The sequence below is a fragment of the Phallusia mammillata genome, chromosome 2 (assembly GCF_965637545.1).
Source record: "Phallusia mammillata chromosome 2, kaPhaMamm4.hap1.1, whole genome shotgun sequence".
NCBI classification, from domain to species: domain Eukaryota; kingdom Metazoa; phylum Chordata; class Ascidiacea; order Phlebobranchia; family Ascidiidae; genus Phallusia; species Phallusia mammillata.
Genome location: NC_137253.1, coordinates 31,811,265 through 31,944,682, shown reverse-complemented (window position 1 = coordinate 31,944,682; position 133,418 = coordinate 31,811,265). Strand labels below are relative to the sequence as shown.

General features: G+C 39.2%; 9 protein-coding genes across 10 annotated transcripts; 3 read left to right on the top strand and 6 right to left on the bottom strand.

The window, feature by feature from the left end:
* Positions 1 to 12,230: 12,230 nt before the first annotated feature.
* On the bottom strand, positions 12,231 to 18,460 carry LOC145213314 (coadhesin-like). Its single transcript, XM_080081542.1, has 9 exons — positions 18,268 to 18,460; positions 17,604 to 17,753; positions 16,963 to 17,112; positions 16,147 to 16,302; positions 15,504 to 15,653; positions 14,961 to 15,134; positions 13,908 to 14,081; positions 13,218 to 13,367; positions 12,231 to 12,533 (listed from the first exon to the last, which is right to left on the bottom strand). Exons 1-9 carry the CDS (start codon positions 18,458 to 18,460, stop codon positions 12,316 to 12,318), a joined length of 1,515 nt encoding a protein of 504 aa, XP_079937668.1. The 3' UTR covers positions 12,231 to 12,315.
* A 1,455-nt stretch (positions 18,461 to 19,915) lies between these two features.
* On the bottom strand, positions 19,916 to 24,691 carry LOC145213313 (peptidase inhibitor 16-like). The gene is made up of 6 exons (XM_080081541.1): positions 24,630 to 24,691; positions 23,403 to 23,497; positions 22,406 to 22,557; positions 21,250 to 21,423; positions 20,398 to 20,531; positions 19,916 to 20,027 (listed from the first exon to the last, which is right to left on the bottom strand). Exons 1-6 carry the CDS (start codon positions 24,689 to 24,691, stop codon positions 19,916 to 19,918), a joined length of 729 nt encoding a protein of 242 aa, XP_079937667.1.
* Positions 24,692 to 27,777: 3,086 nt separating this feature from the next.
* On the bottom strand, positions 27,778 to 34,751 carry LOC145213312 (glioma pathogenesis-related protein 1-like). Its single transcript, XM_080081540.1, has 9 exons — positions 34,570 to 34,751; positions 34,124 to 34,200; positions 32,849 to 33,000; positions 31,830 to 32,009; positions 31,218 to 31,351; positions 30,458 to 30,561; positions 29,754 to 29,951; positions 28,873 to 29,034; positions 27,778 to 27,827 (listed from the first exon to the last, which is right to left on the bottom strand). Exons 1-9 carry the CDS (start codon positions 34,602 to 34,604, stop codon positions 27,778 to 27,780), a joined length of 1,092 nt encoding a protein of 363 aa, XP_079937666.1. The 5' UTR covers positions 34,605 to 34,751.
* Positions 34,752 to 37,022: 2,271 nt separating this feature from the next.
* Positions 37,023 to 48,232, top strand: LOC145213742 (uncharacterized). Its single transcript, XM_080082129.1, has 8 exons — positions 37,023 to 37,248; positions 37,626 to 37,752; positions 38,702 to 38,869; positions 40,667 to 40,921; positions 41,499 to 41,651; positions 42,760 to 42,861; positions 44,693 to 47,461; positions 47,954 to 48,232. The coding sequence occupies exons 1-8, from the start codon at positions 37,163 to 37,165 to the stop codon at positions 48,059 to 48,061; spliced, it is 3,768 nt and encodes a 1,255-aa protein (XP_079938255.1). The 5' UTR covers positions 37,023 to 37,162; the 3' UTR covers positions 48,062 to 48,232.
* Positions 48,233 to 60,354: 12,122 nt separating this feature from the next.
* Positions 60,355 to 66,706, bottom strand: LOC145213606 (uncharacterized). Its single transcript, XM_080081968.1, has 6 exons — positions 66,421 to 66,706; positions 65,255 to 65,387; positions 63,596 to 63,801; positions 62,705 to 63,092; positions 61,992 to 62,218; positions 60,355 to 61,049 (listed from the first exon to the last, which is right to left on the bottom strand). The coding sequence occupies exons 1-6, from the start codon at positions 66,640 to 66,642 to the stop codon at positions 60,852 to 60,854; spliced, it is 1,374 nt and encodes a 457-aa protein (XP_079938094.1). The 5' UTR covers positions 66,643 to 66,706; the 3' UTR covers positions 60,355 to 60,851.
* Positions 66,707 to 67,790: 1,084 nt separating this feature from the next.
* LOC145213609 (uncharacterized) lies at positions 67,791 to 74,542 on the bottom strand. Its single transcript, XM_080081970.1, has 6 exons — positions 73,622 to 74,542; positions 73,030 to 73,095; positions 72,372 to 72,593; positions 71,326 to 71,567; positions 70,095 to 70,319; positions 67,791 to 68,863 (listed from the first exon to the last, which is right to left on the bottom strand). Exons 1-6 carry the CDS (start codon positions 73,632 to 73,634, stop codon positions 68,534 to 68,536), a joined length of 1,098 nt encoding a protein of 365 aa, XP_079938096.1. The 5' UTR covers positions 73,635 to 74,542; the 3' UTR covers positions 67,791 to 68,533.
* A 1,169-nt stretch (positions 74,543 to 75,711) lies between these two features.
* On the top strand, positions 75,712 to 77,288 carry LOC145213608 (uncharacterized). The gene has a single exon (XM_080081969.1). The coding sequence runs from the start codon at positions 75,986 to 75,988 to the stop codon at positions 77,111 to 77,113; it is 1,128 nt and encodes a 375-aa protein (XP_079938095.1). The 5' UTR covers positions 75,712 to 75,985; the 3' UTR covers positions 77,114 to 77,288.
* Positions 77,289 to 81,046: 3,758 nt separating this feature from the next.
* Positions 81,047 to 82,239, top strand: LOC145213311 (uncharacterized). The gene has a single exon (XM_080081539.1). The coding sequence runs from the start codon at positions 81,112 to 81,114 to the stop codon at positions 82,237 to 82,239; it is 1,128 nt and encodes a 375-aa protein (XP_079937665.1). The 5' UTR covers positions 81,047 to 81,111.
* A 2,198-nt stretch (positions 82,240 to 84,437) lies between these two features.
* Positions 84,438 to 121,079, bottom strand: LOC145213605 (uncharacterized). 2 transcript variants are annotated; one of them, XM_080081966.1, is made up of 11 exons: positions 120,967 to 121,079; positions 111,037 to 111,103; positions 106,024 to 106,125; positions 97,568 to 97,703; positions 95,894 to 96,008; positions 93,151 to 93,265; positions 92,551 to 92,673; positions 90,705 to 92,074; positions 89,242 to 89,367; positions 85,324 to 86,489; positions 84,438 to 85,018 (listed from the first exon to the last, which is right to left on the bottom strand). In XM_080081966.1, the coding sequence occupies exons 3-11, from the start codon at positions 106,024 to 106,026 to the stop codon at positions 84,474 to 84,476; spliced, it is 3,699 nt and encodes a 1,232-aa protein (XP_079938092.1). In that variant the 5' UTR covers positions 106,027 to 106,125; positions 111,037 to 111,103; positions 120,967 to 121,079; the 3' UTR covers positions 84,438 to 84,473. The 2 variants fall into 2 exon arrangements, with proteins under 2 accessions (XP_079938092.1, XP_079938093.1); XM_080081967.1 differs by lacking the exon at positions 120,967 to 121,079 and having other exon boundaries at positions 111,037 to 111,252.
* Positions 121,080 to 133,418: the final 12,339 nt, after the last annotated feature.

The window sequence follows — 133,418 nt, the reverse complement described above, 5'->3', positions numbered from 1 at the left end:
ACCAGCAGCAAATACGTTACTTTTGACTAAAACAATAATTACCTGCACAAACAAAACAAACAAAAAGTTCCGATCGGACCTCCTTTAATAGAGCGCTAATAGAATTGCTGTTTTGGGTCCGATCAGACAAAATAGGCCGAAAAGTGCGCTCAGACCAACGGCCATGGAAACAGGATAAAAGCGAAGTAATAATTAGGCGTCGCAAACGAAAATTTATGTGTTGGCTACCAAAACAGTTTTTTTAATTGAAAAATAAAAACATACACTTTGCATTTCATAATATTCAACCTTTCAAAAATAACATGCCATGATTTCAACTCCACTAATTGAAAAGCTTAGGAAAGTTATAAAGCCGTGAAAGAGATGAGAAGAATTTTGGTTATGTTACTTTTTGGGATCAGTACTTAAAACGCGAAGCACAAGACTTTGATACAAAATGTAACTTACCTCCTGCCACCGGCGGCGCTATGGTTTGTTGCGGTTTTGGGCAGACACGTGTCGAGGCACAGAATAGACTCAGTTGTGAGGGTGAACCCTGGCAGTCAGTTGACACAAACGTGCTGCACAATCGATGTCTCCGCTTTGTACCAATGCCACAAGAGACGCTGCAGGCCGTCCATTCTCCCCAGGGCTCCCAAACGCCAGCTACAAACAAAGAACATTCAAATAGTTTTTGTCATGTTTGTACTCTTTCTTTGTACAAATTATTGATCGATTTGTGTACGGGTCATATGTATGTGTTTAAGTGTTTGAAAACCCTGCATTGATAAGGACAATTTGGCCGAATAATTTGCTGCTTGACACATAGGAATCTGTTTTAGGGCCACATGTAAACTTATTCGCGTTTTAACAACCATGTTGCAGCTGCACTGATGAAACCTTATAGGTCCAAACGGTGTACACTGTCTGCAGCATATCATGTTGTTGTTAGTCCATTAAACTATTTAACTCTTTAACGGCGGCGGGCCTATAAATTTAAACACAAGCAATTGAATCGTTTCTATTTTATTAGGTTAGTTCAGTCAAATTTATAATGATTACAAAACGCGCTTCATGCAGTATTTTGATTTTGGCGAACATGTGGGCAACAGCCAGATCAAAAGAAACTTCGCAAAGTCAAAAATAGCCAGGCCCAAAAAAAACTTTGATTTAGGAAAATCCTTTAAAGATGTTGATTAAAACTGAGTGTTACCGACATTTTTACGTACCCGGCGGTGGATTGACATCACGTGCTGCGTTGATGCATAACTTCTTCTCGCATGAGTCTGTATCGTGACATCCGCTACAAGCTTTGCCTACCTCGTACGCCGGTCTGCAAAGTATTTATAGCTCATGGTGATTGGCTTAATGAAGTTAAACTTATTAGTGGCCCGACACACAAATGAATGAATGTCTGGTTTGGAGACATATGATAAGTTTTAATTTAAGGTACTTAGCGGACTGACGGGTGGCGGTTAACCCTTATACAGACATTTGAAACCGATAGGGTTCCGTACTCGGGGCGTCCTATAAATGCTTTTCACAGGATCCCTCCCCCACAACACAAGACACGTTAGTGTCAACGATCACTGAGTCAAACTGTTTCAGGAACATTCGTAATTTCGTTGTTAGATGATTTTGAGTCAGAAGTATTTGCTTCTAATTTGTAAAAAATGATAATATATTTCGAAATACTACGTACACAAAACTACAAAACAACCGATTTTGGTGAATGAATTGTAAAAACTGATCTGCCAATGTTAACAATAAGGTATTTATTTTCCTTACGAATCCAATTCCATGAATTATTGCGATTGTTGTACTTTGGGATACGCATTAGGGAATCCGGAGGGATCGAGTCAACTGTTCCAGAACAATTTAAGAATAGAATAGTATTCCTAATTGCCTATCCTAAGTTGTACTTAAATATTTGTATTTTGAAATACTCCTTGACTTGCAACTATTTTACTTCATGAAATAAATTCTCACCCGCTTTTCCAGTTTCCGCTAGGGGCGTAATTGCAAACCACAATAATAGCGTTCTGCAGAACTTCCTCTAGTGAGTTTGCAGTGGAGCAGTGCGTTATTCCGCAACCGATCTTGAATGTTTCGGCACGCACAAGCTGTAAGCAACACAGTTCGTGAAAATACCAAACTCGCCAATGTTAAAACACACCCAGTGATTCAAAAAATGAAAACACATACATGTGAAAAACAGTAAAAGGTGTTTTTGAAGAAGATTAGCGACTCCCATGCACTTTCAAGTTATGAGTGCTGTATGGTTTTTAAACAGAAGCACTGCTTAGATCTCTTGTCACCAGCTACACTGATGAGACCTTATAGGTCAAAAAAGACAGCGTGCATTATCTGCTGCTTAGCACTACTTAATTATTTCAATTTTTGTGCACGAGACAACATTGCTGTGTATACAACATTACAAGATGCCTACAAAAAATGCCAGTGCAACAAATATTAGCTTGAAAACTGGTGATACCGTTTGCGACGCGATACAACTTAAGATCGTTTTTTATCGGGAACAAATTGTTGTAAATCTAAAAACAATGTTACTAAAAACATGTTTATGCCATACTAGTTTTTTACCTGGGCGTATTTCGAGCAATCACCAGAATCTTCGCTGCATTGCTGTGTCGTGACGTTGTACTGGCTGCTTCCCCTTGCGAAAGAGCGTACCACACTCTCAATGTAATTGTCGTCGAACGCCGCATTTTGTGAGAGGTATAGAATCTCACCGACCGATTGAAATCGGCTATGAGTTGTGTTCTGTTTCAAAAATAATATCTTATGATCGAAAAATCTAGCACTGTGGACACTGGCGCCCACTTACGGGGAGGCGGGGAGGCACCGCCTCCCCTGGTATCTGCGTCGCTTACTACGTCATAAACACGTTTTGTGTTAATTTACAAAATGATGACAGTTGTGTATTAAATGCACAGGCAACGACAGCCTAGTTTGAACAGAAAAACCTTTCTGAAAAATTTAAACAACGCACATTGTTACGTCACAAACGCATACTTTATGTGTTACATGCAATGAGCCATTGGATAAAAACACGCAAGAAGTGTTTACTAAATGTCGGTCCGCAACATGGACACAAATTCAACATAACATCGTGACATCGGTAAACAATTTTTTTTTCTGGGTGAGCCAGATGATAAGAAAATGACAGTTGATGGCCACATAGCTTGCAACGCAGCGCCGTTTCGTACGTAATTGTTTACAAAGTGCTTTTGCGAGACCAGCAGGAGCTGTAATGTTATTAAGAGTCAGATAGCGCCACTGTCGAACAATAAAATTATTTGGTATAAGTTACTAACTACTCATTTGTTTCATCACAATTAACGAAGAAGGGCACCTGTTCGCGCACAGTAACGGAAGCATTGATACTTTAAGTCTTGTCTGTGATGTAACAAACTCTTTTTGGATCATTTTTATGCGTCCCGTGAAGTGTAAAACTAGGTAAACTTAAGCCCACATGTTGTTGTGGGAACACTTTCGTAGCAAATTAACTTTCAATGGTTAACTCGTTTGTTTCCAAAATGTCTTTTTAGAACAAATACCTTCGCGGGCTTTACTTTGGTATAACACCTGTTTTAAGATAAATTAAACTTAAAATGCGTTACATACAATTTGCTGCGTAAATACACAACATGGTTTAAACATACCGACCGACCTAGTAACGAGTAAACGATTATGACAATGGCTTATTTAGACGCGTGTGCGCCTTGTTGCGTAAAAAAAGCATTTTTGTAACAGTTGTTGCAGGAAAGAAAAAATGTAATATGGCTGGGTCGGTATCAGCCGCCTCAGTACAGAAACACACGGCAAAGGGTGTAACTAGCGACGTTGGGTGACGTCTGGGCTGAAAATAATTTTGTCTTTACAAATTCGGCCTCCCCGCCGATTTTAGCAAGTGGGCGCCAATGACTGTAGACCATTGTGGTTTAACTGTCGTTTCTTGAGAAGTACCGTCTGGTGACATTAGGTGCCTAAAACAGTTGTCACATGTACGTTGAAAGGTACAACACGGTTGATAAACCGTGTAAATTGTGAAATTGAAAAAATTGTGATAAATTGTGAAAAAATTGCATTAGGTTTAGTTTATTTGCGATCAAGGACCCTGCCGTTGTTTTTTTGGTTTGTGTCAAGTGTCAAAACATCGTGATACTTATTTGCTGCTTGTTTGCGACCTCCAGTGGTTTGTTTAAGTTACATTTCTTTACAATTATATTTAGACTATAACAAATACAGTGTATACAGTTATATACGGTGACAGACTGTAACTGTGCATGTGCACATTAGTAGTTGCATTAAAAAAGTGCGTTAACGTTAGTTTGTTTGCCATCAAGGCCCTTGCAATGGCTTTGTTTGTGTCAGGTAACAAAACATTTTTTCGTGATACTTATTTACTGCTTGTTTGCGACCCCCAGCGGTTTGTTGAATTTGTATTTCTTTTATTTAAACGTTTTGCTAAAAAACTGAGAATTATACAAACTGTTGGTAAGTCATAATAGCACGGTCTGTGATGTAATTTAATAACTTAAATGGATGAATATGAATATAAAGGAAGACATTTGCAAGCAGTTTATGGATCAGAAAAAAAAAAGGTTCTACTTTCTATTGTGTTGTTGCGGTTTGTACCCAGTACTTCCTGAACTTGTGTTCTGTAGAATATTTATGTAAAAAAGTACACAGATTTACTGTTGTGCAATAAGATGGCAAGGCCTTTTTGTTGCGAGCGTTGTCGGTTTAGCATTTTATTTCTCCCTGATTTTACTGCTCGTTTGCGATCTTTACCGGTTGGTACAAGTTAATTTTTTTTATCCAAAAACGTTTTTAGCTTCAATTATGTTGCGTGGAGGTACAGCATTACGTTACACTTGAAAGTTTTAGGTTTTGTTGTGTTTCACCCGACGAATTAGCGTAGTCTTAAAAGTTAACCGTAACTGTTTCTGGTATTGTTGCTTGGTGTTTAATTTTTTGTGGCAGACATACTTTGATTCTGCAGACAATGCACACTTCGGCTTGTAAGGTCAAATCGGTGCAGCTGGTGACACGTCATTGACCGTTATGGCTAGTATATGGTCATATTGCTGCATTCCAGTTTGTTGTGGTGGCTACACTATGTGCTTAATTTTTTAATGTGCTAGTAATTTTAGTATGTTATTGGTTTTAGGTAGCAGACAATGCACACTGTTTCAATGTATAAGTCTCATTAGTGCAGCTAGGATAGCTAGGCTGCGGGTATTGAAGTTTTTTGGGAGTAACAGGCTAAAAATAGTGTAATTGGGTTCTCTAAAACTCAAACATGTACTTACTTGGAGGTTTTAGTGAATCCCGCGCCTGGTTAGTGCACAAGTTGTTCACACATGTGTCAGTTTGGTGACAATCGCTGCACGAACGGCCTTCCTTGAATGGAAATCTGGCGTGAAATTTAACTCGGTTAAGCTGCTCTCTAGTATTACATATTTAAATATACACCTGCTTTAAGTATGTGATTTGCAATTTACTTGTGCTTTACGCTATGGTAATATATCCCGGTATTATTAGACGCTCAAGGATCGTTCGACTGAATTACATTTTTGGAGAAATTTGGCAAAGTCACAGTAAAATGCATTTATCAAAAACTGATAGGAGGTTTTCAGCCCTTTACTGTGGTGTAAAACCCTGAACATGGGCCATGTTTATATGTTGGTATATGAAGCTCAGAACTTTTAAAAATGGATTGTCTTAAAGATATACGTCTTGGACCATTTTGCTTTTAGCATTGCGCAATACCTTGAAATAATTTTCCAAAAAAGGTTTTACTTTTTTTAAAATCATTGAATTGACTACAAACCTACGCTTTACTTTGTAAACCAACCAAGACATTGTTGCGCCAATTTTTCCAAAACCTATTTCGCAAATACTTCGGGCTTGCGTATTGCAATATTTTGCAGGTGTTACTCCTTGTGCGCATTAAATTCATTATACAGCCATGCTTACAATTGCTGTTCTTATTTCGCAACTCTTTCGAAAACTGTGTCCTATATTAAGGTTTTGGCATCAAATATACTTACGTGTTTCTGTAGTTTCCAGCCGGCCCATAGTTGCAGATGAGGACTGTTGCGAGCGCCCAGATTTTCCCTCGTACATTAACATTCGAACAACGCGAGACGCCGCAACCCACCCTGAAACTGTCGGCCCAAACAACCTGAAAACATAAGAAAAGCTGATGCATCCAATTACTTATTAAATTCTACTTTTAGAAACTTTTATTCTTTAAGGCTTGCCAAGGTGTGCCTCCAACCGGCTAAAAAATAATTTAGTATACCCCTGGTCCGTAGCTAATTATACATCTCAAAAAGTTACAATAAGTTATAAATTTGACAGTAATTTTATCGTTGCCTTCATCCACCTGTATAAACCTTTTAGTCAGGAATAATGTATAAACGACCGGAATAGGACAAACTTCAGTTTAAACTTAAAATTTGTGAGAAGAGCATTATTAACTTTATCTACCTGCGTGTAATGTCCGCACATTCTGTTTGGAATGCAATACTGCGTCGCATAAGTGTAGTCTATCTTCTCAGCGTCCCATAACGTCACAGCCTCGGTCATGAACTTCTCGTTCACAGCTGGACTGGTTGTGATGTAAATGTTCTCGCCCACCGAAAAACGACTATGTCGCGCACTCTGAAACCAGCAAATGTTTAATGAAGAAGATCGTGTTACCCGGGAATCGAACCCACCACCTCTAGAGTCACATTTTTATTCACATTCAAACTTTTTGCCTTAAACTCGAAACGGGAAACAACTGTTTGTAAAATAGACGTTGGATCGAGGTCCTCAGTTGAGTTTGATACAAAAACAACTTTTCAAGACTTTAAAGGGGTGTCATTGGGAAATATAGTTAATATTTCTTTCGGCGCTTGAAACTATTCGGCTGGGTTTCTTTCGTTGGTTTCTTTTCCTGTCGAATCTCACCCTCTTTCGCACGCACCGGTGGTTATTTATTAGTGCCCCTTTGACTGGTTTCACCATCGTTTACCCACAGTCGTGCTTTACCCACAATGCCCCAACCTCACTTTCTTGTGAGCCCCAGTCACACAACGCTTTACAATACGATGTAGCTGCAGCGCGTTTATTTCAGGCTTGATGATTGTTTTAGTGCAATTGTGTCGCTACGTGTTTTTTCGCCAAGCGAGATGAACTCAACTCAATCACTGATGCAAACGAAACGCCTATTATTTTAACATTGCCAAATTATCCTTTTTCTTATAAGCACCCATGGTCACATGTATGCCAGTTTCAGCAAGTGATATATTGGTCTCACCGGATTGTGTGAAAAGAGACAGTTTGTCGAGTAGCGTTGAGCCACGTTTTCCAATTCATTGTCCCATGATATTTTCTTCATATTCGTTGCTGTGGGTTTCACTATTGATCTTGCTATGTTGTGCTCGTCAACCAATAGCTTTTTAAGATATTCTGCAAGAATGTGAAGATTGTTATGTTTGTTTTTACCTTCGCACGACTGCACAAGGTAACTGATTAATTTGTTGTTTTCTTTTTTTGACAACATTAAGTGTTTGCGATTAGGAATGTAGTGAGTTTGCCAAAGATTGTAAATAGGCATAAAGTCAAGACAAGTCAAGTCAAATTTTATTTGCATAGTCACTTCATCATCACAGTTCCAATGTTGAACGGATACATGAACAGCAAGGACACCGAAAAATAAAGTTATCGGACATCTTACAACGTCATAAAACAAACACAACCGTTCTATTTTACGCCAGAAAGGTTAAACAATACTAGTAGTGATTTTGCCAAAGATTATAAATAGGCAAATTATCAGACATCCTACAACTGTCTTGAAGTAAACACAACCGTTCTATTATACCCCAGAACGGTTAAGCATTGCATGGGTACAACGTAATTAACCTTTTAGTTTCTGTTTTTGACTTACAATAAAACCTATGCAGAAGTAAATCATACCAGTAGTAAAAAAAGATAATACGAACATAACTGTTGATTAGTGGGCCAGCCATGAAGCGTTTGTTTATAAACACCAGTAATCTAGATACATTTATAAATAAAACATAGCACGCCATGTTACTAAGCGAAACACCATCAAGCATTCCCATTTGACAGATATGGTTGCATTTTCTGCGCTAGTTCTGGGTGGTCCAAAGACTGTGAAGGCTACGTTAGGGTTTGTTAAATACATTTGTCAATGGACTGCTTTTAACAAAGGACTAAATTTGCTGGTTCCAATTGGCTTCTATGTTTTTTGAGACCTAAATATTATTACCGCAGCTACATTTGCTAGCACCTATTATTTAGGGTCAACGGCGGCAACATGCGGCCCGCGTGCCTGGATTGGGACCACCCTGCACTATAGTTAGTTACAAACATCTAAATGTTTACCTGGTATGAAATTCTGCTTTATTAAGCTCGGTGCAATGAGAGAAGCCGGTCCCTCTATAGATGAGTTGTATGAATGTGTGTTGGCATTCCATCTGTAAATGTAAACGTTCAGTGATTCTAAAATCTAAATTAATCAGTGAATAGGTTTTGGGTTTAAGTACGGTAAAGGCTAACAGTATAACAAATGGTTTAGCTTATTATAAACTATTTTTGTGCGACTGGGATCTGCAATCCCTGGCACTCGATTTATTGCTTTTGTAAAAGTTTTAAAATTTAGGCCACGTGAAAAAACCTGTTTGGTTTCCAGTTAATATTACGATCAGTTGGTACAAACCACTATTACTGTTGGCAATTCATTATGATTTGGAATTAACAAGTGATTTGGCACACGTCACCAGAAAGGTTGCCCTACCCTCTGCTGCACAACATCGAACGTTTTATGGCGTACTTTCGGCTTTGTATAAGTTCAAGTGTTTAAGAAACAAGTCGTCGTTAGCATTGCTGTAAGCCCTTCTGCTGCAATGGATGCATTTCAAGCACATATTTGCTTGAAGGTTTTCAGTCAATGTGCATGCGGGATTACGAATGTTAATGTCTTCCGGCGTTTATGGGACGATGTTATGACTGAAAGCACGCTCTGCGCCAGTCCCAGTGTAAACACAAATGTTATATGAAGGTTAGCTTTAAGTCTACAGTCTTGATTACGACCTTTGTAAATATCCCTTTGGTATTTGGGGTCTGAAACTGCTTACAACATTATTTTGTAAATATAAGGTGTCTGAAACTGCTTACAACATTACAGACCAACACAACGATTGTCGTTACCTAAGTTTCAAAATCCTAAGCAAACGTGTTGCTACCCCTTTCTTGTCGTGAAATATAGAGCCTATTATCTATACATAATAATATGCAACGTTTCCTTGTGGTCCGTTTTTTTATGTTAGAAGTACTAATAGGTTGCACCAATGTAAATTCAGAATGTCACAATACAAAGCTGCGGGATCGTAGAACAAAACTAGTTTACATTATTATGCAAACTTTACTATATAACTTACATACCCTGTTGTACTTTCTGTCATTTCTTCTGTAGTTTGTGTAGAGGACTTAGTGATTCCATAGACCAAGACATAGCACAAAGCGAACCTCAATTCCATGTGTATTTTCCGACGCAAACACTTGAAATGAATCAAGTCGCAGCGTGTATGCTGACACTTACAAATTCCCGGGCGTGTAACGTGTAATTAATCCGATTGAAGTAAGTGTTATGTTGATGGAGTTTTTTTTGCATTGGCGCTTAACGTGTGTTGTTGAACGGTTTATATGAAGTCAGCAGTACTAAATATTGTTAAAAAACCTACTACCAAGATTAAACATTCTACATTTTTGATTAAGGTATAATTTGGTACACTTGTCTGTAAGCAAATGACAATTTCTCTTATTGCCTGGACGAATGTCATTTGTTTTGTCATGTGGCTGCTAGCTAACTACACGTGACTGACTGTGTACAATGCTGTTTACCTCGGCTTGGAAAATACCAGGCGTGGATCATGTCACGAGGGTTTTGTTTTTGAGATGACTATGCACATATTAAGGCTTGTTATAACCTGTAGGTCATTCTCATCACTTGCTTGCTTAATCCTCGAGTTCCTACTATTTGAACTTTAGAAAAAGCAGCCTGTATGTGAAAACTTTCATACAATGTTCACATAATATTATCAACGTTACGACATATCTTTATGTGTGAAATCAATGACACCGGAGGAAACTCTATGAGGTTTTTAGCATGTGATCTTCCTTCGCGTTTTGTAGCCAAGTATGTTTAACTCACTTTTACCAATTGTCTCATAACTAAGGCCTCGTCTAAACCTTCTCAACCTGTACATGATTTACCAAACATTGCTGGTGTATTAAGCACCTGTTTGCTGTCAATGCACAGCACAGTGTGAGTGACTGCTCTCACGTTGTTAGACGGAAGAACCTGGATATGGTTAAAAGGCGCTTGAACATTGCGTCATAACCGCTTGCACGCTTTAGTGATCACACACCATACACAGGCACGGTTTTTAATTTAGCCGAAGTTTTAATTAAAGTTACTGTTTCCTTCTGGAGTCACTTTATACCGGGGTTGCAGGCTATGCGGAGATCGAAGCTTTCCTTGCAACATTCTTGTTCTCAACAGTGGTACATTTGCCACACCGTGATGGGATTCGAACTCATGACTTATGCATCAAATTGTTTTTAATTTGTATTTGCTACAATAGTGAGCACCTTGAAGTACGACTATTAGGAACATTATCCTTACATTATATGACTGTTTTAATAGAAACATCACTGCCAGAGAGCTTGTGTATAATAAATACATATTAGTGCAGACGTTTCAACATGTATCAGTTTTTCTCAAACTCTTTACCTTGGGGCGCACCTATCATATAACCAAATGTTTAGGGCACAGCGTTAGTACCAAAATGGAAATCAGTCATTCCACTTTAAGAATCACTTATCATATAAATTAACTTTTTATGCCATTTTAGAAACACCGAGTTAAATAAAAGAGGTTATCTGCTTTGCACAAAAAAACGTTTAAACAGTCATCAAAACATACCGTTATATCAAACAATACTTGTAGAGAAACGTTAGTCGGGTCTTATTGAATGTGTTGATCTTTTTTCTAGTCACTTTTTTTGACCTTACTAAATATGAGTAATTTCGTTCATATGCAAACCCAAATCTTGTAAGCTGTGCGCGGTGTGCAAACTTTAAGCTAACTCACAGTTGAATTTAATCATTACATGCACATTTGCCTAACCACAACAACTTAATCAATGACAAGTAGAAAACAAATGTTTATTGTATTTATTATCAGATGCAAAGTTGCTTCACTTGTTTTCGTTTGTTAAACAGTATCAACAAATTGCTGGTGTCCCAATGTCTTTTTGGCAAAAATACGAATTTAAGTAACAATATCGGCTGAGAAAGGAAAATAAGTCTACAATGCGATTGTAAAAAGACTTCATTTTTTAGTTTACGTATTTATTTTGTTCGGTAGGTGTCGCCCTTGTGTTGTGACGTCACCTGTCGCTAATCTCGTCTTAAACACGTGACAGTCAAAACAGCGGAAGGGGTTCGTAAATTTCTAAAACTATTCGTCAAAAAATGTATTATACACGTCAATAAATAATGACAGTGGGACAGTGTGCGTTACACAAAAATTATTGCGAAAAAAGTTAAACAATATTGCACAAAAAAGAAATTCAGACCTTAAAATACCACAACTTTTAATTAAGTTTTTTTGTGGCATAAAACGGTTTAAACATAAAAACAAGAAAAATGTAACAACTTACAAACAAAAGTGCAGGCATAAAACAGATATGAAAAACATCTCTTGCAAATGTCAGTGTACCATTAATGCTGTCATGATATTAAAATAAAATGTACAGATAACCAACATGGAACGACGCCTTTTTGGTTCGAAGCAAGCGTTTCCTGAATGTAGGTCATGACACGTCGCAAAAACAGCAGATAGAATTGTTAATTTTCCAACAAGCACGTCATAAACCGAACTATCGACAAACATTTGGCTCCAGAAGAGAACGTCACTTTAAGTTGGGTCACGAACAAACTTTGTGCAGTCAACTGCGGCATTCATTTAACCAAATATAAAGCTGATATCGAATTACGAATACAAACTGGGTTTCTCAATCTGATTGGTTCCTCATCGCCTTTTGTAAATAGGGGTGGCCAGTGCAAACTTATTTATACAATACAGTACATGGAATAGCGTTTTTATTTTTATTTTTTAACATTTCAATAAAAAGGCGGGGTAGAAAATGTCATAATATTTCGTATCGACTGTTTCGTTTGATGCTATTTACTGCTTAAAGCCGGCTCAGAAACCCAATTTTCCCAACACCGTTATTGCAGTACTAGTACAGCAATGCATAAAACTAGGAGATAAACTAAAGATACAAAGCTTTTTGTTTTAGCCGCGTCGCCTGTGGTTGTAGTTGTGCTTGTAGGGAATTGTCCATTACCGAAATCCTTCTCTTTCCCTGTGTTAATTATTGTGGTCTTTTGAACTTCTGGGTTGATTGTGACTGGTGGCTTTTCCACATCTGGGTCTTTTTTGTCCGCTGTAAAAACGTCATTCAGTTAAGTTTTTTGTGAATGTTTTGGTACTTCTACTATTTTAAACTTGTCTATTGTGCTGTTGCCTTGTCATGGACCAACACAAAATCTACGAACATGACTAAATGTTTATCTCAGCTTTTAACTCATGTGTAAAAGTTGTTTTCCACATGCCCGATAAAACAAATTGTTAAAAGTACTGCTCCTATTTTAAATTTGCCTATTAAGCATATAGCCTTTTCATGGACCAACACAAAATCTACAAACATCACTGAACCTTTATCAGGCTTCTTAAATATTGCGTAAAAGATTTTTTCACTGGCTACAAACATCACTGAGCCTTTATCTGATATCTTTACTTTTGTGTCTTTTTCCACAGGCCCGCCAAAACAACTTGTTACGCTTTCTCATTGAGCTTATTGTGGAACAATGGCCTAACTATTTAGTGTTTAGTTCGGAGAGAAAGTTAATGGAGGTAAAAATACTTTTCTTTCGCAACTAAGCAGTAGTTTATATACAGCTATCACAGTGCACCAGGCCCATTGAAGGCGTTATACCGAACCAGCGTGTCACCAAGCATTCCCATATACCAAGGCGTGGGCTAAAAAAAAAAAAGTAAGGCAGAATTTCAGCTTTTATTTAAAAAATTGACTAAGTTAGTCAGTTACAGTGTTATTGTTTTTGCTTACGTGGACAATCAACCGGATTGCAAAATTCAAAGTCGCTAGATCCAAAGCAAGTCGGTCCACTATTTCCTAGACTGCACATCTTGAACCTTCTTCTAATTCCACCGCCGCATGTTTTTGAACAAGTTGACCAAGGTCCCCATGCTGTCCATTCTGTAAGTGAAAGCACAAGAACACCGGTTAATTGCAAGTCGGTTAGCCGGGAAAAGCAGTTAACCGGGACGGTTATGCAAAGCCCAAACCTTTGCCTATCATCTGTGAAGAAAAAGTCGGGTAAATCAATCCGCTTAATCGGGCGGTTTTCAAACGGTTGCCTATTATTTGCGAAGAAAATTATTCCGGATAAACGGGACAAATTCAGGCGAATATTATAAACAACTTGATTATTGATGTGAATGTAAATGTCTCACAATCCAATGTTGTTCTCAAAATATTGCCTGAGAAAGGATGTTGTTTAACATCTACTTATTCTCTCCGTGTAACATCTAAACTTATGACATATTGAAGTAAGATTTTCTTTGAAATTAAGCCCGAACCCGTTTTATTTTAAATAAACAACGAGTTAAGCACCAATGTTAACTCTAGTAAAATATTTTTTTTAACTTAAAGCCCGTTTTATTCAAACTTAATCCCGAGCTCGAAAAGCCCGACCTGTTCTTTACCATAGTTCTAAAACAACTAACTGGCACTAACCTGACACGGTGCAAGTTGCCAAATTGCACGACCCCCTCATCTCATTTGGTCCCTGGCAGTTTCCACCGATACATATTCTTCTCCTTAAACGCGTTCCGATTCCACACGTTTTACTGCAACTGCTCCACTGGCTCCAAGACGTGTAACTCCCAGCTTTCGGTGTCACTGGGGCGCCTTTAAGTGTTCATAATTAGTCAAGTGTTTCGTGAGTAACCAAAAATTATATGATGCGTTAAAAACCCTCTATAGCAGTGGTTCTTAACCAGGACCCATTGCCCTCCAGGTGGCCCACGAGCTGTATTCCGGAGGGGGGCACAGGTGTAAGCCCACTATAAACACCCACCAAAAGTCAGTGAGTCATTTTCTTTTATAATGCTCGGAATTAAGAGTCTGTTGCAAATTGTTTAATTCTCTAATTTAATCGACTATTTCCCACACTATTTGTCCATAATGAGGTTTATTTTTGACAAAAAAATGTTCAGATTGATCATATACTTTACAGTTTAGTGAGTTTGCTACATATATTTTTTGGTAGGGGCCACAGATCCTACGGGTTAACTTATGGGGGGCCACGAGACCCGATAGTTACTTTTAGGTTTGGTGGCGCCCAAGTCACATGTATTCTCTCCTGAGCAACGGAACTTGGCCGAATGGTCCGGCGCTCCTGACCCATATACAAACATAAAAAACCTTATCGGGATTCGTCCCCGGGAGTGTCCTGGGTTCAAACCCCGTGAAAAAAAGTCAACAAACTTGTGCAAATGGTTTCATTGATACAAATACAGATAAAACACAACCATGTTTTCCATCTTTTGAGTTACTTGATGCATCTTTTTTTATAAAACACAGGGCAGTTTTGGAACTCTGGGATTATTTTATTTTTACATACGCTTGTTGAAACGAAACCATGAGCAAAAAAATGAATTTTTCCAAAGTTAAAGTAAAATTTTCTTCGAAATTAAGACCGAACCCGATTTTATTTTAAGTTTGAGCCGAACCTGAAAAGCCCGGCACAACCTTTAGCGTTGTTTAAAGCAATCAACTGGCACTAACCTGACGTGGTGCAGGTTGCCAAACTGCACGGTCCGGACATTAGGTTCGGTCCCTGACAGTTTCCACCGATACAGATTCTTCTTCTCGACCACGTTCCGATTCCACACGTTTTACTGCAACTGCTCCACTGGCTCCATGGCGAGTAACTTCCAGCTTTAGGCGTCACTGGAGCGCCTTTAAGTGTTCATGATTAGACCAGTGTTTCGTGACCAAAAAAGTTTAGGATTTCAATTACAATACGATGCGTTAAACACTCTCTTTAGCAGGAAATAGGAAATTTTGTATTGAAAGTGTATTGAAAGATTTAGTTTTGTCAGTCGGATCTTATTATTACTCGTTATGGGGAAACCAAATCCATGAACATATTTTATCTTGAACGGTTTTTGTGGCACCTAAGTTAGAGGTATTTACTCCGTAACCAAACGTTAACAGACTTGTCAATGATGAAAAACGGTGTCAATGATGAAAATACAGAAATAAAACACAACCTTCTACGTAGTTACTTGATGCATCTGTTTTTTCCCACTTTTCCCACCAACTTACATAATTGGGTGTTGGTTCTACATGGTTCTAATGAAGTGGGAAGACCGGTACAGTCCTCATCTTTTCCTGTGCTGCAGATTCTATTCCTTATTCTTCTTCCAACTCCGCAATCTTTGGAGCAAACTCCCCAACTCTGCCAGGGTTGCCACGCTGAAACGACAATTTTCTTTATTTAATTTGTAAGTAAACAGCCAAACAAAATGTTGTAGTCGCCATAAGCCCTAACTTGCTATATTGCTGCCCCTTTTCTGGCATGATTATGTATTGTACTGCTGTATAAAATATGCTAATGCAGAGAGGTACATGTTTTCGTTGGACCTGATTTCCGAATCACGTTTATATTATTCTGCATGAGCGGAACCTATTACACTGTATAAGTTGTAACAATAAATCGTTACTGTTCAAACTTCGCAGGACCTGCATGGTGAACGTTTTACATTAAGGTAGCATATGTCATTCTTCCAAAACGATTGAAAATGCGTTTGAACAGTAAGATATGCTTTGATGTTTAAAAAACCTACGGGCTTGGATTTTCTAACACTGATCTGTTATTCCTGAAAATATAGTTCTTATTCATGGAGTAGTCATGATACGCAGCAATGCTGTACTTCAAGCGTCACTTCAAGAAAAATTCGTTTCTTACTTGGCACAGCACAAGCGCGCGTGTTGCATTGTGACGTCATAGTATCCCTTCCGGTACATTGCGCAGTTTTTCCTGAGCTGCAGAGCCGATTCCTCGTCCGTTCTCCTCCTCCGCACAGTTTCGAACATTGACCCCAGGTTTGCCATTGTTCCCATGCTGAAAACAAAACAAAATTTGGTGTTAAACAGTTCTTGAGAGAAACAACAATAATGGGTGTGTTGTCGGGCACGGGTTTTGTTGACAAATGCCGTGAACTTGACTTAAACCTGGGTAAAATCTTTTGCTTTAATCAAACTGGCGATCCCCTTTTACAAAGCTGACATGTGAAGCATACGAAGAAAATACTCTTGTCTTGGGTTTGAATCCCACCGCAGGCTAGATTTTTCTAGCCTACGCCTTGCCATATGGTGGGGAATGTTTGGGGCCGGCTGATTCAACGGATGAATCTCGAAACGATTTTTGTGTGGAATGTGGTTAAAAAGTGTAAAATGTACTAAATACAAAATCAGCCAGCAGTTAAAACAAAAAATTACCGCTATACGATAGGTAGGTGTTAATACATCCGTGAGAATTAAATGCGGGATCAAACGGCTTTAACATCAAACAAACATTTCTTTTACATTTTGTAGATGTGTTCTTTCACTGTTGGTATCTAACAGCCGGTCCGTGAGCGACGTTGTATAGATTTGAAACTTTGAAGTGATCTCTATACTTTTCCCAAAAGTGTTTAAATAATTAAACCCATTCACGTTTCATGGTTGAGCCTGTATTATTTTTATCAGTCAACATCTCTGATACAGACCACAAAAGCCTTACTTGGACAAGCTGGTGTGTTGCAAGCTGATGATGACGTAGACAATCCGGTGCAATCTCGGTTATTTCCCGTGTTGCAAGTGCGACCTCTAGTGCGTCGTCCTCTTCCACACGTCAGTGTGCACTGACCCCAGCTTTGCCACGTGTTCCAAGCTGGAATAAAGCGTTCATGATAAAAACTTACACACACGTACTCGTGCTAAATTTTAATAAGGGTTTATTCAGTATTAATGCCACTTAGCCTGAGGGGCCGTGTGCGTACAGGATATGTAACATTGGGCGGCCTCAAGGTCATTACTGTCGCAGTGTAAGATTTGCTAACGTGAATTAATACATACTGAGATCAGCCTTGAAGTGCGTACCAGCGATCAGGGCATACTCATTAATAAATCATGGTACGCCAGGCCCATGAAAGGTGTAATACTGATTTAAGTCAGTTTCCCAAGCATTCCCGTATGACAAGGCACAGAAAGAAATCGTTTGCGCTGGGATTCGAAACCGCGACTGGAGTCTTTCCGGGACTTGCGTTGAAAATCGATTTCTTAATATACAGTGTGCAACGATTGTAAGTTAGTTTTCGTGAACAAAAATTCTGCGCCGAATTCCTGACTGTACAAATGTCTACAACAAAACATTGCACTCACCAGGACACGCTTGTTCGTTGCATGCTGACTGAGATGTCGACCCTCCAGTGCAGTCGCTCGATTTTTCAGTGCTGCAAACTCGTGTTCTTGACCTTTGACCTCCACCGCAAAGGCGCGAGCAAGTTCCCCATGCTTGCCAAGGTCTCCATGCTGAAAAAAATTGTCGTTATGGTTCCGACACTTTCAGATGAAAACATTGAACACGGCCTTGTTTGAGAAACCTACTTAACTATTGAGTCGTAAAATTTATATGCTTTGTTTTATCCAACCTTTCAGAAAAGATCATTGCCATATTATCAGTGATCCAGTTTTTGTCGTTTTTACACCGTTTATTGACAGTAGTTTTTTCCACAAATGTAAACACTTCACGGTGTTTTGGTGTAATTTCATTGAAAATAAATGTTAAGCTTTGGGTAACATTATTTATAATTGATTAGCATGTTTACTGATAACTTAGTGATTCTTGATTTATGTCTAATTTGTTTGTGCAACGTCTTGCTTGTTAATCAATTTCATTGTATGCAATATTTATTACGGGCTAAATTGGTATTACATTCGGTCTTCCAAGCACTTTCAAGCGTCAAAGTGAAAAATACTTGAAAACAACTCTGTGGTCACAGTTGTACACTAAATGACATTGTTTCATTGTTTGATTGAAACTTACTGGCTGGAGCTTCCGTTGTTCCGCAAGACCCAACGCACTGTCTAAATTGCCCTGAAGCTCCGTCTCCGCAGTCTTTACGTACAAAAGTGTTGCAGCTTCTTTCCCATTTTGCCCAGCCGCGTAGCCCACATGAACCAGAACATGGCGCAGTTTCAACCCATTGCGACCATTGGGGATCTGTAAAAACATCCATCTGTGTAAATGTTAGCCATTCTTTTAACAGTAAAACCAATGGACGACAAAATCCCTTGCTAACACAGAGTCTTTCAGATGAATTGTAGCCCTGCTTTTGGTGGTCTTGATCAATCACTAAACTGTTGTATTGGTCGCCTTAAAATGTGGTTTGCTGGTAAGTTTTGTTGTATTAGAGGTGTGTTAAGGCGATTCAACTCTTTCAGTCTGTAAAACTTGTATATACAGTTGCAAACGTGTTATTGGTTGTGAGGTCGTCTAAAGCAGGGGTTCTTAAACTTTTTCGGTCGCGCCCCACTTTACACTAATTATTTATTCTCACGCCCCCCCTAAAAAACGTTAGCACTAATGATGCTTGTCTTGTTTTTTGGAAACAACATACATGGTAGGTCCGCTTTAAGCTACTGTCAAGTTAGTTCCGAACGTTGGAAAAAGCCACTTCAACACTGATAAGTTGCGAAAAAGTAGGCTTTTGCGAACACAGAGACACGTTGCCAGTATTCTTTTAAACTACGCATATGTTGCCCAGAAATTGTTGATTCACTCAAAGTCAGGGCAATCTCTAATGCGAAATTGCGCACAAATAAAGAATGTACAGCCGACTATATAGTACAGGGGTCACCAAACTACGGCCCGCGAGGTCATTTCATCCGGCTCGCGACCCAATTTTTGGTTTGCCAAATCGTATTGATAACTTTGTTACTGTCAAAACTTAATCTACTCCTTACGAAAGTTTACTGTTACGACATGTAAAATTAATATTACCGACTCTCAAAGGATTGCAACGCCCAGGATTGATCCAAACCCAGTTTATTACGTCACAGACAAAACAAAAAGTGTTAATTGTGCGCAAACAATTGCCTTATTGTGTCACTTATGACATAATATACAAGCATTCCTTGTAAGATGAGACTAACTATATAATTTAACAGATTTTAAATGGGGTTTTAAAAAGACCATATCTTGGCGCACATATAAAAATCGCCTCATGGGCTAAGTTTGAGAAGACGGCACAAGGGCATGTAAACTATGCGGCGGCCCGCAGTGGGAAAAGTTTGGTTAATACAATTGGACGATTGTGCTGCGCCCCCCTTGCGATTTGTGCTGCGCCCCCCTTGCGAACCCTTCACGCCCCCCTAGGGGGGCGCGCCCCCCAGTTTAAGAACCCCTGGTCTAAAGTGATGGGTTTTTTTACATTGGTTTTATCGTGAAAAACCGGACTTATCTTTACTTGGTGATTATCTTTTTATAAATATAAACCTTGTTGGTTATTTATTGACTTCGATCATGTGCGAGTTGTATTGATTTATTGTCACTGTGCTATTTTGCTCCAACACAGTAACGTTTCTTGATAATTATTTATTAAAGTTTCCCAGTTTCCCTGGGCTAATTAATGTAAATTGGATTTCAATTAATGCGACTGAAGTAACGTTTTTCAATTTTCAATTATCTGCGTCTACTTACTTGCTGGCTTCGCGGCGCTTCTAATAGGATTTGTGCAAAGTTTTTTCTGGCAAGTGTCGCCTTTCGCACATTGACTGCAAGCAGGCCCCACTTTATACGGCTGCCTGTAAAACAAACATGTTTATTTACGGATTTTTTTGTAATGTTAATTACATCTGTCACGGTTAAATTGTTGATAACTAGCTTTGTTTAATGGTAGCAGTAGTATATTTCTTGCAAATACATTATTGTATATCCTTGGTTCGAATCATTTGTGAAACTAAGAAGCAAATCTGTTTTAAAAGAATTGTGACTATAAAAACAGTATTGTCACTTCGAAACATAAAACTGCATGAAATCTCGGCAATGCGTAAAATAAAATTAAGGCAAATTTAAGCTTGAAAAAAGGTTAAACAAGAGAAAACAAATTGTAATGGATTTTAGTGCAGTAGCAAGTCTGTACTTTCGGAGTGTGAATGAACTGTATAGTCCCACCTTCCACGAATGTTGCCTCCCGGCCCGTAGTTGCAGATCAATATCGTCGCATCTCTGTATATTTTCTTCTCAACTTTGATTTGGGAACACAAACTCGCCCCGCATCCAACTTTGAATGTGTCGGCCCACACGTTCTGCGAAACAGATTCACAATGTTGTTTAAAAGAAGCAAAGGCGGCCTAGACCAGTATTTAGGTTAGTGGCGTTTATGCCACCTTCTCAAAGGCTTGTTGATTTCAAAACGCCCCTTTGCTTTTTATTTTAACTTTTTCTGAAAGTAGAAAGTCTTGATAATGGTATTATATTCCTAACACCAGTTTATAAACTTTGAATTTAGTATTAGAATTTAGAACCCTAAAAGTAGCCAAAGTGCCCACACTTATTTCATTCGCTTTTTTAATCTTCAGCGCACCCTTATTTGCACACGTCTCAGGTAGCGCCCACTTTAAAAACCACCGGTTTAAAGAAACTGAGTTACGGTTGGCTGTCAAGTTTGCCATGAAGTGGCTTTTTTAATCTGTTTTAAAATAATAAATAAACACATATCTTTTATGTGACTCAAGTGATTATAAACGAATGTAGCCCCTCATATCACTGAAATGAGCATTTGATGAAACGTTTGAATAATAAAGCGTGTCGCTTTGTCTATTTGGGCCGTTGTTTCCTTAATAAACACATATTTTATGGAAATGACAGTTGAAAGCTACCAACATATATATCCTGTCCCTACTTTCTCAACCTTACCTGTGTATAATGGCCACACATTCATTTCTTGCCTTTTAAGTCTGCTTGTAATGTTATAACACTTGTGCTACCAACATTTGTATCCAGACCTTACTTTCTCAACCCTACCTGTGTGTAATGGCCGCACATTTTTCCCGGAGTGCAGGCTCCATTTGAGAAGGTGTAGTCCTTCTTCTCGCCTTCCCACGCCCAAACCGAACCGTTGGCGTAGCGTAAGTTGAAAGGTCGGCGAGTAGAAAGGAAAATGTTTTCGCCAACGTAGAATCTGGAGTGAGCTCGATTCTGCCAAAGGAATGTAAACGTTGGCTTAAAGTATTTGTGGTTTATTGTTGGGTCAACGTAACTTGATCCAGAGTAGTAAGTGGGCTCGAAATTTTATCCAGAATCTGAGCCAAACCCGATTCGTTTTTGGGAAGCCCGTTTAGGCCGGAGAGTTTGATTGACAGGCGTATACATTAAAGCCTCGGAAAAGACCAAGACAACTAAAACAATAGACAATTGGTCTTAAACAAGGCGTGTTAGGGCTGTTTGACATTAGGCGAGGACCTGCAACTGGCTACTTTTAATAGCAAGTTTTATTTATTTTATAAAATACTGACACAAAGTTAGGCCCGAATCGAACCCGTTTTTTAAGAAACCCGAAACCGAACCCGGCCCGAAAAGCGCAGCCCGGCTTGCAACTCTGGTTGCTATTATAAGAGCACCTATTAATTACTGCATAAAGGCCCTCTGGCAGATTTTTCGGTCTGGCTATGCTATCCATTGTAACTAAGATCACAGCATCAATTCAGTGCCAATAACAATGGAAAGAAAAATGAGTCAACGTTTAAAGAAATTCCGGATGGAAATTTCGCCTGATGACTTTCTCGCTATTAATGCACTTAGCTTTGACCAATAGCTCGTCATGTCACAAACGTAATAAGATGACGGCATGTTTGTGTCCCGAGGCGTAATAGTATTTTTTGAGGCAACAAACTTTTTGGCGGTTAGAAAGGACGACGCAAAAACTTGTTTGCTTTGTACCAAAACACTACTTCATAAAACTCGAAAATGTACAGTTCATTTTAATTTTTTTGTTTACTTTTGGGGTGGGGAGGTACGCCACCGGTTGCGCGAAGTTTTTGCTGGCATCTATAAATTTCCCGTGGAATGAATTGGAAAGCACAACCAGATTGAAGCTGGAACCAAAACCCTTTGACACTGTTTGGTTTCGTTTTTCGCTTCCACACAACTTGCAATTTACAATTTACTGCAATTAACTTACCGGGTTATGTGCAAACGTGCACTGCTTTGAATAACCAGTGGCCAGCTTCTCCAATGCATCATCCCAGGTTAGCTTTCTCATATTGCTGGCTGAGGGCGATACGATTGACCGTCCATCGTTGTGCGCTTTCAGAAACGTTGTCTTGAGTGCGGCTGTAAAATTATCAAATGTAATTTCCTAGTTGTCGCTTCTAGAATCTTTCACAGTTAGCCAGGCCCATGAAGGCGCTGTGCCGAATCAAGCCGCTCTCCCTAGCATTCCCTGAGGCAAGGCACAGGCCAGACAAATCTAGCTTACGGTGAGATTTGAACCCACGACAAAAGTTTTTCTCGTACTTTTGCTCTCCCATCTGAGCTACACAGGCTCAGTGGTGAACCCGCCGAAAGTGGAATCACATTAACCGTTGCCTGTCTCGTATGCTGCACATGTCAGCCTCTTAGTAGGTGATCACCAGTTCGACCATTTATCAACTAAGGTGAACATACACACGTACTGGGATCAGCCCTGAAGCGTTCATGCAGACCAACGGCGATCATTTATAAACCATAGTTCACGAGGCCCTAGAATGTTGGGTTGATATATTTCTACCGTTGAATCTTCAGACATTGTGTACTGAAAATATGCCCCGGTTAACAAACAAGGAACGTTCTTGGAGCGGCACTTCCCAAGTTTTGGATTACCTTGCCATTAAGGAAGTACATGTTGGCGTTGTCTTGGGGCTTCCGGCTTGTATATGGGACTACTGTCAACAATTTTGGTGGTAGGCGTGCAAGGAAATGAGTCTGCCGTTAAAACTTTGAACATTTAACACTTGACATGCTAGGAAATGCGTTGCGCGGACACCTTAAATGAAAATTTCCTTTGCTTGAAGATAACAGAATGTGGCCTGGGCATGTAATAAGAACACCTGTCTCAAATAGTGGGGAAATTTCAACAGACTTAGCTAATTCGGACACAACATAAGAGTTTACCTAACTACACAATAATAGTTTTTCACCTGTTATGGCGTAAGTTCGAATAAGATTGCTGGACTGCAGTGCAGCTGGTGCTCCGGAGTTGCTCGTAATGTTTAGTGGTTCATCATGTTGCTGGCTAAATGGTAAAAATGGCAATGACTTGGCTGTTAAAGCAGCAGATAAACACTTTTAAGCTGAAGACAGTCCACACTGTTTCGACCCATAAGGTCTCATCAGTGCAGCTGGTGACAGGAGATCGGCCGTAAGAGCTAATGTAGCCCCTTGCGATACTCAAGCCGAACAAGTGCGCATTCTCTGTAGCTTATCATGTATTGGCTCTTTACTTTTATACAAACACTGATAACATTTTTCAAAAATAGTGTTTAACAAAATATGGTCTTTTAGTGTAAGAAACATATGGTAAACAATATCAGGTCAAACGATTTATTTTACCAATATTTATTTATGCCCAGTTTGATGCCAAATAAAGAAGTGCGTTGTGGGTTTAAAGCATGTTTCTTTAAATTCACGTATCAGTCAAAGCTCCGTGCTCTTACTGGGCCAGGTTTGCACTAATATAAACCACAGTTCCGGTGAAAAGTTGAAACGTTGTTAGCCTGAGTTTAATTAAAACAACCGCTTCGAAGTAACACCGATGTATCATTTTCCGGTGGTACTAACTACCACATGATGCTGCGTGTTACCGCGTAGTACGCAGTTTAGGTGGACATGAATACACTTCATGTAAAATTTTAATTTGGCGGACTTCTGAAATCGCTTTCCTGTTTGAGCTATTCGAGTTGGGCGAGGGTTTGTAATTGAAAAAACAACAACACTACAATCTAGTCTTATTTACGCTTGTTGGGGCTTGTACTCTTACATTCCACATACCATGCGGCTTATTATGCGGTATACCGTAGGGCTTTTCATGCGGTTTCCCATCCGGTATCATGCGGTATTTGGTATCACCACATTATTTTCTATGGAAGAATAAGTCATGGACAGTGAAAAAATACTGGAAGCAATAGACAGCAGCTTAATCCTTGTTACATTTTATTTTTTGGACATGTTTATGGGGACCAGAATGTACGGTTTGGGCTATAGCAGATATTCGTGACAGCGTGTGTTATGTTGATCCCTCCATAGGCCTTATACCGTGTTATGACTTTACATAGACATGCTCTTACTTATTTTCTAGCCACATTTTGATTAAAACTTGATGAAAATTGTAAATTAAATTGCTCGTTACTGTTGCACACCAACCTTACCTCGCTACGTCACCAGTTTCCTGCCCTTGCGTGGCGCGCATCCTGTACGTCATAGCAAGCATTGTTAGCAAACAAACGCGTGTGTATGTGGTGCAAATCATAGCTAAGCATTCGTTTTTTTTGCTGCTAAACTTATGTTATTAAACCAGGTACTGTAAAAAAAGTTCTGTGAACAAAACACAATAATGATTAGAAGATTTGTATCAGCTTTCCCTTAAATCTAAACACTCCTTCGGTATTATATCCACATCTAGACTAATTATAACATATGTAAACATATAATAAGCTTTTACAAGTCATACACTATGACACAAAAATTAAAAACTAACTTATTGTGTCTGCATTTTTACTCAATTGTAGGGATCTAAACTGTTGAAGTTACGTTTACACCACGTGCATTAAAGCTTTTATCTGTTATCGTATTGCCCTGTTCTGGCGTTGTTTTTTTGTAATTTAGATCCAAGAATTCGCCTGCTTCTGCCATTTTTTTGTTACTGTAACTAATACAATCACTTTGCAGTCACACAAATATATTGCTAACGCATTAGTTGTTTACAACAGCTGTGACGTACCACCAGCTAACTGCACCTGACAATAAAGAACGGAAGTGGTCATTCGCTCATTTATTTATTCGCAACAAACGCTCCTATGACGCAACACATGCCTTTGACATCAACATTTTTTCCCTTCAGAACTTCGTTACTTTGCAAAGCGGCTTGAGGAAATGATATAATTTCTAAAAATGTTGTCACATCGTTTTATGCGTGGGTTTCTAACAAACCATATATGGAGTTTAAACGAGATTTAATATCTGGGGTCCCATGATATAATATCAAGCCGTCATGTATTAGCAATATCGAGGCCTTGCCAATTTGCTGTGTCACGCTTTTAATTCGGAAATACCGAAACCAATTCAATTCTCACGCGGCCTTGCGTCATTCTCTTTGACCCCCAAAGCAGAATTTGTGGACTTTAGAGCATTTACAATATATTTGTAACAGCAATGTTGCTGTAGAAGTATAAACCTGTAACTAAACAACACATTTTGTATAAAATCTGTACCAACAATGCTATACTTCACGCAGTAACAATAACAACAAGTTATTTTTCTGTTGCTGTTTCAAGCATCACAAAGTTAGTCTGTTTCAAAGCATAGCTTGTATTCGACGTTTATATGATTTTAGTAAACGGTTTAGTGTTTTACACTTCAAAATTACCCTTTCGCTGATTTTTGTACGGTATACCTTTTATTACTGACAAAAGACCTTTCCAAATATTCTGTAGAACTTATTAAAATAGTCAAAATCAACTGTTTAAACGTTTCTATTAGTTTTTACAATCTTAATCCCCTCTAACTACCTTGATTCTTGAAAAAGATTGGATTAAATACCAAAGAGGCCTATTACTTAGCTGACATATATATATATCTTAAGACTTCAGACTTTTTAATGTTTACAGTCTGCTAATTACCTTCTGCCTTACTACATACTTTTCCACCAGTCTAGCTTTGTAACCTTTTTGTTTCGTGGGACACCTGCCCGATAACCTTACATTTAAATTAATTTCACCAGCCGCCAAAATTCAAACCAAGCTTACTGATCACGACATGCAAATGTATTGACGCAAAAAAAGCATGCAATTTGTACATTGGAAATAGATGCACAAAGTTTCCTATTTTTGTGCTACTTCTAAAATGGAGACTTGGAGAGGTTTAAAGTGAAAGGTTCCTTGCTTTGGGAATTGGTTGTAAATGGCGCAGTTATGTATTTGGAAAAAGTCTTTTGATGAAAGATGCTTTAAAAAAATGGAACATAAGGCAACACATATAGCTTCCATATTTGTGGAATACTATAAGAGACGAGCAATAAATGTGATTTAACTAAAATGCACTCACAATATATAAACTGTTGTTGCCAGGCATAAAAAATAAGCTAAATGCTTTACTTCCGGTAAAAATATTTTTATACCGACGTTTCAACTCCCTATTAAGGTAGCCTTCATCAGGGTAATAACACTACGACCAGTGAGACCCGAAATAAACAAGACGAAAACCGCAAACTGTACTAACAACGTTATATAGGGAAAAATAAAAGTGACAATGTCAATCCCTCGGGGGTTTCGGCCACCCCCTAGCCTCCTTTAATTGTTCCGGCCCTGTCCATGGTTGAAAGTTATGGTTCTGCAACACAGCAGTCTTCCGATTTTCCTGTGCTGCATTTTCTTGTGCGGATTTGGGTGTCGGAAGTACAAGCGTCCCCCGCGTCATACCACCTTCCCCATTTGCTCCAAACTAAACATTCGATGTAAATTAGACTGTAGGTTAAGCTGTCTTTAAAAAAAGTTTGTTTTTTCGGGGGAGTTTTGTGGTGTTTTTTATGTTTAACGAGTTACAACAGATACAAGAGTTTACTTACAAGTTGGAATGTGAATTCTATCGTTCACTATGACTTGATTTGCGTGTGTCAGTTTGCCTTTTTTTGTGGCAGAGCTGGTGCTTATTAGGATAAACAATGAATCGTGTACCAAAAACAAAACACAAACTGACAGCAATCACACAAAGCTTCAAATTGTTTGTTTTTTTGTATGAAATTTTTCCACTAACGTTATCTTTACTTGTTGTTCACACAGTTTCAATTTGTTTCTAAATAATGACACCAGTAGGCGTCTATAGCTTTTAGATTTTGTTCTTATACAACATTGAGATCTTTTAAACATCAATGATTTTGCTAGTCAACTGACTTCCATGAACTACTTGTATTCAACGAGGTTACCTTAATAACTACACGGTCAAACCTGAGATTTGCTATAGGCAAAACACCGCAACTCGAAACTTACCTGCGCGTGGGCAAGGTCTGGTATTGCATTCCCTCCTTATGTGGGAATTTCCGCAACACTCGTTCGGGTTAGACGAGGGACACCCCCTTGTTCGATACCGTACACCTCCTCCGCATGAGCGCGTGCATTCACTCCATTCATCCCAAATTGCGTAGGGAACTGTAGATAATGATAGAGTTTAATAATGTTTTTGTGTGCAACAATGTTCTCTAATTTAGTGCAAGGGTTCATATTTAAATACTTATTGACATAATTCAAATTATTGCAATGCCCGCAAAATTCAAATTGAAACGATTAATCGGTCGCTATATTTTTATTCTTTTACAAAACAAATGCATTTCGTTTTATAAGCATCATCAATGTCTAAAAAACAAGTAAGATTAGTAACAGGATAAAACCAGCAGTCATGAATTAATGACCCTGAATCGTCGCAGTCCTTTTGGTTTAATTGAAAGGAGATTTCAATAAAAAAGGAAACATTTTCTATATTACAATGCCCGTTTTGAGTTTGTTTCAATTACACGCACGAATCAGTCGGTTATTAATTACTGAATCAGCTGATAAAAACGACTTTTCACACAAAAAGTTTTGCACGTTTAGTCATTGCCATTTTGACATGACAAGAACATTGGTTTATTGCGTTTGGAAATTGCAATAATGTTGCAAACAGTGTGGCTGTTAGTGATGATAGTTTTTTTTATGGTGTCTGATTAATTTGTACCATGAAATTTTGCTAATTTGTTTTGTGACTATTATGAACGAGGTTCTAACATGATGTTAAAATGTTATTGTAAAAATGGTTTAGTCAAGTGCTTGTTTCTCACATTTAATTGTTACATTGCTTAGCTTGTTTTTATTGTCTGTGGTCTGCATTAAAGCGGCTAGTGAATGCCGTAACACCAGTCAGGACAATGTGTGTAAGAAAGGGGTTTTTCGATCCATAATTAGTGTCGTAGGTTCGGACATTTTGCATTATCTATATATGGGGTCAGGGAGATCTCAGAATGCAATGCAGACAAACTTTAACAGTTGATTCGAATATCAAAAATGTTATTTCCTTTTTTCTTTGAACGTGTCTGTTGGTTTATTTCTTTTAGACTTGGTATAAGTTTATCGTCATTATGAAGTTGCATCTTACAATTTTAAAATAGTTTTATATTCAAAAAGCAACATTAAATGTAAAAGACTTGATTCATTACTTTAAGAGGTTTAGCATAGGATAGAATTCAGTCATAAATCGACCAAAGATTGTTTTGTTTTGTTTTTCGTTCGGATGTTAAAAATATGGTTCTAACTATACCGGTTAATAATGTAACAGGTATTCTACCAAAAGCGCTGTAATAACGTTCGTGAACAAGTTAAATCGTAAAATTCAAAACAAACAACAATAAGTTGTGCGTCAACTTGCCTCTGGTTCTTGACGGACATCGCTGGGCGTTGCAGATTGAGAGTTGACTCGCAGGTACCACACAATCTCGGTTGTCGCCGGTGTCGCAGTCACGTGATCTGGTTCTTTTCCCGCCCCCACAACTCTTACTGCAAGTCGACCACGTGCCCCAAGCCAACCACTCTGTGTTAAGTTTGAAGGAAATAAGTTGCAATTACACGTCGTTTTTAAAGGTTTGTGTCTCGATATGCGTTTTTGCATGTTGGTTACAAAGGATTTTACATTTTTTATGGGACATACAAAATGTTGGTTATAGAACAACAAATATCCTGTTATCTTACAAATTGTGGTCCGATCGGACCAGCAGCAAATACGTTACTTTTGACTAAAACAATAATTACCTGCAGTAACTTCATTCTAGAATTCGTTTTAAAGGTATTGATAATAACTATCTTTTCACCAGACTGTTTAAAAGTAGACATCGGCAACCACTTTCGAAACAAACAAAAAGTTCCGATCGGACCTCCTTTCGAGGAAATTCGCTAAAACGCTAAAAGAATTGCTGTTTTGGGTCCGATCAGACGAAATAAGCCAAAAAGTGCGCTCGGACCAACGGCCATGGAAACAGGATTAAAGCGAAGTAATAATTAGGCGTCGCAAACGAAAATTTATGTGTTGGCTACCAAAACAGTTTTTTTAATTGAAAAATAAAAACATACACTTTACATTTCATAATATTCAACCTTTCAAAAATAACATGCCATGATTTCAACTCCACTAATTGAAAAGCTTATGAAAGTTATAAAGCCGTGAAAGAGATGAGAAGAATTTTGGTTATGTTACTTTTTGGGATCAGTACTTCAAACGCGAAGCACAAGACTTTGATACAAAATGTAACTTACCTCCAGCCACTGGAGGCGCTGTGGTTTGTTGCGGTTTTGGGCAGACACGTGTCGGGGCACAGAATAGACTCAGTTGTGAGGGTGAACCCTGGCAGTCAGTTGACACAAACGTGCTGCACAATCGATGTCTCCGCTTTGTACCAATGCCACAAGAGACGCTGCAGGGCGTCCATTCTCCCCAGGGCTCCCAAACGCCAGCTACAAACAAAGAACATTCAAATAGTTTTTGTCATGTTTGTAAGTGTTTGAAAACCCTGCATTGATAAGGACTATTTGGCCGAATAATTTGCTGCTTGACACATAGGAATCTGTTTTAGGGCCACATGTAAACTTATTCGCGTTTTAACAACCATGTTGCAGCTGCACTGATGAAACCTTATAGGTCCAAACGGTGTACACTGTCTGCAGCATATCATGTTGTTGTTAGTCCATTAAACTATTTAACTCTTTAACGGCGGCGGGCCTATAAATTTAAACACAAGCAATTGAATCGTTTCTATTTTATTAGGTTAGTTCAGTCAAATTTATAATGATTACAAAACGCGCTTCATGCAGTATTTTGATTTTGGCGAACATGTGGGCAACAGCCAGATCAAAAGAAACTTCACAAAGTCAAAAATAGCCAGGCCCCCAAAAAACTTTGATTTAGGAAAATCCTTTAAAGATGTTGATTAAAACTGAGTGTTACCGACATTTTTACGTACCCGGCGGTGGATCGACATCACGTGCTGCGTTGATGCATAACTTCTTCTCGCATGAGTCTGTATCGTGACATCCGCTACAAGCTTTGCCTACCTCGTACGCCGGTCTGCAAAGTATTTATAGCTCATGGTGATTGGCTTAATGAAGTTAAACTTATTAGTGGCGCGACACACAAATGAATGAATGTCTGGTTTGGAGACATATGATAAGTTTTAATTTAAGGTACTTAGCGGACTGACGGGTGGCGGTTGACCCTTATACAGACATTTGAAACCGATAGGGTTCCGTACTCGGGGCGTCCTATAAATGCTTTTCACAGGATCCCTCCCCCACAACACAAGACACGTTAGTGTCAACGATCACTGAGTCAAACTGTTTCAGGAACATTCGTAATTTCGTTGTTAGATGATTTTGGGTCAGAAGTATTTGCTTCTAATTTGTAAAAAATGATAATATATTTCGAAATACTACGTACACAAAACTACAAAACAACCGATTTTGGTGAATGAATTGTAAAAACTGATCTGCCAATGTTAACAATAAGGTATTTATTTTCCTTACGAATCCAATTCCATGAATTATTGCGATTGTTGTACTTTGGGATACGCACTAGGGAATCCGGAGGGATCGATTCAACTGTTCCAGAACAATTTAAGAATAGAATAGTATTCCTAATTGCCTATCCTAAGTTGTACTTAAATATTTGTATTTTGAAATACTCCTTGACTTGCAACTATTTTACTTCATGAAATAAATTCTCACCCGCTTTTCCAGTTTCCGCTAGGGGCGTAATTGCAAACCACAATAATAGCGTTCTGCAGAACTTCCTCTAGTGAGTTTGCAGTGGAGCAGTGCGTTATTCCGCAACCGATCTTGAATGTTTCGGCTCGCACAAGCTGCAAGCAACACAGTTCGTGAAAATACCAAACTCGCCAACGTAAAAACACACCCAGTGATTCAAAAAATGAAAACACATACATGTGAAAAACAGTAAAAGGTGTATTTAAAGAAGATTAGCGACTCCCATGCACTTTAAAGTTATGAGTGCTGTATGGTTTTTAAACAGAAGCACTGCTTAGATCTCTTGTCACCAGCTACACTGATGAGACCTTATAGGTCAAAAAAGACAGAGTGCATTATCTGCTGCTTAGCACTACTTAATTATTTCAATTTTTGTGCACGAGACAACATTGCTGTTTATACAACATTACAAGAGGCCTGCAGCAAATGCCAGTACAACAAATATTAGCTTGAAAACTGGTGATACCGTTTGCGACGCGATACAACTTAAGATCGTTTTTTATCGGGAACAAATTGTTGTAAATCTAAAAACAATGTTACTAAAAACATGTTTATGCCATACTATTTTTTTACCTGGGCGTATTTCGAGCAATCACCATTATCCTCGCTGCATTGCTGTGTTGTGACGTTGTACTGGGTACTTCCCCTTGCAAAGGAGCGTACCACACTTCCGATGTAATTGTCGTCGAATGCGGAATTTTGCGAGAGGTAGAGAATCTCACCGATGGATTGAAATCGAGTATGTGTTGTGTTCTATTTTAAAAATATTATTTTATAATCAAACACCCAACACTGTCGACTATTGTGGTTTAACTTTCGTTTCTTGAGAAGTATTGTTTGGTGACATTAGATGCTCAAAATAGCTGTCACATGTACATTGAAAGGTTCTACATGGTTGATAAATTTAAATTTGTTGCAGAGCAGTTTAGTAAACATAGGATACAAACTTTGTTATGTGAGTGAAGTTTATTGTAATTGACTATTGTAAGTGTGAATTTGAACTACGCTTCGTGAACATAAACTTGTATGTACAAGTTGGATGTTTTTGCTTGGTGAAAGAATAAGTGTGCAACGAATGGGATCAGAGCTTACATCCACAGATTTTCAACCACGTATATTGTCATGTTTTGTTTAAGTGTTACTCCCATAAAAAACGGCCTGATAATAATGTGAGATTGTCGTTACAAACAAATCATTTGCCAGAATTCTATTATTGGGTTTACATACTATGACTTACAGAAACAGTTAAAACATACATTTGGTAAACCTTTTCTTGTTAATGAAATCTCCTTTCAAGTAAAGTAATTGCGCGACTCAGGGTCATTAAAATCAGATCAAGAAAATTCGGCGTAAAAATCACTAAATCTGTCACTGTATTGTTTTTGTTTTACGAAAAACAAATGCATTTCGCTTTTGTAAGCATAATCAGTGTTTGAAAACAATATAAAAAACGGGATACTGATGTTTTTCGACACTGATAATGCTTATAAAAGCGAAATGCATTTGTTTTTCGTAAAAAAAATACAGCGACAGATTTAGTGTTTTTTACGCTAAATTTTCTACATACATTTGGGGTTACTGCATCTCCTTACCGCATTGTTTTCGAACAAGCACTTTCTGGTGTGACCGAGTGCCAGGTTCGCCAGTTCATTGTCCCACGTCATCTTGCGCATGTTCGAAGCAGCTGGGGTCACGTGACGACGTATGTTGTTGTGGAGATCGAGAAACTCGGCAATGTTGTTGTCTGTCAGATCGAATAAACACAAATACAACATTGATATGATGTGTTAAAGTACAGCACGGTAATATGTTACTTAGTTTTGTTAAATTGAAAGTTGAAAAGTTCCGATAAAGTCATGAACACTTGACTTGAGATAAAAACCAGGTCAATGTAGAAAATGTTTAATATGTGGAAGTTTTGTGGTAAACTGGTTTTGGTTGAAGTGAAAAAATTGATGCAACAAAGATTGTTAATTACTAAATGTTGCACATCTTCCACTATTCGGTTTGTTTCTGTTGTAACATTAGACTGACGATTGTTACAAAAGTTTCAAAGCTTTAATCGGACAGCCAAGTGCACCAGACCTATTAAAGAAGGCATACAGAAAGTCCGCCTTCAATATTGCGCCTTCTATAGGCATGGCATATCATTATTCTATGAAACACTTTAGGGTGATCCCAGTATTTAATGTATATTAATTTTAGTTTTATAACTTAGTTTTATTTGTTGCAGACACAAACAGTCGGAAACGCTGTAAGCAAAAAGCGGATGGAAAATAATAAATTTTACAACACTCGGTGGCAGCAGTAAGTCAGTTTTGTAATAGCTGGACCAAATTGTTATTAAAATGGTTTAAAGTTCTACGAATGGTGGTTGCTTTCTTTAATTTCCTAAATGATTTTGTGTAACGACAATAATATTAAGTTTGTTTTATTAAATCGCTTGAGTTTTAAATAAGATTGGAGAATATGGTTAACTATTGCTTTGCTTAACACATTGTGAACATCTCTGTTATTTGTAAGTTGTATTAGTTTTAACACATGGTAGTTTGTAGTGATGCATAAATTTACACTTAATTTTTAACACAATGTGCTGATATAATGTGTAAACATTTGTACGCCAACCTGTGTGTCTAAAGTCTGAACAACTCTTAAGTTAGACCTAATTTTCAATAGTTTCTTGTGCATGTTGGATGTATACTAATTTAAACAAATTTACGAGTTGCCCTAAAGGTAGGTGTGTTTTATGTTCATTATTAATGAATTCTTTACTATGTTACCATTTATTTTTGTGAAATTTATACAGTTTTTTTACCATATTGGTGCATTGGGTATCTTGGGTATAGACTACGGCAATGTTACCTTACCTGTCAAAGTAATTGCATTCTGAATTTCTCCGTTGACGAGGCCAGTAGCCGCGCTTCGCGAAACTGCACACAGAATGCTGACAAACAAAGTGGCATCATGTTAATATAATTACGCAGGTCAAAAAAGCCAGCACATCTTTTCCAATCTTGTAGAATATTAGTTATTGTGATATTAACTACATGGTTTACACATGAATGGCTTTCTTAAAATCTATTATACGATTATCTAAAAATTAAATGGTCTTTCCAATTGTAAACTTGGAAAAGTTGTTCTTGAAATGAAATGGTAAGCTTGAAAAAGTTAGCTGGATAATTTATCAAACAAACATAAAATTCTGCTTTCAATTCTATGTTTAGCCACCTTTTTTGTACAAAGGTCTTGCAACGCGTGACAATGATTACTTAACATTTTCAGTACACAAAACAAAACATAAAAATAAACTCACCTGAAACAAATGCACAGAATCTTCGCGCAAACCATGCTTGTTCCGTCACAAGCAACACACAATGCAATTCGAATCTCTTATGCTTCCGGTTTATATCTTTCGTTTGGTGCAGAGGTTCGCTTTTCCAGACAAAATACGAGTCTCGACAGCTTAGTTCGTGTCTAATTGCTGTCTTCCTATATCGCACGCCAAATCGAGTGTCCTATTATGACGTCATTGTGAGCAATTAATATGATTTCTATAAACAACTGCATTACGTAGCCAGTTGTGAAAGGGAACTCTACCGTTTTGTATAGGTATATAAAAACCGTTTTAATCTGAACGTTGCAATTTTTAACATAAATTATTATCGAACGCGGTCGGTTTGTTTAATGTCCCTTCCGTGAACTTACATTTGGCTGTCATTCGTGCTTTTGTTTTGAAGTATTTCGGGTTGTAAATGTCAGAGGAAATTGAAGTTATGTCAAGCTCTGTGATGTATGTGTTTCCTTTAAATGTCATTATTTCTCTTCATTGACCTTCCACGTGTTTTTCGAAGGTGTGAAATGTTTTTGTCTGCTTTTCCAGAAGATTATGATCTGCAAACCGAATGTGTGATGTAACGTTATCTTGTAAAATTTAGTTACTGGTTCAGACTATTTCTTTCTCCGTAGATACTTGTTCATCTAGAAACCTCTTTTCTCCTTAGCTGTGTTTGCTAAATCGTTATCCAAGTTGGTTAATCAATATCTGGCGTTTTCTGGGGGTTTCTTTCCTCATGCAGTACTTGTCGATAGCTTGCTTTTTTAAATTGGTTTGCCGTCTAATTGCCCAAAAGCAAATGCGTAGATTAAGTGTAATAAAGCAATACAAAAACATGAATAAAATCTTATGACGACCTTTCAACAGAAAAATAGCCAGGATGTAGCGAAGTCTTCACTGAGAAATTGTCATAAAACTCATTGTAATAGTGAAGAAAACTGGTCCCTTCTTTCAGTGTCATCGAAATAAACAAACATAATCATTGGTTTTGGGTTTTTTATTTTAACTACAGTCAAAGATTTGCGTCAGCCCTTTTTTATCGTGGTCAAGTTTTTTTTAAAATCTTTGTAATATTAAAAACCGCGACAAGTGTTGTAAGTTTGCATAAACCTGGAAAAATGTGTGATATTGGTTACTTTTATTGTACAGAACTCCAAAAAATGTAACTGCACAGATAATAGTACAGTGATCTTATTGTGGTTAGTCGATGCGATTGATCGTCTTTTCTGAACATTAAACGACACACTACAAATAAGGCAACGCAATTTTTAGGAAAGCTAAGGTCTGTGCATATCAATGTATAATGATATCGAAATTAATTGTTGTATTGTTGCTTAGACAAGTTGTGTTTATCAGTCTGAAAATCCATATTTGTCAAATATTAAACTTGTGTTGCCTTATTTGTACGTATTTGTCGCCGCCGACGTATTTGTCAAATATTATCTTTTAGTATTTAGGCGCAAAAAATGGAGCCTTTGCAGACCAACGTACATGATATGAAAATTGGTTGTTATTTTGTTGCTTGGATAAGTTGTGTTTTTTACAAACAGTCTGCAAGTCCCGCAACCGACTTATTTGTCAAATATTATTTGAATATTATTTAAACACAAAAAAATGAGGTAGACCATCGTACATGATACGGAAATGGTTGTGTTATTTACTTGGGTGTATTTGCTGTTTCAAAAACACAAGTCCGTAAGCGAGGCCATGGAGTGACATAAGGCCTGCTTTGCATCACTTTCTCTCCCGATAAGCAGAAGGGGCGAAGTTGCGATGGAAAAACTTGCAGCTGCCTTCTCTCCTGGGACACACGCGCTATGACGTCATAGACAGATGACCCCAATGTGATTGCCATTTACTGGAGTAAGGAAACTGCTTGTCGTGTTGACGACAACATGTTACTTGCAGGCTTACGGTGCTCGGATGTGTTCAAAGTTGCGATTTAAAGTATATTGGTCAAAAGCATAACTACCAGAGAACTGTGCATCGGCAATGCAAGTCCCTATGATAAATTGTAGATCAGTGGAAAGCAGCAAGTTCTAAAGTAAATTGATTGAAGGCACAACTATAACGAGCTTTTGTATGGTAAATAATTGTAGACATTGCAAAATATTTTAATCAAAAATATAACTTTTAGAGAGCTTGCGAATCGATAATGCGAGTTACTTACGTTTCAGTGATTGCTGTGGTCAATTTTAGAGCAGTGAAAAATAGCAATTGTGCAAGTGTATTGCTCTCAAACACGACTTTATTAGACCTTATGCATGGTGAATACTTTGTAGACGCTTCAAAAATTGATAAAAAACTTTCTTTCTAATTTACTTTTTCAACTTCACATAGTAATATATATGTTAGGTAGCCGTGTCAACACTCGCTGAAATTAGTGCAGGAGAAAAACCTGTTCTTTTAGAGAATTGCGATATTATTTTACTGTAAGATTGATTACTTTCAGTAACAACGTTTTGATCAGTAAGCTAGGTGGTTTTGGCTTGTGTATTTAAACTAAAGAAGGAAAGATAGGTTGCAGTAAGTGCGGAACAACCGGAAAAGCGGAATTGCGTTGGAATGCGGAATGAAAGATCGAGAAGAACGGAGTCCTGTGCAAACGTCGGAAATTATGGAACACGATGAAATTGCGGATGAGGAAGCACGTGGAAGGTTTGTTCGTGATTTTTGCGCAAATAAATGAGTTATACGATGACCGTTTCTGGAAGCTGGCATTTGGCTAAACCCAAAAACAAGAAAAGCGCCAAGTCATTTATGGATAAAAAAAAACATGGACAACACATAAACGGGATCCCTTGTTTTTCTTGTTCAAACAAGGGCCTTTTCAAAAAAATGATGTAATGATAAAAGAAAACTTCTGAATATTAGTTAAAACATCGCCACAAGTCATTGCTTGGTAGCATTTTTTATTTTCCATTAAATCAGCAAAGTTCATTATCTCTTCATTCCTTGAAGTATGTCTTCATGACCAAAGGTAACTGCACTGAAGATGATAGTTCCCATTCCGACGGGTTGTGTTGGTTTCCCAGGTCCAGAGGACGGCGACGAACTGCGAAGGAAATAGCGCAAATGTTCGAGCAACTGAAACAGAGACACATCGCCAGAAAGAAGGAGTGGCAGATGGAGAAAGAGGAACTACTTAAGCAAGCTGCGCTGGTAAAACAAGTTGCTAAAATACCAAACAGTGTTTTGTTGAAAAACAGCGAATGAATTATTTTCCATATGGTCAACGCAAATAATAGGAATTTTATCCACTGCCGCTAACAGCAGCAACGTTACTACTGTAGCTACGAACAACGTTAAATGGCAAGAAATATAAACGGCATTCTTTAAAGTTTAACTTGGAGCCAAATTTCCATTGACATAAAGCATAGTCGTCATATCTACTTTCATATGGCAGTTTTGCTCCTAAGTAAACTTTACGTGTGTTATTTCTCAAGCGGTGAATTTATGTCAGCGCCAAGTCAAAGAATTTACAAACCTTTGTGGTAAATAAGTCTAAATACTTTAACTGGTTGATCGATTTAGTATCGTGGTTGTCAACTTGAAAATCAGCGAATGAATTGTTTTCCACATGGCCAACGCAAATAAAAGAAATTGTATCCACTGTTGCTAATGGCAACGTTAAGACGAGAAATAGAAACATAATCCTTTAGTTCATTTAGGATCAAAATTCCCATCGACATATGGATAGTCGTCATATGTACTTTCATGGCTGTTTTGCTTCGAAGTAAACTTCGGTTGTATGTTATGATGTTTAAAACGGTTAATCTATAGAAGCAGCAAGAAAAGTAATCCCCAATTTTTTATTCCATGACTCAAATATATAGTCACAATCCATTACTTGCTACCAATTTTACGAGCCTTCATAACCTTGGCACTATGTCAGCTTTTTCAATAAACATAGTAGTTTAAACAGCTGTTTGTTTGGGCCACTGCAAACAGTTTTGACAGAAACTACTCTATTGGTTCTTTTTCTTGACTTTATTACTTACTTTAAATCCATTCTGGAAACTGTTATCCCCTGTTTATTATTTTAATCTTTTGTCAAATATGATAAAAGTAAATCACATTTCATCTAAGCAATGCAATATATATTTTTAAGGCTGACGAGAGCAAAAGGATTTTGGTTGACCTGAAGAAAATCCTTGAGGAGCTCCGGGTTGAGTTGAGGAGTGAAGAAAAGAAGAGAGCGGATGCGCAATCCGACCATGAGAGGATGAGAGAGATCTGGGATGCAGAGAAAGATGAATTGCTGCGGATCATAAGAAACGTAAATAAGTAAACCTATGAAGTACCGTTTATATAAGCTATTGCTACCAGGCATAGAATCAAGTTTAAATAGCTCTTCTGGCAAATGTGATTTCATTCCGACATTTCGACGTCCTATACAGGTCGCCTTCATCAGGGTAAATAACACAGAAGACGACCTGTATAGGACGTTGAAACGTCGGAATAAAATCACATTTGCCGGAAAAGCTCTTTAAACTTGTTATGAAGTACCGATTGTATCAAAATATGCAGCCGCAGGGTTTCTGGTGGTAATTGTTGTTTACATCAACATTTTCCTAAACCTATTGCTCAAAAAACTATATTATCCGTATTTTAGTGCATCGTGCCAATATATGATAAAACCTGCAGACAGTGCACCCAACATACAGGGTGCTGTAAAGTGGCTTTATTGCGCAACCAAGCTCTTGTCACCAGATGCACTGATGAGACCATTTAAGTCAAAACAGTGTGCACTGTCTGCAGAATCTTCATCTGGATTTGTCTTCGGGAGCGTCCTGGGTTCGAAGCGGGGAAAAAGCTGTCTATTTAGGTCTAATAAAAACGATTTACTTTTAAACATTAGCATGAAACATGTTGGCATAGAAACAAAGTCAAATCAACCAAGCACCAACTTAGTAAAAGCTTTTGTATATTGGCAATTACAGAATCGGTCCCGAGTTCAACGTATCATGTGTAAAAATAAAATACGATGCTATGATCTGAGGGAACGTAATTTAAAATAATTATGGATTACAGTAGGCCGATATTGCTAGGTTTAAAAAAAAAAAAAAAACTTGGTTTAAATTGTAAATGGGTTTTCACATTCTTCATGGCCTTAGTAATTTGGGTTTTACATCTAAGTTCAACCTGATATTCCGTGCCCCGAAAACACAGATGCAGTAAAATTCACAAAATATTAATTACACACTGTCTTATTTGTCTACGGATCTACATGTATAAAGCTAAGAAACTATTCTTTCAAAAAAAAAAAAACTATTTTCGACGCTGGTTTACCTCATTTCACTTCGTAAACAACAACCAACGTCACGTCAGCATATATATACTTTATCTAAATTGGGCTTAGAATAAATTGTCTCAAGTTGTCCCGACATCTTGTACCCATTCAACATGTGACCTCCTATGGGACAGATAGTGAAAAATCCACTAGGGAATTAATTTCGTCACAGAGACTTGCATATACGTAATGTATATATACAGCCTCAGTTAATAGGGGAATTCTTCAAAACGTTGAGCACTTGATTTCCTTGTGCCGTTTGTCTAGCTAAGTTATGTTTTTTTTTCTTTTTATGGAGATGTTCTGCTCATCGTTAATGTACAAACATGAATTTTTGTGGCCGTTGTTTGTTTTTGGTTTGTAATTAAGTTGGGTGGTTGTCATATAAATAAGTGTCAGGTTTTAAAAACACTTTTACGCAATCTTTCCTGAATGCACTGTCACTAAATGACCTAATACTACTCCTTTACTTCAAATCGTTAATAAATATTTCATCTAAATAATACTCTTCTGGCAAATCTATTTTTTACCTCCAAAAGGTTTTGGTCCCATTTTGGTTTGGTTTAATTTTGGTTTAACTTGACGATCGGAGTGTTATTAACCTGATGAAGTCGACCAGAATAGGACGTTGAAACGTTGGTTAAAATAATACATTTGCCAGAAGAACATTATTGGGTTTATGTATTATATATATAATAAGCTGTCCCTACATATAGAAGTAAGTTATAGGTATTATCGCAAGAACAAATGATCAAACCGCTTTTAACCCACCGACCTTTACAGCTTGAGTCTCACACCAGTCACAATCAGCATCAACGCCAATCATCGAGCCACGAAATCGACTCGCTCAAACAGCAACTAGCCGCTCACGAGCGTCACCTGACGACCATGGAACTGTCGAACACCGAGCTCCGGATAAAAATGCGGGAACAGCAGCGATTCTTCGAGGAGGAGAAGAAAAAAGTCGTGGAGTCCCTCGACGGCGAGAGGAGGAACTGGGATAAGACGAGACAAGTGATGCTGGAAAAGATCGAAGCGGTGAGGTTTCTCTTTTGTTTTAACAAATATTAGATGGAAACAGTGGTTAGGTGTTCATGCTTACCGATAATAACGCCACTCAAGAGCGGACCCGTGTTTGAGTTAAGTTTACAAGTTCTGCTGGAAAAATATAATAGCTGTAGGATTTGTGGCTTCTATTAAATTAGTATTCATGCTGGCCAACAATTTCAGCACTCCAGAGTTATAAGCGGGCCCGAACTTAATTTGTTTTAAATAAAACCAGATTTAGATGCGAAAATCGAATTTTTGATTCATTTTTTACGGTAAAATATATGAGCCAGTGTAAACTGAAGCTCGTTTTATTCAACCTTAAGGCCCAACCCACAGTTCTGTGGCATGCCCATGTGCAATGCAAAGTCGTGTAAAATATTCGGACTAAGTTACTGATCAGTTTTCATAAAACACTTTTTCAAGATTTTAGACAGTCACAACTTTTTTTAAACTGACATTTAGTCCGAAGAACGTTAAATAAACGAAGCAAAAATTTACAATATCAAATCTTTAAACAAAAAATGAAAGAGGTCTAAACTTTTTTGATATTCAACTTTGTTTTCAGCTCCAAGAACAAAGTCGTCAACTTCAATCCGGGGCTTTCCCTCTTCACGGAAGTCACGTGGTGTCGCCCGTCACTGATGACCAAGTTTATTTGACGTCACCTGTTTCGGAAGAGCGATCATCTGCAAATGAAGAAAAAACAACGGGACAATTTGTGAGTTTGAGATTTCTTAAACAAAACATACGATATGCAAACAGCTGTAACTGTAATTTATGGTAATGTCAAATTGATATTTAACATTGAATTTTGCCTGCATTGCGTATAGCTGTGGAGCTAATGGCCATCTCAAATATAGTAAATTTATACTAGTCAGTGTTTTTTTAAGGTGTTTTGGGGGACCGAAACGGTCCCCCAAATTTCTCCAGCGGTTTCCCAAAATTTAGGCTTGCAACTACAGTAGAAAAGTAATGGTTGTTTCTCGCTATGCTTAAAACTACTTAGCGGTCACCCAAACCAAACCTTAAAAAAAAACCTGATACTAGTTACTGCAACGGTTAGCTTTAAAACGTGCCAATCATATTTATTTTTGAGAATGCAATATGTGCTATTGTGCGAACTTCTAGTACAAAACTGCCCGGAAACTTGTAAATAAAGAATACAATCGTATTGAAGTCATTTCAACAATCGCTGTTATCATATGAATTCCTGAAATTTAAAACTTTTTGCAGTTTTACTTTTAATCAAGCTACACTCCGTGTCTGTTCCCAATGCAACATATAACAGTGGATCTTTGGTGTTGAGTGATTATAAGACAGACGTAAAGAATTGAAAATATCATGTAATGTTACCACTAAATTGATCTTAGAAATTAGACATGGTAATACGAAAAACAGTTGATTGAACCACTTTTAGTTCAAAGTTTTCCCTGTCCCAATACTAGAAACTTGTTGGTGTACGACTTCGCCCAGCCACCACTACAACAACAACATTCTAAACCCACTTGGGATTTGTAGCGTTTCCGTGTTTCCAGAGTGGATCGTTCGTGCGTTGGTCACGTACACAGGAATAGATTCGCACCTTTCCATGTGATAAACCGCATCACGTTTATGACGACATAAACAAAGCACGTTAACTAGTCCAGCTGTCTGTGGACAACCCTCATTGTCTTTTAACTGTCGCTTGATGGCCAATAAAAACAATTTAAGTTTGACAAATTAGTTTACTTTTTACTGGAACGCATTTTTAGCTATTATGTTTTGCATTCTAGGTTTCACGCAGTCGCTCTGTTACACTTTGTTTCAAATCTTGCCTTGTTTTGCAGACGCGTAAAAGTCCCGACCAACACCAGCAGTGCAGTGCCGAGTCAGACACGAAAAGTCCAGGAGAGACGAAATACAATCACTTCCAAAAAACAGTGGACGAGGTAGGGAATAAAATTGTTTTGTAACTAAACATTGCTAAGAATAACTGTTACAGCGTCTAGGCTTCAACCTTACGCTTTAAAACGGTGTTTTGCAAAAAGTTTTCATCAGTTTATTCGTCATTCTAAGCGCTTCGGAGCTTGACAAAACGAAGTCCGTAATTTGGGAAAAGTTGAATGTCAATAATTAGAAAAAAATAATAACAACAACCGTTATTTCAAAAATTAATGTCTACACAGCGTGTGAAAAAAATGAATTTTGCAATTGTATGGCCATGAGACTATTATTTTAGAGCTTTTTTATCTAGAATATCAACAACTACGTCATACCGATACTGCTTAAAGTTAGCATACAGACCTGCCCCAAACTTTAGAATCAGTTGTAAAATATATGATCGATTTATCTTTTTTCGACAAAACAATACATTTGGAATTGAATCGCAACGAATTTTTTGTTTAATGATTCGCGCCAATAAACTTAGCGCAATGCGATAAATAAACTCATAAAGCTGTAACAAGGCGCAACACGCATCGAGTCGGAACGAATTCATGGACATTCCCGACCCCGATGACTCGAATAAACAACCGCTGTAGCATTTACCTAAATATCCGCTCCACTGCTCATGTTATTTGCGCCGCGTTGGTTTGAGAAACAAGCCCAACTCCAAACCGAGGGCACGTTTTTCCCCTTTAGGTCAATTACGCGTCAAAACAATGCTTTCGCGTCACGCAGCGGCGAGCACGGCTTGTTTTCGCAGCTTTCCATGCTTTGCGGTGAAACTGTACTTGTTCCTTGATACGGTGCATGGAAACATTTCGCAACGAGCTAAGCTGGGTTTAACTCTAATGACAATTACTTTTCAGTTATTTTATTTGTCGGGTTTGCAGTTGCGACTGTTCTCGTTCAAAACATTTTTTTAGTTTAACGACATTATTTAAATTACTTCATGTGAAGCATATTATTAGGTTTTTGACCTCGTTCACAGTGATTTTGAGACTTTTCCTGTTTACACCGCAATTTGGCACCCCTTTTAGCATTTTTATTTAGATTTCAAAATGCTTTCCCCTAAGAAGTTTTTTATTCTCTGTTTGGGGTCGTAAAAAACCAGGGGTGTCCAACTCGAACACACCGTCGTGTCAAAATTAGTTTTAACAATATATACTGGCGCGGCAATGTTTGGTGCTTTTTCCAAACCGTTTCGTAAACGTCCTAACGTGACGGGCTCAATTTATGATACTCCAAAGACCTTTTATTATGTTTATGCGACACAAGATACAAACAGTTTGCAACGGGGCTTAAGTTTTGTCAAAAAACGAACAATTTATATGTTGGGTTATGTAACTTTACTACTGGTAATCTTTACAGAAGTTAGAATAAAGGCCAAGAAGAATCAATAGAAACAAATTTAATTGCGTGACAAATCCTAATGTTTACCATTTGAATGTGCAAAAGCTTGTGTGCCATTTCAAATGCTCTGCGTGCCACTTTTGGCACGCGTGCCACGTATTGGACACCCCTGAGTTAAAGTGACTAAACCGCACAAAAAGAACGGAAGACTTTTTACTTCTACGTTTCGGGCCGGGCTTTTCAGGACGAATGAAAGGACTTCAGTTTAAACAAAACGGACTTGATTCGGACATGACTTCACACCTTTTTTTCTGGCAATTTCACTATTGTCAACCTATAATTTCGCACTGAACTCGGACAGGGTGAAAAAAAAATCGTGTTTGAGTCGGCCTATTGACTTGTGTATGTTTGGGTTCAGGTCGCCATTTCAGACTCGTTTACAACTCTGCTTGTAAATCACAAATTAATCATCATCTCATGTTTCAGGCGCTAAAGCAGATTGAAAAGATCAGCCATGACCTCAATACAATGGATGCGGACGCAGAAGGCCGAGGATCAAAGGAAGGCGCTCGGTCAACGCCCAGAAGCGGCAACGTCACAAAATCGACTGTGACGTCATACTCCTCACCGCGTGCTTCGAGTCGTGACCGCCACCAGGTGTCGCCCCAAGGAAATCTGCGAAAAGTGTCTGTGACATCACAAGGCGACGATGACGTGGCAGGATGTAGCAGACAATCGGATGCGAGGGGCGCGAAAATAGTGACGTCACAAGACGCTGTAGACCAGATGAGAGGTCGGTCGAACTCGTGCAAAGTGCCAGGAACGAAGGACTCGTCCAATTTGCCGCAGCGCCGAACTTCGCTCAACCAATCCGCTCATCACGTGACCAGTGACGTTGACAGCCCACTTATATCCACCCCCACCACAAGTTGCAGCATTCCCGCCTTCACGGAAAGCGGCACGGATTCTGTGACCGCCGGTTCACCTTTAAAACGGGAGAACACGCAACTTGCGAGGGTGAAGAAGTTTGAGTTACCAACCAGAAGTGAAGTCAAAAGGCGACCGAATAATTCTCCGACTGATTTTGTTAAAGTTGAAAAACGATACTCGACTCCCCGCGATTACAAACCGGGGTCATCAAGTTCCGATAAACCTTCGACAAAAAAACTTCCCAATCTTCACCAAAAGCTTTTGTTCCACAACACTGAAAAATCATCCCACGAAGCTCAACCTGCTGCTGCGGCTTTACCTCGAAAACAGAGCCAAGATGATGATCAGCAACAAGACAAGAAGGGTTTCTTGCACACTCCCTATTTTGACCCCGAAAAAGGCTACGTCAAAAATTCCTCAAAATTCCCCTCATCCCCACGTATGCGTCATAGACAGGCTACGTCATCAACTAAATCGCCTAGCGACGAAAAACTCGGCGCGCCAAGAAATCTTCCGGAAAACAACATCAGTAGATCAAGCAGCCAGGATGTTCCCGATGACTTTGTGGTGGAAACGCCTCCGGGAAAAGAAGATTTTCCTTCAATAAATGTGGAAGAAGTTCCTCCTCCTCCTGTCAGACCGAAACCCAGCATCACTATTGAGAAGGATGCGAGCGGAAATGTCCTCCGAGTGATCACTGATCCTCGATTCCAGAGGCAAGGTTCTCCTCTTGCATCCGGAGGCTCGGAGTTGGACTCTAGCGTTGCTCCTGTGACATCTACATCAAGAAGAAGAAGATCTAGTGGGAATATCAAAGATGCAACAGCCTGTCACTTACCTTTAGGGCGTGACGTAGAGGCTTTGGCCTCTGTAAAACCGAATGAGAGTTCGGTGTCTTATCAACGGGAGAAGGTGAGCAAAGATAAAAGTGGGAAAAACTGGATCAAAAAGAAGCTTTCCTTCCTCGACACCCCAAAGGATCACGCGGAAAAGGAAGATGGAAAAAGTCCTGAAAGAAAGAATGGATCTAAGTCGAGGGGCGAAAGAACGAGGTCTTCATCTTTAAGAAGAGGAGACAAGGATTTAAGGTTGAGCTCATCATCTGAAGATAATATGGAGGAAAAAGGGGATAAAACCAAATCACGGAACAAACGGAAAGGAAAGAAAGGAAGCTCCCCCAATGAGGAAGTAAAGAAGGAGCCGAAGTCAAGAATGAGGAGATACACACGAAGCAAAACGGATAACTCCCTGGAGATGAAGAATTTGTTTTCTCGGTTTCGACAATCGCAATTCAGTCAGAAGAAACCGTCGATTGTGAAACATTTCGAACGAAAGTTGCTTGAGAACGAGATTAAGGCTTTGGAAGATAAGAACACGACAGAAACCGCGAGTCCAATATCGGAAGGAAAAAGTTCCCGTGGAAGTCCGAAGGTTCGAGAAGGCAAAGAGGTTGAAGATGGTTACAGTGGCGAGGATGAATTGGAACGAGAAACAAGTCCTAGTATCAAGGATGAAAGTAAGTCTCCTAATACAGTTACCACGACAGCGTCGCTCACTTTATCCAAAGCCTCACCGACAACTTCCTCACAAAGCGACACACGGAGAAGGACAATGCCCTGTGTGATGCCAAAGCCACGCTATCACACAAGCATGGTGGATCTGAGATGGTCACATGACCAGATCCCGGAGGAATCAACCGGATCCCCGGATGTAAAAATGAACACGAGAAAGAAATCAGAAGAGCAAGTTTCAACTCCCACCAGTGAGGAGAATCAGTCAGTGTCTGCTCTTGTCGGAAAGTTTAACGTTAAAAAAAGTGAGGAGAATTTTATTCGTGGGGTACCAGGAAGGTTTTCCCTCAAACAGGAACAAATTCGGAAGTTCAGGAACAATGCAGAAGGCTCAGGTGGTCCGACCTTTTCCCGACAGAAGACCGCGGAGCCAAAGAAACGACTCTCGTGGGTGTCAGGAACAAGAGAAGGGGATTATCCTCCAGTCACGTGGAGAGAGAAGGTGATCGCGAAGGAAGAGGATCAAACTCCCGGAAAGTCGGCTCTGGGAAATCCTCCAGGAAGACGGATGATGAGTGAAGACATGATGAAGAAGAAGCTCAACCTGGAGAAGATCCTCTCTGAAGGTCCTAAGAATCCCAGGAGCAGGAGGTACAAGAGATCAGAGACACAACCTATTGGGTCCACGAGAAGAAGTGATGAAGAAGACGAAGCTGATTTTGATGAAGATTTAATGAAAGGAATGGGCGATTTCTGGGATAGCAGTTCGCCGGCTACAATTGGTCGAGCCAAAAGCATGCGAGAATTGTCAGAGGTGAGTAAAGTATAACTACATAATCATTAAATGGGAAAAGTACGTTTACAAAAAAATGTTGTGACAAAATTTTACATGTAGCATTTATACACTTTTTTTCTCAACCCGTTTAAATTTTGCATATTTAAAAGTTTAATTAGGTTATGTCTTAAACGGATTTTAAGATCCATTTTGTGTATTCCCTAAAAAGTGTGTAAAGCCATGTGTTTTTACAAATCAACTTCAATATAACCGAATTCATAAGTTTTACGCACGAATCATTTATTATTCGACGCTTGTTTCGGACCTTTTTATCAACCTTTTATGTGACTCGAGTGTTCATAAACGGGAGTGACTGATGTAGCCCGCCATATCAATGATGACGACATAAACATTTGCGTCTGAATAATAAAACCTGTCGCTTTTTACGTTTATTTGAGTCGTTATATTCGTCATTCAACTCAAGATCAGATTATGGTATATAGTGTTTCAGAATGTCTCTTATATTTCCAGGAAACCCTTAAACCCGACAACACACCGCCTTCACTCACTTCCCGTTTCAAGAAGCCTGCCCCCAACAATCGTCGCCCGTCGAGGTGGCAAAGAAAAAATGATCACTGACGTCACAAACCTGCTCAGTGATGCGTGACGAGCATTTTGAACGTAAACAACTTCATCGCACGACGAGAAACTGCTGCTGGATGGTTTGCGGCAAATAATTGTTACTCCCTCCATTGCTGTGCTTACCGGGACGTGACGATTGTAAAATAAAACAAACTCCGTTTCTTGTGATTTGCCAAGTCCGTTTGGCCGTTTTTGGACTTGGTTTAATAGATTTAATCATGTGTTTGGTTTATTTATTACCAGGGCAAGCGATAGCCAAGCGCTAATCACTAATCGTCGTTTACCGATGTAAACACATCCACCAAACCTTCAAAATTTTGAAGGACTTCGGAAAGAAATAATTACTAGGGTTTGTAACAATCTGTCAATTTTTTTGTCCATCTCTAGGATTTTACTAAAACTTGTTACTTGTTATCCTACACAAAACGGTATTTTATCTTACTTGATTTCAAAACAACGGTAAAATATTTCAACTTCTGCACATAGTATTCACGCAACAATACCCACTAACAGCTCGTCCATGAGCAAAACGACAAACATTGTTAAAAAGGAGAAAACCTATGCGGATAAAGTTGAATTTTGGGATGTAATTTAAGTTGAATTGTTTCCCTCACGTGCAACGAACCGCTAAATGTTTCCTTCAATGAATCTACCGATGTTGGATCTATGTGATTGACACACAAGATTTGTTTCACTACAACTTCAATCCTTCATTTCCTCGAAGTAATTTTGACAAGCTGCGCGAATAAATTGCTAGGTCTGATAAACATGTGTTTAGGATTTATCTTCCTATGTCTGAAACGTTATGACTTCTGCTTGACCACTGACATTTTGAAGCATAAATACCATTAAGCCCTTCATATACCAGTAAACTATTTTAGCTTTAACACAATTTAATTGCAAGCAGCTGTATTCAAACAAATTTTGCTGGACAACACAAAACCCGTTCTGTATCATGTTTCACAAACAAGTTTGCCAAAATTTTTGCTTCATGAAGCTCAATAAAAAGGATTTTAACACAGTACCAGTCAACATTTTGCAAAATAGAAGAATAGCAATGTGTGTCTAAAAATAGGCCTTCGAAACTGTTGATTGATAGCGCATGTCAATTAACAGCTTAAACTCCCGCAAATGTGTTGAATTTTTGCTTGACAATAGACAGACATTAAACCGTCAATTTGTCTATATCATGTGCTATGTACAACATAAACAGGCCAAAAACCTCGCGTGTAAACTGGTCGTGCATATCATCCCCATGTCAACCACAGCAGGAAAAAACAAAGCGACATTTATTACAGCGCATATATCAAAAGTACGAGTAACGGTATGTATAACAAAACAAACACTGAAAAAAAAACGAGAAACGAAATGTAACTTATTGGTCTTTCCATAGTAGAAACCTTCATGTTTACTAAATAACTACACGCAATGTTGTTACCGAGTGAAGCTCTAAGAAACATCTAAAATGAAAAACAATATGGCTACGTTTTTGAGACGTTTTTTGTTTTACACGAAAACATACATTCTACTTCTCAAAGTACAACAAAACTCAGTAATAATCGGAACTATACAAAACGGGCATAACAAATACGCAATTAAACAAATATAAAGAAACAAAAACTGGAGTCGTAATGCTCTTTTGATTTTATCATATATCATTTATTTCGGTCGGTGATTTAGATAAGATTATGCCTTCTCATATTTTGTTGGTGAATTTTTAAAGCAGTGTGTCAGCGAAACAAAATCATGTACTTCTGCATTTCAGCGATGAGACAACGTGTAGGGCGCAACCGATTTTACCTGTTACAGTTCATTTCAAGCCGAAAACAATTGATTCGAATCCAAACGTGACAGTAAAAATGCGTTTAAACCGTTTTAAATTTCTCTCCCTCCGCATTTACTGAACCGAAACTCCAGCGAGTTTAAATCGTGACCTAGTCCTGCAACGCCTCATTCGGACTTCAAGCGTGTCACAGCTTAATTGGACCTCTCGCATCTTTGCTGCCTTATCAATTCCTGCCACGTGTTCTCCCGCACAACAAGGTCAAATAAAGGTCACACCACGTGTTAGTTATCCGAAGACTTCCTCCACTCCTGTGGATGTTGAAGATGTCGGACTCCTAGAAGATCCTGCTCCGTTGCTCGTGGAGGAATCTTTATGAAATCCCATCGAAAAAAGGGACTCTTCCGGAGGCTCCTCACAGCACATAGGGAAGAATCTAATCTTCCACGACTGGTAGGAGAGAACGAGGCATATCTGATTGATGAGGAGGTTGAAATCCAGGATTACAAGTGAGATGTAAAGGTCACCGGCAGCCATTGAGCCTACAATAGCGATCAGATCTGTAATCGCACTCGTGCTTGACACCAGAAAGACTCGTTTAATTCTTGGGAAGACGCTTTTCGTTTGGTGGCGTCGTATTGCCATCTCTACCACGTTGATTGCTCTTGCCTTGCACACAAGAGGTTGGATAAACAAAGCAAAGAACAGAGCTTGAAAAAACAAAGCCAGTAGACCAAGCACTAGCCACGGTGCAAAGTCTTGAAGCACTCCTGTTTGCATTGGAACACATGGCGCCCATGTGAAGTTTGCTGTTGCATTCGCTGTCAGATTTCTTTCGTACTTCTCACTGATCATGAACATGGCGACCGATCCGGCTTCGCTGACGATGAAAATAATGATCACCAGCCAACTAACGCAACTGGTGCATCCCCAGCTATTGTGACGCAACACTGGGTTGAGATACAGCACGCGTTGTTTCATCCAGAGGAAGATGTACTGCAGAGTGAGAGGGACCACGTAAAAGACGATGTGGACCCGGAGGATGATCTCACAGCTGATGGAGGAGAAGGATTCGGTGGTTGCTAAGATGAGGACTGCGTGCTCCATACCGTATCTCACCAGCACAAGCCACGACGCGCAAAGACATAAGCGCTGCAGAGCGACGACGTGGTTAGTTGTGACTGGGATTGCTTGGCGTGTTGTCGGACGCCTTAGAACATGATCCTGACGATGCTCTGAGGGATGCGGCCCTCTAGTGTAATCCCCTTGTTGTGGTGGTTGTCCACGGTGTCCGTTGGGAAGGCTACGACGGCCATTGGAACCATATTGAACAGTTTGTTGCCCATTTGTTCCATTGCGGAGAGAGTTACTCCCATTTTGGAGGGTCTGCAAGTCATGTTGTCCATTAGGAAGAGTACCACGTCCGTTTGAGCTGTTGCGGAGAGAGTTACTTCTATTTTGGAGGCTCTGTAAGTCACGTTGTCCATTTGCATGCGTACGACGTCCGTTAGAACCATTTTGTACAGTTCTTCCATGTCGGAGGGTCTGCAAGTCCTGTTGTCCGGTGGGAAGCCTACGACGTCCGTTGGAGCCGTTTTGAACAGTATTTCGCCCATTTGTGCCGTTTCCATTCTCGCCATGACGCTCTTTCTTTTCACTGTGGAACGATGTCTCTGGCGTAAGTATGTTGGGAACCTCGAGTGGAGTTGGCGGTTTCCGTTTTTTGCACTGAAACCACGAGAGCACCAGTGCTATGTAAATTCCAACCAGGGAACAGACGCCAACGCACGCCTCCAGAATCAGCAACTTGGTATCCATTATAAAGCTATTCAAACATGCAGCGTGTCTTGTGTAAAGTGAAAACTCTAGATGGAAACACAAGCTGAGGTTAAGAAAGTCGGTCAATTACGATGCCGAAATGTATTGCCGCGGTTAAAACCTTCACCCGTTCGAGCTGGATTGTTATTTCAAGAAATCCTTATTGGGAACGTAAGTGCCAACGAAACATCTCAGCCTCGCACGTAAAATACCAAAGTATTTTTGCATTTGTTTCCATTAACCAAATTATTTGAAAACTTTACTGCACATGGAATTATCGTAGCTTGGTCCTTACGTTTTTTATTTTTTTATATTTAGTTAAACCTTTTCTCGCAGGGACGACCAACTAGCGATTGTTAAAAGGTTTATAATAAAGTTTAGTCACTATTAACAAGCTCTCTGGCAGTTTGTTGCGATTGAGCTAATAAAAAAATGGCATTTATTTGCGCAAAAGTCGATGTATTAGCAAAGAAGTGTACGTTGTCGACACTTTATGTAAACATTAAACCTGACTGTGAAACTGTTCTATGTTTCAAAATACACCAAAAGGGCCGACCGAATGAGGTCAGATTACAAAGTATATTTAGCTTCTCTCTGCGTAATAAACATAAAACAAACACATGATACATTTCGGACTAATTATGGCAGCTTTACAAACTCCTATCCAGGGTGTTGCTAAAAAAAACTGTTGTGCACTCTCACTGCACACCACGGCTCCATATTGTCTTCGCAGCGAAATTGTTTACGCCTGCACGGGCGATTTAAAAGTGGCGAAATTCCAGCAATTCTTCACTCTGATAACACTAATCTTACATCTCACTACATTTGTAACCACCGTTTGAAACTTGTACTTAATCCATACCTGTTGTAAACACTCGTTTTGTTGAAAATGTGTTTTCTAAATTAAATCCTTGCGAACACAAACTAGTCTCGTTTCTATTCCGCCTCACCGAGCAGCCCATTGTTCGAGCTGTTTCTGCATGACACGCATCACCGACTTTGCCTACTCCCCTTGCACACAACGTCACGTGAAGAGATGACGTAGTAGGGTTTTCCCCGTCTGATATGTCTTGGCAATCTGTGCGGTTTGATGTGACGTCTATTTCGTGTTGGGATGAAATATTAAGAACAAAAGTGTGTTTAAGATTGAATACGGAGTACCAGCAAGGCTGAACTGATGATTAGCTTAACTTATACATAAAATTAAAGCTGATATGTCGGCACTTCATATGCTGGATGGCTTGTTTTGTTCCTTACTACAACTTGACTTGTTTGGAGTACTTGTATTTGTGCAAGGTAGCTCCTCTAAATCTTAAGACAACAGAAGTGTATTGCAGGTGAAACACCGAGTACAAGGAAGACTTAACTGATTGTTTACTGTGAAAGCTGAAAATTTGTTATTTCATATGTTCAAGGGAATAACTGCCACTACTTACCTTGTTTGGAGTATTTGCACTTGGACATGAAAGTTACTTAACTAAAAGCATTTGACGCAAGTGAAGTTTTTTTATCCGTTTTACTCACAGTCAAATACTTTCACTTCCGGTTCTAAAAGATGTCGCAAACGAATTTAGGGATAAACTGAAATGTGAGCTTGACACGAAAGTGTATGGTTCCATCTTTTGTTTCAGTTTCGGTGACGCGAAAGTCGTGACATGTGCGGTTGTTTTGTACGGAAGAACCAAAAGCTCTTTTGGTTATCAGAATTGATCAGCAATATATTAGACTTTGCCTTGGTATTTGTTGCGTGTTTTGCTATAAGCTGTGATAGGTTTGTAGTGTTGCTTCAAAATATAATATCACACGTTTGTTTGAGTCATGTTGATTTTGAAATTGAAATGTTGATTTTGGATTTGAAATCGGATTGAAATGCCGAAGTGTAACGATAACTATAAATTCTGAAGGATTTATATCGTGCAAACTTTTTTACCTGGACTAGCATCAGCTGTCATTGCGTGTGTGGTTTTGCGGCTAATCACCGACCGTTTTTTGTTGCTATAGCAACCGCGTGATGTCGCCAAAAATGTGTCACAGCTGATCAAACACGTCAGGGTCAATTAGAAGCGATTGAGAAGTCTTGCTGCGGCCGTAACCATCTGACGAATTAGTGACATATTTGACTTATTTTTTCAGCTGTTTAGATTACTATAGTAATCGATATTTTCTTACTTTCATGTTTTGGTTTATTATTTTTTACGATTTTGTAAAAAAATAAAAATAAAATTATTTTGACTTTTTTTTAAATGTTATTTTTTAAAACGTTTCTGCCATGGCAGAGATTTAAAAAGAAACAAATTCAAACATTTTCATTGTCCCATAATCCGTTTGTGATCGATTCGTGTAAGTGTTGATGAATCGGCGGCAAAATTTGTGGCAGAAAGTCAGAAACGAAAAAAATTGGTTGGTGAAAGCGATGATGTTTCATGGTTCATTAGGCACGCCACAGGTTTGCCGGTGTGCTGTCATGCATGTCGCTGTTTGTGCTTCGTTCCCCGACATTACTGTGGTAACAGAGAAAACAATCGAGAAACAAAAAACCGCCGAAGATTCGGCCCCTGCTCGAAAGCTGTTATTTTAGGCGCCTGTATCAGTAGAAAAATGTTAATTTCTTTTGTCTTGCTTCTAGTTTTAATAGAGTTGCTTTCGTCGGCGATCTTGGCTTTGTGATCTTTGTCATAAATCACCCGCTCTTTGGCGTTTTATTCGATAATTATCTTCCTAAGGAATGGAAACAATTATTGGCATATGAAAGAAAATTCAGTGTACATACGTCATTTTGCATTGAAACTACCAAACCCAACCATAACCTTAATTTTTAATGCCTTTGCGAAAACTAAGACCTTTGGCGATTAGGTTTTTAGTGGAAATGTCTTTATCACCGATATTTAAGCTCATGATTTAGTGTCACTACACACGGTTATGTTTAACATGTCGATGGACAAAATCAATATTACTCAAATATAATATAAATTTAATAAAACTATAACATTAATTTGTGTTTTAACTAATTTATGTTGATCATCTACCATGTCGAAAGATTTTATTGCTAATTGCATAATACGCCAATCGTTGTGAAATACGCTTTGTTTGAATCAATTCAGTGACGGTTGCAAATTACTCTTAGAGTAGACGCGCTTGGGGGATTCTTTGTCGTTTGTCGTGCATTCTAGAATTTAGAACAATAGCCGTTCGTCCATGCGCGACGCCTGCTATAACCGCAGACTCCGGGACTCCTGGGGTTCGCTGTCAAGGTTGAATGGAAAGTAGTTTTCCTGAAACAAGGTCAACCCCCCCCCCCCCCCCCCCCCCCCGAGGTGGGATCCGGCTTATTTGCTTAGGGATCACGGTTTGAAAATTTTGTACCACTTGTTGTTGAGTAATAATGCAGGTTTGTTATCTTCATTTGACACCATTACAGCAAAGGACGAATAACCTTCAGCAGTTTTGATATCATTGATAATAACATGCATTTTAATTCCCAGGGCGCCGTGACTCGCCGTGATGCCGTAACTGATATAGAGGTTGTAGTAATTATCACTTACATTACTGGTTCATAAACAAGAAAGGGCAAATTCAATCAGAACTAGCAACGCAATTTTACATTGGTTCGAATAAACTATTTTGCAGCGATTCCAAATTTATAAAATGAATCGTAAATTAATAGCATTCCCGTGACCACCCAATTTTTCACACAATGTTTTTTTAAACCCAAGTGTTGCCATGTCACAGACCCTGGGGTTCAGACCCAATACTTAACTCGTAAAAGTAAACCAACACCGCGCTTTTACACATTAGGTTGGTGGTTCTATCGGACTTCTAATCGGAATAAAATATCAATTGTAAAATAATCTTTAATAAACGTACAGCAAGTCAGCGAACTCATTTTGTGGGTATTTTGTTTGGAAGCTTTTGCCTTCCTAGGATAGAAAATGCGAAAATATGCAGAAATAAAATCACTCTTCTTTAACCAAAAAACATTCGATTGCCTGTAAATAATATTGACAAAATGGGTAATATATGCAACGATAGAAATTACAGTTGTTGTTTTTATTTGCAAGCATAAAAAATCGAATGTTTATTTTAGACTGTCATGCTTTTTAACTATTTTGTTTGTTTGCCTACATAACATCAACTTGCCCTTGCACCTGTTATTTGTGGTGTTAATTTCATTTTATCTTTGATTTGTATTGCTGACTTTCCAATATTTTTTAAATATTGGGCAAGCATGTTTTTGTGGACAAATAATTCTGTTTCTTAAACCGCAAGGTGGTGGCCTCGAGCAACTTCTGGCAGTAGTGACGCATTTTACTGTGTTTTGTTTGCCGTCCTGTATTTGAACCCACGCTGAATCTAAGGTTGGCTTAAACTTGTTTTCATTTTATGGATTATTTCATGACAAACGTCAAATTCTGGCATGGCTAGGGATTTTTGGCAATGCAAAAAATATATTCAGGACTTGTTTAGTAACATTATTCCTCAACCTAATTTAAACAAACCTAGACATACATGCAAACCAAGGTTTGTCGATCTAATTAACTGCTGCTGGTTATGATGGAGGATATCCTGGCGCGTAGATGTGTGAACTGTCTGCTTAGATGTTCACTTTACAAAGTTTTGTTTTCAAAATTATGATTTTGTTCGATTTATTCCTAGAGGTTAGTAGAAAAAAATGCATCTAAACCAGGGGTGGGCAACCTGCGGCCCGCGGGCCAAATGCGGCCCTTGATTAAAGCTTGTGCGGCCTGTAGAGACGCTTGTATTTTAAATGTATTTACACACGAGACCAACTATTTTATATTTTTGAGCAGATTATTACGCCCGATGCTAGTTTCCTGCGACTAGGGAATATGTGGCTGGAATTAAATGCGAATTTTACTTGTAGATAAGCATATTTGGTAAGCAACAAAGTAAAATCACCTTGTGTTATACACAGGTGCGGCCCGCGATCAAATTTTGGCAATTGTATTTGGCCCCACAGTAACAAAGGTTGCACACCCCTGATCTAAACGATAAAAAAACACTTTTTAGACACGAAATACAATACTTTCACGTATGCTAGCATCATATTTGTGGGCAGTATAATCATACAAATATCAAAAGTGAAAATATTAAACAGTTTTATCGTCAGAGCAATAAGAAATCTGTCAAATTTTCGGAACAATTTGCGTCAGTTGACGAGCCAGCAGAAACGGCTGGAATACGTAGTTTGGCGTTTGTGAGGTTTACAAGAAACCGTGGAAAAATAGTTAGGTTCGGGTCACTTTCGTCGAATACCGGGACATTTTGTGAAACTTTTAACGTCGCGGCAATACTTAGTGCGTTTGTGATATTACTCATATCATCTCACAACACGTCGACCTGCTCCAATTACCTAACTTGTTTGTATGAAATCAAAATTCGTTTCGTCACGATATTCGGCGTTTAGAGCAGGTCATGAAAATTGTATTTAAAATGCAATGTTATAGGAATCTACATTAAGTGATTTCTGAAACCCTGTATATGTATCACTAAGCAAAATTGGTTTATTCTGTGGAAGAAACTTTTTAATGTTATTTAACATTCTATTGGAATAAGATACTGAAGATGTCTATGTAACTGATACATCTCAGACAAAACAATTTCGTACTTAACTGTGCCGTTCTTCTAATATGCCACCGATGTCACCATCCTTCATATCGGGACATTGTTTACTTGTGATTGTATAATTTAGTTTTTTTAGTTATTTTTTTTTTAATTACAAGTTATTTTCAAAACCATACTAAACTTCCAAATTCAAATTAGTCAAAACGCGTGGTTAGTTTTCCCATTACCTAACATTGACCTCTTTTGAACTTGTTACAAGGAACCATTACGTTTCATTCCGCATTTTTTCTGTTATCTTTTACCCCGGGTTAAACCCTCTTTTAGCGCAGAGTTGGAATTGTGTCGACCACAATCTTACCGTGGTTCATTGTCAGCAGCACGGAACGAGGCCACATAATGGGAAGTTTGGTTTGCAAACATTTCAATCGAAACATGCCTTTTACCCACGTAATGCGGGGACTTTTCGGGGGAGTTTGATGACATACAGTTGCTAAGTTAGGCTTAATTTGATTTTACGCTTACCACGCCATAATGAAACATTTTACTTTGTTTCTAATGCTCAATTTTGCGGCGTTATACAGAATTAGAACCGGTTTCAGAAACTCTAATGTTACAAAAATGTTAAGTGAACCTCAATCAAATCGAGCATCAAGAACATGCTCCGTATATCAGGCACTTCGTTTTGAACGCATTGGGACAACACAAACTAACATAAACGCAATATTTTGTTTGATGATTTAAGCGTTTATAAGGATCAAATGGGAAATATAACACAACACTGTCATTTATTGTTGAGTTAAAACATACAAAGTACCATGTTAAACTCGTAAGCAGTCGCGTAATTTGATATTACATGTAAAAAAATACCACAAAAATGCCAAGGAAAACAATGAAATATATTTGTTTACAATTCTTCACGCTTGTATATTGTTTGTGTGCCCGCCATGCGCCACAGCAGGAAAGAAGCGGTTACTTACTGCGGCTATTGGTGAAATTGCTCTTAGAGATGACAATCGTCTTATATTGTCACGTTTCTCACACCATGGAAATAAGCGCTGATTCCAGTTCTTGAACGAACACACAATACTGATTAGATTCACCACCAAACTTACATCATAGGCAACATTTGACACAAGTACTGGTTTTGCGAAGTATCCACTTACAAAAGTGACAACCATTGCTGCAATGTCCGAAACCACACAAAAACTAACAGTGGTAAGGACTCGCACAACCGTTGGTTTTACTTGAAAGTTATTGTGGTTTCGAACGCTGGCGTTTTTACCGAAGGAAGCTCGTCGCCCAGCTGCATGTTTTGTCAGCGGTGCAACGAATAGATACAACAGCACAACTTGCCAGGTTAATGAGAACGCTGATAAAATGATCCACGGTAAACGCACTGAGATGGTCGAGACCACCTCGCAACGTCCACGGCGGGTTCTGTACGATCGAGTTGACATGAAAAGAGCGATCACAGCCACGAGGGAGGCCACCATTGTTGCCAGTACAAACACACTAAGCGCCCTTGTGAATTTGCAGTTGTATATCCTCATACACGGTTGCTCGTACAGAAATCTCTGCCTATGCCACAGGTAAACGTAGATGAAGGTCATGGCCAATGCGAAGAGGCAGATGTGAGCACGCAGGATCAATGTACAACTGAAGTCTGTGGCAGTCGCGAGGTAGAGGTAGGAGATTTCGGCACAACACCTTCCCGTTACAGTGATAGCGGCTCCCAAGCACAACACATTCACAAGAACTTGTTTCTTTCGCTTCGCGATGTCCTCGTGTAACCTCCCGTTGTGGTTCACGTGAGTAAATACGCGATACTCGTGCAAGATCAAAGATGCTGTTACATAAAAACTAACTAATGTTAGCAGGGCGAGAAACACTGTTAAACCGATTTGCTGGTCATCCCACTGTATAAAGTCACTGGAGTTGTTGCCTGTGGAAGTGTTGATACTATTGACTGAAGACTGGTTCATGTTAGTTTCTTGACTGCTGAAGCCAAAATCTTGCTTGTCAGCTTGAAGATCCAGCATTCAGTCTTTTAAAATCCTCCTATACTGATTAGGCGTGGTTGAAAGTTCAAATCTCAACAGATCAGTCTTTTGTACTCCGATACTTTTCCAGTACTTAAGTCCTTGATGTGTATAAACTAAACTATAGCGATATTATGTACAAGCAAAACCTGCAAATAGTAACATACCGAATTCTATTTATGTCTTTGCAACCGAGAAACTCTGTGTAAAAACACCAAACGTGCTCGGCTCGCCGTCAGTCTGATACAATTGGCGACTGGAGTTGCTCTCCAACAAGTCGGGTCTGTCCGATCACAATGCAGCGTTCCCCTTGAGGGTATTCCCCGCTCTGTTTTCTGTCTCGCGAACCAAAAATCTCTATCTATTATTTTACGTGCTGAAGGTTTTATTGTGAGTCGATAGTTCGGTCACTAATTGTGCGTTTTTGTCTTTTGTTCTGCGCTCAACCGTGTAGGTGCTCCCCACCACACCTCGAACTTGAACCACAAAGGAATTTAAGTTTATACTTGGTAACTCCCTTAAGTTTCCAGCCAACTACGTGTGTTCCAGACGTTCCTCTTTCATAGCTAGACAAGCCAAGCCCCTGAATTTGCTCATTAATTTCAAATTAGGCGTCATAACACAAAAAGAGCTCAGCAACTAAGAAAAAACGTGACGTTTTACCGTTGAGTTTTACTCCATGGTTTAGAAAAAAAATCATTATTCGACAAAGCTATGTTTGATTTTACGGCAATGATGTGTCTGATAAACGCTGCACGTTTGGTTCAGTTTTTTCCCTTTTGTATTGCCAACACAACCCTTGGAAAAGTGCTTTATGATGTGCTAGCGACCATCCTGTATTTTGTGGGTAAATACTAGTGGTTTCATTTTATAGCTTTTTAAACATCTTTGTCAAGTAAACCATGAAACCCCGAAACTCATGTCAGCTTTCGGTTGCTGATATGCACGCTTGAGCAAACCGAATACTGGTATCATATGTAACTTGCTCCACAGAAAAGTGTGAAGCACGTTTTAAACTGATCATTTAATTCTATGGATTGCTATTTGCAGATTTTTTGCTTCTTTTTACACTCGTTTTATTAAAATACAAACATATGATTGACACATGTACTAAAAACTATTCAAACTTCGTAAAATGTTGGATGTACAAAGATATGAGGAGTGTGGGTCGATTAAAAGGGCGAAATTAAAGCAATTATCATTCGAGAATTGTTTTGTGGGAAGAGAAAAACAAATATTGATGAAAAATTCAGCAGTTAATCGCGTATTTGGGAAATTCTCTTCATTGAAACCAAAAGATTTTTTCAAGCATTCTTATTAAGCAAGATGTTGACATACATTTGCTTTTTTCTAAAAAACCTTCTCAAGTGACAAACTATTACACTTGAAACTTACATGGAAGATATTCGAATGGGTCATGAAGCGACCGACAATTTACATTAGGAGTAAAAAACAAACAAAGAAGCAAACAATTTTGCTGTATTAGACACGTTCGTTAGTTGGGCGTCAAAACTTATTAGGATTTACAAACACAGAACAACTTTTGTCATCTTTGAAACACAATTTAAAATGGCCGACGTTTCTGTCTTGCGTTCCAAACTTCATCTTCACTGTAGTCGGTGCTTTCCCCAACCACGTGATTAAATCTCTTGTTGCTGATTCGTAGATCGGTCGGAACCGCCTCGTTGTCCGCTGCGTGGTGCCCCATACTCTCGTTGTTCGCCCCGTAGGTGGTGCGTTCCTGTTTGTAAGGTCGGGTCGGCTGTAAGATGCAAAAATAAATTAATAAAAAATTGTAAAGAAATCGTTCTAAACCAACGCGCGCTAATTACAGGCGATTCCAGTTACGTATAAAATATATTTTCTGATAACTATTTTTTTATTTCTTGTTTAGAACTGAGGATGCAATTCATCGGCGAAATTGTGTTTTTTTTTATATTACATTGTATAACGGAAAACACAGACTGATTTAAGTGTACAGAACGCTTTAGTTTGGTATGTATGAAAAAATGAAGTTACAAATTGTTTTACCAGACGAAATAGTATGCTTAAGGTTTTTGAGTTTTATTTATCCTGGTTTGTCATTACTTTAAATTACGGTAACGCTAAACCGGGAAAGATGTCTGTTTGTGGCCTAATACCAAAGGCGCAAATCTGGGAATGTAAATTCCTCTGAATAAACGTGCCTCCTTTTTATAACCTTGTATGTAAGTTGTAAGTCGGACCGGGCCTCTTGCTTCATGCTTAAGTTTTAACAAAATTGGCTTGATTTAGATCTGAGTTCACACTTGGTTGTATTTATGTCTTAATTTAACCTTGGTTAAGGGCTTGTACTTTCGGATTCTGCCTCATTTTTCATGCGCACTTACAACTCTACACTTCCGAATGTAAGTTACACCATTGTGCTTATTGTAAATGTAGCAAAGCTATTCAATTTACAGCCGCAATACTGTACACCAGTAGTTCTCAAACTATGCGTCGCGACGCCCTGGTGCGTCGTTTCAATTTTCCAAAGGCGTCGCAGAATAGTCCCGTTTCGTGGATTTTGGTTGTTGTATCAATAAACACAACTTTAATAACAAGTTTCCTCATTAACTTTTATTTGCTGGTGCGTCGCAAGACCAGAAAACTTTTCCAGAGGCGTCGCAACAAAAAAAAGTTTGAGAACCACTGCTGTACACCAATCATTGATCACTATCCTTACCGCGCTCTCTGCGTTGGTATGGGGCTTTGCTTTATCCACTCGTACACTCATCATAAACTCGCGTACAGCAACCCTTGCCCTCTTGTTGCGGTGGAAGTAGCAAGCCCCGCCCACAATCAATCCACCAATCACAGCGAAGAAAATAAGAAGGAAGAAAGCTCCAGCATCGTTCATCCCTCCCATGAAGTTAACGTAGCCTTCGGACTCAGGAGGCGGAAGGCTTACAACTGCACAATGACAAAATACCAAAGTTACAAACCAAAGCACAAACAACCTGCTAATGTTCAATACGAAAAACATTTCCAGGAAACAGATTCATTCGATGTGAAGTAATTAAAACATATTCTTTACTAAAATAGCTTCGTAAAATGAGTATTCAAATATTTTTAACCGTGTAAAAGAGTCATTGTTTCACTGGCGCTACACTTATGTAGTTTAAATCTCACAATTGTGAGATAAAAACTGTGCTTGTACAGAAATCGTCGTGAACCAATGCGTTCTTATAACAGACGATTCAAGTTGTGGATAATATATGCTAAACTACAGCTTTTTTTAAGATTATTTTTTAAGATAAAACATCAAGATTTGTTATGCAACATTGCCAAAGAAACACGAAATAACCTGGAAACCAAGAAGACATTAGCCCGAAAAGACAAACATATATATATATGATGGCTTTATTGAAATGTAATATATTGACAGTAAACATTTACCTGTTGTTGTGGTCAGTGGTGGGAAAGTCGTAACCTTGGTGTAATCGTCACAATCCGCTGCTCCCATCTCCTCCAGACTCAGCGATGCCATCAAGCGGCCAGACAGCGCGACAGGCCACGAGCACACGAGGTTGAGTTGATTATAACTTTTCTCGGTGCGCGAAACAGTCAACAAATGCTGGTAGTAGAGGATTGTTCCTGAGCAGCACAACCACGGGTTAGGGTAGACTGTAGTGGTTTTTATGCGTCTGTCGATCTCAGCCGTCCCGTTGTTGTTCTCGATATCCCTGAACCAGGCCGATTCGGGGAGTGTAAGTTGGTTACCGAACAGCGAGAGATGGTTCAGAGCCGATAGGCCTGAAAATGATTCCCGAGCAATTTCGCTTATCTAAAAATCAATGCAAAAAGTTGGTTAGCTATGTAATTGTCGTGAATATTTTTTATTGTATTTGGAATGTATAATGTCATAAACGATTCGTTTATTTCTTAGTGGCCCAGATATTTGTAAAAACGAAACGTTTTTTTTTTCATAAACACTACGGCAATTGCCAAGGCCATCATTGGATCACAATTTGAAATAAAACAAACTAAAGCGATCTTTCCTTCGCTGCAATAAGCAACGTTCTTTCTCTTCCTATCTTCGAGTGATTGGCTTTTGCTTTTTGGACAACATTTGCGCTTTTTGACGAAGTACGAATCAGCTTTGAAACCGGCGTTACATTTATTTACACCGATTATGTGGGCTTAAGTGTATATAAAGTAGGCTAACACACGACTTATTGTTATAGCAAAAGCAAACTTATTTGTGAAGCTTTAACATAACATCGTGCAAGAATTTCCAACTATAAATTAAACTGAAAATATGTTTCTGCTGACCATGCTTATTCTCACCTGGTTTGATGCGAGGTAAAGCCATCCGAGGTCGTAGAGTGTGGTGAACTCTCTCCCAATCGATGTGAGTTTGTTGTTTTCAAGATCCAGATACTGCAGGGTTGGAACATTTTCGAATATGCGTGATGGCAGAACCTTTAACTCGTTGTTGGCGAGGTACAGGGTTTTCAAGCTCTTTAGCCCCACCAAAGTGTTGTCGGTCAAAGCTAAAAAAATGTTGTTATTTATTGGATTTAAGATTAGATTTGGATTTTGTTTGTTTTCATTCAATCCAATGAAGAATTGATAAAGCTACGTGGCAAAGTTTGTGTGTCTTTTTGCTGTATAGTTTTGTAGCAGCTTTTGAAACGCGTTTTCGATCGTCTGTTAGTCCAAAGTCGTGTTATTAGTTGTTACATAACGGCTTACAGTAACACAAGCGTATTTACCTTTTATAACTAAGGGTAAAAATATATAAAATTAAATCAATCACTTAAAATCTACACACCTTGGGGCCAAAAACATCAATCATTTAATTAAACTTGATAAAAATTTGTCGATTTTTTGTCTTGTGTATGAATAGTTTGCTCTTTCGGTGTTAAAAGATCAACTGTATAGTAAATGCAGCATATCAGATATCAGTGGGTTTTGTATCCATGACGTTGAAATAGCTTGCGCTGTAAATTTTCAGTTACGGGTTTGAATCTCACTGTTACCAATAACATTTTAAACATAGAATATTGAATACCAACATTTTCGACAGCTCCGACTTAACAAGTGTCGTTTAATTTGTATTCATTGCACTGTGTCGCAGATATGTAGGTCTTACAATGTTATTTAGATCACTGTCAGACCGTAAGCAGTTTGATGATTCAACTACACGCGTAAGCTCACCGCATTACATTGCGATTACGCAGACAGAAGTGATTACCTATGACCGCAGGGGATTGTTACGTATCGGTTGGCTGCGACTTGTTATTATGAAAGCGTCTTTTTAATGGGGTTATTTAGGTTCACGTTGCAACGTAGTAATTTCATTTAGGGGTCTTGTGAAAAAGCTTAAAAGTTTTACCATTGCTGACAACTAAACTTTGCAGTAAGTCTACAAAACAGAATGATTGTGTGCGTTTGTCCACAAAGGGATTCGTCAACTTCAAAAACAGTTGCAATTGTCCAAGATGTTATAATACACCCATGGTGTTGCGTTTTTTTATGCTGTAGTATTTTATAAGTCAGATACATATCCCTTCAAGTTTATACAGCTCTTCTGGCAAATGTATTTGATATTATGCATGGCAGCAATAGCTTATATATACATTTCCCTTGTTCCATGCTTTTCTTTGAAGTTCTTGACAACATTTAAAGTTAGAACTCGTTTGCCTTTTTTTCCGGTTTAAAGGAATCATTAACGTATTATTTGGGGGGCTGGCGTTTTTTGAATTAGGGCATACGTCGGCAAAGCTGTGGGCATTTGACTGAGCGGTCCAGATGCGCTTTTTAACGAACTTAAACCTTATTTTGACATTGTTTAGCAACCTTCCAAAACGTGATATTGGATAAATGATAGGGAATGATAGATCGTACCAACCAGTTTATTTGCTTATAAACTCAAACTTAGGTTTCTTCTTAACTTGCGTAGCTGCGATTTGCCTATTTCGGAGTTTTAAGTTCGTTCCTTACCCTGGATTTTGTTTCCGGAGAGATCAAGTTCAACGACAAGATACATCATGTCGAACGCGTTGTCTTCTATGGCCTCGATCTTGTTGTCTGACAGGTACAGGTTGGTTATCTTGAGCGAGTTGAGACGGTACATCTGAAACAGAAACGTTCATATTTGTAAAACAGAAATGTATTGAATGTTGTTGGGGATCTTGCTTGACTTGTAACCCTTGTAGGAAAATACGTGATTGTTGGGTTATTCCAGTGTATCGAAAACTTATGAAATCATTTCCCAAACTTTTCTTACTATTTCTAAACCTTATGAATAACTTGTGGTGAGTACTCACACAAAGTTCATAGGCCTCCACCGTGGGAGAATCTACATCCAAAGTACAACACGATTTGGAGTAACTGTTTTGATTAGACTTAGAAGAAATCTCACAACACTACATGGCACATTTCCAGCTAAACCGACAGACCTCTACATCAACTGTTGAATATTACGTCACAGTGCTGTTTGTCACATCACATTCTGCCATGTTACGTCACAGAGCTTGTGCAGATAAACGTGGCTTGCGCGTTCGTTTATCTTGTGACATTGTTGGTATGCGACCAACAGCTGAATATGGAAATACCAGCGTTTGTTTCCTTCAAAATTCGTTGCTTTAGTCGCAACAAAGTCAGTCTTGTTGCTATTTTTATGTTTTCCGGATGTTTAGATCACAGTTTTGACCGTATAAGGTTTAACATGGCATTTGTAATATTTCATGTTATAACTCAAATAAACTTGGTTTGTGGTGGTTTAAACAGTTAAGTGACGTCAGCTGTTACTCAATGTCAATTTTGAGCGTTTGTTTGGTAAAGTCTAAAATATCATTCACTTGTCGAAATAAATTTAATCTTTCTATTTAAAACAGAAACATTTAATTTTGAAGCATGTCGGCTTATTTTGAATGGATTTTTGTAATAACAAACTATTTTGTCGGTTTTTGTTTGACGTATTCGGTTTATTACTATTTTTCCAAACCGTTTTTGTCAAAAAATTTCCAATAGTTAGAAATAGTGAAAAGGTTTCAAAAACCATAAAAATACGATTCATGTGTATGTTTATAAAACGGAAACTTTCGATTAATTACAAAGCGACAAGATTTAACATATCGAACTGGAAACAAGGGCTGCTTACATACCTGGATTTTCAATAGCACTGGCCCAATCACTCCCTGCCCCAAGTCCAACCACACAGTATTGGTGGGCAATTGTTCCGGCACTTCATTAATGTCTCTACAACTAACAACTCCGTCTATGACGTCACCACAGTCACAATGGACATTGGGAGCAGGACAAACGACGTCTTGTCCTCGTGTTCCAATTGCACAAAGGGCTAGCAGCAATATGGAAGCTGCCTTCATTTTGGCAGGAGTAAAGATATGAATATCAGGAGAATATGTTTAATTTACACGTATACACCTTGTATTAGCTGAAAAAAATCATGTCATACTATTATCTTTAGGTTGCTTGCACTTTTCTATAGGGTATTTGGTTTATTATTTAAATATTCAACACTTTTTGCGAAGGTCCAGTTTGCCAGTCATTTACTTACATATGCCTTCAATTACATACTCTAAATGCAATAGTTTCTCAGTTTTAAATTGCCATCACAACTAAACGCTTTGCGATTCGAAAATCCTAAACACAAACTTAAAAACTTTTATTTTTGACCAATCTTCTCGAATTTATTGTCAATCTTTCTACTAATCTTACTGTTTCGGTTCTTGGTGTTGTATATTCTGCCCTATAGCCTTGATCCAGTGGTCTTTAATACTAACACGCTAAAATTCAACGACCCTCATAGATTTTTTTCCGAATCCCAATTTTTCCACGTTAAACTTATTTCATTTATTTTTGAACCAAGTAGTGTTAGCCTCATATTTTAATCAATTTTACTTTCCATATTCTGCGAGCTACACAACGTTGCGATAGAACCTGTGTAGCCTACTCCGCTATATGTTACGTCCGTAATTTGCCTCTCCAATGCTAATCGCATATCCTTGATTGCCCGAATTTAAATACAGCCTGCAGAACGTGGCACAACATGCAATTTCCAACTTACATTCTGCCTAGTAATTATACACAATCTCTCTTTAAACCAGCTGCATGCTTTGCGGGATAAGGAACTACTGTGGATTTCTAAAGAACAAAACTTAAGATGCGTTTCAGGAAATGAGAGATATACGTGCAATGCGTAATACACAGTGACACTTTAGCCTGGCTAGGGTAGTCATGCTACTTCACTTCCTTTTAAGCTCACATTACCAAGCCACAGGATATGCTCTATGACGAGCTGCACAATGCCCAGGTGATATCACTGCACGCTCTAAACAGGGGCAGCACTACGGCAAGAAATAGGTGTGATTTATTTTGCTACGTCATCCTCTGTGTGTGGTGAGACATCATTTTTAGCTCAAGATAATCCAATTCTTACTAGATGTTGATTGTGATTGGTGTGACACTGCTGTAAGTCATTCTATAAAGCTGTAAAAACACACACATACTATCAGAAAATGTAATAAAATATGTTTAGTTTACAAATGTTTACATGCATTTAACAAAACGAGAAAAGGATAAACAACAATTTGTAAGCAATTACACAACTTAAACTAACTTCTCGACTTGTTTTGTGTCGCTTTTAAACATTCAAAAGTCCTTCTCATGCACACCTTAGTTGGACAAAGGCACAAAAGACCTTTTTGAACAGTAAAAATGACCACATTTGCATTTGCCCCTGAAGAATAGCTCAAAACAATTGACACGCTGATGAATTATAAGTTACGCAATTCACGTTTGAAAAACTCACAAAGAAACAAACGAGCCAGTATATTTGTGTAAGCATGCTTTGATCAAGTGCATTGCCATATCTGTTTCTTATTGAACTCATAAACTTCAGTTAGACTGGCGAAGTTAAAGGGTAAATAAAGTATAACACAACACTCGTAATTGAAACTTAAAGCTGGAATCACCCAGTTCGTTGCTTGGTGGATGAAGACTAATGAGCCTTATAGCAATGGGTCTAAGTTCAGTAAAAACACTTAGTCGTACATCCTTTGGTTTTAAATATATATTTCGCGTTTACAGCATCGTCAGTATCTACGAACAAGCAGAAAGATTCGTAAAAACAAATGAAAACAGTATGCGTAAATAAGTATAATAACGAGTTTTTTCTGTAAATGCGTATACGGAAAACTATATAAGGTTAATCAAAGATGGACAAAAATTCAATGTCGAAAACACAAGTGGTATTGATCAATAACCAAAGTATGTAAATTCAGTTGATGGTTTGCTGTCGGGAGTTATCGGTGATTGGTTGATTGGAACTTTTCTCGTCGGTGATTGGCTGCTTGGAGATTTGCTTGTCGGTGATTGGCTGGTTGAAGATGAACTCTTCGTTGATTGGTTGGTTTTTCTTTGGATCGGGATCTTTCTCTGAGGTTGCACAAGTTTAACTGGGACTGTATCTTCTTTGACAGAAGTCGGACTTTCCACCACGATCCGTTTGCTTTGCCGTTTTTTCTCCTCTTGTTTCTTTAGTTCCTCTTTTCGACGCAACTCCTCCGCTCTTTCTCGCTTGGCAATCTACAAAAATAAAATTGTAACGTAACGGTTGATAAATAACAAGCAACCACCGTCAAAACAGAAGCTTACAATTGTTAAGGTAATGCAAAACATTCTACAAACACTACGCGGGCACGATCACTTACATCACAATTTAATTTTTAAACCAGTTTCGCGAATCCGTTTGTAAGTTTTGAGAGAAGTATAATGGTTAAATGGAAAGCGGCATGCTTTGTTAGTAAACGTTTCGGCAAATGCCAATCATATTATCAGTGATACAATACGGGTATATCAGCCGCACCAGGTCGGTTAAACTTGGACCAGTTGGCCTGAATTTCACACAAGAATTTCGTTTGCAATTCAATTTCAGCACGTATCTTGGAATGAAGAGTTAACCTCCAGTGTTTATTTGCGGCATTTTTTGTGAACTAAACTCTCACATACACTTATTACTTTGAGCATTAATACCAACAACCGTGCAATATAGTTTGGTAGTAAATTTAACAATACAAAAGTGTTCATAAACCTAAGCAACTTGCATGGAAGCCATGTCATACCTTCCCTTCATATAATATTAAATTGTGTCACCTGCATAGCACCAAGGCTGTTGCGTTTTATGATTAATATTGTTTATCGGCGTGTATTTGTACACAGTATGACTTATCGGCATGTGTCTTACCTAGCTAATTCGATCATGTTTGTTTTTCCACTTGAGAAACGAGACACCAACGCCACAATGTACACAAACTTATCAGTGTTTAAAATTGTGCTTGTCAAAATGAGCGACGCTATGCTGTGGTTGAATTTTGCAAGTACAATAGTCTCCTTTCAACACAAGAACTTTTTTGCTGAATACTGTTTGGTGGCGAAAAGAACATTCGCGAATATTTCAAATGCATTATTTGGGTTAGGGCTATTCGGGTTTCGGGTGAGGTTTCATAACAATTACCATACAATTAACCTAAAATCTTAGTTACTAATGTTAAATTTGGTTCCTAATCCAATCCCAGTCTCAGTGTTAGTTTAATTAAACGCGCTCTTTACGCCATCTATCGGTATTTAGCAAACTTTTCTGTTGTGAGTTCTTGTGTTAGTAGCTCTACCCTAACTACACCAATGGTCCCGAGGCGCCTGACTTATATACAGACATTACAAAAGCCTCAAAATTCATCCTAGAGAGCGTTCTGGGTTCGAACCCCGGGATAAAAGACAATAGAATTAATGTAGGTAGGTTAAAAAATGCGCCACAAACCTTTGGATCTTCGTACATGATCGATTGACTCTTATACACTGGTTTATCTGGGACGACGGTCTCCTCCATTTGAACTTTAACCTTTACTTTGTCTGTTCTATCTTCTTCTTTCCTCCTCTCCTCCTCTCTCTCCGCTCTGGGGTCGTAGTCGTCCATGGCAACTGATAAAATTGGGTGTTGACGTTCGGGTTCGCTGTAATCGATCTGCTCCCCGGCCATGGGAACCTGAGCCAAAATGTTGCACTTATTGTTTTGTATGGAAATATATCATGCGTTTAAAATGATGTGTGATCACAGCGTGTATGTTTATTTTTGCTCACGATGGTCCATGTGATGTTTCCAGGGATCTTGTGTATATGTCCATACACATGAAAATCTATGCTGCATATAAACTGCTTAGCTTACAATGGCCCTCAGTGTAGTCAGGGAGCTTTTGTGCATGTCCATGTACATGAAAATCTATGCTGTGCACAGGCTATCGTGTGTGGCTTATACGTTGATCATTTGTTACACACGGAAATTTGTGTGCCATTTTGTTTTATTGCAGTCTACAAAACTGCAAAAACACAACGAAAATGATATTTGATAACGCACAATAAGCAGGTGTTATTTATAAACGTATCTGCACGCCGATATTCTTTTCGACACCAACAACGTACTTTGAGCATTAGGCTTTATCCGTACTAGTTAATGATTTGCAACATACTGGTATGTTTAATAATATCTCGCTGAACAAAACACGGACCGCCAACCTTTTAAAACAACCCTTGAACGTTTAGTTTAAAGCACGTGACATCGCGTCATATGACTACGTGTGTGTTGTTGCTCCTACGTTGAAAGAACTCACTGAGCTTGTTTTTGGATTTGTTAGTGACTGTGTGTACTTTGGTTTGGCGGAAAACCACCCGAATATATTGAACTCGCACTGAGTTGTCTGTCTCGTTGTGACACTCTTGGTGCATTTTTGGTAACTTATTTGTAGATGAAATCATTTTGTAAGGTGTTGGCACTGTTTGTGTTATTGTGACCAATCAAATGATTAAAACCGATCAAAAATTATAACCTTAATAAGTTCAAAAAAGTATCAATTTTTGATCATTCATTAAGTCAAGTCGTTTTTCTTGATCTAAACAGTTCTCCACTTCATAAAATGAAACACCACTGATGCAGTCAAAATAGTTCCAACTTGCAATTGATAAAATGGTATTTGACCAATCACTTGCAAACCAACCTTTGTTCCATTTGGCTTCTTCACATCTGGTCCATCTACTTCTTTTCTGTATCTCTCATAAGCCACGGTCACAGCGGGTTTGTTGATTTTATCAGGCATGAAAACTTCGTTGGGGTCATAAGCAATCCGTTTCAAGTCACCATTCTCAGCTGTATGGGCGAAATCGTCGTCTATGTCCGCGAAAACGTGGTTGATGTAGTTTAAAGCCGCTTCTTGGTTCAGTTCCGGAGTTCTGTCGGTGGCTGTTGGAGAATATGAGTTGTGTTAAACTTAAGAAAATAAGATGGAGTTTAAAGTGAAATCAACCCTTACAATTCGCAATTTCCGGTGATTAATGTTTTCTACTTTAACATACTCCAAAACCCAGTGTAGAAAACCCCTAGGCCAAACAGAATCGACCGGTATATACACAATATTTAACAAACGGTTGATTCTGTTTGACCTAGCCCTAGAATTTTTAAGCACTTGGATTTGGACTGTGTTAGTGTTGCTTTGTTTTGGTGCTTGATTGTCGAAACACCGCCTGAAAATGCACTGTACCCATACATATGTAGTTGCACTGATCTAATTGGCTACGAGGCTTCTTAACCTGAGCTGTAACTTGTAAAATTAGGTTAGCGAAACGAACTTGGACATAGACCAAATCAAAGTACCTAAAACTAGGAAAGGCTAAAACACAGTTGCAGAGTTGACTCCAACTTGGGCTTTATTTCGATAATCACCGTTTACGTTCAATGGAATCAGATTGCACCACACAACTATTAAGTTAAATTTATTTTGCTTGGTGAAAGAACAAATAGATACACAATTGCACTGAATAATCATCAAGTCTGAAATAGCTGCGCAACGTTAAAACGTTCAGGGAGCTCAAAATAGTGGATGGCACAATTGGTGGATAACGACTCAACGCGCTGAAACTACTCCGTATTATGAAGCGGTTGTACAGCGTTTATCTTCCGTTTACAATTTGCGCCTTCACTTTTTTCAACTATTAAAATGGTTTTGTGCAATTGTGTCAACACCGATTTTCTTAAGCGCTAACTTACCATAGGATGGCGCTGCTGATCGAACCGGTTTAATTTCTTGCCCGTACATGACCGGATAAGTTCGCGATTCCGCTTCTCGAATCAGTTTGTCGTGTTTCGTCATAATGGAACGCGCTCGAGCGTCTGCTTGTGACGTCAGAAAGCCGCAGTGTTCGAGAATAAAGAATATAAGCGCTACGACCATGACGGCGCCGAGAATCCCGAAGATACAGGATATGTAAACTGTTTCAAGTTCAACGTTAAAGAAGTGTTAAGGATTTTTACCTTACGTTAACAATAGCAAATTTCGTAACACTTAAACATTGCTTTGTCTAGTTAAGCGGCTTATTGGAGGTCGTCAAATTAATGTGTAAAGAAGATAAAAACACAGGCTTTCTTTACATAAAGTGGTTAAAAGACCAACAAAAACTTTCGTAAACACTTTACTTATTTATTGCCAGAAGCGACAAACCAATTGAACTGTGGACTATAGTTTTTTTTTTTTAAAGCGCTAGGGAGTTTCCAACACGGCTGCGCAGAGACTTGATCAAAAAATAGAATTTGAAAAAACAACAACTAGAATTTGTGCTCCGCCTTTCCAACAAAGCATTCTGTTTAAATGCTGGATCCAAAGTAAATATACGCTGTGCTATGTTCAAACATAAAACGTTCTACGTACTGACGGCATCGTTGTAAGATCCAAGAAATGAACTTTGATAAGCGGTCGTCGTGCTGTCAATCAAATCTGTTATTAAAGAAACTTTATTATTAAAGATCATGATGTATGTTTTGTCTTAACATGCTGAACCATGAAACTTTTAACAGGCTAGTTGGCCATATCAGTGGTTTTACGCAGAGTTCTAAGTGGTCCCAAAATTTGAGGCCGAACCCTACCAGGCAAAGTATTTCAAAACACTCTAATAATGGTTAAATAGATTCCCTAAGGTGAAATTACGACAAGAATGTGGCCGCGTATGAAGTCAGGCCCGAATCAAGCCCGTTTTTTCAAGCTTAGCCCAAATTCAACCCGAAAAAACGCTGCCCAACTTTGGTTTTACATGAAAACATATTGCATATCAGGACAATATTCCACTGTTTTGGAAAGCCTGGCATTAAACAAGAAAGCTAACGTGTACTGTATTATGGCATTCTCTTGTTTTGACAACAAATTCTAAAGTAATATTGAAACTTGCATATACTTCACATACAAACTTACTTCCTTTATTCTTTTTTATTATTTTATGTGTTTTAAACATTGGAATAAACCGTACCTGGTTCTGCCATGGTTTGCTGTCTTGACTTATTTCAAACTGCTTACTTCTTTGTCAGGGTTTTAAAAAGTACAATTGTATTCACTGGAAGTCCAACCAAAAGTAGTTATGTTCAGTCTCAGCCCTGCTAATTGAATAATGAACACTATTATAAAGATTTGGTACATGAACGGTCACAACACTGTGAAAACCTGCAATTCTTATCGAAACCAATTAAACGCATTTTAATCGTACAACAACAGATTCACAGAAAAATTCGCACTTTGTAATATCGCCAGGTTCTAAAACTGTGGGTTTTGACCTGATGTTTAACTAGAACATTGCATTTATAAACTACCATACAGTCCAAATAGGTACCTAAGACTTTTTACTTTATACCACTTTGCTGCCGTCTGTCTGCAAAACTTACGTTTGTTGTCCTAACCATTTTAATACCTTCACTATACAACAACAGATTTACAAAAACATTTATCACACTTTGCAATATCTGTATTGTTTGAATTTTCAAACGTCCTGATAATGTTAAAACCCGCACGCCCAACACTTTGTTTGGCTGCAGCCTCTCTCTCTAGCGCTCAACAGGACAAAAGACTTTCCGTCAGGAACGTTGAATGTGAAACTAGCGCTGTTGACCTTAACACGAACACGTCCCTACTTTACTTGTCTCATAAACTTTACCGCTTTCCAAACTCCAGGGTTGTAAAACGACTGAATTCTGAAGCTAAATTCCATTTCCCTGTGACTAGCGTACATTATAACGCACACTGGGTACGAGGGTTTAATTATTGACTATCATCAGATGGGTGAGATAGGTTGCAACTGAACTGTGTGCTATCGGCAACGGCGTTTCCCAAATATTTGCTGGCAGGCGTTGTATAACCAGGTCGTTGTTTAGCGCCGAAATCCCTCGTTCTATTCGACGATTAATTGATTCTACGCGCTTCGTTCGTGTCCCTAAACTCGCGTGCCGAGCCTGGCATTGCATTCAGTTTACCCGAATTTGGAGATAAGCACACAATATAGTCGTAGTCGTGACCATCTTTTGTTCTTCGTCTGTTAAATATTGGAACATAATTACAACCTGTCGTTGCGTATAGGTTATCCTGGGGTGAATTGTTTGAGAGTTTCCGAAAATATATCGATTATGTATTTAAAACAAATCTGTGTTGTCTTTGTTTGTTTTGTGTTACATCTCCACACAACACGTCTACGCGTATTGTCTCCAATTCTAAACTTTATTTGAATATGAGATTGCTCAAAAGGGTGAAATATCTATTACTTCGTCAATAATTCTTCGAAACTGCTTATATTTTTCTTGTATTTTTTATTACATTAGACTAATACGGCTTTAAATATGGTTCATTGTAGGTTTGGACGTTGCTGTGGCAAAATTGTAACGTAAAAGTCGTTTGATTTACAAATACTGATCGTTTGAAGGACTTTTTTTTCAAAATATTCCCATTAAACCGCGTTGGTTCAAAATATATAAGATTGGTCAAACAGCTTCTTACTCATAATACACTGAAATTTTTTCTGTGATGTAGTTCGATTAGTGACGTGTTTATACCATTTCCCGCAACAATACAGTTGCGCATATTGAAACTGAAAAGCGGAAATAGCGACCGTACAGTGTATGTTTATGTGACATCCCCTCCATAAAAGAGCTAGTGCATTTTAAATACGACTAGCAGTCTTATAGTTAAATTCTACTACTTGAGAGAGTGTAAGGTGAATAGCCTACATTTTATTGCATGTTAATTACATATACTACAGTGGGTAGTGTTAGTACAAAAAGTAACTTCAGGTGCCGCTTAGTACGAGCGCCTTCAAACAGTTTGCAATAAAATGTATTAAATCTACATAAGCTCACCAGTAGTTAGCATTCTAATCAAGCTCAGAGACGGAGTTATATGTTTAGCACCGTTATCTTACGTCAGCGTGGCACGTAAGATATTGTTATGTATTTGTACCGTTTTGTAGATAAGGCTTTAAAGTTGTAAGCGTCTAACAACTGCTTGTGTGGAACAAATATGTAAAAATGTCCAATTTTTATACCAACACGACTTAATATGTTGATAGTTTGTGACTTGATACGACTTGATAGTTTAGGTTTGTGAACCTGATATGTTTAGTTTTGTGAATTTGATATGCTATTTTACAGCCAATTGCATAACTCTGTCGACATTGATCTTTGGCTTTCATGACATCTAGTTGGTGTTGCTATGTGCATATCTTACGGTTTTAGGCTTCTGTTTAATCACAGTGTCAAGTAAAGCTTTCCGGGAATGTGTTCAGCTGACAAATATTAAATTCACCCACGGAGCCAAGTTGTAACCTTTTGATGTGCCATGTTCATAAGTAACCATGTCAACCAGTTTACCCGAAGAACAAGCTGCATCTTCATCTACCTCTTCAGCTCATCAGTACGTAATCAGACAACCAAGAGCTCCACCGGAAGATTTCAACTCCTTTCCTTCCAGAAGATTTAATCCTCCTCCGGCTCCAGTGCACCGCAGGAGGACAGGATATGATCCCAACCGAGCTACATCTTCAAGTCTTCCTGAAGATCTCTATGATGATCGGGATTTCGGGATCCAGAATCTTCCGCGGAGGAGCAGTTTCGGTTTTCCTGCCAGGAGGAGGATGAGGGAGCGCGTTAGGACGGAGGACCTACCTACATCGGTGAGGAGCTTCCTTGATGGTAACCATGACGACGAAATAGTAACTGTGGAATATCAGACATGGCTTCTTGACTACGACGCGGATGCAGAAGAAACAGGAGGACGAATTCCCACACCTACCCCGATTCCTAGTGCTCCTCCTTTTCATCTTTCTCGCATCCGGGAAGTTCGGAGGTGGTTTAAACCGGGAGGTGTCTGCATCATGCTCCTCGGAATCTCCGGGACTTCTTTCATATTGCTGGGAATCGCTTTTATCGCAAACAATTACGGAGATCTACCACAGAAAACTGTCGACGATCGCTTAGTCGGAATTTGCCTCGTCTCCATTGGTGTGTTCTTCATTCTCTGCATCGTGGCGACCCACTGCTACACAGAAATCAAAGCGTGCCGTCGCCGGATACGTGAAAGTGATCCTGGTGTAGCTGAAAGCGTTCGCTCAACCAGTTTCGCTTCCACAGCTGCTCCCAGTTCGGTGTCGTGCACTTTTGCGAGCGGGGCACCACCTGACATTGACTTTAACCCCGTCGTGATTATAGGCGACATGAGCAGGCGAGCTAGTGTGGTTACGAAGAAATCCAGTATCTGCTCGACAGGCACACGGCCACCGCCTTATACAGAAACTGTACCAGTCATAATAACTTCAAACAATAACCACTTTGTAATTCTGCCCATTGGTGATGATTCTCGACGCTTTAGGCGAACTGTTAGCGACGCTAGATGGCGACAAAGAGACCCGTTGCAAGCTGACCGAAGTCGGCGCGCGAATTCTCTCACTGCTATGTTAAATGCTTGGGGAAAATCCTTACATTGAGTAAGGATGTTCAAAAAACAGGATGAAATTTCGGTGTCTAAGTTTCAGCTGCCTGCTTTTTCTAATAGCTTCGACTTCATATCATGTACAACCTGTATTCGAACTCTAAAACCATTTGACCTGCTTCACATGTCCAACCATATTAGCTTAGAGAAAATTTCAAGCTATCTGTGCTAATAGCCCACTAAACTTGCATGTTACGCTCAAAACGTTGGAGCAGTCCTGCAGCAAACAATGTAATTCTGAATGACAACTGCATGTATCTTGTACAAAAAGCATTTGTGTAGGTCTAAAGACTTTAAACACATCATATTTAGCTTTACAAATTTAAGAAAATGTAATGTAAAACCTGAAGGCATGTACACAAAATGTCGTAATCGTTTATTTTGTGGCACAAGCGAGAGAAAAGAGAAAAAAGGGAGATATCCCGTGATCAGATAAACTTGGCACAAGGTCAAAGGGCACTCTTACACAATTTGGCACCGAATGATGTCAGAATGTTTCAATTCAATCGACTGGATTTGTTAAGGTGTAGAAAATAATAACGTTGATGGTACGATACTTACAAGCTTGGAACTATAAACGAAATAAGTGTTGCATGCTCATTAACTTTTGCCTATGCGATGTGTCTCTTTGTGTTGATGTAGTTTTTTTTAATTTACATACAAGTCAAGCAGTTTAACCTTCAGCATAAACTATAAAAGTGTATACGAAAGGAACGACTGGTAAATAGTTGACAAGTCAACTACAAAAAATTGCAAGTGTGCGGCTATGACATACATTTCGCCCCTCCCTAGCAATTCCGGTTAATCGCATATCTTATTTGGCCTCGATTTTCTACCGAAATATGTGATTGAAAAGATCGCTTTTTAAAAAAAAAAACTTGGCTACAGTTTGGGATTTACAACCCCTGTGCGATTAAACGGAACAGACGACCAACCGGCATAATTTTTGTGACAAAGCACATGAAAGGGTACATAAATTCAGGCAGCACGCTGGTTTAAACAAGAGAATAGCACCTTTTAGTCCGTGTCCGTCCAACGAGCACGTTTTGGCACAGTGACGCATGGAACGCATGAACAAGAGTGAAGACTGGTAGGCAACCCAGGACCCTTATAAGGCGGGTTTGTGGCATGCAAAACATATGGAAATAACGAAGCACCATAAACACATACACTGCACTGGAACAAATAGGAGTAATAACACAAAACGCGACGTCTTTAGAACACGGATGCAGGTATATAAAGTATAGGATAGGCATTCGGAAGCGTAAGCGGTTACTGCTAAGGGATGCACAATCTAGAATACCGAATCCAGAAGATTCGAATATATTAAATGTTTTTACCGGGTAAATGAACACTAATTCGGTTGCTTGTTTCAAAACCTATTGTTTTTAAAACACAGCAAAGAGTTTTGTTTAATCTCCACCCTGTTTTACATTTCCAGGTGTCGTGGCAAAAATATAAATTTTTACCCACTATACTTAGAAGTAATTAGTAGCTTTTCATTGTGCATCCCTAAGTTATTTGTTGCGAATTAGATGACACAAGACAACATTAATAAACGTAGATAGCAACACAGATCAAACACTAGCGCGTGGAACAACATATAAGCAGAGACTAAACATCGGCACGACGAAGGTAACTTGCAAGGAAAGGCTTGTGGAACTGCTAGGAAGCTAATTGAGAGTATATTTACGGTTAAGAAACTAAAAACAACTGAACTGGATAAATGGTGTGACTTTATTCCGATGTCACATGTGTATGGTAGTAATGGCTAAAGGGTTTGGTTTGAAGGTACGTTCGTCAGAGACACAGAAAAATAATTTGTAATCTTTGCTGGTAATAGCAGACTAAGAATAAGTTGTTATCACAAATGTAACGCATTTCCCTTGGATTTCATCCAAAAAAGGCCAAACAGAAGCTTAATACATTTGCTACAAACAACACAACACCGCATAAAGTTTGTCTACACCAAAGATTTTGAGTCGCTTTGCTAATTTCTTTAATCCTAACTTGCTGATGTCCATGTCTTGGCTGAAGAGTTCCACCCTTTACTGTCATGGCGAATAAAAAATAAAGTAGGTGTTTAGGCAGCAAAATTGGGTAGCATGTGACAAAACGCAACTTAATTCAATTCAATTCATTTATTTACGTGATGACACTACGTAGGATCAGCTTGAACCACAAGTGGTTATACAGGAGCTGACCCTGAACAATTCAAGGGTTGCAAGACAACTGATAAGCTATATTGAACAACAACAAAAAATAAACATGCATGTATGTTGTGAAAGTGTTGTAGTAAATAATAAAACAAAGACAGGTAAACAAATATGTTATGAATAGATCATTACATTATTTCTATGAAACAGATGTAAACAGTGTTTTATAATGAAACGGTGTGAGAATAGTAACAATGACACGCTTTAGGAAAATTATTCACTGAGGCAATCGACGCTTATTTTGGCAATCAATTACCTTAACAACAGTATGCAATAGCAAGCAGATATAAAAGAGTTGTGTTACCATTTAACTATGGTGGTTTAGTTTTGCGGGTGGTACGCCAAGCTACGGTGGAGATTCGGGTTCTGACTGTTTCTGCTTCTCACAGAAGTGAACATCATATCGCATCCGGGAACCGTACATTGGTGCATCTCGCGCAGATGAACCGACTTGAAATGCACACGGAGCGTTCCCTTGTTGCTATACATGCGTTTACATATGTTGCACTGCACCGGGCCTGTCTTCCACGTATTGCCCTCCATGTTTAAGGTCGGGTCGTCCATCTCTGTGACGCTGCTAAACGGGGAACCTAGGTTTGTCATCAGGCAGCGGTCGGCCTCGCTTTGTAGATTTTCAGTTGCTTGAACACTCATTGAAGTTGAAACTGCTTGAACACTCATTGAAGTTGTCGTTGGGCAGCATAGGACGATTGTTGTTGGCTGCAAATGTGTACCACCTGGGGCCGCCATGATTTTACACTGAATACACTGAATTTTTTTCTGTGATGTACTTCGATTAGTGACGTGTTTATACCATTTCCCGCAACAATACAGTTGCGCATATTGAAACTGAAAAGCGGAAATAGCAACCGTACAGTGTATGTTTATGTGATACCCCCTCATAAAAGAGCTAGTGCATGTTGAATACGACTAGCAGTCTTATAAATGAAGTCTAATACTTGAGACGTTGTAAAGTGAAGCATTTTATTCCAATTCAATTTCGTGTACTGCAGTGGTTATCGTTAGTACAAAGAGTAAGACTTACAGCAGGGGTTCTTAACCTGGGGTGCACGCACCCCCAAGGGGTGCGAGAACTGTTCCTAGGGGGTGCGGGGATGCCGAATAATTAAGGTTGGTTAGGTCTATTCTATTTAAGCAATTACAGAAGGGGGAGCGAAAATTGGTTAGTGATATGAAAGGGGGTGCGAAAATTGGTTGGTGATTTGAAAGGGGTGCAGCAAGGAAAAAAGGTTAAGAACCACTGACTTACAGTATAATATGCATTTTCGACTGCCGCTCAATACGAGCACTTTCATACATTTGTAATAAAATGTACTTTACATAAGCTCTCCAGTAGTTAGCGTTCTAACCAAACGTCAGGCTGACACGGAAGATAGTGTTAAATGTTTGTAGCATTTTGTAGATGAGGCTTTTAAAGTTTCAAAAACCCAATAACTGCTTGTGTGGAAAAAATGTGTGAAGATGTGAGCACAAGTTTTTTAACCAAAACGACTTGATATGTTTGAGTTTGAATATGTTTTGTGCAAATTTACAACTAGTTGAATAATTCTGCATACATTGATCTTATGGCTTTCGTAACACCCGTCACTCAGTTTAGTTGGTATTGCCATGTACATTTTTGTAAAGGTTTGTAAGTGTCTGGCTAACCAAAGTGCCAAGTAAAGTTTAAAGTTTTCTGGATTGTGTTCAACTGACAAATATCAAATCCACCCACGAAGCTTTGAAAACTGTTGATGTGCCATGTTCATAAGTAACCATGCCAACCAATTTAGCGGAAGAACAAGCTGCATCTTCATCCACCTCTTCAGCACATCAATACGTAATCAGACAACCAAGAGCTCCTCCGGAAGACTTCAACTCCTTTCCTTCCAGAAGATTTAATCCTTCTCCGGCTCCAGTGCACCGCAGAAGAACAGCACGCGATTCCAACCGAGCTACATCTTCAAGTCTTCCTGAAGATCTCTATGATGATCGGGATTTCGGGATCCAGAATCTTCCGCGGAGGAGCAATTTCGGTTTTCCTGCCAGGAGGAGTATGAGGGAGCGCGTGAGGACGGAGGACCTCCCTACATCGGTAAGGAGCTTCCTTGATGGTAACCATGACGACGAAATGGTAACTGTGGAATATCAGACATGGCTTCTTGACTACGGCGCGGATGCAGAAGAAACAGGAGAACGAATTCCCACACCTCCCCCCATTCCTAGTGCTCCTCCTTTTCATCTTTCCCGCATCCGGGAAGTTCGGAGGTGGTTTAAACCGGGAGGTGTCTGCATCAGGTTCCTCGGAATCTCCGGGACTTCCTTCATATTGCTGGGAATCGCTTTTATCGCAAACAATTACGGAGATCTACCACAGAAAACTGTCGACAATCGCTTAGTCGGAATTTGCCTTGTCTCCATTGGTGTGTTCTTTATTCTCTGCATCGTGGCGACCCACTGCTACACAAAAATCAAAGCGTGCCGTCGCCGGATACGTGAAAGTGATCCTGGTGTAGCTGAAAGCGTTCGCTCAACCAGTTTCGCTTCCACAGCTGCTCCCAGTTCGGTGTCGTGCACTTTTGCGAGCGGGGCACCACCTGACATTGACTTTAACCCCGTCGTGATTATAGGCGACATGAGCAGGCGAGCTAGTGTGGTTACGAAGAAATCCAGTATCTCCTCGACTGGCACACGACCACCGCCTTATACAGAAACCGTACCAGTCATAATAACTTCAAACAATAACCGCTTTGTAATTCTGCCCATTGGCGCCGATTTTCCACGCTTTAGGCGAACTGTTAGCGACGCTAGATGGCGACAAAGAGACCCGTTGCAAGCTGACCGAAGTCGGCGCGCGAGTTCTCTCACTGCTATGTTAAATGCTTGGGGAAAATCCTTACATTGAGTAAGGATGTTTAAAAAACAGCATGAAATTTCGGTGTCTAAGTTTCAGCTGCCTGCTTTTTCTAATAGCTTCGACTTCATATCATGTACAACCTGTATTCGAACTCTAAAACCATTTGACCTGCTTCACATGTCCAACCATATTAGCTTAGAGAAAATTTCAAGCTATCTGTGCTAATAGCCCACTAAACTTGTAGTTACGCTCAAAATGTTGGAGCAGTCCTGCAGCAAACAATGTAATTCTGAATGACAACTGCATGTATCTTGTACAAAAAGCATTTGTGTAAGTCTAAAGACTTTAAACACATCATATTTAGCTTTACAAATTTAAGAAAATGTAATGTAAAACCTGAAGGCATGTACACAAAATGTCGTAGTCGTTTATTTTGTGGCACAAGCGAGAGAAAAGAGAAAAAAGGGAGATATTACGTGATCAGATAAACTTGGCACAAGGTCAAAGGGCACTCTTACACAATTTGGCACCGAATGATGTCAGAATGTTTCAATTCAATCGACTGGATTTGCTAAGGTGTAGAAAATAACAACGTTGATGGTACGATACTTAAAAGCTTGGAACTATAAACGAAACAATGTTTAGTGTAGACCACAATAAAACTCTATTGAAAATGGCCTAGTTAACATCAGTTGCATGCTCATTAACTTTTGCCTATGCGATGTGTCTCTTTGTGTTGATATAGTTTGTTTTAACTTACATACAAATCGAGCAGTTTAACCTTCAGCACAAATTATAAAAGTGTCCACGAAAGGAACGGCTGGTAAATAGTTGACAAGTCAACTACAAAAAATTGCAAGTGTGCGGCTATGACATACATCTCGCCCCTCCCTAGCAATTCCGGTTAATCGCATATCTTATTTGGCCTCGATTTTCTACCGAAATATGTGATTGAAAAGATCGCTTTTTTTTCAAAGAAAACTTGGGCTACGGTTTGGGATTTACAACCGCGATGCGATTAAACGGAACAGACGACCAACTGGAATATGTTTCAAGTTTTATAACAAAGCACATGAAAGGGTACATAAGTTCAGGCAGCACGCTGGTTTAAACAAGAGAATAGCACCTTTTAGTCCGTGTCCGTCCAACGAGCACGTTTTGGCACAGTGACGCATGGAACGCATGAACAAGAGTGAAGACTGGTAGGCAACTCAGGACCCTAATAAGGCGGGTTTGTAGCATGCAAAACATATGGAAATAATGAAGCACCATAAACACATACACTGCACTGGAACAAATAGGAGTAATAACACAAAACGCGACGTCTTTAGAACACGGATGCAGGAATATAAAGTATAGGATAGGAATTCGGAAGCGTAAGCGGTTACTGCTAAGGGATGCACAATCTAGAATACCGAATCCAGAAGATTCGAATATATTAAATGTTTTTACCAGGTAAATGAACACTAATTCGGTTGCTTGTTTCAAAACCTATTGTTTTTGCAATGCAGCAAAGAGTTTTTTTTAAACTCCACCCTACTGTTTTACATTTCCAAGTGTCGTGGCAAAAATATAAATATTTACCCACTATGCTTAGAAGTAATTAGCAGCTTTTCATTGCGCATCCCTAAGTTATTTGTTGCGAATTAGATGACACAAGACAACATTAATAGACGTAGATAGCAACACAGATCAAACACTAGCGCGTGGAACAACATATAAGCAGAGACTAACATTGGCACGACGAAGGTAACTTACGAGGAACGGCTTGTGGAACTGCTAGGAAGCTAATTGATAGTATTTTTACGGTTAAGAAACTAAAAACAACTGAACTGGATAAATGGTGTGACTTTATTCCGATGTCACACGTGTATGGTAGTAATGGTTCAAGGGTTTGATTTGAAGGTACGTTCGTCAGAGACACAGAAAACTAATTTGTAATCTTTGCTGGTAACAGCAGACTAAGAATAAGTTGTTATCACAAGAGTAACGCATTTCCCTTGGATTTCATCCAAAAAAGGTCAAACAGAGGCGTAATACATTTGCTACAAACAACACAACACATTGGGTTCGTCTACAGTACACCAAGTATTTTGAGTAGCTTTGCTATTTTTTTCAATCCTAACTTGCTGATGTTTACTGTCATGGCGTAATAAAAAATAAAATAAGCGTTCAAGCAGCTAAATTGGATAGCATGTGTAATATGCTGCAGCTTAGCTTAACAACAGTATGCAATAGCAAGCAGATATAAAAGAGTTCTGTTAACATTTAACTATGGTGGTTTAGTTTTGCGGGTGGTACGCCAAGCTACGATGGAGATTCGGGTTCTGACTGTGTCTGTTTCTGCTTCTCACAGAAGTGAACATCATGTCGCATCCGGGAACCGTACATTGGTGCATCTCGCGTAGATGAACAGACTTGAAATGCACACGCAGCGTTCCCTTGTTGCTATACATGCGTTTACATATGTTGCACTGCACCGGGCCTGTCTTCCACGTATTGCCCTCCATGTTTAAGGTAGGGTCGTCCATCTCTGTGACGCTGCTAAACGGGGAACCCAGGTTTGTCATCAGGCAGCGGTCGGCTTCGCTTTGTAGATTTTCAGTTGCTTGAACACTCATTGAGGTTGGAACGTCGTTGGGCAGCATGGAACGGTTGTTGTTGGCTGCAAATGCGGCCGCCCATAAAGCGGTGTTCATCCACCCCCGGTTGAACAATCCCTGGCCAGGGATGGAGCTGCGTGTGGCTACGGTGGTGGGCATGTTAGGGGCGAACAGAAGTGATGGTGTTTGTGGGAATAAAGGGTTGTTCCACATTGGCAAGAATCCTAAAAAGAAACTTTGTTGTTAATTTATTGTTTCCCAGTAGTCTCTTAACTAAGAGCAACACTCCGTGGAATAATTCTGTTCCCTTTTCGACGAAAACCATTACTTTGTGTACTACATTGTTAACTTTGTTGTTATTTACTAGTAGTAGTGTACTGGTAGTGTGTGTGTCCTGTGTACTTCAATTTGAAGATTTAATCTTGGAAATGTCAATTTAAGTGATTTAATGACATGTTTAAGTCAAAGTTAAAATGTTATTTACTGTAAAGCGAGTTATTATCTTGAACTTCAAATCAAAAGCATTTACCTGTGAACGAGTTAGCTGGGTCACTTGCAGAGTAAGCCTTAGTGTGTGGTGCAAACGCCGATGCTTGACTTGCGTGCGGTCTGTACATCGACTGTCCGAACGAGGTTTGAACCGAAAACCTTCGCTTCCACGAGCTGTCGTCGTCGCTATCGCGATCGTTGGTGGAATTGGCGAAAGTTGTAACCGGAGCTGACTTGCGACGCTTTGGGTCTGATGCGTGATCGTCAATTCGTACGGAACTCGCGTCCGGAGATTTAGCCTCGCTCTCATGTGTGCGTTTTCCGAGCGACGAAGTGGAGCCGGCATGACTGCGCGGGGATTGTTCCCAACGCTTGCTGTGACCGTTGCTAGGCAGGAAACAATCGCTAAGCTTCGGTTCTTCGATCTGAGAAGCCAAACTTCGGCGCACGTCGCGGTCACGTGATTCGTCACGCTTTACTGGCTCCTTCTCGTCGACGTGCAAAGTCGGTTTTCTTGGAGTTGGAATTTGCAGTTGAGTTGACATCATCGGCGCTGGGTACTCTACGTCACGCATGATGTCACGACGGGGCAGGGGCGGGATAACTGTGCTCACCGACCGACGCTTATTGTTGTGATCGAAATGCTTTGTTACGTCATAGCACGTTTCGTCTACTGAGAGTTTTCGACTCGCCGCTATTTTCGACAAACCGTAAGCGGCGTTGCTGTTGCTGTTGTTCAGCTTTGTGTGATGCGCAGAATACGGGTCGCCTGCCGTAGCTGATGCTGGGTTAAGCTGAAACGGCAAGACGCCCGAACTTGGCAGCTTGGCAAACGCGCCACCTCCGTAAGCTTTCATAGTTTCCTCAAACACGCGACGATACACCGCATACACGTCGCTAGATGACGCCGCAGAGCTGATATCTGACGCTCCCGGAGTCGCTGGCGCTGGCGACTTCTCACTCAGTCTCATCGGAATGTGACCGGAATGTGCGATCTGTGACGTCATAGACGTATCGTTGTGACGTAGAGCGCCGGTTTGGTGATTTTTCGACTCAGGTTTTGACTCTTTCTCGTGTCTGAAGGGAAGATTTGACACCGAGGGGCCGCAAATTCCTGGAAGAAGTTGCTCTTTTAGTTTCTCTGTCATCCCTGCAGTCTGTGTGCTGATGCGAGGATCGCTGTAAAGGCCGCGAAGCTTCAGTTTGCTGAAGAAAAAATACTACAAAGTTGAGACTAAATTCAAAATACGTTATTTGTAAAAACGAACATTTTAAATCTACACCTAAAACTTGAAATCTGTCAGGTTTTTTAAACAGAGGGTTTAAAATGTTGGAAAATCGGTCAAATAGATGATATGCGTCTTGACATTCGAGTTTGACATTGGGCCATTTTAAATTAATTTTGTTTGAAAACTAGTTTTCGATTGATGGTGAACCTATTAGTATTTGGGAGTGATTTTCCAATACCATACATCAGATTTTGTTCATAAAAAATGTATTTGTAGAAATACTAACACTTTGATTTTTACGCGGCTTTAACTTTGTCAGTTGTGTTGGCATATTTGTTCGGTCACGTGGTTTGGTTGTCATGGGAACACCCACCGAACTATGGAGTGGGGTATTTCCTGTTTACAGAAACTTTGCAGGGAAATTCCAGTAACAATGACTAATGAGATTTCAACTAAACAACATTGCATCATTTGTTGTGTGGGAATTTGTTGCTTCTTCAATCTAGCTTTACAGTCAATTTCGTTCAACAAAACAACAGACGCTTGAACGGTTTAAGACAAACTAGTTATTACCTTACATTCCGCTAGGTGACAGTAATGAGGTAGCCACAAAACTTCTAAGGAGTGGTTGTCAATATTTTATACTACCGAATGCTTTTTGCAAATTTATCAGGCGTTGGAACCCCACGTAAAATCCCCATTTGAATTCGAAGACCCCCTTAAGTTAACCCCCCGGACCCTATGAGGCTCGACAAACCCGAGTTTAGAAAGCGCTGGTCTAAAGGGTGATTGGTAAAAATAGAAAACTAAAAGAGCTTGGTGACATTTTTGGAAACAACTTTTCTCAGTTAAATTACCCGAGTTAACGGATAATCGTAAAGCACCGTAAATACTTGAGTAAGCATTATATTTGTCAGCAAGCAAGGGCGTAAAACCACTATCGCGCAACGGTGAGTCAGAAGCGTAAATTTGGACTGGAATTTTAACCACAATTCTCCGGTTCTTGTTTTCAATTAGGGAGTTCTTTTATGTGATAAACTTTTTACTGTAACGTGGTCCAACAACGTAAAAACATCAATTTCTGTAGCATTTATTAATCGAGTCAAATTTGGTTTTTAAGCATTGGCCAAAAACGCTAAAATTGCTTAGTTTTTTAGTAGTTTTCTTTTTCACTTGGATGACGTTTTGTTGGTATTTGGGTTTTACTATCCCATGATCAACGATGTAATCGTGCATAACTGACAAAGGATGCATAAAATCGTGGTTTCAAACCCAAAGTCGTCGCTTTAGTTGCGGCCAAGTTTGTGAAGATTGACTAGCGATGATAACGAGCTGCCAAATATTGAATGAGTTTAAAGTTACCATGATGATGCTATCCCTGGGTCATCGTGTCACAAACTATGGCACGCATTGTTATATGTTCGTTGTTGATGCCATTGAGCGCTTGTCACGTTCAGTTTAAGCGATAGGTTTGAAACGATGAACTGTGTATATTACTTGCTTGTCTATTGCAAAAAAAAACACTGCCATGCAAATAAACCTGTGTACGTTTTGTAAACAATAAGCTGGCATATTGTGTGGATGAAAACCCAAATAAAGTGGTACAGTTAAAAATTGTTTCAGTTCATTTAAACATATAGGTGGCATCAAGCCTTCGGAGTAAAAGATTTCCATTTACTTCAAGACACCAGTTAAAGTTCATTTCTTACGCCAGTTGCATTGCGGCCAACAAACTCTGGTCGTAGACTATTCTCACTATAACTACATTAGTCGCATGTAGAAGTAAACTGGTTGATATACCAAATTCCATTAAGCTATTAACCGATCAGTTCAGGTTTATACTTTACATACTTTAGTTGGTTTGAACAATGGTTACTTTTTTCTTGCCCACATTCCAAATTGTTCTGAGTCCCCAGTGTAGCTGAAGTGTAAAGATTTAGCTGGAATGCACGGCTCCAAACGCGACCGTGTTTAGCGGTAGATAAAACTCATTATACAACCAAGATCGAAGTGAATTATGAAATCCATTGGTATGTGTTGAGTTGAAATGAGTAGCCTACATTGGTTTTTGATGGTGATCGCTGTGGTGTGCATAGAAAACGTATTCTGAACTTTGAACTTGTGTTGGTGAAATTGTTCCGCCCGAAGCAAAGTATTTGAAATATTACATAACACAGCGCTTTATGAAAAATTTAAACTTTCGCATTTGTTGCGTAACAGTAGATTTTCCCGGTGAATCAGCGCAAAGCGAAACCAGGTGGAAGAACATTTAATTTTGTATGTCACCGACCATAGGTTCTAATGTCTTGCATAACACTTTTTTCCTGCTAAGTTGTCGGGAACTGATTTGACCTTTACGCTGCACACAATGTTGGCCTATTTAAAATACTTTTAATGAATGTTTCCGATTTGCAAAACACGCATCTACCCAAGATAATCCTCCAATCAACCGTTTTAGTGATCAATAAAAAAAAACGGAGTTTAAACTGACGATTATTATCAGTTTGTAAATTTAATTTTAGCAGTGAAAACTTTTGTGTGTTGAAACACCAAGTACCCACAGTTTAAGTTTCTTTTTTAACTTTGTAAAACTATGGAAGTGTAAGCAATGTGTGACAAATTCTGCGTCGGTATCGACAGCAGTAACCAGCGGCCACTCTGACGGTAAAAACTAAGGAATAATTTTTTCGTCTAAATTAGGCATCGTTTTATTTGTTAAGTTTACCAACCTGTGAAGATTTGCATTTGCGCTGTGTCGGTCTCTGCTTCTCTTTGATGGAAACGTTGCGTTGCAGCCCGGTACAGAACATTGCCACATCTCCTTCAGATGAACGTTCTTAATGTGAAGTTTTACGCTGAAAAAACAAGATATTTTTGCTGTAAGTTTGATGTCTGACTGCGAACAATACCCCTCACTTTGTTGCACGGTTACAAAACAGAACTTCCAAGGTCCCCAAATTATGTAAGAAGTAAAGTGTATGTCAGATCAATTATTTTGATGTGAAGCGGTAATTACAGAGTGGAAATGATAAGGTATTAGGACACATTTTGTTTGAAAAAAGTGCCGTGACGGATATTAGTTGGGCGAGAGCGAACCCAAGTGGCTGGAGTTATGTCATAGGAGGCGCTGTTTTGTTTGTTTTTTAAACGATTTTTATCAAGGCAACAATGAAAATTGTTTTGTTTTTTGAAACAATGAAAAGCAATAGTTTTTTAACGTCCTACAGGGGTATACAACGAACATCTATCTCTGTGTTGAAAACTTTACCGAAAAACTAAAGTTACCGGAAAACTAAAACGTTGTGGCTGGTCTTTTTATTATATTAACTGTGCAAGAAAGAGTGCGCGCTTCTACTATTATGTATATGGCCTCACAATTAACTGCTCTTGTATAATAGACTTGGTGTTTTAGTGAAATTAGCATGGAACAGAGCGCTTGTAATTTTCCAGCGGTTATGTAAGTGTGTCGAACACAGTGGCATAGTTGAGGCGTGTTCCGGTATTTCGGCGGGCACCGGAACGTTAAACGCAAACCCAAACATTGACAAGTTGCAGCTTAAAATAGCTCTCTAATAGCCGCCTGTACTTCGGTCTGTGGTGGCTAAAAATAGACGGAAAAGCCATTTCAAACAGAAACTTGGTCCGCAACTTTGGTACAGATTGGATTGACAATTGATGTCGTGTCGCTTTGGCCTGAGAAGGACATTTTAAATACCGGATTGTCGGTCGGTATGTAAGCAGCGCGAGGTTACGCCGCTCTCGACAAACCGCAACACAATCATAATCACAGGTCGTAATTGTTTAACGCTTTCACGACTAATTTGTGTTCGGTCGCTGTTTCCTTATTTGTACTTGATTGTCGTTGTCATTTCGCGAACCAATTGTGGAATTTTTGATTCAAACCTTCGTCAAAATTCAGTCCAGATTCAACACGCCTTGTTTTAGACGAAAAATTGGTTGATATCTTTTAAATTTTACACGGTGAAAAAAACGAACAGATTGCTCACAAAAGACATTAAGCCACTTTCGTTTAACTTAACTTACAGACAAGTGTAAAAGTTTCCAATCCCTAATTTAGGATTAGAAATAGGTAAAAATAAAGACAAATACATTTTAGAGCAGATATTCCAACAGTTGTTGCTGATGTTATCGTAAAGTGCTTCTGCTTTGATTAAGCCACCGATATTTTTACCTGTAGACGTTCTTAAACTCTTTTCCGCAAAGATGACAGTTTCTTGATCTTGTCGGGATCCACACTCCTCCATGTATTTCTCCTCCCGGAAGACAAAAATCCTTGGATGAAGTCTTACCCTGATCCGGAAGTCCATCAAGGACTCCACGATGTCCGGATGTTGGAGTAACTTCTTCATCCAAAGTGTTACTTCCGGTATCCGAAGCGCAACGTTGTTGGGAAGACGAAGAAGGAAACGGGAGGTTTGTGTCCGTGGATGTTGGGAACTTTTGATGTCGATCTTCTTGCATCCCGGTGATCGGACTCCCAGCATCTTGCGGCGTGGATCCGAGCTCTTCATCATCACAGTCTTCCGGCGAAAACTTGACGCTGCTCTTGCGCATACGGTAGTCATGGCAACCGAAAGAAGATTTCTCCGGATCGGAGTAGGAGCCGTCGCATAAACTGGTCGATATCTTCCGGGCGTTTGGAACCGAGTTTGAACGTCTAAAGTAAGCAGCGTGAGAAGTCGATGGAAGAGCAGGGTATGTATTGTCTTCCGAAAAGTCATCATCTTTGCTTGACGATGCTGCGGACTGAATAGAGTCTCTGGACCTGACTTCGTCCATGGACTCGTCGTCACTGCTGGGTTTTGAACCGTCATCCTTCGGCGTTTCGTCCCCTGGAAATTCGGTTTTAACAGCCTCCATAGTTGATTTGCTTGGATTTTCATGCAATTGACTAGTAGCGTTTGTGTTGCGTGCGTTGGATAAATGGGCGAGCAACCACGGCAGGGCTATGGACTTGTACTGGGTCTGGAGCAAGCCGAACAAAGCGTGGTAGTTTTTTAACTCCGGTTTCAGTAACATTTCTGTGTTTGATTCTTGCTGCGAATTTCTGTCCTCCGTGTCGCATCGGAACGGTCGTAAAGATTTCCTCCTGCTCCTCTTACTCTCTCCTGGAGACAAACTCTCCTCCTCCTCCACATCTTTTGCTCCTTCATCATCGTCAAACCTGGAGGTCGGAGCTAAGGAGTTTAGTCTGTGTTCATGCGGATTATCCTCCTCATCTCGACTCTCAGTTGCCATGGAGTTGCTCTCTGACCCGCTTTCGCTTTTCTGTTCATCCTCGTCGCGAGGTGGCGCCCCAGTCCAGAGATATTTCGGTAAAACCGGGGGACCATTGTTTTCACAGCGTAATTTGCGGTCTAAGTCAGTTTGAAGTGGGACAGTCGAGGGAGGTCTGTGATTGGTTGATTTACTCGTGACGTCATGTTGTGTGGTGACGCGTGTCGTGCAGGAAGTGACGTTAAAGTTGTTGCCGTTCGATGCCGGCATTGAGGAAACGGATTGACACGAAAAGGATGAAGGAAGGGCGAAAATGGATTGGTCCTGAAAGTTAAATAGAATTGTGTTAAAAAATAGTTTTTTCTCAAACATAGGTAACGTTTTTTTTCGAAAGAACTTATAGTATGAAAACAATGAAAAGTGTGGAGCTTGATAAACCTTATCGAATTATTTGTGCATTTAACCTACAAAATTATTGCTGGTTCCGTTAAGAGCGGTTTCAAAATATACGTATTTGATTTGCTTCTATGTCTTAGTTAATCATTTTATTTAAATAACTGGTTCCAGGTATGTTAAACTTAATAAGCAATGACTTAAAACAAACCCTAAGAATAAAAATATCCCAACGATGCAACCGATTTGCATAGAAGTTGGTTACCAGGCGAAATATTAACCGAATTACGCGTTCACACAACCAATCCTTATATCAATTCTCGCTGTAATTACACACCTCAGTTGCAGACTCTGGGCCAACTGTCATACTCGCGCATAAGTAAGTGCCATTTGCCACATTGCTCTACCTGGTAATCGGCGAGCATTATTCTCGCAGTGACCTCGCGTGTGCCAATGTATGGAAGAAATTGCAGGAGAATTAGTTTCTCTTCTGCGAATGAGAGTAGATTTCCCGGCAAAGATTCTTCGTTCTATAAAAGTTACAAAATGTTAAAGGGCGTGGTTTCGTAACATTTTTTGCGCGCAAATATGTTGACCTTTTTTGAAAATATTTGTACTATGCAGTAAAATAATACAATTAATCGTAGTTTTCAAGCGATAGACATCTTAAAAGAATCAAAAATTAGGTTAATTTGAGACAAAAATCGTCGTTTTGAGAGTCAGATAAACTTAACTGCGGTAAACTTACTATCTATCAGCATTTTGTTTGAGTTGTGTTTAGATTTTTGAAAATGTAAAATGGCGAAAATCATTTCGTCTTTAGACAATGAGTCTGTTTGTTTGCCACGTGATTAAATGTAAATTTCTCAATATTTGTGCCTTGTAATTAACTGCAGGCCAACATTCATTTTTAACCTAAATACCGTTTGCATCACATTTTTCTACCCAAAACTGCCTGATTAAAACAATTTTTGTCTTTAGGTTATTCACAAACTTTACCAACTTACCCTTAGTTTGTAGCCTCTCAGATATTCTGTGTAATTCCAACCCAACTTGGTCAGCAAATTGGCGACTCTACTTGCTGGCAGTGAGCACAGAGCACGGTCTAACAAAATTCTAAGTCTGAAATTAACAAAAACGTTTTAAACCAAAATCCTCGAAACTAGGGGAAATTCCCATTATGGTGGCAATTTTTGTATTTGCAAAAATAAATTGTAAAAATATAGGATTTTTCGTTGATGAAACAAAGAGATCAATTCAAGTTAATGCTTATGATAATGTTTGAAGTATTACAGTCTAAACAAATGCGCTAACTTAGTTTCCTGCTTTCTGGTGGAGGGAATTTTGCTTGCAAAATTAGGCAGAGGGGTGCGTAGAATAAAGTGGGTTGGGAACCACTGTATCACACTAAACTTGAGCAGAATTCGCCTAAAACTGGGTTTGTCAGTTCTATTTAACAACAGCGTACTTGTAGCCACGCAGTGTTGACGCAACTTCACTTTGCTTACAAGAAGCAGGTCAGGAAATATATGTTGTGTCGTTTTGCAAAACAGGTTGACATTATTTTCTGTCCGTTTACTTTAACTTTACGGTGCATCGCAACCAGCTACATGGTATCTGCTGCAAATAATGTAAGGGACTCCTGGTCAGTTACGCCTGATTAAATGTCATATTCAAGTCCTATTCCGTTCTTTCGGGGACCTTCCCTTACTTGACTTTCTACTGTATAACCTTCCTATTAAGCCTTGGCGACTTGATTTATACTAAAAAGATTTTTTTCTCTAAGAAACCTTGTTTGAGCTTAAACCTTTTTGTCATAAGTCCTTTTCTGTGAATTGTTTAAACCGACAACAAGTCCCATGATATTTCAACAGTTGAAAGAACTGAAACTCTGATTTCGATACATTTCTCTTGAATAAGTTTCACTCCTTCACCTGTCAGGTAGCCTTGTTTTGTGGAACTTATAAAAATTCTGCGAACAGTTCAATTGACCATTGCTATTCCTAACAACAGGATTAGGTATTTCGCCCTCAAAGCGACCCATCAGTGTCTGAGCGGGCGGAGGCGCAACTTAACTAAACGTAAAACGCAAATTCAATTAGTTACTTTCTCCTTTGGAAGACTCACAACTAGAAAGAGGAACAATGTCTGGCTATTCAGGATCGTGTTGTTATTCCACATAGTTATAATCAGGCCAAATTGAGACGTGGCGTTTTCTAATTATTAGCACTCGGAATTTAAATTTTGCGACTCTTTATATGTTGAATAGCGAAGTAAATGACTAAAAATCGTGCTGTTATTCTAAATACACGCCTAGGTTAGCCATAAAAAGAGCACGCTACATTTGACATTGATTGCTCTTGAATCTAAAAATAGATCCTGTGTTATATTTACAATTGTAAATAAGGTATCGTTTGTTTATCTTACATATCCCTTGTAAATCTAAACAATGTGGGAATTGGCCAACATCGTTGGAGCTGGCGTGACAATGTAAGCTAATTTTCTTAATATAAAACAGGGTAACTATTTTTGTAACGCAATAAATTTTATGTTAATGACTATATTTTTGTTTAGTCTTATGAATTGTAATTTGGCGTACAATTTAGGACTTTTTTGTAAAGGCAGCATCAGTAGTAACACGACAGGCGTTTTAATGTGTAGAAAATGTTGGTAAATAAACGGAATTCTGTGAAAATTTAAAACCACTGCTCTAGATGTATGTAAAACAACCGTGGTAAAACGTTTGCAATGTGTTCAACTGCAGTTGGTTTAAAAACTGTAAACTAATTCTCATCTAAATGCGAAAATACGTTCGCTGTTAAAGAGAAAATGCAATAATGAATCGTATTTTCAGAAAATATTGTTCAAACTGTATCGGCAAGTTATTTCCTATTAGTCCTTTCGCGCAAGATTGTTCTATAGCGCTTTTGTATTGTGACGACATAAAGTGGACGTTGTTTCCTGTATTCGAAACGATTAAGCACTTGTGTTGCGTATACCACAACGCGGGCGGCGTTAATTGAAAATTTAGCGTTAAGCAGCCGACATTCCTGATTTTCAAGCAGTTGCACCTAAGCCGGCTATGGGCTTACGGTAATTACATCCCACCCTGCTAGCCACCCAGTATATTAGATCCAATAAATTGAAAAGTCCGCGAGAGCAAAACTTGCAATTAGGTTGCCAATTGTGCATTTGATAAACTAACCTCCGCGCTTTGTGCATATATAGACTGAAAAAGCTTAATGTCGTAATTAGCTTAATCCGGGTTAAGCACAGAAAAGCTTAAAAATTGTTAGAAAGCTGATGTTATGACTTAAACTTGGCGATTCATAGAAGAAATGCATAACAAAGTTTTCAGATCCCTCTTTTTTATGTCAACATGTTCCGCTAATAATGATTTGTATAGCTCTTATATTCCGAGAAAATATTAAACAAACGCTTTGTCCATCCGTTAGTATATTGAGTATTTTTTCATTCAACTGGTGTTAAGTTACACATATGGGGATAAAACAAATACAAACAAAATCATAACCTTCGTATTTCAAGTACGAAAAATTTTGACAAAATTTCGAAAGATGTTGAATTTTACGCTGTCATGTTTTTGATTCAATCTGATTAAGAAATGGATTAAAAAATAGCACAAAAATATAAACAATTCGTTTTGCTGCTAAAAAATAAATTCTAAGATCAAACAGAAACTAAAACGAAACCAGCAAAGTTTAAACATAAAATTTCCAAATTGTGAGTCACCTTACTGGGATTGCCTCGACACCGTAAAGAACCAACTTCGTCACACGATCTATGTCGTCACAATTGGCTGTTTTGGGGGCGTCTTTGATGTCTGGGGTTGTAAAACCACTCGAAGCTGCAAACAAAAATAAAATATGAAAAAAAATTGGCAAAGTTTAGAGGTTGAAACTTTTTATTCTAAAGTTTCGGATCATTTTGGTGAAATAGCAGCAACAGTATGTCAGGTCCCCTAAAACTTAGTTAATTGCTCAAATTCTCTTATTTGCTTGTTTATTTAGAGAGTTTTTAGAATAACATTTTGCAAATTGGCGCTCAGATACCCGTGGGTAATATTGTAAAATAATAGCAGGGTTTAGATAGAGGGACCAACAAACAAGTCATTGTATATTTAATCAAATTTCTCGTTATTAGTTTCAGTGAATAAAATTTCTCGTTATTAGTTTCTTTTCATTATTGCTTATTTTTATTATCTTTTCCAGCCATTTTATCTTTAGTTTGCACATTGGCACAAAAACAATATTTTTCTGAAGCTAAAACAAGTTTAGGAACACTACAAAACACGTTTATTTCAAAATTGCAGACACAATACTCACGGCTAAAAATAACCAACAGCTCTCAGACTACTTGCTCACAGCACAACCCATTACAACCCATTGCTTCGCAATTATTCAAACAACCTGTCGACTTCCAAATGACTTTACTTTCTAATGGTTTTTGCTCTGGCATTAAACCTCTGCACCCCAGTTTCACAGAACTAATCGCCCTAGGCACAGAAGCTATATCTGTCCAGGAGTTAATAACTCAAGAATAGCGGAATGTTGTAATTGGTCGCTTTTGGCGCTGGTTCTGCCTTGCATATGCTGTGGGGGGTTCTGGTCTTAGGACAGTCATTAAATCCCACTTACACTTGTACTAAGGTTTAGCCCGGAACCAGGTTCGCGGTTTTGTGCGCAGTTGCGACGTGCTATTAATGCGATCCGCTATGTGCTAATATAGAGGCCTGTTGAGAAGAAATCGCAATTACGTTCAGCAATGTGGGCAATTTTCGCGACAAATTACCCTTGCGAACACGTATTAGAATGGAAGATTTCCCTGCTGGTTCAACATACATGTTATGGACGGGAGCAAAGGTATTGGGTTATATGATTTGCTGACTGAATTGCCACAACGTTTTTGTCTATTCTGTGCAATGGTGTCATACAATGGCATGTTCTTTAACTGCATAAAAACCCTATTTTTAAAAACATAGGGCATTGTTTTAGATCTGTGATCTGCATTTATGAAAGCAGTGCTGTCGGTTTTTATGATTTGGTCACCTAAGTGCTTTTTGTTTGAGCTGTGTGGAGAGCCATACTTAAACGAATTTTCTGAACTCCCGGGTTTACCATTATCAAAACATTTTTATCCCACACAAGTTTACTAAAACTCGTGGCCAAAGATGGTCATTTTAGTGCCTAAACCGGGAAAATGCTGCCTAACTGAACGTTTAACCGATTCAGATTTTGCCAATAAATACCCAAGGGGCGCCAATGACACGTTTTACCATTCGATCAGTTCTTGCTTTCCTAAAGATATTGGTTGCGATGTTTTGACCGGAACTTGCATGTGGTTAAAAATATTTCTGAAAAAAAATATCTCGAAATACCCAGGCCTTTACCAATTTTGGTTACTTACAGTGTAGAAGCCAGGAATGGGAGCAAACAGCGCACTCTCGTGGTCGGGTTTGGACGGGTTGAAACAGGTTACAGGAGCAAGGTTGAACTGAACAATCGGCGTTTAATGGTTGGCTAGACTCGACAGGTTCTTCAGCCTGAAATAGAAAAAATCATCATTTTAGATCTCCTAAGTAACTCGTTCGTTCCACATATGAAACAGGTCAAGCACGTGGAAAACTGGACACCAGATAATTTAAGCGACAAAACTGATTGAAAGTTTCAAAAAAATCTTTGGAATTTCAACTAAAGTAGGCACGTGGGACGGGAAAAAATCTGTGCTACTAAAAACACTTTGGTTTTTCGTTAAAACCTGACTCGGAAAGTAAGTTATAAATCACGCATTTTTCAGTCTTCGTCATGTGAGGTGGTGAGATTCGAACCTACGACCTAATTGTTCAACCGAATCGAAAACTTATGATGTCATCACAAATTACTATCATAGTGTGAATAGTCAGACAGTCTGAAGGTTTTGTGTCGCGATTTCTGCACGTGTTATGAAGTCGTTGCTTTGTTGAAGATGCAACAAAACCCTCACAAGCAGGCATAAAGCACAGGAAGCAGTTTGAATGGAAGGACTCATGTCGCGAATTCCATGTCTTGCAAGCTCTTTGATGGGAGATCGTTACACGACAAGGTGAGGGCGGCTACAATGCCTAGGTCAAGTGGTATCGAGTTTTATTGGCCGGTCGTGAATGCGACAAGAACCCTATGAATAATCCCGTGCTTAAATCGATACAAAACACGAGACATCGCGCGCACCAGGTGACGCAAATACGAAGCACCGCGCTGCCAACAAGGCCGATTATGACGTATAATGGGGTCAAAGCTCTCATTCATGAATACGAAAATAATTCGCGACTGTCAGGGGTTTCGAAGTTAAAAGAGTGAGTAGCGTTACAAACAAAGGCTATTATGACGTACAAACGCCAGCAGAGGGCGGCTTGGCCTTGGAACGATGTTCACCCCCCTTTAACCGCCTCAACCGCTGCAAAACAACGAGATTTCTGCGACTGACTTGCGGGGGAGGGGGGGGGGGGCTTGAGTGGCTTTGCAAACAAAAGCGATCAATCGAAGCAGGCATGTCACTCTTGTGTCGCGGCGCAGTCATTATCTGAGTCCGCTTCCAAGTCACCCGACCTGCCGAGCTGTGTACGGTGACAACAAGGGGTGCGCGCGCGTTCTGTTTCCATGCCGACAGATCACAAAGGAAATCGGCGCGTGCGCGGCCATGCGCGACTAATGACGCAAACCCGTTGACGATTACTGGGTGCGATAAGCGAGCAGAGATTTTCGGGCCAAAATCAAAGGCCTGGGTGCAGTGCAACATACAACAGGCCACTTGAGGTGAGTTGAGCGTATGTGTCGCTCACTTACATCACAATAGAAACCCAAGGTGGACGTTTTGACACTTCAAAGTACGTAACCCTTGCGACTTTTTGGTTCTACCTCAATCATCTTTCAGTTGTTAATATTAGTTCATGTTGGAGTTTTGTTGCCTGTAGAATTCGTCTTGATTTTCTCACTCACCAACATCCTTGTTTTCAGAGTGTTTACTTTTGGCAAAACCTTAGTCTTACTCTCAGTTTATGCCTAGCGCAAAAGTGAATAGGCTACCTTGCCAGTCTAGTTGTTAAAAGTTGCCCCGAAACACGTGTGACATATACAAAGTGGGTAACCCAAGCGACGCCGAAATCATTATGTTTAGGCCAGTTGCTACTTATATTCCACTCTTAGATCCTAAGTGAATACCTGGCATTGGAAGATGAATTTCAATTTTCTGTCCAAGCTGTGTCACGTGTTAGTTGTTTAGCATTATTGTTTAGAAGCGTGCGTGGACTTCAGCACCACATATTGTTGACGCAATCTTCTGCATATCATTGTTGGTAGTTGTACCAAGATTGTCAGCCTAACCAACGGGATTAAACTAAAATCCAGGACCTGAGCATCACACTGAGGCTTTCCTTAAATCTTCCAAAACCATTGAGATTTCTACGTGACCCAGTTCTAGGTAAATGGCCGAGAAATTGTCTTCCTTCTTGGAAAATTAACACGCTACTTTATGACATTGCGGTAAAACGTATTTGATAATTTCTCTCGTTCGTGCGGTTTGGTCTGTTGCACTGCACGCATTCCTGTTCTATGCGACCGCATTGTGCTAAATTTAGCTGATATTTGGAGGTGTGTCTTCTACGTTTTCACCGCAAATGTTGGATCTTCCGGACATTGCCCAGCAACAGATTTCACACAAACTTTCGTGAAACGTCGCAAATGGATTTAGGTAAAGTTTAAACACGACTGACATTTAAAAAAACTTTGTTTAAAAACTTGACATGTCGGAATCCATTTTATAAAGTGTGGTAACTTTGTGCATCTTTTGAAAAGCGTGCTGTTCACAAGCACAGTGGAATCTAAAACCAGTTTATTACCACCAGATTAAGCTCTTCCCGAAATAAAATTTATTCTTCTTGTTCTAAAAAACAGCCCGAAAATAAATGTTACTCTTTGAGTGCATTAAAACCTGTCAAGGTAACAAGGCTGTTCAGAAAATAGTTATTCACAAGCACATTTGAATCTAAAAAAAGTTTTTTTTATCACCACAGTAAGCTCTTCTTGTTCCAAGAAACACCCCCGGAATAAAATTCAATGTTTTATAAACTTTCCTTTTTGTTTAACGGGAAAGTATAAACAAATCACCCGACGTTTCCTAATGAAGACGCCCATTATGAGACGTCGAAACGTCGGATGATTTGTTTATATTTGACGGTTGAACAAAACGAAAAGTTTATAAAGTATGTCTAGCAACAACACTACATTGATTAACTGCTTTAGAATCCTAAACCCACCAAACCCGGGGCCAAACATAATCGACCGTTGTACACAGTATTCTCACGGGGTTTTGGATTATATTGATGTATAGAACAGTAATCACCGGAAAACTACTACACTAAGGTTGATTTCATTTCAAACTAGACTTTATTTCACTGCTTTAGTGCATCAAGGCCTATCAGGGCAATTAGGGCGGACATGCATCAGTTGAAAATACACTGATTTCTTGCTCCCACAAGCCCCAGCTACCGGCAGCCGCAGCGCGCCATGTAAGGCATGCTCGGATACGACCAAAGCCGAGAGGAATGTCTAAAGTTTGGACAAGAGAGGGAGGCAGTCCTCAAAACTTGTCGCTCCTTATCTGCGTGACAAGATTTTGTGCCCAAGTTGGTGAATGAGATAAGGCAAGAATTCGTCGCTGTTCGACGGACGGGAGAGGGCTTTCTGTCCCATGCAGTGACAAGCGCTTGTGCTGTTGCTCAAATCTTTTGTATCCAGTATTGTGTGCACGTTCTGGGTATTTTTTATTACTGCAAAGACCCAATAAAATTCAAATTATGGATTAGATAACGGCAAATATTCTTGACAACATGCGATATACGTGCATTTTTTTCAAGAGACGGATGACATAGAATGTTTACGGGGTGAGATAACATTTTTAGTCGATTATAAGTCACAACTGCAACAATAAGCCTTTTCTCATCATGAAGTCGTATCACACAAAAATTTTGTTTGTTTTTGTTTTACAAATACAGCAAAGAAGGCCGACTAATTACCAGTCGTTTTTGTAGTATTTTTCGCTTTGTGAAGCAAACAATTTGTTTGTGCTTTATTTATAAAACTGCCAAGTTGAAATTCCATAAACTGGCAAAGCCAAAGGAATGCTTTGCGCTGGAAACAGACTGACAGCCTTTGACACTTTAAGTTTGCCTAATCTCCAACCCGCTATGAGCAAGTTAGCAAAGATCTCTTCCAGTATACAGAACAGTGTTCCCTGTACCGCCTGATATTTCGACTTGTTTATGAAAGTTAGCGAACGTGACGAATCGTTGGGCTCCATTTCACTTTGAAGTGTCTGTGTACAAGCGGCGGGCGTTGACCGAGCTGGATCAGTGATGGGTGACTTGACTCACTCTAGACCACACCGACTTGGCATCGCGAAGTTTTCCAGTCCTTTGCGCTTTCTGCTTAAGGTTAAGGTCTGCTCAACCCATGCGTGGCCACAGCACTGTCTATGTGCTGACAATTTTCCGCGTTCCTGCCCAACGACGGCGACTTAAGAAGTTAATCTTTTTCTGCAAGGCAACAAACCCAAGCGTGTTTGTTCCTTTCTACCCCGAGTCCATCGCTACTGGTCGGCGGGGTTAGAAGGCACTTGAACCCTGCTGTGATAACTGATGTTCCGCCGTTGACCCACGCAGAATTACCCACTCGTTAATTTCAAGTGTGCTTTTAAACTTTGACATTTCAAGGTTAAAATCACCACTCAAGGTCAAACAGGGTGTTTTTAGCTTTTTTCCAACAACATTTATAACCAATTTCTTTGTTTTTGGAGTCTATCCTAGTGTAGGCCATGGCTATACGTTTTTTTTTGTTCTGGCTTTAACATTTCAAGGTCAAATACAGCTTATAAGGTCACACGTGCTTTTCTTGTTTAAATTTGCCTCGATTTTCAGTAGTTGCTTTTAGGTTTCCACAACTTGCGTATGGAATTCCTATTGGCGTATGCGCACTGCGACCATCTCCCCTCTTGCTTTTGTGACGTTATAGATCAGTCGCTTATGGGAGATCTCGAATTTTGACTTTGATGTCGACGTTTTATATCGCGCGTGTTTGCAGCAAATGTAAACGTGTCGGCGACGGCGCGACAGTAAAACGTTAACGAAGCTGGTTTGAAAAGAAACATGCGTCGGTTTGGAAGGCGTTGAAATTATTCGTCGGCTACTTGAAAGTTTGTGAATGTTTTATTCCTTGGAGTCGACTTTAAAAGAAAAAGTGTCACAAGTTTTGCAGATAAAGACTCGCTTTGGACGGAAATAGGCTACGTTCAGATAATGAAACTCGAATTTTTAAAAAGGTTAAAATGCACTATGTGGCGTGATGCAAAATCTGCCACAATTGATTTGTTGCGTTGAGGTCAACAATTCGGTTTATCAACGCTTGTATGGTGTGATTTACTTGACGTGGCCAGCAGCAATGTCACAAAACGTTGTTTTCCACACAAAAATTGACAATTTCTTGCTCAAAAGACGACTTTTTCCTCAAAATTGTGGTGGAATTAATTTGTCTTCAAAAGTCTTGACTAAGCAAATATTCAAGGTGTAAAGGCACAAAAAAATCTAAAAGGTAGGCCAAAGAGTTTTCAAACTATTTCTGGCCTCGCAAAGTCAAGTTGCACGTTATGGAGCAAACCGAAACATGGCCCTTCGTTTCTCGGTAGTAGAGCTTCGAAAATGTCGTTGCGCAACCAAAAACAAACAAGACACTTTCGCGACCTGCACACCGGGCTCGTTGCTGGCCGATATCTCAACGAGATAATCTTGCAACTCATTTCTGACTGTGATGACCCACGACAGACTTTGCATGGATCAGCCACATAAGACTCGATCATTGTATACCAGCACGTGGATGGCAAAATTTGCTGAACTTAATTTGAACCTAGAGCTGACAGTATTTCGTCTTGTTGTTGGTTTAGCCATTGTGTCCGTTTAGAGTCCAACGTTTTGCACAGACCACAATATAGAGGCAATTAAACATCACTTACCACCCTTTCACTTGCTGGGGTGCATTTGTACTTTGTGAATTGTGTTTAGCATTTGTGAATTGTGTCCTAGTTTTAGAATTCGACCCTACAATATGTCTTATAGATATAGTTTCCAGCGCCACATTTGTACTTATATCCCTTGGTTACAGTGAAAATCCTAAATGTCAAAGAAAACTGAGCAATTAGTAATGACAAGAGTGCCTTCTTATTTTGCATTGCCCGTTGGCGTTGAGTTTAAGCCGAGTTATACAACACACTTAAACAAAGAACCCTTGTTGCTGCAAACTTAAACATGTCGATAATTCATTTTACCAAACAAAATAAACTCAACCCAAATTGGCAAGACCAAAATGTTGGGCTAATTAAAACTGATTTCCAATTAATTCTAATGTTTTCTGGGCCACGTACGAGAAATATTTACTATAATCACCAACCTAAGTGCAGCTGTGTAAAATACTTTGCAATTAGGCGTCAGGCAAAGTAAAGGGCGTCCCAAAGTTTAACAAACAAACAACACAACCGAATTAAGCGAGTAACAGACATTCCAGCTGAACACCAAACAGTGATCAGCTTCTCACTATCAATTCCTCCAATCTCAACAATAAATAAACAAAACTCTAGCGCGACAATTCGACCTCTGACATTCCCACATTGATTAACCTCTTTACGCTCGATCTTAGGAGGATTGCAATGCTTACATGTAAGGTAAGGCAAACTGAATTCAATGTGATTTGGTAAAAAAATTTGCTGATATAGTGGTCTTGTGATACACAAAGTGGTGAAATGGTTTTCTCTACGTTCATCTTGGAAGGATTGTAAAGTTAGGCGAGTTTCAATTTAATGTGATATGGCGAACTAAAAAATTTGATGTTATTATTCCTTGAAAGTAATTTTTTGTAATGAACAAAGAGATAAAATGGGTTTCTTTTCTTTATGTTTCATCGTAGAGTAATTGTAAAGCAAAGCATGTAAACTTTTAATGAATTTGATATAGTGAACTAAAAAACTGAAAATTTGATGGTATTAATCTTTAAAAGTAACTTCTTGGTAAACAAGGTAGTAAAGTGGTTTTAGTTCTCTTTACGCTCGGTTACGATGATTTTTTTTAATTGAAACTTAATTGGCAAACTTTAATTGAAAGTGAATCGTAGTACGCCAGGCTTATTGAACGCGTGATACCGAATCAAGCCGATCTCTTGAGCATTCCCACATTCCCACATTTAAGCGAGAAAAACCGTGTCGTCAAGTTACATATAAAGTTGGAAAATTTTAACTACATCGCAATTCAACATCAAACGAGAAAAATGCCATTGTAATCTTCCATGCAATTGTACACACTTTGTGGGAAAGGTTACATAAAACGCGATTTAGATGTCAAACTGGTTCGTTTAAAACAGTGGTTCTCAACCTTTTTGCCCTTGCGGACCCTTTTCGACAGTGTAATCTGATTGCGGACCCCTTGAAGGTGAAGGTGCTTTTTTGTACTTTTTTATTAACAAGCAACCTATACATGGTGCATTAAATGCCGACCACGTTCGGTCCAGGACCAAAATTTCAATCACTTTGGTTTGGGTTTGGACATTGTGCACTAACAAGAAAGACACCTTGCATTGTGATGTGACGTTGTTTGCCACTGACAATTTACGTCTGTTGCGTCACAATGGGGTTATAATGTCACAATGCATTTTGTTTTCGCCTATGAAGAACGTTTTCAAACAAGTTTCATGCTATTTTAACACGTTGAAGCGATTTTTTTTTAATCGCGATTTATCAATCTCGTTTTTCCCGAAGTTGTCGCGGACCCCCTGAAAACGCTGTGCGGACCCCCGGTTGAGAACCGCTGGTTTAAAATTTAGAACGTGTTAAAAAACTTCCCGCAAAATCACGCCTGCGCCAACCAAAAGTGCAAGCTTTGCACAACGTGACCACGTGGTTGAATTGGACCGCCACGACGAAAATTCAGCAGAGTTTTGCGGCCAATGTCAAGTGCAAGCAAAAGAGGAAGCGAGAAAGGTCAAGTCGAAAAACTCTGGATTTAAATTGTGGGTTTTGGTGACTTGGAATGCAGAATGATTCACCTCCGCTCCTTGTGACAAGCGAAACTGTTGTGTAACTAATTTTATGATCCATAGATTCATAAGTGAAACGACATTTCGTACATTGTTTCTCTTTGGCTCAAATAATTACCATACTAAACTTTGGCGCAATTGACGTTAATTTGTCCGGTTGGGAGATGATTCATACATCACTACATGCATTTGAAATATGACACCAACTACTTGAAAATGCAAGTGAAACGACATTTATTACATGTCGTCTTGGATGGTAGGAATTTTCGTATGTCGGTTGTGAACATTTTTGACCTTAACCTTTCGTTCCAAGTATTCACTAACGAGCATTGCCAAATTTGTTACCCTGAACTCGGTTAAACTCTACTGTGCATCAAATAGTGATGAGTAAACGTGCACACCCGTGTAAGTTAAAACGCAAGATCTATCAAAGATGCTGATATAATTCCTTTTTCGCACTTAATGTCTCGATCAAGGATTGAAATTTGTATTTAATCCAACTACTGTTTAAGATAAATGACAAATAAAATACGCGTTTTATAAAGCGAAACGGAAAAGGGAAAGTGTTCCCTTTTGTTCTTACTTCCCGGCGCTCATAAATTCAACTACTGCATCGGATGATGGCAATCTGAAACCTGCTTGTTTGGCGCAATGCGTTTCTAATCCAACACCATGTTCAACTAATACTCCAGCTTACTCAAATACAACTAATATCCCCACCACCACTTACATATTACATGTCCATCAACAACTCACCATGAATTATACGATGAAACAGAAATGACCACGTGCTCCACGCTGCATTGTGACGTCACAGCTTAAGGCGATTCTAAGTTGAGTTTCTTGCAGATTGTGGATCTGTGGAAATTTAATGTTTGTTTTTAAGATTTTCGTATAATTTGGAGAAATGTTAGTTTTAGCCCCAAGTGATACTGTGGCGTTTAATTAAACGGGATTTTTATTATGTATCTGGCCACAATCGTATATATAAGTTGTGGCGCTGCTGCACTAATCAATGGCAGATATCTGGTGGAGAAAAATCATTTGTCTTGAGTTGTTCTACAAACCTATGCAATTTACAGGAGGAGTTTTGTTCTGGTTTATATATTGCCAGCAGCCAAATATATGCGGTTCCATGTAAGTTATGCTGGTGAAATCGGGACCTCTTCTTAAATATTCCAGCCTACCATAGATTATAGCCTGATGCAGCGGCTTTAAGTGATGGAATTTGGCATTTAAAAACTACCAGTCACCGGCATTACAAAACCGACGTTTATTTTACCAAGTGCCAGGATCAACTCCTAATTTACTGCAAATCACGGGTTCCAAAACTTTTAATCCTACTTGGATGATGTCATTACCACTAACATGTCCGGAAGTTAATTATTGCGTCATAGTGACGCGGTGCGTTTCGTTAGGGCGTCACCTTGTGGTTTAGGCGGCGCGCGATTTGCTCGTTCTATGGAACAACGTGACAGGATAAGCGACCGAATTAGCGTCGGGGACTTAGGAAAGGGTAACAATTGCCAAAACATGGGAGGCTATTAGCGCTTTCTTGATTATACACCGCGTGTTGGGAAAGTAAACGTTCCGACGCAAAGTCATCGACTCGTCGACAAAATCTCTAAGTTGGTCAGAGAGGTTTCACGACCAGCTGTTGGCCATCTTGAGTAAATTGCACGTGGTTTAAAGAATAATTGCTTTCGGACGGCGATGGGATTCGGGCTCGCTGATTGGCTGATTATATTTCGTACCACGGTGCGAGAAAATCCGTCTCGCGTAATTATATATCAGCGTATGATGTATGGCTATGAGATGACAGTGCTGTATTGAATACGAGTTTGTCCATCAAATGAGATGAATTAATTAAAACTGTCACGTAAGCGCAACGTGGCGGTTTCGGCGTTTGTGTGAAGTGGTTTTGGTAAAGTTTTTGTGTAACTTTTTTGACACTTGAATTCAGAGGCAATCTGCGTAATACCAGAAAAAACGGTATACATGTTTTTTATCACCTTTAAATTTACTTCTTATTGACAATTTTGTAATATATGGTCTTACAAAGTTCTTTATTTTAGTACATCAAGTTTATCCGCAACTAAGACTAACATTAAAATCGTTTGTGTGCAAAATTTTTGACCTTCCAACAAATAACATTTGAAACAACAACCACATAAAATCATTTTCCTAATTAATTTGCAACATTTCGACACTCAATTAAAACTTCGGCAAATTAGCTCTGCCGGTCCATGCTACGTGGATCAAATGCAAAGTCAGTTGGTAACTATTTTTTTCTAACCGCTAGTTCAGCGCTACAAGTTTCACTTAAAGATTTTACAAAACACGACAAGCTCTCATCCACGAGAAAAGCCATCGAACTGAACCCTAATACTGTTAAATGCCTAATCAGCATTAAGATAGTGTAATGGCTGAGTAATATGCCCAAAAGTTACTTCTTTTAGTTTTTATTTCCTCTTATACTATACTTAATTAAAGAGTTTATGTTGCTTCGTTTATGTCAACGTTTAATTGCAACTCTCCGTAACTATTCGGTTAAGACACGCTTTTTACAATATCAGGCGTCGTCCTTTCACAGTCGTAACTCGCAAAAATTGTAACGTTTCTACCATGTCTGACATGTCAAACCGTATAATGTTTTATTATACTAATCGCATTAATATAATCAGCAAAGATTCTATCGCCATTTTGGCCCAAGGAAAAGTATCGTCGCCATTTTGAATAGGCGTGACATTGAATTTGACCTTCAACTTTTTCGCTCGTCAAATGTCAACGCGTCCAAGCGGCGGATTTGTTTATGAATTTTTGAGAGTCGTCAAGGGCTTAATCAGGTTTAATAACCCGATAACTGTTTCTTTTCGCGAAAATGCGACGCCTTTTGCCCGCGATGCATTCCAATCTTTCGGGAGAAACCTTAAACAACCGCTTGACTCTTAAAAAGTGTCTGCTACACCTTGGATATAATTCCTTTCTGGACAATTTTACCAAGCGAACACTTTAGTTGGTCGAGAACTCACTTTATTGGTGCCTACAGAGTAATTCGATTTGTCTAATTGTTTATAAACAACACTTGGCAGTCAAGATGGCAAAATTAATGATTAATATTCACAATTAGGATGTCCATTTTTTTCAGCAATTACAGAGCAGTCTTATTGTGAAATTGATCGTTAACAAATCTACATTGCGAAAAAAGTATATCTTGGTTTAAAATAAACAAAAAAGTTTGTTTCAGAAATATTTTATTGGAGTTTTCGCGCTTGGTTGTCAAATGGGCTCTAAGAGTAAAAATTGCATAATCTTTTTAATGTGCTTCAGCTTAGCGAACGTAACTTGGCTGGGACAATTAAAAAAAGTTTGTTTTATTAACACCAATGCCATCTAGGGATTGTTATCGTGGGTTTTGTAACATTACTTGTGTGTGTTTTTATTCATTTAACAGTTATCTAATACGCGGAAATCAATGCAGACTTCAACGCATTTTGCATTCGTTACTACATGGGACTTTAATACCGTAAACAAAAACGTTCTGTTCGTTGCGCGGTTTAAATAGTTCAGCTAGAAGAACATTAATGTGTGGACAACATTTCCTGTGTTGACAAGCGCTGCGGCGATCACAAGGGCATTCAAAAAGGCAAAATCACATGCCGCTTTAAAAGGAAAGTTATACAACAGCAAAACACAGCAATTTAAGAAACAATTTTGTTTACAGATGCTCAACTTTTACTTGCAACAGTATACTGAGTATTGGGAGTTTTATCACAATCTTTAACGTGTATGTAACAACCAATTGACAGATCGGTTTAACTGTGTAAAATCATTGTCCAAATTCATGTTTGCACATTCTTAACAGGGACTTATTCCAACGGCATTTTTGTTGAATTAATTGAGCTTTCATTTATAGAATATTATAGTCAACAAACTAAAATGCCCAAGGGAAGTTTTACTAATATTTAAATGTTTAATCTGTCAGACCTAATTTGTCATCGACTCACCCTGCAACATTTATCAAGCAACTTTCTTAATTTCACTTGAAAGTTATTAATAGTACGCCATTAATACAAGCTTCTATGTAGGTCAATTTCCTCAGAAGGAATTTATATTTCTTAGTGCGAAAGGGGGAAGTTTTAGAATCTCCTAAACGCGACAATTACATTCCAGCATGCAAAAACCGCGGTCGCGGAATTTTTTTCACAGAAATTTCGTGACAGCGCGAAACTGGCGGCGGAACGCGCGTGTTCTGGTTCTTCACCGCAACAAAGCTCTGATCAGTCCTAACCCAAATGTCGCGAAATTACCTGTGACAATTCTCGAACGTGTAATTAACGTCATTTCGCGTTGGCTTTGACCTTTCCGCGTCCAATTGTCACCTGTCAAGAAGAGTTAAAAATAGAACATCGGCCCGCGACAATCGCTTGTTTAACGACCAACGCGATTTCACTCTCCAAGACACGTGATTAAACCGTGATCGCGTCCAATTCTTGTTCTTTTGTTCGTTTCTTCGAGGCGCTGTAATTGTTGCAGCTCGATCGAATTTGAGATAAGGTATAATCTCCGCTCCGTGGCAGCTAAGCACTCAACCTTTTGCAGCGCGCGCGCCACTTAACAAGCGTTGCAGAATGTCAAAGAATAAATAATCAAATATAGCGCACTAGTTTGGGAGACGCCCATGAAAAGCATAAATCCCAAAAATAGAAGGTAAAAGTCAGTTCCGTTATTGTTTTTCCCCAAAAATAATGAAATGAAAAAAACGTTTACGTACATACTACACGGTTCTAGACAATCTCCGCAAGAAAAAATAAGTCAATATTTGTGTAAAAAACAAAAAAAACACGTGTCTACATTTATTTAAGTCATCGTTGAATGAACTAATATTTTGTGCTCAGATATTGGCTCGTAATGTTTTATTAAGAAAAGAAATGCTGTTTTTTGAGATTTTCGGCAGAATCGCGCGCCGACATTTAATCAATGTGAATTTAGTTGACAAGTTCCGCTGTTGGGAATTGAACCCACGACCCAAAGATTAAGTTTACCACAGCAATGAAAACATCATTGTCATATCTATCAGTTCAAACAAGTCGGTTTGAAAGTCGAAATTTTTTTTTTTTTTTGCCAAGTTGAGTTCAGTTTTTTTCGCCGGACAAAAACGTGATTCGAACCCGCGACCTTCGGATGTCCGATGTCACATCAAGTTAACATCAACGCTACCAAGGTTGAACACATTGTGGTGGCAGAAATTTGGCGTTGTTTAAGTTCAAGCGACCGAAGTTTACAAACTAACAGATAATCGCTGGTAAATAATACCCAAGGCGCAAATTTACACAAGCGAAATTTAAACACAATTAAATTTTTCTCTAACTTTAATGAGAGGCCAAAATTGGTCTGTAAAACAACAGATGTGGTTTACATTGTAACAAACCAATACAACTATGCAGCGAAATGCAAAAAAATCTGAACAGTAATCGAATCTTGGTAAATTGAATCTGGAATTCATTCCTTGTTCTCTATTGTTGCAGCGATTTCCTTTCATTATATATATATATCACATGTTTAGGAAATAAACGTTTCCCAAACTTTGTAGTAAAGTAATCAAATCTTTTGAATATAGTTGTAATCAGGCAAATAACTTGTCCTAGCTGAAATTAGGGTAACTACGTTTTAATAAATATTTTTTTAATTGACAAAGTATGTTATATCAATTCTAATTGGTGAAAACTTAAATTATATTAATAAAATAAAACCACCAAAAAAACTTACAAGTGGTGATGCGAGGGGTGAAGCTTCGGTTCTTGGAAGTTCCGTCCGCACTTTGTCTTCGGTTCCTCTGCGAAGAAGTGACAAAATATTAACGACCGACCCGTCAACAAAACTCCGGGGCTCGCAAGAAAACGAGTGACACGCAAGTGAGATAAGGCGAACTTCTGTTTACGCTTGCCCCAAACCCGTAGCCCCACAGTTCCAGAAGGCAAAAAGAAAAACAATCGCTGAAAAGAACACTCGATAAACAAAGAGAAGAGACGAGCGCGCGCGCGACGACCCGGCAAAATTCCAGAACGACAATGCTCGCCTTGTCAGGTCCCACGTCACCTTAATTGGACAAATACTTCTTCACTTTCGAAAAGCGGGTTTTCCGGGTCTCTGCGCTTGGGTCATCTGCTCGTTCATCAGCCTCCCCCGCGCGTCGAGCCCCCGTTTATTCTAGATCGTGACCCCGAATATCGATGTCACACCGGGGGCCGGTCGGCAAATAAACCCTGGGGCACGCCGTTACCCACGACTGTGAAGGATTAGTCGCTTTGATATAGTTTGTCTTTGAAGGCGCATCGCGTTGGGGCAGCGACATGCGCTTCGGGCGTTTCTCGATCGTCAGGCGCCTAAACAACGCCAGCGACCCAAGGGTAAGACAATATCGGGTTTCAAGGTCATTTTAAGGACGTTCGGGCAATTCGAGACCTCACTGTCACATTCATCGCCCAAACCCGATGGCTGAACTTGTCAAGTGGGACCCAGGGACGGCGCCATCAGCCATCAAGCACCGCACACCGAGGGAAAGCTGACTCTTCTGCGTCTGTCACGTCCTAAGGCGACCCCGGCGCGGATTTGGCGAGTTTATCGTTAACCCGTGACCGTGACTCGGTCCCAGACGCGCCCGCTGGACCAACATCCATCGTTTAACTTATTAAAATTCCTGCTCCGTCAAAACGCGACCGCTTGGGACGCGCGCGCACCCTTGTCCACGTCACTGAAGCAGCGAGCTTGAACGTCAAGTGACGACATAATGATATTGTCTGCTTTCGAGTCCATTAGCCGCCGGTTTAGGGGTTTCAAGGCCCGCGGACGCCTCTGATCTGCGAAGCAATTAAGATTCCCTTATCGCGAGAATCACTACGTTTATACGGAGGAGTTGGGATTGACAAGCTGGGATCGCGTTTGTTGTTGTTTCTGCATCGAGAGAGTGATCCCCGCTTGTTTGTTCCGCCAAGCATAAACTCGCGCGACTTGGGGCTCGGGTAGGCGGACCCCTGGGGGCTTGCGTGGTTTGGGCACGTGCCGCGAAGCAAATTAGCCCCAAGGATAATAAACGACGACTGGGTAACGAAGCGAGAAGTGGGTAACGGCGCGTTAAACCTCAGAGAGGGCTTTGTATATTATTGGATCAGCTGGAAACGCGGAGGCGCATTGGGTGTAGGCGACAGCGTTTCTAAGAAGAGATGTTTGGCAGTCAGGCGGCGGCGAACTGTGATAAACGATAAACACAGGAATCAGCAAATTGGCCCAGGTAAACACGCGCTTAAATGAAGCTAATTAGATTACTATTATCCTACGATTAATCAACTCCGACTCAAGATGCCCCGGAACATATAATACCCCTTTTTCTATGGAATGTCGGATATTTAGTGAAGCGAGCACAAAAATGCCACACAACGAACCCTGATTTGTACGCATTGGATAATGTAAATTGTATGTACATATATCAAAGTACGCCAGGCTATGTATTCTACTTATAGCATATATCCATATAGTTTGAATAATCTTACTTGTCCACATACTAAACGACAGGCTTATGATTTTACACATTTTGTGACATATAAGTTAGCTGTGGGATATATTTCAGACAAAATACAAAAGTAAAAATGTCAAAGACAACCCCACGCTTTTTACGCATTGAATGAGACGAACTTTAAAGTCAAGTAATCGGGTGATTTGAATATCCGATATTGTGCTGACAAAAGACATGCTTTTCAAATACGATTCGACAAATAAATTTTGCCATGATCCGTATGTGGGATATTTGCAGATGAAACACCAAATATAACACCATAGCCTTTTAGACTGATGCTTTTTACGCATCGAATGATGTGTGCTGGAGTGTCACAGCTGCAAACTCTAAAGATCAGATAATTTTATGATTATCAGACTGGCCCATACATAAATACCGAATTGCATGCTTCTATCAACTGTTTCGACAACTAAAATTTTCGCAATCGCCAGTAAATGAAAAAAAAGAAAGTTTCATTTATTTGACCATCAGACTGGCCCATATTGTAATACCTATCAATTGTTTCGACAACAAAAATTTTCCCAATCGCCAGTAAATGAAAAAAAAACGTTTCTAAATCTTCGTCACAAAACCACACAAAAATAACTTTTAAGTGCAGAGTATTTAGACTTGTAAACTTTACGTGCCAACGTAACTATTCTTTTTTTTCTTCGTGACCCTTGCGTTGTCAAAATAAACTGAAGACTATTGGGCGTTAAAGTAAACTCATTGGCCTGGAAATGCACTGAATAACCCCGCCTTGATGTTTCCCAATTAAGCCAACCAAAATTTACAGAATCATCGGCTTGAAACAAATTCGTTGTTTGCTGTGATTAAGGTCGTACACGTATCGGTGGCTTCAAAATATCGTGCACATCCGGACACAAATACGTGATCCGCACAGGTTCGAGTCCGCTGGAGCGTGAAAACACTAATGCCATTACCAGTCGCGCCACAACGCTCAGGATAAAATAGAAAAGCCAAACCCTGTATTTTTCTATTTCGGTTGAAAGTACACTGGCCCCGGATGCGATGGTCGTTTCACTAAATTTTTGTGATCGATTTTGTGCCGCAAGGGTCTGTGAGGAAGGGAAAGATTATCTGTGTTTTTGCGGCTTGTGATTTGAACCTGAAAGAACAACAGGGCGCCACCGACGCGGCGGTAAGAGGCGGATCCGGTTTCTGTGGAAAGGGTCGTTTGAACTTAAGAGGCTATTTGCATCGAGAAAACTTGTTAGTCGAAGGGTTGTGACGAATATACTAATGGACGTAAAGAGATAAGTATTATAAAAATATAGCACATTCTATTTTGCCCAGACCTGTCGCCAATTATATAGCTTTGTCATGTTTATGTTTTGGCCATTGATACCGTTTTGAAGCAGACTCTGCTTTCTGCCACAATTTTTACCGAAAAGGACACCTTTGCCCTCCTCGTTTTTGTGTTTAAACTTAAAAGACCAAATCTTACGCAAAAAAATCTTCAATCCTGCGCCTACAGTTAAAATTTTTCTAGTTCAAAACTAGATAATAGGTCGTAATCAGAAATTTGTGAGCATTTGGTGTTTTGCATGTTTCCTAATAAAGTCGCGGTTTGATAGAAGGTAGAAAGTAAGAAACTTTGTTGCGACGAGGCTTGATATAGTGTTGTTGTTTGGTTGAACATGTGTGGTCCAGACAGGCTTAGAAGCCACAACTTAAACTTTTCACTCATCCCACCATCTTCCTCGCATCCACAATTACCCACTGATCCAACCGAACCTTTTCGCGTTCTTTCGCATCACTGTTACGTAATAAACACATAGCACACGATTAACTCTTATCCGAACTTAATAACTCTGAAGTTTGTCGCAACACGAAAGAGTCGCGCTCGACTGTGAAAACCGCGGAATTCACTCTGTCACAAAAATACTCCAAATCCCAACACGATCCCATGAGCTCAAGGTTTATGCACGTACGTAAACACAGGGGTTTTAGCGGGAGTCATATTATAAGGTGTTGGAATTTGCACAGCGTGTCGACGCGTGGAAATAAAATCCGTCAAGGAATTCGTGTGTCATGCGTTTTCGTGTTTCAGAGACACGAAAGTCAGTGAGATGGCTGGAATATTTGACATTACTTGTCATTGGTTACTCGTTGTGAACAACTAAGTTTGGAAAGTTGTGCCCTTTATTAGTGACTCAGTTTCACAGACGTTGAAGTTTCTTCACACATTCCAACATTTACACATTTTCTATGGACTTTTTCTCCACTTGTTTTATGCGTACATAATATTAAGAGGGATAGAATGTTTAGGCTACCATTACTTTTAACTGTGGTTGTTATTCTTGTGTAACGTTCCTCACATAAAAGTCACTTCAGGATAGAAATAGTCGGAATGTTGACAAACAACTAACACAAGTTGGTGAAATCTTTCTTATTAATTCGCATCGAAAAAGTGCAAGTGCATGGATGTAATCTTTATAATCTCTAAACCCAATTTCCTTGGTTTAATCAAGACGGTTTAATCAAGACGAGTGCATTTCTACCTGTACGTGGTTAAAATACTTCGAAAGTATTCCCTATGATGACGGCATGTATTTATGTGTTATGACCATTCGAAAACCACGATACATTTTGATATTACACTTCTGCACCGCAACAAGGGATTAGAGCTCGAGTCTCGATGCCAACCAGGGAAGTGTTACGGATATTTAAGCTGCGCTCCTCGGATGAGGGCGAGATAGTCATCCCCATTGTTTATTGTGATTCAAACTTTGGGCGACCAAAGTCAACCGGTGACCCCGTGATCAGGCAAGATTGCGATTTACCTTTAAGCTCCTAACTGACAGCAAATATACGCGACGCGGCTGGCAGGTGTTGATGGGTTTGACACAAAACATCGGTTTGCTGCGAAATCGGGACAACAGCGCGACGGTTTCTCGGAATGAGGTAGACTGAAGGCGCTTCTTTGATTCAACTTGCGATAATCGACACCCGAAGCAGTAGACCTTGCGATGTTTTTAGTTTATTTACGGGAGATAAAAATTTATCAAGTCCTCGTGCGGGAGGTTGCGGCCCTTGGCGACGTCCAAGGTCATTTATCAAGCGCACGACGAGCGTACAAGGTCATGTTGTCAACCAAGACATTTTAAATAATCTGCAAGCGGCGACCTTTGCCTGGTGGTGAACAACGGCTGCAAGGATTGCCTGTGGATAATTTGTCGCTCGGCCAAACAGCGGCAACGTTGCGTTTTCCGACCACTTCCAATTTGTAAACATGCCGAATCTTTACCACTTCGCTGGCACACAAAAAAACGACAGCAAAACCACTTGTCTTAGTGTTGGTGTTGTAATGTTGTCAGACTCTTTTTGTTTTCTGTATTTTGTTTTTGGTTGTTTGCAAAATTGTTGTTGTGTGCGCTTTGATAAGGCTGACCGTTAACCACTTCCTGTTACCAGGGGCTGTGTTGAAGGAAAACAAAATGCGAAAATCATGTGTTGAAGACTTTGCGCAAGCACCGACCATCTTATTTTCGCTAAAGGTTCAGTCTGTTCTGTTACGTGTGATTGTTTGTTTTCAGAAATCCGTCTTGGATGTGCGATTTTTTTAGTGTAAACATTCCTCTGTCACTTTTACGTGAAAATTGCGTTACCAGCTCAATATTTCATTCAACAGACTCGTAAATCTTCATGTCCAAACAAACTGCTTACATATTCGTTGCGTTGATCGGATGTTAACTGTTCATTTAGAGATATTCAATGTGTTGGGTTCAGTTGAGGTTTTTGTTTTAGTGAAAGAAAACTTAAAGAAACAAATCAACTAAGACCAACACCAAGTCGGAAAAAGCTGCGCAACGTCAAATCGTTATGCAACGGATTGGAATGAAACAGTCTCTTGAATAATAAGGATTAGTTAGTGAACTTTAAACGTCACTGAAAGTGTTTTTTTTTATCCGTTTAAAATTACTTTTAACATGTAACGTCGCTCAGGGTGGTCAAAATGCGACTCTGTAATTTTGCAATACAAAGTCCAAGAACAGCAAACCACATTCCACACAAACAAGAAAGACGCACGCATCTGTCTTTATCCGGTCACAATCAACAACAAAGAAAATTCGAATCGATTTACCGAGGTCGCGATGACATTTCAAAAGTCGCGTTAAATTCTATAAATAGCGCATAGTGCTCGCGCGTGCAAACCCGTATTTCGACCTGCCATTGTAGAATGAGCTGCATAAACGTCGATGCCACACGCAAAAGCTTCTCGAGCACTCTCATCAAGATCTAGAATCGCGTCGCGCGATGTGTTGGCCAAATTCGTTAATCCCGTGGTGGCATCGCGACCTTTTCGAAAACCTTTGCAATAAAACGTGAGCTTGTTACTTCTAGGAACGCGCGCGCTCGACGATGTGCATCGCGCGACATTGCATTGTGACGTATCAGTGCCAGCAATCTTCGCTCGCGTTCTAAGTTTATTGTAGCGACGCGGGTCCCTTCCATCAATCAAGTCTCTACGCGAGAGATCGCCGATTCGTTACAGTCACGTGACTCGGTAAATCTTCGCTATCTTTCGTCCGTTTCGATCGTAACTGTCGAATTTGTCGTTGATTTGGCGCCACGCAGTGACAGCAGCTCGCGTAAGCATATCGGACATGATACGGGTAAAGTAGAATCGTCACGCGCCGAGATTTACTTGCGTTTTTTCTCTCTGTATATTTGTACGGGCGTGTTCGGGCCAAAAACTCGTCTTTGAAATTTTTAAGCTCATTTTGGCTAAAGCAAGGTAAACATTTTATCTACTGTTCCTGTAAACTGCACTAAAACACGTGCGTATTTCGTTCACAGTGGATGTATTTGGCCGATTTGATAATCTCCACGATATTTTTTTGGATGAGATTTTTGCCCAACATTGTTGCCACCGCAACTTCGCAATATCTCGGGGTCGTGGGTTCGAATCCGACCGTACTGAAAGGTTTATTAAGCTTACAGTCCAGCGACTTCAGTGGTTCTCTGCCGTTTCTCTGCGGTTCTCTGCCGTTTATGCCGTTATATAGCATTGTCAAACATATGTACGACAAGTCGCTGGAACAAGCAGGTGTTAGACTACATGTAGGTTTTGTCGAAAAACAAACTACAATCGGCAAATTCGACCGACTTTCGTTTAAGTTAGTGATTCCCAGTTTTGTTTTACTCGCCTTTAACTAAGTTTCGTACATTTAACATGACTATTTGTTGCGTCAAATTAGTCAACAAATGCGAAAAGAGATTATTATATATAATAATATAGCACATGAAAGTCTTTATTTTTCCTTGTCAATTAAAGTAATGGTTCGCGGCCCACAGTTTGGGAAGTACTTGTTTCAGGCCTTTACAACACATTCTTAGTTATAAGTGATGCGATAAATCGAATAGTTAGATTCTCCCGTTCGGCGTAGACCGAATTCTGGCGCAAATTCAACTGCACAACTGGTTTGGCAGGAATTAATCGCTGCGACTTTGGGTTAATGCGATTTAGTGTGTTGCTGAAACCGCGGCTATTGATGCGGTTTAAGAGGTGGCTTAGTATTTTAAAAGTAACCGTGACCTTGTTGCGTCTTGTGCTGTTTAAATGAAAGAGGTTTTCTACTAACGATGAGTTTCATTGAACAATGCAATCTCCAAAACACCTTATACACCAAATAACATTCTGAAAGTAAAGCTGACTTAATATTGGGCTGCGTTTATTCCTACAGAAGTGTATAACAAGGTGATAAAAATTACCTTGTAGGGAAGTAATTGTAAATATATACGGTATGTAGGCGGAAGTATATGGAGTTTTGAGGCATGAGTCGATAGTTCGAACCCCACCGTAAAGTAAATAGTTTAGCCTTGCCTGAATGGTGATGCATGGAAGACGATTGATGATTGTAACTGATGAAACAGTTGTGTCTTAGGTACACAATTCACGGTTCAAAATATTTTAAGTGAGAAGATATAAGTCAATATCTGAGTGTACACATTTTAACTGACGATTACAATAGAAACTATATCGAAACCTTGTATGTTTGTACAACAAGATATCGGTTGGTATGTGAATGCTGAGTTGTGTCCTGGTCTTCAATGCCTTATAACAAGTCTAATGATAAATTTAATCAATTTACTTAAACCCGGCGTTTCTCCCGAACTTCGCCAAAATGAACGAACAAGAAAATAAACCACAATTGGCCTCATATACATTTGCACAGCTCCACACAGATGTCAGACCTTGGTACAGGCGTCGCAAGATTTAAAGAGTTTGTTCAAATTTGGGCTTTATTCGTGTTTTAAAAACGTCACGATCGTTGGATTTCGCGGAAATGGGAGCGATAAAACGCGAGCGATGAGCGCAAAACTTGTCCTTAATGATCAGTCTACATATATTTGCGGCATTTAGAAAAGTTTTTGACTTTTTCTGTCGTACGAACATTTGGGACTTGTTCAATACGACTTTTATTCCAACATTAGCTTTTGATGATAATTTGGTCAATTTGTCGTTTTGCTAGAATACCTCGGTTCAGGTTTTTAATTTCATGTCGATGTCAATTTGTTTTCATGTTATACAAACAAAGCAATGTGGACAGTACCTTGGCAGTAATGTTTATGATTAAATTACTTTTCAAGTCCGTGTATAGTGTTTTTTAATGTGGACAGTTTTCAGAAATGTACAACATAACAAGCTTTTTATGTCGCAATTGTTCGGTTAATGTTGCAACTGTTGGTTTAAAATCCTTCATGTATAGTGTAATTGTATTACAATATTGGTATCAGTTAAGGTTCTATGACAATAAGGCTCCACATTTCGCTTCGACTTCATAAGCAACAAAGATTTGTGGGTTGTTGTTTGGAAGGCTATGTATTCCTTCTGTAACAGTTCTTTTGTCCACAATCTTTACTTTATTTTTTTGGCTAACTATTAAACGAATTTCAAGTGAAGGCAACCGTGAAATTGAAGATTTATGATCAACTGCTAAAAATGAAAACTGTCCATTACTTAATTATATTAGAACTTTCCGTGAAAATCGACTGTTTTGATGAAACAAATGAGTTTGCACTCTAAAGAAAAGTCTTAGTGGCCGTCATGTGATTCTGTGTCACTCATCCAAGTTGTTGGCACCAGTTCTATAGAACCGTCTCACGAAATTTTATGATATCAGCGGACCGGTTAGCATTACTAGTTACTGTCAATGGACTTTGTAACAGAACCGGCTGAAAAATATGACTTCTGTGATAGAACCGACTGACAAAAAAACTGAATCCCACCACTGTATGCATCAATATTATGCACAGATTCAAAGTTAAATCCAATACGAGTTCCCGTTTCATATCTAATCAGATTACAGAGTTCGACTGAAAGCCGAAATTTCTGTTTTCGAACAAACAACAAATAGGTCACCAACGCGACCTGTGTGTTTCACCGTAAATGGAAACCGAGACAAAAACGCAACTGAAACCCCGCATCTTGTTGTTCATTTTTCGAACTTCAATCCTTTCTGGTTCTGACTCATTGTTTTTCGTCGCCACGCGTCGCGACGCCGCCATTATGACACCGGTGTGTTAATTCGATAAACATGCGACCGCGCGCGACCCCGTCAACTATTACGTCATAGAGGGTTGTCGAAGGTTGGTGTTAACCGCGAGCGGATGAATACGAAACGCGATAAATTGTTTCACCAGCGTAGTGTGCAAACATCCCTGGGGCAACGATTTTTTTTCACAAACTAAACACAATTGAAGCTAAACAACATGCACAGTCACCAATAACAATGTAACCAGCATAAAACATGCAACCAAAACGTTTTGAAAAAAAAATGTTTGGAAATGTATAACGGCTAGCAGTTTTCTATAATTACACCATTAGGATTTGTAGAGCTAAATTACCATTTTATTACTTAACTTGCCCCTTTGCAAGCATTACCAATGTATGAAATAATATCTCTAACAATCTCTACATATCTTAAAATTAAGCCTTCCTCCAGTGGTTTGCACTTAAATGACATAAGGGGGCGGGTTTGAACCACGAACCTCGCGATTTCAAGGCACTTTTAAGCCCATCGCTGTATTGTCACATCAACATAATAATGCCAGACTGGGTTAAAGTTTGAACAGACGCAATGAAAAAAAAACAATTTAGTTTCAAATACTTGACTTACTTTGGTGTGCTGTAGGAATCCTTGCTTGAAAAGTTTCTTCGAGCCCGATAGGAACAAAATATTTTATAAATTAGAACAGTGGTTTTCACCTAAAGACCATTTCCTATACACTATATGGCCTATAAAACAAAAATGTTCACTGTATTATTTTGCAATTGTTTTCAAATTTGCCAGCGGAAATGGTGACATGCTCTATGCGTCGTCCAATTTGTATCAAATTTAAACTTTCTTTATTTCAAAAGCTGGTGGTTTAATTGTGGGTTATAAACATTTTCTATCATTACGATTTTGTTTTAACTGTACTTAGCATATGCACATACACTTTTCGTTTGTAGTGCCAGGCAGTATCAACATTGCACGAAAAACGCATCGTTCTAGAAAAAGTGGTAATTACCGTTTCCAAGTGACAACTTACACACCACCACTTTATGACCATATATACATCGTGTAAAACATTTATCTAAGTTTGGAAAACACTTGATGCCAAAACTGCACTGACAAGTACAGGGAAAAAAGACAAGAACATTAAACTGTGAAAGATGAAAATCTGTCTCCTTCAGAATGCAGATCCAAACACTTTTAATATGTAAGCTATTGCTTCCAGGCATAATATCAAGTTTATAGAGCTCTTCTGGCAATTGTATTTTAAAAATGCAACTGCCAGAAGAGCTCCATAAACTTGAAACACTTTTAACTTGCACCTTAAAACCTTACACAAGTTTTCTGCAAACAAACAAAAACGCATGTTATTACGCGACATCTAAATTGGCAAAGTGAAAACTTCCATGTACAAATGTGAGAGAAAATTTCAAAACCCCAGCCTCAAAACATTCAGACGTCTAAACAAAACACAGCGACAGGTTACACTAACCATAAACAGAAAGGTCAATTGCTAACCTGAACACAGTACAAGCGGCCTGAGATGGAGAGCAACGCTAAGCGTTAGAGCTTTAGGCCGAACTTCATAATTTATTCTACCACAAACAACACAAAAACAAGGGGTTTACGAATGCTTAACATTCTTCTGTGCGATCATCAACGAGAGAGAAAAGGGACCAGCGACATTTCAAAGCTGATTGAACGACACCAGGGGGGTTGCTTATCTAAACAAACAGCCTCCTCGCGCTCAGGACATCGATCCTTGAGGGTTGGGGTAAACTCCGTGGGGCTTAGGGGGCTGTCTGTGACCCCCTCATACCCCATGACGTTAGCAGAGGTTCGAGTTCCGCAAACAGGGCGACTTGTCGTGAACGCTTTTGTGCGACGCGAGTTTAAATTGATCGCTTGTTGCGCTGGGTTTTTCGGTTTCTCTTCTCCACGAGCGGATTGGGTTTTCGCAGAGATGCAGTGTTTAAAAAAAATACAGCACGAAAAACTACTACAGCTTACAGCGTCTCCAAAGATAAAATATTTTGTAATTGGAAACACCGCACAAAGTATTCTATATGATTAAATCCGCTTCCTAAATTCCATTTAAAACACCAACCAATCAGTTTTTAATTTTAAATCTTTGCAACATAATTTAGGCATAGTTTTCCGCGTAATTATAAAACTGATAAAAAATGGATACTAACGTGCAGGTTACTATAAAAAATCCTATTTCTGACACCTGAATACTTCTTTGAAGGCATAAAGGGTTCTTTGAAGGCATAATCTCATGGATTTGTGGACATTTGTGGATAATTACGGCAGGTGTTTGAGACTCGTGCCAGGCAAAACCTGTGATTTTCACCAGGTCTATATCCAGACCAGACATTGACTAAAGCTTAAAGGAGAACTGGGTGAAAAAATATGAATCGAAAAAAGGATGCCACCTTTAAAGTGACATTTTATCACTTGCTTGGGAAGATATAGATTCAAGAACATTGTGTTGCAAAGCGAATGCTTTTTCAAACAGCTTTAACACCATATCTACCAGTTGTGTAAGCTTTGTCAAAATTCGTGAAACTAAACATGGCAAAACCGCAAGGACAAGTTCCGCGACAAAACATTAAGAAAAAACTGGAGTGAAAAAAATGTATGCTTCACGTAATTAGTAAACAGAGCAATACTTTTCCCCTTTTTCGAAAAAAATGTTTCCCACATATTCACATGCTTCATTTACGCTTAAGACAAGCAACAGTATAAAAACACCAATCCCATCAATGTTAAGTAAGGTGCAGACAGTGCATATATGTTTCGACCTAAACAGGCCTATTAGTGCATCTGGTCACAAGACATCAAACAAATGGTCGGAAGGTCGATAAGCTGTTGGTTGTATGCTTGAATACATTTTATTCACAAATTACTCTGAAAACTTTCCGTGAAATATTGACCTGCTTGAAACGTTACAGATAGTTGCTTCATACACGCACGCAAGAAATGTGCGTAAATCCCCTTTAAAGTTAAATATTTAACCAACCAAGCAGAGTATCGGCTTGTAAAGGTGTGGCGAAGACCGAATCACACGCAATCTCTCATCATATTCATTATGACAATGATTGCAGGTTTACGTAAAGCGATGCCAATATTTGAACTGTTTCTCATTAACTCACTGCAGAGTGTTCAATTGCTTCCATAATACAAGTCCGCCATTTTAAATTTATGCAAATTTAGGTAAGTTTTTTGTTTTAATTTATTACAAAATCTTCTGGTTTTCTTTAAGGGTCGTTGTTGAAGTTGAATGTTGCTTTGCAAGCTATTGAGATGGTAATTGTGCTTTCGTGAGTGGTTTAGTATTGCGTTCAATAATCAACACGACCGTTTCTGTGCATTTTGAGACAAAAGTTTTCACTTGATCGACAAGGTTGGACACTAGAGGCGGAAGAGGGCATTCTTAGCGCACAACGCACATTAATTTACCTTCATATTCTGCAAATCGCCAAAAACAGAGCCCTTAGGAAAAAAACAAAATAAGGAGTCCCATATTGAAGACACCTTGCTAAAACGAACTTAGCCTAACCCCTCGATGACGTAACTACGTCAGGACCCCCCCCCCCCCCCCCACACACACACACACACACACACACACAATGACGTAACACCTCGACGCCCACCCCCCACCACTGAGGTAACAACCCAGAATTAAGTCCCTTTAACACAATAACCCACCATAACCCCCCCAGTAACGACCCAGAATAACCCCAAGTAACGACCAAACATAACCCCTAATGACGTAACTTCTCAAGGATTCCAGCGATGAATCTACGTTGAGTCTCGAACTTGAGGAAATGACGACCTCGATTCGTAGCTTGACTCGCCTAAACACCATTTGTCGTGGCTGGCACGCCGCAGCACTCCGACTATCCTGCCAATATCCACCCGCCTGACCTATTAATTACGCAAATTTGTCGTAATTGCTGCAAACCCTACTGACCATGAACCAGCTGTCCGTCAGACGGGCACTCATGCGTGACACGTCATGTGACAAAACGAGAACAATTGTAATGTTTATGTGGTAAATGTCAAACAACCCACAACATAAAAGCTATTGTTGCCAGACATTATATCAAGTCTATGGAACTCTTCTGGTATTTTTATTCTGACGTTTCGTCGCATTCAGTGTTATTTACCCCCGATGAAGGCGACCCGTATAGGACGGAAGAAGAGCTTTATAAACCCACAACATGACCTAACATACCTTTATGAAAGCCAACAACGCCACTTTTACCTTAACAGAACACAAAGTTTCAGCTTAAAAGAGCATTTAATATCTCATCACTAGATTCATTTGATCAGGTTTTTGACCTATTTCGCTCAAGCGGTTAATTTAACACAAGAAATCACGTGATTACATTGTATTTTACAAAATTCGTTTCTATGACAACTTGGCGATTGGAAATTCTGTATCGAAATCTTCTTACCGACTACGACCTCACCCGTCTGTCAAGTGACCAACCAAGCACAACGAAGCACGTGACCGCACCGACACCAGACGAGGGCGACCTCACTCCCATGGGTCTTAAACACTTGGCCGGACGAAAATCACGACGATAAAGCCTCAGCTCTCACAGCTTACGTCCGGTCATTGGGGATTCGAGGCTGATCGCGATATAATTTGCCATTGTCTCGACTTAAATGCTCAAATTCCTCCGAGTTCTTCTACCATTGTTTCGCCCAAACTAAAAGCTAAACGCTTCATACCAAACTTGCTTTGCTATTACAAAGTGTTTGAGTGAAACAACAAAGTTTAATGTAAAGGTTGTTATATGTATGACTTGACTTTCAAATGCGGGTTTTTAAACATGTTTACTTTTACTCTGGAACACTATACACGGATCTGTTCATAAATTTAATAATGAAAATACGGCCCAAATAGAAGCATAAAGCGACATGTTTTATTGTTCAAACGTTTCGGCAAATGCTCATGCCTTTACCAGTGACATGAGAGGCCACATAGGTTACCTTTACTCTGTTAAATCAAACCTTTTGATATTGTTTCATGTTTTTGTCAAACCACTTCTACATGTTTAAAGCAAGAACGGAAATGATTTGTCATATAACGGGGATCGTTACTAACCCTGCTACCAGTTTAAGGGCATAATATTGCTCAGTTCAAACTTCAAACACAATCAGTTCTGCAAGTTTAATTCGACAAACATTTGACAGTTTTTTACTGTGGCGATTACGTGATACCTAATCTTGTACAAAAAAATTTAAAACATAAGTGGAACATTTGAACAAGTTGTGTGAAAACCGCTGTTAACTTCTGCAACCATAAAAGTAGGGATCCTCAATTTAAATTAAACAATTGTCACTGAGTATTATCTTCAAGGCGCCATCTCTATTTAAATTATCACAATACACCACATCGACTTGAATTGTAATGACTTCTTTTTGTTTATTTATTTTTCTTTCAAAAAACTCTAAACAAATTTTACCACATTCCATATCGACAAAAATTCTATTCATGGGAAGTTTATGTTACGACTTTCCCAAAACAACTGGTTCCTTTCTATCACTTCACTTGCTGCGAGGTTAAGCTGACACTGAACACGACTGGTGGTTTTGTAATCTAAACACCATTTTACTGGATGCACCTGGACAGCATATAAGCATGGCTTGTTTCTCTTTTTCTGCTGCCAATAAACATTTCATTTACGCGCGTTGATTACGTGTCAGATTAAAGTTATCAATTGCTATTCGTCTCACTGTGTAGTAAGACCTTCCTAGCGGGTGTCCATCTCAAAACAAGGTCACTGTGATTTTGCTAATACAGCATAAGCTCGGTATCAATCACAGTTTAAAAACGGGCAGATGTTCTTGACCAAAGAAACAAACGAAATTTAAGAGATTCACCAATTTGCTCTGTTGGTCAATGTAGACTCTTGACGTCTTTGGACAGGTGACAAAAATTTGACCGAACAAATTCACCTGCTTTTTGAGAGAGCGTTCATTGACAAGAAAATCCCGATATACCGCAATATCTATTTCTCATTGCAGTTTTCATGTTAAGCTCAGAAAAAGTTTGGAGTTATTAGAATACAAGCTTTTTTTCAAGGTTGATGTATAACTTTATTGATTTTAGTAATTTAATTAAATTACATTGTTGGTACAAAACAATAAACAAATTTATTTAAATCTTATTTACAACCAAACAATGTGCACCCATGTTTAAATATTGTTCCCACATAAATGTTTAAGCTTGTTATAACCAACAAATTTCTTTAATTAAATTACATTGCTGGTTTAAAACAACAACAAAATTTGTTCAAAAAAAAATTGTAAAACCGATTTTAAACCAAACAATGTATACCCATGTTTAAATATTGTTCCCACATAAATGTTTAAGCTTGTTATAACCAACAAATTTCTTTAATTAAATTACATTGCTGGTTTAAAACAACAACAAAATTTGTTCAAAAAAATTGTAAAACCGATTTTAAACCAAACAATGTATACCCAAGTTTAAATATTGTTCCCACATAAATGTTTAAGCTTGTTATAACCAACAAATCCCCCAGACACCTACAAACGCTGATTGTGAAATAAAATCACAAAACAAAATCAACTCAAAGCTGTTTTTACAAAAAAAAAACTGTTTATATCATTTTGTTATTTGTCAGAAATATTGTTTAGAAAAATGGTTTACACAAGTATATTGATTCATATGTTTTATTTTACTCGATAATTTTATGAATCAGTTTACAAAAAAAGAAAAATCCACCATTAAATTTGCCACAGAAATCGGAAATGCATTATTACAGCATCAATCTCACAATGACATAACAAGCCTCAATTCATTGTCAAGAATAGTTTATCTCTTTATCGGCATTTATGTAACTTAGTGGGGAAAATGAAAGGTTAGGGTTAAATTGGTCACAGTTTACAAAGGGTGGGTGACGAATTGATAGAGTGGTCACGCTTAGTTCGATAATCGGATAAATTCCTGGTTAGCTCGCCTGTTCTATTTCAACAGCGATTTCATTGTGAAGCGTCCAGGCGAAGTTTACATCGAGTGTCGGGACCTTTGGGAGGAGAGAGACTGCGAAATGCCAACTCTACTTGCACCACTAAACCTTGTCACACCACTTGTACTTTGTAAGGTAAAATTAAAGACTTTTTTAGCAACATACAAATTTAGCGATTGTGCAAAAGTCTTTTTGTAAAAGCAAAGCTTAAAATCTAATCACGGTATACCACTAAACCTTGTCACACCACTTCTAGTAGCCAGTTTCTTCGGTAGCCTATTCTTCGAAGCGTAGTAAAATATTTTAAGCAATTATTTTGTAACCGATTGGACATTTCAAGACGTTAAAAACTTTAAAATCTGAACAAACGACTTTATTTAAATATTTTTAGCAAAACATACATACCCAAACACCTTTAATAAAATATTTACTAATCGAAACAATTTTTAACACTCATAAAACCGGCGCAAAAGGCAACTGCTTCGTGGCGCACAAAACCTTACAGTTTGACGTTCGTTTGCAACGCTGCAAATGTGTTTTTAGATCAACATTCCAAGCTGTAAGCGATCGCGTGTGCAAGGATTTATTTGTGGGCAACTGCTTAAACTGTTTACATAATTTTTATAGGTATTTACAATTCACTGCCATGCTCGTCCATTTTTTCATTAATCTCAATAAAATGTTAAAATATCAACAAAACGTTTTTAACAAATCTCTTTCAATTTGTTTACCAATAAGATAGTTCCCTTTGTAGCGAAAATAATTAAACTAAATAGTAATGTAAATTACACACACAACCACAAAAAATACAAATATAGCCAATCAATAGATTTTTGCTTTCGCCAAGCTTCACATAAGAATGATTGTTTACATTTTGGTTTTAAAATAAACAAAACTAGAAACCCTTGTTAAACTTTAAATCCTGTTTGGGTTTTTGTCACCCAAGTTCACTGAGCGACAACACCAGACAGTTCCCACGCAAAATACGATTACGGCGCAAAATGGCGACGTAGAGAAAGTGCGACAGTTTCTCAATTAAAACTCTCGCTGTAATCAACGGCGACGCTGATCTCGAATTTTTGACGCCTACATAAACAATATCGCGACTCTAAAGTGTTCGCACTTGGCTTGCGAAATTGTTATTTTTCTTTGCGACCCGTTTAAGGTCAATTAAAAAAGTCGCAGATTCTTTTGTGAGGCAAAAAAACGTAAACTAGAATTTGGTAAAGAAAATTTGAATTAACGATTTAATGTGCGTAGGATTTTCTCAGAAATGCTTCCGACTATATAAACAACGAAAAAAAAAAACTTTCGCTACTAGGTCAGGTTGGCGTTTTGTTGTTGTTGATGCAAATAGACAGTTACGCAAAACTTGCAAATGAACAAAGGCTAATTACAAACTTTACCTCAGCCTGCGTGCAGCGGGTTTAGCTTTCAAAACAAAAATCTCAAGAAAAACAAAACAACAACAACAAACAAACAATCACAAAATTCCTCTTCAGCATTTACGCTCCGGTCAACAAGCATAATCTCAAGTCTCTGCAACAAGGCTCTCTCTCTGTCAAACCCGAACCGAACCCGGAGCTAAACTACCGGACCAGTCCTGCCTGCTCAAGCGAAAGTAACGCGCGTCTAGACGTCATGTTTTGCGACTTTCCTACGCACGGGTGCAAAATGATTTCGCTTCTCTCAAAAAACGAATTTTGCGTAATCCAATGCAGCTGAGTATGTTGATAATTGTCTATGCTCGCCGGACACGGGTTTTAACCGCTTTGGACTGTTCTTTCCGACAGATCACATCGGAATGTTTCAACTTCGTCACAATGGGGCATAGAGACTGTTGCGACAATGACGGTTACGCGATTTGCGCGACGCTGTGAAAAAAGCAATCTTACACCGGGGAAAAAACGCTCTAACTTCGGCAAATGTCGGTCGTTGTTCCGATCTCAGCAATCACGATCTGTTACTTCCGATTTTAAAAGATTTTTCGCCATTATATGATACACGATAATACACTTGCAAGATTAGCCCTGAAGCAATTATTAAAATCCCATTAAAACGTCAAATATTTAGTTACCATGACTTCAGTTAAAAAAAAAGCTAGACAAGGTCATTAACCGTAAGTTAATATTATTTTCGTTAATCAGTCTGTCTTACATCTACATATTTACATCTAGGGCATTTTATGTTTTGTACAACCTGCAAGTATTTTTTTTCACGAAACAATTTTGTTCTTAATGCACAATATTTTTCGAAAACACTTTGCCAAACGGCTGCTGTCTTATTAAACTTGTGTGAACGTCCAACAGTCTCGGTATTCATGCTCCTAAGTTGTCCCATTTGTACACACACAAACGATATCTAGAAACGTGTACCTGCGACCGAAAATCCGTTTTGTTTTCAAATTCTCTCACACATAGCTTGCAAAATTGACAGAATACCTTCACATTACAAACTACAACTCGCCACAGGAGGCGTTGTGAGTCCTTATTGCAACATGGACATGAATTCTGCCTCCTGCATAACGATGAAACGTTGGTAAATGACCAGTGCACTTAGCAAGCTTTGCGCTTTCAACTGTTTCGCCTGTATTTACACATAGAGAGGGTTGCCAAACGAGCTTCATGCAATCAAGTGCAGCGCTTATATGTGCCCCAAAAGTTTGGTTCCAATAGTCTTCGCGCAATCGTTGTATCATTTTTCATTTGCCCTGCTTTGCACGACTAAAGCGGAATTCATGACGCTTTGAAACTTTCACTGGGTTCCAAACGAGCCTTGCACCGTCAACTATCGCACATGTATCACTTGTTACCTACCACTCTTGAAAATCTGAATCGAGCTTTCACAATGACATTTACAATGAACAACTGCACAAGTTTGTGCGCTCCATACAGTCTAGTTTTACCTCTTAACATGCTAATAGAAATGCTCAACTTTAAACCATCAGCTCCACCACTAACAGTTTCTCAATGTTCATTACCATTGAATACATGGTGTACCTTTATGGAACCGCTATGTAAACCTGGCCACAAACACTCCTCGACAAATTATTTTGCAAAGTTTTTAGGATCCCGACTTTCTGTTCTAGTCGGCCGCGGTAATGAGGCGTCCCACGGGCGGCGTTGTTTTGATAATTTGACTCTCAACTGTTGACTGTCCTTGTCAACCTCACCTCACTTCATCGTATTGTTTTGACTGCCCGCGGACCGGAATGCAATCAGTGCAGCTACTCCAAATACGGACATGCATTGAAAGCAACTGTTCCACTTTGTAAACTACGGCAAGTTTTTGGTCTGCTTGTTACATCACAACCTACGCTTGTGACGTATATAAGGCTAGATTGATCAGATAAAAATATATTTTTCTTCAAAATCTAGGACATTTTTATGATGACAAATTTCGGGGTTGCGCAAATTTTATCTTTAACCTACAGAAAGTACTATTCTGTTGTTTTTGAAATGCCTGTAAATTAGTTGCAAACGTATTCATACTTAGTATGTTTAACACGGTAACCTGAACCCATTTTACCTTTGCGAAAAATATATTTGTTTCACTTCATTGTGACCTTCAATCCTCCAAGGTCACCGAATTTTTGCACCCTTGTACAAAACAGTGTTCATGCCACAAATATTTTGGTGTGCCCTAATCCTATTAGCATCACATCAATCACTTCTGCCCGAAATTTTGACAACTTTGTTATCAACTGGTTGAATCTATTCTGAGTGAATTTACGTAAATATCGCATTTCTTGACGTTGGTCAACTGATAATTCTACTGTTGCCAAGTAAAATGAACGCAGTTGATATTATACCAAGAATTTATCAGCTATAGATATTGAACAAGACAAATTGGCTCGTAAAATACTGCACAGCCCATGTATAGAGTTGCATGTCTTTCAAAACTGGAAACTTGCCTTAACGACAAGCTGACTGCTTTAATTGTTACTGACGCGCAAGTATTGGACCAACAGCTTTTGTCCAAAGCTAATTTCATTGAAATGGGAAATGCGAACATGTCATATACCAAGTAAGCCTCAGACAGTGCATCTGTTTCTGTTTCGACCTATAAGGTCTCATCAGTGCAGCTAGTGACAAAATATAAGTCGAAACAGTGAGCACTGTCTGCAACTTAATTATCATTTATTAGCTTGATGCCTTTATATTTTATGCCATATACCATTTATGTAGTCGCATTCAGTGTTATTTACCCTGATGAAGACGACCTGTATAAGGACGTCGAGACGCCGGAATAAAATTTCATTGACCAGAAGAACTCTACAAACTTGATATTATGCCTGGCAGCAATAGCTTATATACCATTTATGTGCTTATTGGTTTTAAACGAACAGATTAATTTTTCGAAGTTAAGCAAACCATCATGTTTAGAATCAATGCTGTTTAAGATTTCAATCACCAACAATTTGGTCCTTGAACAATTTGGGAGTCAAATTTTTTGTGCAGGCTCAAATCACTTTGAATCTTAGCAAAGTGTCACCGAATGATATCTACAAGAAAAATAAATCTCTTTGAAGTCTCGAATATCTCAAACAAGAGGCGGACGAACTTCGCGTTAACGCCGGGGCAAGATTAATGTTTACATTGTTAAAGCTGGGGGGAGACGCAAAAACCGACTATGATCTGCTTTGGCTCAAAAACCGAGAGATTCCTGGCCGTCGTAGCGCAAACGGGCGCCATAAAAGGACCTCGCTCGGTCCTGGGTCGGTTTGATCAATCGTCACTCGCTACAGCTTCTCCGTCGCATTTGCCACGCGGGGATTGGTTACCGAGATCGCCACGCATCAACGCATAAGTGACGCATGTCGATGACGCCCGGACAGCGACGAGCCAGTTTAGACGGATTAGGGGTGAAAGTATTTGCGGACACCCCAGTTTTTTTTCACCCTACTTTTGTACCTACGACCACCCCGTTGCTCTTGTATTAACTTTCACTTGTTCGCCTTACAACCCCTCCCCCTCAATATCACCCCCAGTAATTGCCCCCTACGGTTCTTGACTCTAAACAAACAACGCGAGAAGTTCCAACCGGGATGCGTTTCACATTTAACCCATGGGGTTAGAAGTGAGGCTACGGAGGCTCCAAATAGGTCCGCGACCTACCGGGGTTTAGAGATTAGGGGTGTCACGCTTGTCTCCGAGATTAACTCGATTCTTGTTTAAATCTCTACTTGCCAGAAGTTGTGCGTTTGTCAAGTTAATAATCCTGGTTGTAGCTGAAGCAAGGCAGCAAGTTTAAGCACTAAAAGATTACAATGCTGTTTTGTTTCGCTTTCAGTGTTAGTTGTTAAGTCTTGCTCGGTAAATTTTAACATAAAACTACTCTGGCATACAAGGTAGAAATTCGTTATGCTACAAGATCCTGACCAAAAACAAAACCGCCAGTGCTTGTATGTAGGAAACTTATCGTAATGTTTGTATTGTGACAACATTACATTTCCTCTACGTTTCTCTTTGGCATCAATAAATTAAAGCTTATTGCCACAGCCATTTACAAATTGAAACACCACAAATATGATGGTTTGGTTTTGGAATTGCAAACAAAACAACAAGAATCAGCCGAAATATGTGGATTGTGAATCCTGCAGCAATTTTATGTGTAAAATTTAAACTGAACAAATAAAAATCACACTTTCGTCCCAAGTTGTTGGTTTTAAATTTAACAAGGAATGTATATTGCATCCAAACTTCATACATAAGTCAAAACATGTTAGGTGCCACAATTTAATCTGTCAATACTGAAGGAAGCGCCGTATTCGGAAATTAACTATATATAAGAGTTAACAATTTCCATCAGACATTGCAGACATTGAGCGCTACATTTTCACTTATCATTAACACATTGGTGTCGACAAACCAACAGACCACGAAGCCTTTCGAACAAGACCTAGTTAATTCCCATAAGAGCAAGCTTAATTGTACGGACACCGTTCTACATACGTAAATGCCACCACTGGGACGTCTAATGCTGACGGTGGATGCGTGAAACGACAACTGCCTAGCGACTCTGTGTCGCCGGACAAAATGCTTCCCTCTCATCCAAAACGTA

Coding starts and splice junctions, on each gene's coding strand:
- LOC145213609 (XM_080081970.1), bottom strand. Junction 71,568..72,371: donor ATCAGCAGCGCCATCCTATG/GTAAGTTAGCGC, acceptor ATTCTCCAACAG/CCACCGACAGAACTCCGGAA. Junction 70,320..71,325: donor AGAAGCCAAATGGAACAAAG/GTTGGTTTGCAA, acceptor ATTTTGGCTCAG/GTTCCCATGGCCGGGGAGCA.
- LOC145213312 (XM_080081540.1), bottom strand. CDS start 34,604: ATGGTTTGCGCGAAGATTCTGTGCATTTGTTTCAG. Junction 33,001..34,123: donor GAATGCAATTACTTTGACAG/GTAAGGTAACAT, acceptor TCGATCTGACAG/ACAACAACATTGCCGAGTTT. Junction 29,952..30,457: donor TGATGTCGATCCACCGCCGG/GTACGTAAAAAT, acceptor CTTTGTTTGTAG/CTGGCGTTTGGGAGCCCTGG.
- LOC145213313 (XM_080081541.1), bottom strand. CDS start 24,691: ATGCTTGCTATGACGTACAGGATGCGCGCCACGCAAGGGCAGGAAACT. Junction 22,558..23,402: donor TCGAACTTACGCCATAACAG/GTGAAAAACTAT, acceptor ATAATTTTACAG/CCGCACTCAAGACAACGTTT. Junction 21,424..22,405: donor GCACGTTTGCACATAACCCG/GTAAGTTAATTG, acceptor TTCCTTTGGCAG/AATCGAGCTCACTCCAGATT.
- LOC145213605 (XM_080081966.1), bottom strand. Junction 96,009..97,567: donor CCATTCCTGGCTTCTACACT/GTAAGTAACCAA, acceptor TTTTGTTTGCAG/CTTCGAGTGGTTTTACAACC. Junction 86,490..89,241: donor GCAAATGCAAATCTTCACAG/GTTGGTAAACTT, acceptor TTTTTTCTTCAG/CAAACTGAAGCTTCGCGGCC.
- LOC145213742 (XM_080082129.1), top strand. CDS start 37,163: ATGAAAGATCGAGAAGAACGGAGTCCTGTGCAAACGTCGGAAATTATG. Junction 37,249..37,625: donor GATGAGGAAGCACGTGGAAG/GTTTGTTCGTGA, acceptor TTGGTTTCCCAG/GTCCAGAGGACGGCGACGAA. Junction 42,862..44,692: donor TCCAAAAAACAGTGGACGAG/GTAGGGAATAAA, acceptor CTCATGTTTCAG/GCGCTAAAGCAGATTGAAAA.
- LOC145213314 (XM_080081542.1), bottom strand. CDS start 18,460: ATGGATGTTTTTACAGATCCCCAATGGTCGCAATGGGTTGAAACTGCG. Junction 17,754..18,267: donor AACAACGGAAGCTCCAGCCA/GTAAGTTTCAAT, acceptor AATTTTTTTCAG/CATGGAGACCTTGGCAAGCA. Junction 13,368..13,907: donor GGCAACTTGCACCGTGTCAG/GTTAGTGCCAGT, acceptor TTTCACTTACAG/AATGGACAGCATGGGGACCT.
- LOC145213606 (XM_080081968.1), bottom strand. CDS start 66,642: ATGAAGGCAGCTTCCATATTGCTGCTAGCCCTTTGTGCAATTGGAACA. Junction 65,388..66,420: donor CAGTGCTATTGAAAATCCAG/GTATGTAAGCAG, acceptor TTTCTGTTTCAG/ATGTACCGTCTCAACTCGCT. Junction 61,050..61,991: donor ATACCAACGCAGAGAGCGCG/GTAAGGATAGTG, acceptor TGCATCTTACAG/CCGACCCGACCTTACAAACA.
- LOC145213311 (XM_080081539.1), top strand. CDS start 81,112: ATGCCAACCAATTTAGCGGAAGAACAAGCTGCATCTTCATCCACCTCT.
- LOC145213608 (XM_080081969.1), top strand. CDS start 75,986: ATGTCAACCAGTTTACCCGAAGAACAAGCTGCATCTTCATCTACCTCT.